The following is a 144,179-nucleotide window of genomic DNA, read 5'->3' on the forward strand; positions in this document are numbered from 1 at the left end:
GATGGGGTTCTTTTGTAAAAGTGCCCTTTCTTCTTCAAGTGTTAGGTTTCGCATATGAGAGTGAGCCCTGTTCACCTGAGTGCTGGGTTATTCATTAAGTAACTGATGTTATAATAAAGTAGTCTTGAAAACTATTCATGGTGCTATATTTATTGTTAAAAGTCAGCCGACAGGTGTTAGAACCTCTAGGGTCTTTCTCAAGGCGTGTGGATTGTGGGCCAGTTGATGCTGCGAGGATGTGGAAATGAGTCCGGGATGCAATCCCAATATTTTGTCTCCGCTATGGTCACAAATAAGCATAATTGATGATATGGAGGGGTGGCCCAGTGACCACGTGGGTGCCTGGTTCCACGTGCTCGGTAATTATCTGCTGATTAGCATTTGTCTTGGAGCCTGTTGTGGCTTGCAGTGTATGCAGCGATAGTCACAGCGATCTGTTGATGCAATCTTGCCCAGCACTTCAGGCTGTAGCCATTCAAACCTATCCCAATTTCGAAAAGATTTACCACATTGCCGGTCCCTTGTAGCCATACCCACATTAACCCCATTGCCGGTCCCTCATGGTCATGTCTAGTAGCCAGATTGTCTGGGCCAAGGCCTTTAGCCATGGCTCGGAAAATCTGCCCACTGCCCATGACCACAGGCTATACCTCAGTCACAAAAGGTATATCACTATTTTTTCTACCCACATCATGACAATTTTCAAAACATAAAACACAGACACATTTGCAAAACCATACTTTCAGGTCCTTGCTACCTAGCTTACCATAATTACCAAATTTCGGAGGGTTTTCAGTTTTACTTGTAAACATAATGTCCCTTAGACAAAGTGTTTTCATTGAATTTCATAGGTTTTTATTAGTGCAACTTAACCATACGATCCCTTTACCAAAGTTTTTTCAGTGAAATTCATGGGTTTTTACTAGTGCATGTTAATTTCCTACAATTTACAACTAACTTTTTGCAACTTTTTCCACAGTTTTTATGTTTGTCGACATTCGCGAACATCTGACATCATCACAGACTTTTCGGACAATGTCATGTGACCGATCACACGCATGTAAATTGCATGCTGACGTGTCTGTGAACGCATCCACACTTTGCAAATGGGTCTGTGCTTCATAATATTTCAGAACTGCATTTTCTGCTAATCTAGGAACTTTCAAGCTCAAAATGTACCCTTAAACAGCTACTACACCTATTCTTAATCATTATCCATAAAAATCTAGCACAGAGCACATACTTGGAAGAATATTAGCAAAACTGCTATTTATCTTAAAATGGCATCAGCAATTACCATCCCTCCTCCCCAAGAGCCACCCCACCAGCAGGAGGACCTACACAACAAGAAAAGTACAGTACTTCCAAAGACAATAACGAGAACCAAGAAGATGAGGTACAGGAAGTGAGAGAATCATGGGTGTGACAGTTATTTACCACTGTTGGGAATGTACAAAGGCTAAAGCTACCAAGGTAAAATGCACTGAGTACTCAGTCGCAGACCACCTGGATAGTACTCCTATGGGACCACTTCCATGCGCTGCCACACCAAATCTAACCAACGCAATGCTCTCAGAAAGCTTATATCTTTCTTAGTAAGTAGTGGTCTGACTTTCTCCACCTCATTTTCCTCAACCAGTACTGTACCACACAGCCTACTTCTGTGGGACACAAAATCGCACCAGCTACATTGCAAGCTATAAAAGAGGATGTTGATCCATATCTTTCAAAGACAACAGTACTCTATATATATTGCAGCACACCACTCTGCAAATGGGAGCAATTCCAAAGTGCTTTTGAAGCTGTAATCAAGGAGCATCAGAAACACTGACCGCTACCTTAGATGTAACACACGCGCACCATATTCCCCTGTCCACCCGCCCCTCTATATTAGTAGTTGGTGCCTCTTCCCTCATTTCCCTCCCCACCTTACTTTTCTTTAGGAACCACCTTTGACGGTTAAAAAATAGAACAACAAAAATAAAATCTTATAGACTATTTTAGATAGATTCTCCATCATTTCCATTAGCATTTTGTGTTATGCTAATGGAAATAATGTGGCATTCATCCCCATTCTAAGGGCTGGAACAGGGGATAGCGGTCCGGCAGCCGAAGTTATCGCCCAAACGAAGCAAGGGTGGATAACAAGGGCTCCAGGCCGTTAGCCCCCATTCCAGCCCCTGCAACAGGGGTGAATTTCATTAGCAGCCCAGGTTGCCAAAACCGTAACCCGGAATGCAAAAAAAAGGATTTTCCTTCCTACAGCGGGATGCCACATATGTCCCGCTGTAGGAAGGAAAGTCCTTTTCCAAAATTGCCACTATGCAAAGGGAAGGCAGGGCTCCTCTACCCTTTCCATGGCGCCCGCCAGGAGACAAAGAGAAGGAGCGAATGCGGCAGCGGCACCCGCTTCTGCCGAAGCAAGGTAGGTAGGGAGTGTGGGGGATGAAAGAATTAAATAAAAATGTGGACGGAGGGTGTGGGCAAGATGGGGGCAGATGGAGCTGGTCATTGGGTGGCATGGAGTACAGGCTTGTACAGGCGGTTCAAGCCTGTATTCCTAGCCACCTGATTGGCTGGCTCCCCCGCCCAGCGTGCTAATGGAAAATTGTGTACTAGAGACATTTTCTGTCCCAAATACTTTTCTCTAGCATAGAATAAGGACCATAATCGATGAACCTTTATAACTATCAACGGGCTCCGCAGTTCCCTTTCCAGCCATGTATCATTAAAAGACCCGGCTGGCACGTGTGCACCATTGCACAGGGCAGCCCTTCTACCCTTTTTAATTCGATATTTGTAACACTCCCTCAATGCCGCCTTGATAAATATTCACACATTCATCCACCGATCACCTCCAAAAACTTTACCTATAACCCTATGACCATACTAAGCTTCCACACACCAACTGCCACTTAACAATATTCTGCACATCTTTTGTATCTGCATTTCCCTCAATTATAAAAAATAATTGTACAGAATGCTCCTATAAATGCACATATGCATTGTGCAGTGAGAGAAGTGCATGCATAGAAGGGGTGGTACAAATGGGCAAATGCTCATGAGAACCCAGGAGGGAAATGCCAACGGATGTCAAGGTGGGACACCACCTGCTAACTACTGGAGCAGAGGAGTCCCAAGGGTGGGATGGATCTTAACTGTAACATCCCTTTAACAACATTTAGTCTGTCAATTTAGTAGGTTTTTATGACTCAAAATGTTTCATCGTGTTACATCACTGTATATACGTTAATAATAATTCCTCTCTTCATATATATGAAGGAACTATAAATCTCCGTTAAGAAACATCTTTTTTGCAACACATACTTACGTCTGTCATTATCAGCAGCGCATGCCTGGTATGGAAATCATCGTCCATTTGCCTACAGCATCAGGCTCCACCATGACCCCATCCAAACCAAACCACCCATATTATTCAAGGTACCTACCTTGCATCATAGGTCAGTGTCCACTATACCCCAATAATGAAACCAATGGTCAGTGCTCATGACTTGCAGCCATGGCCAGTCTCCAAAATCCATGGGGAATAGGCTTTGGCCATGCCCCATTCCCCATTAAGAAAATCAGAGTACACATTTGCATTTGCCAAGGGAAAGGCCCCCTACCCACACACCAAATGTATATCACTAGTTTTTCTGCTTACATTTTGACACTTTTGAAAAATAAAGCACAAGACATATTTCCAAAAACATGTTTTCAGGTCCTTGCTAATGCTCGTCATGCAAGTTTGTTGTAATCTAGTCCACCACTTCAGCCTGTAACCGCGAACAGAATATTTTTTCCTATTCAAACCTACCGCTTCAGCCATGCCGCATGCCCCAGTAACCAAATTACAGTACACATTGCTCCTTGCTAACTGCCAGGCCCTTGCCTAGACACCAATGTTATATCAGCGTGTTGTGTACTTTACATTTTACACTTTTGAAAAAATAAAACCTATACCAGTTTCGAAAAACTGTACCACATAGCTGGTCCCTGGTGGCTAAGCCCACTTTAACTCCATTGATGGTCCTTTAGGCCATGCCCCAGCCAATCTGGCCACTACCCATGGCCACAGGCTATTCCTCAGTCACCAAAGGTATGTCACTATTTTTTGTACCTACCTTATGACACTTTTCAAAAAATAAAACACAGACACATTAGCAAAACCATGCTTCAGGTCCTTGCCAATGATCCTTACACGTGTTTGCTGCAAATCCGCCCAAGTTTTATTTTTTTCAAAAGTGCCAAAATGTACATACATACAATAGTCATATAACTTAGTCCCCACTTGACAGCATCCATTCAGACTTTGCACACACATTCAAGGTTCGGTCTATATTCTTTCTGCAACATTTTGTTCACATTGGGAAAACTGCAACAAAGTTATAAGCCATCTACAAATGTTGAGACCCCTCTCTAATTTTGCACCCTCTTGACAAGATCCTACCAAACATTGCAAAGACATTCATATCTAGGTCTACAATCTTTTTGCAAACTAATGTCCAGATTTGTCAAATGGCACCATCTTCATAAGCCTTTAAAACATTTTCGGACACCCTTCTGATTTTGTTCGCTCTTGACAAAAAAGCACCAGACTATGCAGAATCATTCAGCATCATGACTAGAATGGGACTCCGGAATTTCATGCAGTTTCATTGAGTGGCACAAAAGTTATAAGCCATCCAAAAACGGATTGATCTGCAATGCACAAGTAAGCATAGACGTCCCCAATCATCTTTGATGTTCATGAACATGACAGGACTGATATGAGAGAAGAAACACGCCAGTTTTTTAGCTTTTTAAGGCCATATCCCATCCCATCCTCATCACCCCTCAACTCCCCAGATATTGTTTAATTAGTTTGACAAGTGCAATGTTGTGTTTTTAATATGTTCTTACCATGATGTTCACGGACTACGGGCACAGTCTGCAAATCCAACATTGCGGGCGTTTCCAAAAATCTGATGCACCTCACAATTTTCACCATCCAATCAGCGCGCGCAACCGACATCCGCAGACATCATGCTGCCCTCTCCACCAATCGGACGCCCGTCTGTGGAGCAAACAGGTAAGTGAGTCCGCTGACTGAACCCAGATATCGTTAATTCTTTTTACTTACTTTTTGCTTGTTTGTAAAAAAAATACTAGATGGATTTACATGCTTTCAGGACCAAGCCACCACTCCTGCTGCAAATATGGTGAAAATGCATTCCAGTGGTTTGGGCTGTAGGAATGAGCAACATTTTTTTTGCTTTGCATCTATGGGAAAAACCACACATTTTGGGACCCTCCCTATAACTTTACCCCCCCCCCCCTTGATGAAACCTCTCCAAACTTTGCATAATCGATCTGCCAGGGTCACATACTATTTTTGCAAAGTTTCGTAAGGATTCTGCCAGGTGGGGCAAAGTTATGGTTGAGCAAGTTAACCATAACTACAGGGCTGCTACTCATATTTGAACACCTTTGCACCAGGACATGTGCAGTTTGGCCAGGACAAAAATGGCCCCAGTGCAAATAAAATACAAAGTGTGGCAACAATGCAGTGAAAATGTATCTTTTTGGGACTGGGGCAATTTTTTCCCTGGTGCCTATGCCATGCTTATACCATGCCAAACTGCACTTAACATGGTGCATTCGTTTTCTAATATGTGCCAGTGTTTTTAGAAATAGGGAAGAAGGGTCTGCTTTTGTGTGGAAGAAGGGTCCAGAGAAAGGCAGGCATGCCATTTGTGGGTTGCAAGGAATACCAGCTGCTACCTATGGCAATTTCTCTCTGATCAGTGGCACATCCCCTGCAACCCCTAATTCTGCGATCCCAGTGGCATTGTAAAACCAAAAGTAAAGAGGGATATGATCAGAACCCTGTTTTCTTTTGGCTGTCCCCACCCCTTGTCCCCCCATCAGAACTTTTTACTGACTACTATTGTGCTAGTGGAGGGAAATGTTTCCGCATGCAGCATGTCAGCAGGACGTTTACTGATGTGCTGTGCATAGTAAAGGTGTGGAATGCACCCGAAAAAGAGAACGTTTGGGTCCACTGTTCCTGAATACAGAGAAGAACACCCCATGCATGGGAGGAGGGAAGCTGTGGACATTGCAGGTAAGTGTGAGACCCTGGGCGAGGGACTAGTAAGCCGGATGGTTTAAGGTAGAGCCGAGGGGTATTAGGGCACAGTACATATGCTGACTTATGTGTGAGTGTGTTTCATAAAGTGCAAATGATCTCCTGAAAGCGTAATTACACTGTTGTATGTTATCTTTATGAGGCATTAGCTGACTTTTCCAGGTCATATGAGGAAGCACTTGGGTTAGGTTGGCAGGAACTGGGGCTTAAATACTGCACAATACATAGGGTGATCATACCATACATATGAAGCGTTGGCTGGTATTGGATAGAAATATTGGGGCATTCGTGTTTGAGCTTGTGAAATTATTTAGGAATGTGTGGCTGAGCTTGGAATGTTATGGCAGCACAGTACTTATTCTGACTATCCTTTGCCCTATCACCATATGAGTTTAGAAAAAGAACTCAATCCATTGTACCCAGGCTTGACAATGAGTGACAAACAATTCTTCTGTTAAGGAGCACCTTTTGAAACTCATCGCTGTTCCTCAAGAGAAGAATTTTTTGTCACTCGTATTGTTTTTTGTCATAAATGTTCACTTGTTCCCCATACAATACTGTCATTTAGACAATGACAGTAAAGGACTCATACCTCCTCTAACACACAAACAATTGTATCTCTTATTTTGTATGCCTTTGTGTTGTTTTTTTCCCTGTATGACCGGTATAAAACACCTAATGATGTTATAACTTTGTACCCCCTTTTTATGTTGATCTATGCAACTTTATATAAAATCAAGATTTTATCAAGCCTGGGTACAATGGATTGAGTTGTTTTTATAAACTCATATGGTGATAGGGCAAAGGAGAGTGCTTGAGCAAATATCTCGACCTATTCAAGTGTATTCTTGTTTCTTAAGTAGCCCTCCTGGGCAGAATAGGTTCCGAACCAGGAGCCCTTTTTTCTAAGTCAGCTTATTCTGACTATGCCATACAAATACTGTATTAGCCCCCCTGCACCGTACTTGTGAACCCTTTTTGCACAGCGCTTCGTTGCTTCCCAACTAGGTTCATGCTTTATAAATCCCATGCATACATTTGAGCACGCCTAGCCACGACGATTGCATTTGTACATTAGAACGACTGCCGCTGCACACATCTGTCATCGTCGGAAATGTTGGCTACTTGCCCTCGGACGAGAAACATATGTTCCATAAACACCGGATGTTGAATTGCATTTTGTCCAAAACACTGACCCCAAATTGCCAAATGTTTCAGCGCAGAATCTAAATAAGATCGACCATTTCACTGTTTTCATTTTCGTCTTTCTGAGACGCCGCACCCCTGAGATTTGGCTTGGGCAGTTATTCTGCTTGTGTATCTCCGAACCAAGATGGGTCCAAACTGGATGCTATGCTATGTTATTGTGATTTGTACCGCTGCCCACTGCCATTGTTAAGGTCGCCATGCACTGTGGCGGATCTGGAAAGGAAGGAGGACAGGGGGAGTTTGGTTAGTTGAATCAAGATGGGGACCGCTAGAGAGCTTTGATGTGGTGTTGGTAGCTTCAGTTTAGAAAAAACGATCACTGTGTGATGGGTTTGTTGGTGTGTAGTTGCTAATGGTTAGGTGATGTTTGGTGTTATGGTGTCTGTGGGACGATTTGTGTGGATGAGCTTTAGTTTTCTGTGGTTTGTTGGGTATCATTAATAACATTTTAGCCCATTGATGCTCACATATTCCTAAATCGGCCTGCATACATTGAGTATATTTTCAAAAATATGTAGAAGGTAGCACAGAGTTTGAAAATGATGGACCTGTAGTGTAAAACTAGCACAGAGTGTTGTTGACCAAATACTAATCATGAGCATGGTGTGCAAGATGGTACTTTATCCTATGTTACAAAGGATTAAGAGGGTGATGCGGCTGTAAAGGACAACACTTTTGCAGCACAAAGCACACCCTTGGGGTGTAGTTTTTACTCTGTTATCCATAATGCTGCACTAATGACCTCCATAGCTCTGGACTGGGGGGCGATTTGTGGAAAATAGCGCATTAATCCTGCAAGGGCTGCGTGCCGAGAACGACACTGTGTAAAAAATGCGCGCCCTGCGTATTCATGGTATTTCCTGCAAAAAGCAACCGTACACGCAAGTCGCGGATGGAACGCCCATGACACGTGCTCACACAAAGCAAAAGCATGAGTACGATGTATCGTAACTCAGGTAAAACTCTAAAAATCTGCATGCGAACCCTATAAACCGCTCCTGCTCCACACTACACTGCAAATGGTCACACCTGAGTCCAATCGGATCCTCAGCTGCGTACACGGACACCTAAATCCGACATGCAAACATACCTCCACGCTGCGATTGCCATGCACACGTGTACTTATACATGAATAGGCATTGTCGTGCGCATTTGTGGGCGTGCTATTGACTGCCTGCGGCCCATCTCTCATAATGCCCACTTTTTCACTTGTTCTTCATTTCCCAAGATCTGCAGGCCTCACCCAAGCCCTGCGTCTTGTCTTGCACAAGGCACTCAACCACTCGCAGAGATGTGCCGACCCTGTGCGAAGTCCACGCAAGTTAAGAAAACGTGCCTTACAGTGGATTCCATGAATCGACAAACAGGTTTTTGCACGCAGAACAGTGCAGAAATGCACGATTTTCCATGAAAATAATTCCATGAATCAGCCCCAGGGTGTCTAAATGCCATTAGTGTTCCAGAACCACTTACGGTAACGAGGAAGGTGCGCATTGGCAAATTCCACTAGCTTCTCCATGTCTGACACCATTTTTTTGACTACATCTCCTAGCATCACTTTTTTAGTTGGCTGGAACCTCCATGTATTCACAGGCTTTGCACATTCTGCAAACCTCCATTTTGCACTCTACCAATACCCCATCGCTGGATAGTGTTCCTTTATCATGACTCCTGGTGCATGCATGTGTCAGTCATGGGGGCATATAGAGTGGGAAATACCTTCCCACATTTACATAATGTACACTACTATGCAAAACCGAATGCCAATCTGGAGTAGGACTTCACTCCACAATATTACAGACATTGCTGCTCACACTGCTGCACCATTTCCTGTAACATGTACAAGAGGATGTAGGATTGCTCGAACAGGTGACAAGCTATTCAAATAATATGGCCGACTACTTCCTCCATCACACTAGAGCCATCACTACGTACTCAATGATGGATGGTGGAAAGTGATTCGTTAAAAAGTCTAAAGATACCTATGGAAACATTTATTGTTGTGGTCTAACATGTAAATTATTTCTATGGGCCCGAGTGTGGAGAGCTAGTGCATCACTTCCTTCCTGACAGGGACATCCGTGGTTTGGCACTTATGGCAGTGTATACAGTCACCACACTCTTTGGGAGAAGGTATGCAGCGTTCCAAAGTGATCGTCCCCACGAATGCGGGTGCATTCTCAGACCGCGTTCCAAAAGCCAGGCCCTGGTGTCCTCTCCTGACATGTGCACCTGGTTCTGTACTGGTTTAGTCATCCAAATTCCTAGGCTTTAAGGGGAAAGTAGCAGACATCTGTGCAGCTCAATCAAATCCCTGCAACTCCATGAATCATGTTATGGTCACTCATAGGTGGTCCTAAAGATGAATAATTTGAGTCGCCTGCGACACTCTATGTAATTCAGAGACCATTGGTGTGTGGTTTCGTAGATAAGGAGAGCTTTAGGATGGGCAGTGGCCAATTTTAATATACTCTGCATAATATAAGGGACATGTGCTTTATGCATTTGTAGCACGGATTTCTTAAACTCTCTTCTCATCCTTGACTGGGTTGTGATGTGAGCTGATGAATGCTTCTTTAGTTTAGGGAGTATGTCCTCAGGCCCTGAAGTTTGGCCATACAGTACTTTCCATTAATATTTGTCATTTCAGTGATGCAAATTATGTCCCATTTGCCACGTTACAATGCTTTGGATCTTGGCTAAGCGCCCCCCCACATGTTTTTTTTTACGGTTTTCCCCCATTGTTAATAAGCCTTAAAGAAAACTAACTACCTCAGCACTCATTGTTGAGCTATATTCAAAGTGCACTGCCCATGTGCAAGGTATTGCTACACACAAAATGTCTAATTACATATTGTCTTGCCTTCCCAAAGAAGCTTCCTGCTCAATAGTGACATGCTGTGCATTTTTCAGCTTATATACGCCTGTATGAGCTTCATAACCATAGCATTGGTATCAAAGAGGAATGAACAGGGACTATGAAAAAGAGAGAAGCCTTGTCAGCTGAGTCCAAACATCTCTGTCGATGCTCTCTTTAAAAAAAAATGCAAATGTTATGACCACGCACTTTGACTGAAATGTGCAATACTGTTTTTTAAATAGTTTTGCTGAGTGCAAAATAAAACAAAATATATAAAATAAGGGACAGTTTCAGGGAATCACTAAAAAGAAGTGGGAAAGGAAGCTGGTTTTGATCTTCTTGTGCAGCACGCTACTTTTGTTGCCTACTTTATATTTTCTTATATGCAAAGCAACCACCTGGGAAAGTGGCTGGGATTATGCAAGGCCATTGTTGAACACTCATAGCATCAATTTGTTGCTGCATCAACAGCCCTTCAACTGACTGCTTTGGCTAGTTCACATAGTTCTCTTCTCACCACCCACCCACAGCAAAGCCACACAAGCATTGGCAAAGCCAACCATTAGTATTAGGCATTTGGCTGGCGCTATTAGATGCCCAGGTACTCACACTATTTTGCACCTGCTATCATCAATGGCCAGTTAATACAACTATTGCAGTGCCTGGCAAGTGCCTTTCATAAAAGCCCAAACTGTTGGCATTGCCAATGCTATTTTTCTTAAATCTTGTGCTCAGAGGAACATCCTCATAATTAAGGACTGGGCAGAGCAAGGGGTAGTTAATACTAACAATATACACAAAAAATTGTAACGGTCCGGAATATTATTTATGCTTTTGTCCCGAGTCTCTCTAGCTTGGAAACAAAGCTCAGAGAAGGTAGGCCAATAGTTAGTTTGAAAAACAAAAAGCCATTTCAGTGAGAAAGACATCGGGGACAAGAGTCACTAGCCAGTTGGCACCAGTGTTAAGCCCTTGAGTCTGCACACGAGGAAAGGCATTACCTATCGAATACACGAAGTACTTGGACACATGTCCAGTGCACGGGTTGGGGCAGAGGCCACGCTCTGTGCCACTTATCACCCCATTAGCGGATCGCAAAGGATGCCCCTGAGAGAACCAACAAAGAGGCGCCCAGAGTGACAGGGTGGATGACGCACACAGTGCCCGCCTCAAAAAAGAATCAAAGCCCCCCCTCAGAGCAAACATGAACAGAACACGGGGACCTGCCTGACACAAGAAACACTCCCACACAAGAGGGCAGCAAAGCCCCCTGTAGGCAAAACACGAACTGGCGCGTAATGTTTGTCACCAAGGCATGCACGCTAGGGTTAATTGGCTGTGTCTTGTGGGGCTGGCAGGTGGGTACGTGCTCTCACCCCTCCCTCGTGCACAGAGCAAAGGCTTTAGAGGAGCAGTGCATGCAGGGCAGTGTGTCTGGACTCCTTCGCCAATAAAAAGCAGCCCACAGCACCCAGGCAAAGACAAACCCTTCTCTAAATGACTAAAAAGAGGGCACTCCGGCATGGGATTATAGAACGATACACTGCCTGCCCCAACCACATAGGCAGGTCCTACGAACAGCTTTTGGGAAAGACCACTGTGTGCACTTGTCCCTAAACACATACACAAGAAGAAATCTAGCTCAACGTTCCGTTCTGCCCAAGGAAATCAATCATTACCCAGCAAAGGTGGAAACAAAAACCTTGTTGGAATTGGATAACTGACTCGGAGGCGGCCTCTATTCGTATCCATTGCTGTCGTTACGAGGTGCGGCTTGAGTCAGACAGCGTCAGTGTAATGATTCAACACTAACCTGACTCGTGCAGCAATCAACGAGGCAAATGGAGAGTCCCCTGAGGCCCCTAACACCTCCCTCCTCCCTGAGAGGGAAGCAAAGGGTTGTGCGAGGGATCCCAGGGAAACCCTCCTGGGGGAAAAAACCCTGCTGGAACGGATGTGGAGGTGAATCGGTTGCTTTATCCGCTGGCAGTTTACAGGATTCACTGGATCTGGTCACAGAATCTCGGCGAAGTCCGGATTCTAGATAAGTAAACAAGAGATGAGTGAAGGAACTAGGTACGAGAGGAATCAATGTAATGGTTGGTGATTTACCTAACGTGTCTGGAAGGGGAGGCTACCGGAGTTTCCTGTAGACCCGTGAGCAGCGGAACGGGAAGGCTGGGCAGAAAGGCAAAGCTGTAGGAAAGAGCAGGAAGGAAAGATAAGCATAGGAATAAGGTATAGAAAAATAAATTCCCTAGATGCGAACTCACGTAGCGTCTGTAGAGAGTAGCGACGCACTGAGCTTCGGCTCTGCTGGGCCATATCCGGAATCCATGAGAGAACGAGATGACGTCAGAGGACGTCTGCCATGCGAACGTGGAAACACTGCACCGTAACCCAAAGGATGAGGAGCCATCTTGGAAGAGGGGGAAACGGAGAGTGCTCGCAATCTCCAGCGTTGCCACAGGGAACGCGGGTGCCAGTAAGTCGTGACAGTATGCCTCCTTCCGAGGGTAACACCCCCTGGCTTGCCCGGATGACACCTGTGAAAATGGCGAACAAGTACGGGGGCGTGGACTGCTGAAGCTGGTTCCCATGTACGGTCGGCCACAGAGTAACCCTTCCAATGGATCAAATACTGCAGTCGACCGCGATGATAACGGGAATCACAAATGCCCGAGACTTCGAACTCCGGACCCTCCGTAGTAGCTACTGGAGGCGGGTAGGCCTTAGTAGATCGACCAAAACGATCCGATACGTGAAGCTTGAGTTGTGAAACGTGAAAACCTGGGTAGATTCTGGACCAAGAAGGTGGAAGCCGTAACTCAAAAGCCAAGGAACCTTTTGCTCTCAATACCGTGAAAGGTCCAAAATATTTCGGAGACAATTTAGAAGGAACCAGATGTCTGGGCACAAACTTTGCTGAGAGCCAGACCAAATCCCCCGGAACAATCACTGGAGATGGTGAACGATGCAAGTCAGCATAACGTTTAGCATGCTCTTGAGCTTCCAGTAATGCGGTTCTGGCCAAAAGATGTCCCTGTTGAATGTCGCCCATTAGGGCGTCCACATCTGGAAAGGCCGAAGATCTGAGAAGAGAGGATGAATAGCAGGAAGGATCGTACCCATAGGTACAATGAAAGGGACTAGTTTTGATAGAAGCATGAGGAGCGTTATTGTAGGCAAATTCTGCCAAAGGTAATAAATCCTTCCAGTTGTCCTGTGCCGCTGATACAAAACAGCGCAAATACGTTTCCAGAGTCTGATTTAAACGTTCAGTCTGCCCATTCGTTTGAGGATGGTAACCCAAACTCAAGGCTCTCTTTATGCCTAAGGCAGAGCACACTTGTTGCCAATATCGGGAAATATATTGGGAACCCCGATCCGACACTATGCTGTCAGGGAGACCATGCCGGGAAAAGATGGAGTCTATGAAATGTCTGGCCATCTGTGGAGCTGTCAGTACTGAGGGCAGAGCCTGGAAATGAGCCAATTTGGTGAAATAATCCACCGTTACCATAATGGTGGTATGATCTTTAGACTTAGGTAAGTCAACAATAAAATCTGTAGAAATCAATTGCCAAGGACGAGTAGGTATCTGGACTAGAGCCAGCTTTCCCAATGGTTTACTGCAAGGTACTTTGACTTGCAGACAGATCACACAGGAAGAGACGTAATCAGTCACGTCCCTTCTTAATGTTTCCCACCAGAAATGTCTCAGTATGAGCTCCTGGGTGCTGGCTATTCCACGATGACCAGCTACACTAGAATCGTGACACATGTGCATTACTTCAGTTCGAAGCTGGAGTGAGGGAATGTACACCTGATGACCCCGGTAGAAACATCCGTCTTCGAGATTTTGGGCCTCATTAGGACCCAGGCGGTAAGGGGTTTACGCCGGCGTAAACCTTGCCGACCCTTACCGCCTGGGTACGAGTTCCCTTAGCGCCATGGCGGATCTAACACCTGCTTTTAGCAGGCGTTAAAATCCATGGCGCTAAGGGACCTTGTTGTTAATTACGCCACCGTAATTTACCGTAGCGTAATTAACACCTTCCCCACTCCCATTATGCCCTATGGGGCAAAAATGGGAATGGGGAAGGGTAAATGGGGATTGGGGACTTACCGCCCCGCCAAGGTCGGAATGGGGCGGTAAGTCCGCCAACCACCATGGCGGAGTTGGCAGCTTAGCGCCATGGACCATGGTGCTGATAGCGCCATGGTCCTCCGCCAAGGTCCTAATGAGGGCCTTAGTCCCCATTTATCCGCCTGAAATCTAATGGAGTCCATTAAGACATGTGTTTGGGCTGCTACAGAGTGAAGGAAGTCCTGTACTATAGATATAAATGTAGCATGAGGAAACAGTCTTAAGGTCTGAAAACCAGATTTGCAATCGGGATCTCTTCGAGAGCGTCTGCTTGAAGATTGATTTTACCTGGAATGATAGTGAAAGTGATATTGTAGGGAGAGAAAAAATGGGCCCATCTTGCTTGCCGGCTGTTGCGAGTCTCAGCGTATTGTAAACTTTTGAGATTCTGATGGTCGGTGCGGACCTCAATGGGATGTTGGGAGCCCAAAAGGAGATGTCTCCATTCTTGAAAGGCCCGTTTTATAGCCAGCAACTCTTTCTCTAACACCGTGTAATTGATCTCAGAGGGAGAAAAAGTCTTGGACAGAAAAGCCACAGGGTATTCTGTTCCTTGGGCAAAAGCTTGTTTAAGTACCGCACCCAAAGCAAAATGGGAGGCATCAGTTTCAACAATAAACGGCAAGCTCTGATCTGGGGTTCGCAAGAGTGGAGCGGAAGTAAAAAGAGTCTTCAAAGTATTAAAGGCTGACTGGGCGTCTTCTGTCCAGTTAAAAGGCTTTCCCTTCTTGAGTAAACTTGTAAGGGGCAGAACGATTGAGGAAAATCCCGCTATAAATTTCCTATAGAAATTCGAAAATCCCAGAAATCTCTGTAGTTCCTTGATAGAACTAGGAGAGGACCATTCCAGAATAGCGGTCACCTTGCGGGGATCCATGGAAATTCCAGTAGGGGACAGAACGAACCCCAGGTACGTGACCGTAGTCTGATGGAATCTGCACTTTTCTGGCTTGCAATAGAGGTGGTTACTTCGTAATCGGTGTAATACCTGACACACGTGTTGGTGATGTTCTGTAGGATTGCTGGAAAACACCAATATGTCGTCAAGATACACCACTACCGTATGAAGAAGGAGGTCTGAGAATATATGGTCAATGAATCTTTGAAAAACTGCAGGTGCATTCGCGAGTCCGAAGGGCATCACCCGGTATTCGAAATGACCAAAGGGGGTACAAAACGCGGTCTTCCACTCATCCCCTTCTTTGATTCTGATGAGGTGATAAGCCCCTCTGAGGTCCAACTTTGTGTAAATCGTTGCCCCTTTTACTGCTTCTAGGATGTCTGGTATTAAGGGCATTGGGTATCGATCGGGAATTGTGATCTTGTTAAGACCCCTATAATCAATGCAGGGACGTAACTCGTCCGTGTCCTTCTTTGCTATGAAGAATAACGATGCGCCTGCAGGGGAAGTCGATTCCGCAATCAAACCATTTCTAAGGTGGGTATCCAAATACTGTTGTAGGACTGATTTTTCCTTCTCGGAAAGGATGTACATCTTTCCAAAAGGGAGTGGGTGAGAGGAGTCTAGACGAATGCAACAATCGTCTCTACGATGAGGCGGAAGTTCAGAAAATTTGGAAGAGGAGAAAATGTCCTGAAACTCTTCGTACTCAGGAGGAACAAGACTAATCAAGTCTACTATCCTTTGAGGGGCAACAGGATTCGAAGAAGGAGGACAAAATCTGACCGATCCTTCAGCAAGACAGTGTTGGGTACAGTATTCTGATCCTAAAAAAATGGAACCGGCTGTCCTATTTATGTAAGGGTTATGTAGTCTTAACCATGGCAAGCCCAAAATGACAGGGTAGTGAGCTGCTTTTATAATATCAAATACGGCGTCCTCCCTGTGTGATCCAATGAACATCTTCAAAGTGTGAGTCTGTTCTCGTATGGGTCCCGATATTAGTGGGGTTCCGTCTACGCCTTCTACAGGTATAGCGATTGCTTTAGGGGATCGGGGAATATTCAGTTTTCTCGCCCAAAAATCGTCCATGAACAAACCAGCTGCCCCACAGTCAACCAAGGCTGGGACAGTAACAATGTTTTCATCTGACAGAGAAAAAGTGACATGCAGGACTACCATGTCCAGCGAGGGAGACAACCTTGTAGGAGATTGGGAACCTGTATCTGTTACCCCGACCGTATGTCCCCTTACGGTTGAGGTCTGGCGTTTCCCGAACGAAATGGTTTTCTGAGAGGAGCGACTGGGCACTCGTGCACGGCATGGCCAGAAGAGCCGCAATACATGCATAGTCCCTAGTTTCTTCTGCGGGCGCGTTCCTCTTGAGTCAGAGGACCCCGTGTAGTGCCCAACTGCATAGGTTCTTCCGGAGTAGCTGTTTTAGAGAAGGATGCTAATTCTGGCGCAGAGCGATGACTTCTCCCTTTTCTCCTCTCCGTTTGCCTTTCTTGCAGCCGATAGTCCAGCTGCATGGTTAACGAAATTAATTCAGCTAATGTGTTTGGTCTCGGAACTCGAGCTAGTTCATCTTTCAACTCCTCATTAACCCCTCTCCTAAACAACGTAATAAGCGCATCATTGGCCCATGATGTGCCTAGGGCCATTTGTTTAAAACGGGTAATGAATTCTAAAATTCCTAAAGACCCTTGCTTGAAATCTAGAAGTTTCTCTTGAGAGGAGACATTGTATTCCCTCCGAGAAAACATAGCTTTTAGGCTCGCCGTAAAAGCGGGCACAGAATCCAATATGGCATTGTTGGAAGTGACAATCGGCGTGGCCCAAGCTAGCGCGGGACCTGCGAGATGAGTAATCATATATCCCACTCTATCTCTGTCCGAGGGAAAAAAGGATGTCTTAAAAGCAAATTGCACCGTACATGCATCCAAAAATTCCCTTAAAGAATGCGGGTTTCCGTCGTATTTGCCGCCTGGTAGAGGGCCAGGAGGAATCTCTGAACTAGTGGGGGCCTTAATTAACATTTGCTGTTTGAGGATTGCATTTTCATGCTTTAAGGCTTGTATCTCATGGGACAATCCTTGTACTGCGGTCGTTAATTGCTGCACTTGGTCTAAGGCTGCCTGTAAAGTAGCCATGATGTGTATCTAAGCCTTTTTCTTTTAGGGCGTCGCTAGCTGTAATGATTCAACACTAACCTGACTCGTGCAGCAATCAACGAGGCAAATGGAGAGTCCCCTGAGGCCCCTAACACCTGCCTCCTCCCTGAGAGGGAAGCAAAGGGTTGTGCGAGGGATCCCAGGGAAACCCTCCTGGGGGAAAAAACCCTGCTGGAACGGATGTGGAGGTGAATCGGTTGCTTTATCCGCTGGCAGTTTACAGGATTCACTGGATCTGGTCACAGAATCTCGGCGAAGTCCGGATTCTAGATAAGTAAACAAGAGATGAGTGAAGGAACTAGGTACGAGAGGAATCAATGTAATGGTTGGTGATGTACCTAACGTGTCTGGAAGGGGAGGCTACCGGAGTTTCCTGTAGACCCATGAGCAGCGGAACGGGAAGGCTGGGCAGAAAGGCAAGGCTGTAGGAAAGAGCAGGAAGGAAAGATAAGCATAGGAATAAGGTATATAAAAATAAATTCCCTAGATGCGAACTCACGTAGAGTCTGTAGAGAGTAGCGACGCACTGAGCTTCGGCTCTGCTGGGCCATATCCGGAATCCATGAGAGAACGAGATGACGTCAGAGGACGTCTGCCATGCGAACGTGGAAACACTGCACCGTAACCCAAAGGATGAGGAGCCATCTTGGAAGAGGGGGAAACGGAGAGTGCTCGCAATCTCCAGCGCTGCCACAGGGAACGCCGGTGCCAGTAAGTCGTGACAGTCAGACAGCGTGCGAGTGATCGAGGTCCTTTCCTCGAACCTACGAGGCCGAGTGTTTCGGTACGAGCCCGCGCTCGCACCGGTATTGCATTCGTGGTACTCGCCAGAGCCAGAGCCCGCCCTCCTGCCCTCCTGCCGTCCCGTTAGCACCCAGTACCCGCATCCAAGGACCCAAGGAGTGTGGCAATTCACTGAGGGGGAGCTACGGGACTCGCGGAGGGCCATTATTGTCACTGTTGCATCTACGGTGGGTAAAGGATAAAGGCGGAAAAGGCTGGGTAGCGCAGGGGCGAGCTGCACTGAATAGTACAGGTACATTGCCCAGTAGGCTGCGCTGCTCTTTTAGCTGAGCCCTCCCCGACTACCCCCCCCCCTCTGTACCCTGCCACGGATCTATATTACAGTACAGCTCCATTGGGTTAGTGGGATAACCCTGTGGAGGCGAGTCCGTTTGGGAGGAGGGGCGAGGGGGCATGCCCAGGTGGGTGCCTGAGGGATGTATAGTGGAACAGGGGGATATTCCGTATCTGACCTGCGCTGTTAGCGGCAGAGTGTGGACACACCTAGGACTGTGCCTGCTTTGGGTACTGCAGTACTAGGTGATATTTGGTACTGTGCCTGCTCTGCTCACTAAGGACGCAGCAGGCTGCTTGTAGAGATCTCCGGTATTGTGTTATTGATGGGAACACTGTGCCTTTGCTGAATAGGAGTGGAGCAGTGGTACCTGGCCACCTACTATAGGTGCCATAGCTATTACTGTTGTTGGTACATCTAGCGCTAGGTTGGAGGCGGCCCTGCAGGTGGCCCTATAATAACATAGTATATGTGTGGTACTTGCAGAGATGCAGCCTGACACAGTGGAAAGGCTGAACGCCTAGTAGGTATGAACGTGCAGGAGGTACATATATACCATGTAGGGTTGATCTTTTGACTCCGATAAATACCTGGAGACTGCGGGCCTGTGCCTTTGATCCAGGTGCAGAATAATAACGGTGTGCAGCAGAGCAAGCACAGTGGGCAGAACCCTGCAAATTGAGAGTCACTGAGGCAAGCCGATCGACTATTGGCAGGGACTCCATCAGCAGCCCTCTCAATGCAATCAGGCAAGAACCTGAACCATCCAGTGTACAATCTAAGGAAAACCAAGTCAAGAGCAGTTGCCCAGGGCCCTGCTAACAAGAAGGTCGAGATGGAAAAACTGATACCTAAAGTAAAAGCAAAAAAAACCTCCCCCATCAAGCAAGGTGTGATTACTTCTTTCTTTCCTCCTCGAGAAATAAATTCGACCTTAATTGAAGAAGATACACCGATCAACAAGAAAATGCTCTATTGAATGTGTCAAACTTCGAAGATATTGACAATAACTCATTATTAGACTTATGCTTAAATATTCAAAGAAGTATGACACCACAATCTGTAGCAAGACTGAGTAATAACAGCGGATCACAGACAGATAAGCCAATGATCATACTCTCAGGGACATCTACGGTAGGAGAAGGATTAGATAGACTTTCTACTTCACCTAATTTGGCATTGGCTTCGATGGAAGATGACCCCGACAAAGAAACTGAACGCTCAGAAAAACTATACTCAGGGGCAGCCGAAATTGCTGAGATTCAGGCATCGGTAGCTTTGCTACAATTTGCGCTCACGATCTTGTTGAAAATGTCGGGGCGGATTTTGGCCAATATGGATATTCTAATCAGGGAAAACAAGGGGAGATCGATCTCTGTCGAAGATGTAGAAGAAAACTTATCTGAAGCTATCCATATGACAAATGAGATCGATGAGCAACAAAACTTGGAAATCGAGGAGGAGATGAGTAGACCTGACCCATTCTTCTCTAAAAAACAGAAGAGGCTAGCAAGAAAAGCAAATAAGGACAAAAGAGATAGTGCCACACAATTAATAACGACAGAGAAGAGCGCAATGGGAATGCTAACTAAGAAGAGCAGGAAAAGAGTAGCAAGAGCCAAGATAAGGAAGGCATCCCGCGACGGATATTTGACCAGTTGGCTACTCCCTGAACAGGAGTCCGAACCTGACCGGGAAGAAATGGTAGAGATTGTGGAAGAGGTGGAGGTGAGCGATAGTGCCGCAGCGGACATGGCTATGGCAGCATGTCAATTGACAGTACTGGAAGACCCATTAGCTGAAGAAGCGGCTAGTATGGTAGATAAGAATGAGAAGAAAGGCAGTCGTATATGCTTGACCAAGAACCTCTACCAGAGTAAGGTCAATAAATGGTTATCACGATTGGAACTGCTGATAAGACTATATTCTGTTCCACAACTCCGGGTACTAATCTCAGATGACTTCCAATTTGTGGAACCTTTGAAAGGCCCAAACCCAAATGTTTCTGCGCTTCATTGTAAGTTCTTGGCTACGGCTGATTTATTAAGAAAGTATAAAGAAGAATTAAAAATGGTAGATGTGGAAGTGGATGTCGATTTAAATGAAATAGATCCATGCTGCCCGGAGGAAGAGGTTGCCATCTGTGTGGAAACAGCAGTTTGCACCAAATATACCTATGGACAAGAAGATAGAAGCAGCTGATGTCCAACAAGTATTGAAATGGTTGACTAATGCTCTTCCCGAGATTTTAAGCAAACAATGAGATCTATCTATTGTATCATGGAACTGCTGGGGCTTCTCGCATTTACTCACACTAGAGGGCTCCACGAAAATGTTCGACAAATGCAGCTGTTTCTGTTTACAAGAGACATGGGCCATAGACCCTTTGTTATTAGATGGTTATACGCTGTTCCACTCAGCCGCTACAAGACGCGACAAGGGCAGGCCTTTTGGTGGACTTGCTATAGGAGTGGTTAACACTTTGGGTTCCAGGCAGATTGAATGTATTTGTGAAGGCAATCTACTTGCAGTCGAAGTTATACTTGATGGGGAAGATTCCATGGGCTCATTTTGTATACAGGTGAGCCTGTATAATTCTCCTGGGTCAACACTGAATTAACAATTGCAAGACTCTTTACAGGACCTGCTGGCGAATTGGCTACACACAACTACTGATGCGGGGGTAATGGTGGTGGGAGATTTCAATTGCCATATGAGAGGATGGGAGTGCAAGACGCAGAATCCCAAATTGAGAGAAAAGGGAGCTAAGGTTCACAATAGAAAAGATCTGAAGGGCAATGCGTGGGAATATCTGTTCGAATCCTGGGATATGATAATGCTCAATGGTAGAACTGTCAGTGATTACCATGGGCAACATACATGGTCCAACGGCGTCTCCTATAGTACGCTGGACTATGTACTTATATGCCCCGGGCTCCAAGAGCAGATTGAAGATCTGATAGTTATGCATAACGAGTGGAGTGACCATGCTGCTTTAAAATGTGTGATGAGTATCCCCAGAAAGCAGTCCCCATCTAGTAATGTGGGTATGGTAAAAGTCAACAATGCAGGTACTAGGATCTCTTGGTCTGATAAAAATATAGTACGTGCGGCTGAAACTTTGAGAACAGTAGAGTCCAACGAGCTGTTCAAATTTAAGGCAATGACCATTAACTCCATAGATGATTGGATTCGTGTTTTTGCAGGTAAACATGCGGCTGCTCCTATCGGGCAAACGATGGTTTGTGGGGGAAATAAATTGCCATTTGACAAAATAATCAGAGATATGAAACGTAACCTCAGAGCTGATCTACGAAGGGCCAAGAAAATAATGGCCTTTGGAGAAGTATACTATCGAACAATTAGAGAGATCAAAAATAGATACAGGTCGGCCATTAAGGCAAAAAAAAGGGCGGATAAGGTACTCTCATGGCAAAAACTGGTGAGGACCATATATGAAGGAAAGACCCGTAACATCTGGTACCTTTTGAGCGAGGCACAAGGTGCACAGAGGGGGGCTCTAGTTAACCCCATTGAAGCGAGAGTGTGGGTAAAATTTCTGGAAAACAGAAACACTGAAAACGTTGTGCAAAATAGGGGAGTCAAACAAGGCTGTGTAACAGCACCCCTAATCTATAATCTATATGTTTATGATATCCCAGATGCAATAAATGATGTTAGCAATTGCCCGCCGAGAATCGGAAAAGCAAGTTGCCCAGTATTAGCTTATGCAGATGATTTGGTGGTATTTGACCATACCATCAGTGGGATGCGTAGGTCGGCGGCTGCACTATGGGAGTATGCAGAAGAAAACGGTCTGAGCCTTAACTTAGGAAAAACAAAGATTATGAGATATACAAAAAAGAAGGCCTCACGTGTGCAACTACAGTAGGGCTAGCGAGGGACTCGCCAACTCTATATCCAGGTTTTTGCTCCGGCGGTAATATATGGCCTGGAAGCCCTACTGGAGTCCGATCTGAAATGGCTGCAGGTGCTAGAGGGTACATTTTGGCGACACGTCCTTGGTTTATCTCCCTCCGTTCCTATGGCCATTATCAGATTAGAATTGGGTCTGACCTCCTTAAAGGCTTTAGTATTGAAAAAGAGGGCCTAGCTATATCTTAGAATGACCCGAGATGCAAGTAATGGACTACTAACAGCGGTCCCCCAGGAATTAGAAAAGGAAAGTTTGATTTCCTCAACTGTCGACCAGATGAACAATCTGTTCAGCGAAATAGGCTGGCAACCCAGAGATGGTAAATACTCAGAGGAACTAAAGAGAGCACTGAGCAAACGCGTAGATCTCTGGGATTGGCTGGAGAATTTTGAACATCTTAAGAGCCTGAGCAGTTACCATTTTGTGCAATATAGATTGTTTGATTTTAGGAAAGCCCAGAAATACTTGAATATCTGTCCATCCATCAGACTTAGACGGTTTATATTGTTGCTCAGATTGGAACAACTACCTACGCTTATGACCACGGGGAGAAAATACATGATTGCCGCTGAGAAGCGTATATGCCGACTATGTAAAATTCAAGAGCAGTTGGAGACGGCAAAGCATCTATTGACTGAATGTCCCGAGATGGCCAGCATATTTTCCCCTCTTTTTGCCAGCTATGTCCATGAAACCATGCATATTGGGGAAGCCTTGTTTTGGCATCATTGTCTCAAGTCTAACAGCATACGTTTGCTGACAGTCTTGTACACTATCTGGCTGCAAATTGAAGTTAGATTGGGTATAACTCTTTAGATGACTACATTCATTATATGCAGGTAAATACCAAATAGATTGTATGAAATATATGTATATAAATTATATATTTTGATCTATTTTATTTTTTTCTTCTGTGAAAGACATGAATTATTTGTATCTAAAATTGTTTTTGGATTATGAATCATTCGTATTTAAAATTGTATTTGGATTATGTTTCAATTTTATATGTTATTTAATGTTAAATTTGTGTAAAGTTTATAATTTATACTATAACAAAATAAATATTAAATTAAATTAAAAACCTACCCTAAACTTGGGCACGGCAGTGCAGCAAAGGCTTCTCCTACAACCAGTGCCTCTGGGCGAGGCCTTACATCCTCCGTAATGAATACCGATTGTGGGGGTATGTCACAATAGCCATGAAAATGCTTGCACTTCCAATGAAACAATTGCATAAACAAGAACATTCACTCCTAGAACACCCATGCATCGCCCAAGAAGGACCTTATGCAACAACTGCATAATCAAAACAAGGCATTAATGTCTTCACACTGGTGGTTCCCAAAATGAATAAGGGTGTGGTGACCATGTCAGTGGGTTGCTGGGACAGGAAGGAGATAAGGGAGCATTTTTTTGTACATGGCCGCATTTTGATGGAGTGAGATACAGCAACCCAAAAGAAAATAAAGCAAATAGGGGGTGGGGGGGCTACTGGAGTCTCCCACATAAGCTTATCTCGAAAAAAGGCTGTTGGTCACCAGCATGTTCCCTGTGAAAGGGCAACAAAGCAACACTTGCCTTGGAGCGCAGGGGACGTTCCCGTGCAAGCTGGAAGAGCAACTTTCAAGGGAACTAAGAAAACTAGGTGTTTAATGGGACAGGCAGGATTAAACATCAGCACCGTATACAGCAGCTGCAAGACGAGCTTCTCTGCATAATATAAAACATTTCTTTCGCACCACTCACCTCTGGAGAAGTGTGCTTCACTGCTTAACTATTGATACCTTAGGTGACGAAATGTCACCTAGCATACATGCTTACAAAACGGTGGTTTTGGTAATCTGTACTACCATTGAGTCGCGCAGAGTTAATTAACACCTAGAAATTGGTTGTTCATATTTGTGCTTTATGGTATAAATGGATTAGCAATTCTGTTCAACTAGCAATCTGCCCCTTGCATATTGGCTCGAACATGGCTTTGTTTACTTTTACTTGCAGTCATTTTAAACCAAATTCGGATTCCTCCATCCATAAAGTCATAGGAGAGATCCCACGTCTCCTTTTGGTTACGCTGCAGCACTTCTGTGACAGTGCAAAGAACAATTTGCGGGGTCAACAAATGCTGTGTTAGTCCTATAACGCCTTCTCATGCCACATTCACACTTAAGCATGAGTGTCCTACCTACCCTTTAACCACTGCACTACTTGCAAAATCCCTCCATGCTGCCTATCCCAGCCCTCCCTTATTGAAAAGGATTTGAAACTTCTGAATCGTTACTCACCTGACGTCTGACTCTTTTCCATGTACCAGTGACAGTTCACTGGGGGTGGTGCCTCGTTTGGTAATATCCCCTAGCAGTGACAGGCAAGTGCCAGCCTCACGTGAACCCCAGAATACGCCGCTTGCATGAGGGCTTCGGAGGCGCAGGTCCTAGATCACTGTCCTGGCCAATGAAGCTGCAGAGCCCTCCATAGGAAAGCCCCAGTGGACGGAGCATTCTATGAGTGGGGGTGGTGTGGGAGCAATCCGCAGTGTCTACACCAGGAAGCTCGGCCAATTTGGTGAAAAGAATTGGCTGCCATTTGGCAAAAAAGCACAACTATCCAATCAATCACATCATAGTGACATCGCACTGCATATCCAATCAGGAACTGCTTCATCAAAACAAACTAGACACACACCCACAAATAAGTACATCGATATTTTTTCAGACATTTTGCCAAAAATGTATTTATAACAGTAACTTGTTTTTTGGTATTACAAAATACATTACAATATGTAACATAACAACTCTTCAGTAAATATTTTTTAAAGCATCAATCAAGTGAAATAACTTTTTTATAACATTAAAACATGGCGGCCACCATTTTAGAAGGAGAAATGGCTGACAAATTCACCACACAGTACAAATTCAGCCAGAGAGTGCAAAAAGAGGTGTGGATGGATGGAAAGGGTGGGAATGGGAGGAAAATCCTATAGATTTCACTTAGCGATGGGCATCAAATGGGTAGGACACATAGCCAAACTACATACATCCATCCTCATATGTCTTCTGCTTTGAAAAGCATTACAAACCTACATTCAAAGCCTCTATTTCAAGCTCTTATGTTAAAGCTTTATTTTAATGACAACAGTTTCAACTTTATAGGTAGTGCTTTCAGCACCACCTACTAGCCAAAATTAAAAGTAGGGCAAGGGCTGTAATCGGGCCGCCGAGCTACATCTAATCTTCGCAGCAAATGTGTGCCAACGTTTCCTTTTGTTTTTTTAAATTATCTTTTTCAACATAAAAGAAACATTTCAAAATAGCACAAAGGAAAAGAACATTTGTCACCAAGTGGGGACAGCAGTTCTGCGTTCTCTCTGAACGATGTCAGGACTAATTATCACAGTAGCAGTTGCCATTGGTTGGAGAAAGCACAGGTTGATATTAAGAATTATTATTATTAGGCAGAGTAAAGAAATGATAATATAATGTGTAAAATAACAGGTGCTCCTGGACTGATGAGTTGTACAAAATAACATTGTGCACATCAACCAAGAAGCAGTTTCGAATTTCAGGCTCTTTTGGCCTTTTTTAAGCTAGGAACCACCCTGTCTGAAACCAAGCATTTGTTGAGTTGAGTGGAGTAAATGAAAAGTTACTATTAACGGTTATTCTAAAGATAGTATATTCTCTTTGATAGATGGAATCAGGGATGTGATGGTCCCCCACAAACATCTCACAAGGCATGTGCTTCTTTTACTAAGGTGCAAACTTTGTAGTAGCGGGGAAGTGGGGTTTTGCTGTGATGGCTGCCACTGCTAGAAAGAACATTTCTACACTAGGAGAGTCACAACTACTTCTTCATTACAGTTGAAATGCAAAGAGGGAGACAGTGGTCTCTCTGTAGAAAGGGGGGTGAGATGTAAGGTTGCAAAAGTAGTCACAATGTGGCAGATATTATCAACAGGTCTCAGCAACTTAAAGGCTTGCTTGGGAGAGGATTGAATCAGTGCATCAGTATTCAAGTACTGTATACATAACCTCTTGGAGATGCAGTGATGCCAAGAAATTGACCCTGAGCATATATTCCAGTAAGGTTAGAAGATGTTTCCTAACAAGTGTGTGTGTCACGCCCCCGTTAGCGGCCCCGTTAGCGAAACAACAAACACTTCAGGTTCCCAGACAGACTAGGTCCCACTTACCTATGCAGGTCTGCCGACGGCGAGTGGGCGACGGCACTTGGCATTCTCGGAAGGACCTAAGTCCAATGCACCCGGTGCGGTCCCCTTTCCTACATTGGCGAATGCCGTGGTGGCTTGCCACCGGGCGCCCGAGGCACCAGCACCACTGGGCTGGTCACGCAATTCGCCACGTGACCAGGAAGGGACCTGGTCGGAGCAGTGAGACGCGGAGCATGCGTCACGTGACTGAATCATGTGATCACCTTCGTATTCAAAAGGAACGTACTGACTCACATTCAGCACTTCACAGCTGACTTTGTTGGTTCTGTTTGGCGTTCTCATGGACTTTGTTGCTCTTGATTATCTCGACCACAGACTGCTTCCCGGATTCCTCTTAGGCTTCCTTTGGTACTTCTGCATTTGTTCTGGCGACTTACTCGGATTTTTGACCTCGGCCTTCCATTGGAATTGTTACTGGATTTTCCTCTGCATTTGACATTATCTCTTGGTGCTTTGACCTCAGATTGTTTATCGGACTGATTTTCGCCTCCGTCTTTGGCTCATGTTTTTTCTCCTGCATCAGGTGTTATTACCACCCAACTAGAGTGCCATCCAGTGTAACAACTGTCGCCTACCGGCGTCGACTACTGCAGACCCCTATCCATTCACCTTATTCTGGGTGCCCTGTCACCTGTATTGGGTAAGCCTTCTGTAGTGATATTGTATTGCTCTGATTGGGATTGCCTCCATTGTCTAACCTGGTTGCTTGCCTTACAGTAGTTAGGGGGGTCTTTCCGGCGTTCCTGGTTCCAGGCTGGCAGCACTCTACACCTGTGGCCTCAAAGATTGCATGAGCAGTAATATTGCTATTTTGCTCGTGTGGTACTTGGGGACGGAGGTTTCATCATCTACACGACCATCAAGTCCTAACAGTGTGTGATGATATTCTAAGAAGTGGAAAGAAATGGCTATGATAATCCAGGCCACTGTGATTAGCAGGGTGGCTATGGAGGAATGAGGGATGGGCAAAAGGAATTTCTGGACAAGCAGATACAAGGAATAGAACATTGTATTTATGGGGATCATACATTTGATAAATAGAAAGATGTGGGCAAATTTGCATGGCCATATGAGCATTGATCATCTAGAAGGAATAACATTTCGTAGTTTATATATTTACATATATTACGGCAATTCTACAGTTCAACCAGTTCCTAAATGGTACCAATGTCTTGCCTGAACATGCAGCAACAAATACATGCTGACTTACTGCCAGAAAAGGTGATTTAACGGCATTCAGTTTCTTGTGCGAAATGTACGTCTTTACATCATCAGCCAGTGAAGTTGTGAACTGAAAGGAAAACTGCATTGGTCATTTGGGGCATCCATTTGACAGGTGGTGGAATTACAGTCCCTCACTTAGCCAGTTACCCATACATCACCACATGTAGTCCGCATCCCGAATCTCGCACCCAGGCTCAGTGAACGGTCCATCCGAACTGAAGCTGCCAACAGCACATCACAGCTCCCTTGCTCTTTTCCCGCTCCTCCCACTAACCTTTACTGCCCACCTCCTTATTTTCAAAGAGCCGCCAGAGCACCGAGAGACCCCACAAGTGACAGCAGTGTGTGGTATAAAAACCTTTCACATTGACATTAACATTGGTCACCTAGGAAGGGTGATATGAGGGAAAGCTGACATCTGGGTAGAAATGCAACCACTTTCCAGAGGCTGGCGATGCCCTACCCAAGTTGGCTGCACAGTTCCAGGTAAGCTTTTGAGGTTATGCCAGACATATGGGTGCAATTAAGATACTCATATCATCATATAACCAAAACGTATGCCCACAGATCCTGTGCCATTCTGGGAGGCTTGTCCAACAACACACAACTCTTCTGATATAACGACTGTACTGTCCACTAAGCACTTTACCTTACAGGTGTCAGAAGGTCTTTTTAATCATACCAATAATTTTTATAATTAATAAAAGGCAGCGAAGATAAATTGCACCCAATCAAAGGGAAGGAGCATTGGCTATCTCGGGAGGATACCACTTTGAAAGGTGGTATTACTATTTACAAGAGGGAAGGGAGGAACATGTCACAGGATGTCACTATCATTCATATGTTTTCATTTCCCACTTCCTTTAGACTGCCGATAGCCTGCCCAGAAATGCACATCAGGTTTTAAGTCTATACTGTATAACGCTAATGCCCATATAAAGGGGCAGCTAGTGGGGTGGTTATGGAGGACAGCGGTATGGGCAGAAGGAACATCTGGAGAAGTGGATTGGCCATTTGCGGGATCATAGATCCCTTTTCATGTCTTGCTCACCTGCATGTGAAGGAGGAATGTTTGTTGCAAGGGAACAATATCTGTGCATACAATTAAGAGAGCTTGATTATCCAAGCACCTTCAGGTAACCTAGGTATCTGGGGCAAATTCATTACACTTAGAAAACACTTTTTTGAAAGTAAAATTCAGTGCTTGGTTTTTAATCCATTTAGAAAGTAAACTTTAGTGCTTGCTGAGCAGTACAAAGAAAGAACACCTATAAAGAAAGCGATGTGTGTCTGGCTATTGCTGTTATTGGCTGCTCTAGTGCTGGGTGCGTGTCCGTGTCCTCGCCATTGCTCAATGCTAAGTGATGTTATCTCATGTGTGAAGCTTGGATATATTGTCTGCCCTCACCAGAAACATCTGAGTCTGCAGGAGTGTGTTCAATGCGTTTCCAAAACACTCATTTGTTAAAAAAGCTTTTGCGGACTGTGACTGACTGTAATACAAAAGGTTTGATTAGTGATGCTCTGTGGATCCCTTTATCGTTCTCCAGGGTTCCACTTATATGGCTCTTCTTTCGCATGAGACCATTTCCTACTATTTAAAATGTCACATTGATTCCGTCCAATGAAATAGAAATGCTTCGAATAATACACATACGTCTGCTAAACATTCATCTGACAAAAAGCATGCCAAAAAATGTTGTACCTGTCAAAATTAGCAGTGCTTTCATTTTAAAACTGTTAAACACTAAAAGATGAACTCAGTATTGCATATTCTAAAGAAAAAAACTACTGCAAATATTGTTGGTAAGGATATGAACATGCACAGTAGCTAGTTGGGCAAATTAATGCATTTGCTGGTGGCAGGTTTTTCCTCTGAATCTGCAGATGCACAGCAGCGGGTATGGAACTGCATCATTTGGTCACATGTGACAAAGGCTTAATGAATGTAACCTTAATGCAACCTCCCCCACTCTTGGTCCTGCAAGGAGCCGGTAGTCTACCTCACATCCCCTCGAACGTCCACTACTCTATGGCGCAAGTCTTGCGTATGGGGACTGGCACAGACAAGTATGACTCACTTAGCTGGTCCAAAAGCCTCACCTTTGTCTCTAGACAGGAGAAACAGTGGCAGAGGGTAGGTTAACAAGTGGGGCACAGTGCCCCCTGTGGCACACTGAGTGGAAAGACACCTGCACATTGGAACTGGCGCTGGGTGTTCTGCTGCCATGGGCAGTCCTTGGATCACCTTGTGTAGTCTGCTTCTTCAAGGTTCCCCACTACACATATTATCAGAAACAGAAATCCCATTAGCACCTTGCGCAGGGGTTCCGGTCAATCAGGATGCCTGGAGCACAGGCTGTATTGTATAGTACATGCTCGTGTTCTGAGAAGCATCGGTGTGTTGCTAGCCAGCGCCCCCTTCCCCACTCCTCCCTCACCTCTTAGCACCTGTGTAGTGCCCATAGTACACTATCAGATCCTTTACAATAATGCTGCACAAGCAAGGGTAGGCCGATGCAACAAAGCTTTATTATGACTCCCTTCTTTGAAATATCTATGGTTTGGCAGTATCTCATGTGGTTTTCTTTGTCACTATAACAAACACATTGTTTTCACTTTTGCTTCTGTTGACAACCTGTTGAATAAGGCCTACTTGCATATAGTGAATGTACATAATGGCCCTCATTCCAAGTATGGCTGTGTCATGCTTTATTACACGGTCACACTCGACTCAGGGAGTTCCTTTCCCCCAATCAAGGTGGCGCGCAACAAAGCACTATTAGTTTGTTAAGGTTCACTTTGGTGAGGCCTCCAACCCGTCTCGCATCCAAACCCAACAAATATCCGGTGCCACAATGGACCTGGAACCAGGCTGGTGTGTAGCAAGAATAGAGATTTATTAATTAATCTAAACCACATTTGACATATCGACTAACATCAGCCTCCAATGCTGTAGCAACACAAGAACAAAAATGGATTTCGTAATGGCACCAACACAGAGAAATGCAGTCACAATTTCCTGCTGCTTTCTTTTCAAATCCTTCATCAATGCAGAAAAAGAACAATTCAAAACACACAGAGATTGCTGATTTAGTTATAATACTTTTCTCCCAGCAACCCCCACCCTTCAAACATCAACTAGACTTGGCCCCTCGGAGTTGAAGGCCCGTGGCAGAGAGTGGGAACACAATGGTAAAATCGTTTTGGGATTCTGATAAAATGTACTCTTTGGAAAAAGGTATTCAAGGGGAAAAATCTTTTTTTTTTTGCTCCACTTATTATCACAGATTCAATATGAGGGAAATGAAAGCAATGGGAACATTTGTTTTGCCACGCCTAAAAAGAAGAGGCAGTGGCTGGTCTGGAAAAGATCAGAGGCTAAGCTAATGGCGGGACCTGTGGGAATCGGGGCTAGCTCTAGCCTTTTGGTTGTAGCCCCTGAGCTTCTATCCGTGGCTACAATCAAAAGACTTGGGGCTATAACCTCCTCAGCCTCCCCAGCAATGCCTCTGGGCAGGGCTTGGTGGTTTGGGTCAGAGCACAATGGGAACAAGGGGTCAATTTTCTTAATACAACCACACATGTAAAGGAAAAACAAGGCTTCACACTTCTGATTTAAAATGAAGGGGATAAACAGGGAATTTCGTTTGGCACCCTGCACCCTCACTACGAAACAGGGTTTTGGGATTAATTCTTTCAGCAAATCTTTATGTCTATACTGGCTGAAAAACACACTTGGAGGAGCTTGTTAGTTTCCAATACTAACAACACACATCCCGTGATTTCTATAGGGGAATTCATTGATTTACTTTAATGAAATATGCTAAAGATCTACACATACAGACAGGGTATTTTGCTATGGGGAAATACTAGCACAATACTTGAGAAAAATGCAGGACCTACGCAATCTATGGCTTTAGGGATAGTTTTACTTACAGGAGAGGCCTTGTAATGGGCATCATGGAACAGCAGGGCACCTCTGGGACATCAAGGGTCTCAGTCAAGGATAGTCCCCTCTAGCTCTTCCCAGGGGTCCCAGTCAGTTTCTATGTCTTCTGGCCCCTGTCTCCAATGCAAAGTTTGGGGCCTGTCTGCTTGGGTGTTTCCCGCAAGAGTTCAGCAGCAGGTTACCTCGCAGAATAAGTGAAAAAGCCCAGTTCTGATGCAAATTGGTTTACTTATAGGGCAAATTACATCACTAACTTGTCATGATTCCTGCGAAAAGGATCGGTTGGTTTTCTCTACCCACTTCCCACCTGTGTGCTAATAGGACGAGGAGATGAGGGGTGTGAGTTAGGAAAGCTATGGGAGGAGAAAGCTTTCTCATCCCAAATGGATATGTGGGCTTGGGCTGTTAAAACTCTGAAAATCTATCAACATGGCAAGTACCCTCATTTTTCAAATCTTTACATGTATGCATATATTTTGAAGAACTACACACCAGATGATGTTATTCTGAAGTCGCCATGCCCTTCATATGCAGGGATAGGGGTTTTCTTTGTTCACTCAAGAGCCGTATCAGTGAAAAATATGCCACTTCATAGTTTGCATGTTAATTCTGTCCTCCACCTTCACACCAACTTTCAAATCTCTCAGAATCAAGGGAAGGACCAAATCAAATTTTCCTTAATAAGTTCTGTTATGTTTATCACACAAAAATCATGTTGGCATGGTTCAAACAGGGTTACTGTCAACCTTAATAAAAGTTTGGAATGACCACTGTGGCATATACGCTGCCCTTTTTATGCAATAATATGTATTTTTCCACTAACTAAACTCCAGCCTTTCTTTTATTCCCTTAACTTTCATTTCCCCTTAAGCATGTGATCAGCCAGAGTATGGCTCATGTTTATCTTCACCTGTCCCTTCTTGACCTTGTAATGGTCCTGGCTGCAACTCTAATGTACATTTTATGGGAGTTGTGACCTCAAGGTAACTTCTGCTGAAAGAACAAGGATGGCTTTATCTATTTCCACTGTGGTTTAAATCTAGGCAGTGTATGTCTTTATATTTTTTCAAGCAATGGACCTGATTGATTGTTGACAACCAGACCTCCCTCTCCAGGACCAGCAGAGGAAAGGTCTTGGAGGTTAAATGTCATTTTCAGGAGAAATGACCAGCTGCATGCAAAATTCTGCAAGAAATAGCTTTTAAACTCACACACAGTGCATTTTACATGACATTTTATAAGGCACCTGGGCCTTAAATCCAATGTAATGTACTTCTTTAATCTCACAGTGGCAAAAGACATGAGTATCACTTCTGGATTGTGCATATGTATGGGGCACTTACATGAGAAACCATGTTCAACCTCTAATGGTCTACTAGGCACTTCTCTCTGCATGCTGCCATTTTGATGAGGAATTGGAAGATCTTTTATTTCTTATAATTGCAATAAGCTTGGTTTCACTTGAGATTACTGGAACACAATCTGGTATTACATTGAAGATAATGTACACACTCTTATCTGTCTCTTTAAGGACAAAGTTTAGCTTTCCATGGATTTAGCAAAACAGCATTGTCAGCCACATGTCTTTCTTTTCCTTGCTGAAATGCATTGCGCGTATCTTCACACTTTTGAACTTCTCAGCATATGTCTCCTTTGTTTAAGATTTAGGCCCGTCTTTGGTTCAATAGGCCTCATGGCTGACATCACCATTTCTGTGCTGGCTTTAGACTGCAATGGGACTTTACAAATCACTCTGGCATCTTTATTTTTCGCATTCAGGAACTATATTTCAACTTGTAGCAGTGCAGAAATAAGGGTGCCGCTGACAATGTACTGGTACCCTTTCTGGACCGCCATACAATGAGAATGCTACACCTGCTGGGGTTTCAGGCCCCTACTGGCATGTCTTTCACTGAAGCACTGGCACCATTAGCAACGGTGCAATGGCTTCAGTGACCCCATTTCCATAGAGTCCTAATGGGCTCCAAGGAAATGGGAATTACCCGCTACTGCCGCCGCTGCTTGTGATATCCTGGTGGCATTGGGTTATCTGGCGGTGGTGAGGAAGTTATGGAGGTGCCGGTAACCCACCGCCTACCGACAGGTTTCTCCACATCCCTGTAATGAGCCCCAATGAGTGGAACACCAGTAGCAGCGCATCAGTGCACAATAAGAAGCTGCTGATGCAGCCAACTTCACTGATAGGAATATTATCCAACTTGTGTGTGCTTTTTCTCCTGTTATTTGAGGAACAGTCTTGTCTGCAAGGATAAGGGAAGAGGCCCCGAAAGTGCTGCAGAATTGGCTGAATAAGCAAGTGTTCCAATAACCCCAGACAGCGAGGTGTGGAGTTCAATAAATGGACTTAAAACAGCTGAACATGAAGACGGCACATGAAGGCTCTGCAATTGGTTGAATTCTTCAGATTGGTGTGAAGCTCACTGGAGAGTGTATTTAAGGGAAATGAATAGGGGTCAATGGCACAGAATTTCACCCACCTTTACAAAGCACTGCTCCGCATAGCTAATCCTTGAAGAGCCTTCATTCTACTGAATGCTGTTTTGAATTTTATGGGGAAGACTGACATGAGCAAGGGGGTCCAGGACCAGAGCACTTCAGGGTGCCAACACTTCCTACCAATAATTAAATTAATTGGACCCATGTCCATGTCAGGTCCCTGGGTTTTGTCGAAATTGGACTGAATGTGGTCTCGAGCACTGAGCATCTATGACTCTTGATGAGCCTACATTTAAAGGACCTTTTTAGGGCAATCGGGTGTCCTGTGTGTAAGGGACTCTGGGTTGAGCCCTTCTTGGACACTCACCAAAATCTTACTGTCTGAACTAAACAGCGTAGACCTATAATGGATTCTGCATGCCAACTAATTTCCTTCCAGTCACACAATCCTTACCTGCTTATCTCTCTTGTTCCTTCTGACACAGGGTCACCTCCAAGCTAAGGTTTATTGACACGATCTTAATAGGATGTGGCCTGTGGGAATTGGCAAAGCAATGAATGGTTAGTATGATGCATGAGGTTGTTTTACTAGCTGAGGCTATGAATGTCAGGAAAAGACACATGCATTTGAAATATATCAGGTGATGCTCAGGCAGGAAGGCAACTCTTTCCCCATACCACAGTTCTATACCAGCCTCGTATCTTGAGTTGATTGATTTTAAATGGAGGTTAATTGTTGCTGTGTAGAAAGCACACAAGCATTCAATGATTAAAACAGAAGAGACAGAGCCAAAAAAAAATAAGATCATTAAAAACAAAGAAATATGCTGTCAAGAAATGTCCAACTAAACCAAACAGTGGTCAACATAAGAGGGGGCATATGTGGGTCAGAGTGATATGGTCAACAGAAGCAGAGGGAGAAATCAGTCCAACTGATACTGTAGTCCACACACCTAAAAAATCAGGAGTGGGGCGACTACACCAGCAATGTATCCTGCACAGAAAATACCACATCAGAGCGGCACATAGAGCCACACATAAGTCATCAGAAGGAGAGAGGTGATATGATATGATATGATATGATGTGGCATTTATAAAGCGCCTGTACACAAGTGCTTCTAGGCCTGACAAAACAAGGAGGGGGAAACAAAGGGAGAACAAAACAACTATCTTACTATGCCTTGTGTTATTCAGATTGTGCAAGTGCGGGGAAGATGGAAGGGGAGAATTGCCAGGGACGAGGGGAAGGGGGAAGTGAAGTTAACTGACAAGTGCATCCAGCAGGGGCTCATAAGTGACTGTAGGATTACAGATACAGACCCTTAAGTACTGGGGAGCCCAGAGGCAGTGTGAGGGCAACTGGACATGCAGGAGTCTATCCCTGAGTTCAGAGAGTGACCAGGTGACCAGTGTGCAGAGCAGTCACATGCATCAGCAGGGGGAGGAAGAGAAAAAGCGGAAGTGAAAAGGAAGATCTTGAGTTGCTTCCGGAACTGGAAGTGGGTCTACTCAAGTTTGAGAGAGGCAGGGAGATGCCCCAGCCGAGGATATAGATCTGCCCCCAACTGTCTGCTTGGAGAAGCACCTGACCCTCAGAGAGTTGGAGGTGGATGATTCGAGAGCTAGGGGAGGATGATGTTTTTGGAAGAGAGCATTGGAGGTAGAGTGGCCTGAGGCCCCAGAAAACCTTGTGGATGATGCAGAGGATCTTGAACTTGATCCTTGCAGCCATAGGGAGCCAGTGAAGAGATTTCAGAGCTGAAGAGATACGATCCCTGGGCTTGAGACCAAGGAAATCTCAGTCCTGTTTTGGATAAGTTGTAAAGGTTGAAGAGTAGAGGCAGGAAGATTAAGAAAGAGGCTGTTGCAATAGTTCAGCCTAGGTAGGACCAGAGCTCTGGTGACAGTGAGCTTCTGGGGGGAAGTGAGAAAAGGAATAATACCTCTGAGGATGTGCAGATGATAGTGATAGTTTGACTTCTTAGGGATGCCAGAGATGTGAGGAGAGAAGTAGAGGGTGGAGTTGAAGATGAGACCAAGGTTCTTATCTTCACAGGAAGGAGCAGGAAGAGTGTCCAGAGTGGGCTGCCAAAGAGAGAGAGAGAGGAATGGAGGGAGGAGTCCCAATGAGACAGATCTCAGTCTTACTGGCACTAAGGCAGAGATCATTGGTGGCACACAATTCCTTAACTGCGGCCAGACAGTCTGGCGTGAGCGAAGAAGCAGAGGTGGCTGAGGGGAGCCTGAAAGAGAGCTGAGTGTCATCCGCATAACATTGAAAATTGGAGCAGAAAGTAGGGATGCAGTGGGCAAGAGGTGCCAGGTAGTGGTTGAAGAGCCAGGGAGAAAGGTTAGAATCCTGGGGAATACCACAAGTGGAGAGAAAGCGACAGAAGAGAGGACGAAAGATCCCAGTTGGACCTGACAGAGTCAGTTGGTGAGTAAGGAGGTCAACCAGGCCAGGGCCTGATGAGTAATACAAAGGTTGTCACAGAGGCGATTGAACAGGATGGCATGGTTGACCATGTAAAAAGCAAAGGATAGATCAAGGAGGATGAAGACAGAAGGGGGATTAGAATCAAGATTGGCGAGCAAGTCTTCACGGGTGTTCATGAGAACAGTTTCCATGCTTCTGGCAGCTCTGAAGCCAGAATGGTGGTCATGGAGGCGACCAACAGATTCAGTATGTAGAATAAGCTGGGAGAGGGCCAGCTTTTCCAAGAGTTTGCCCAGGAAAGGAGTGATGGAGATCGGGTGATAGTTAGCAGGAGAGGAAGGATCGGCCGAAGGGATTCTTTAGAAGGGGGTGCAAAAGAGTGGAAAGTTCCAGTGATAAAGGAGTTATTGCAGAAATCAGCAAAGGCTAGAGCAAGTGTGTCAATGTGTTCCTTGATTGTTCTGGATGAGCAGAACTGCTTTGACGAGACTTTCATAGATCAGATTTGTATAGAAATATTGTCAGGGGTGAACAGGGGAAGGGAGGAGGAGAGAGACAGGCGAGGAGTGGTAGAGGAGGTAGAGGAAGATAGGGTTGACAGGATGTCCTGAGTTTTAGTAGTGAAATGAGAGGCCAAGGCCATGCAGAGGGCCTGGGAGGGAACTTGCATATTTTGAAAAGTTCAGCCAAGTTGTTATATGCCGTAAAGATGCAGGCTTGGTAATAGACTCTCTTCTTGGAGAGGACAGAGAACCTGTACTGCCTTTGGAGCAGGCAGCAGGCCAGTTTGCCAGGGGGTGTGCCCAATGCCCTCCACTTTCTCTCTGTTGCCCTACACTTGCGTTTAAGGGCGGTGAGGTCAGAATTGTACCAAGAGTTGCACTTGGATTTCAAGCAGATCCTCATGACAGGGGCAAGGACATCCAGAGTGTTAGAGATAGAGATATGAAGGTTAGAGAGGGCTGTGTCAGGGTGTAAGTCAGCCAAAGGTGCAGGAGGAGGAGAAAAGGAAGCAGCAAAATCCTCAACTGACACACGTTTCATGGGTCGGATGACCGAGAAGGTAGGTGGCAGTGCTGGAGTTGGCTTGACCTGCGAGGAAGAGAGAGAGAAGTGGGAAGAAAAGAGAAAGTGATCACTCCAAGAGAGAGGAGTGGTGAGAGGCTTAGAGAATGGGAGGTCTGAAGATATCATAACATCTAGGGTGTGTCCTGCAAAGTGAGTTGGGCAAAAGTGAAGAATTGAGAGAGAATCACAGAGGTTGCAAAAGAGTCCTGAAGAAGGGCTGGTAGCATCCAGGTGGATGTTCAAGTCTCAGAGGAGGAGTCTTGAGAGGTAGAGGCAAGGAGCGAGGAGGAGAGGTCAGGCCACTGAGAGAGGATGAGAGAGTCCTGGCCAGGTGGCCTTGAGATAGTGGCCAGAGTGAGAGGGAGGTCAGGAGACCAGGAATTCAAAGGAGGAGGAGTGCTGCATTGGAATGATAGAAGCCGGGATCCATTCTGGGAAAATCAAGGGTACACCCCCACCAGGATGGTTGTTTCTGGGTTTGGAGAGGATCTTGTAGCCATTGGGAAGGAGAGTGTCAAAACACATGACAGAGCTGGCTGTGAACCAAGTCTCGGTGAGACCGAGTACATTCAAATCAAGCTCTTCCAGGAGACGGCAGATGTCAGAGGAGTGTTTGACAGTGGAACGAGAGTTGAGAATAGCAGTGTGGATGGGCAGAGGAGGAAGGAAGAGAAGGCAGGGTAGTCAGAGAAGGCGAAAGGGGCAGACAGGAGGGAGGCGCAGGGGGGACATGAAAGGGAGGGGAGCACAACAAAGAGTAGGAACAACAGACCTACAAATCAGATGCAGTAGAGAATCATCGGAAAGAAATTAGGACAAGAGGGAATCTAGAAGTAGAGAATGCAGATGCAATATAGGACCAAAAGCAAAACACAGAGGTCAGCAGGGAGCCTAGAAGTGAGGAATGCAGGCAATTGCAGTGTGATGCCAAAAACCGTAAATAGCAACACAATATCAAGAACTGTAGAGAGCAAATACAAAGTCAATACAGTCAACAAGGCACATAACACAACAGGAAACTAGAAGAAGAAGAATGCAGGCAATGCAAAGTAATGCTAGAAAAACAGTGGAGCAGAGACAGTGTCAGAATAGTACTCAATAGATCGAACAGGGAAGGGTTGAGATCCAAGAGGAAGGAAGGGAAATGCAGGGGGGAATGTAACAGGATGCCGGGACCTACGATGCAAGGGAGTGTACACGATGAGAGAAGCAAGGGAGCGCACATGGCCAAGTTGTCTGCGCCAAGTTGTGAGCTAAGTATTTGAGCACAACACAATACAACACACCCAGATTCGACTTTACCAAAAGGGGGAAAAAGGCAAATGTTTAGAGCACGGAACAATACAACACGCCCAAATTCGACTTTACTAGAAGGGGGACAACACACCCAAATGTAACTTACCTGATCAGTCACAACAGGCTGATGGGTGCAGGCTAGGTTCTACCATGGCACCCCGGCAGACACCACTGGAGCTGTCCTCAGCCCCTGGTCCTTGGCCGAGGGGGCTGCCACGGCAGGGGGTGCCTTGGGGGGTTGATTTGAAGGGCCCACCAACCAATGGGAGCATGGTGGGAGGGGGAAGGGCCAACAAAAAGGAAGCAACAAGGACAAAGGGAGGGGGAGCGGGCACACACGCGCTGCAGCACAAGAATAAAAGTTTTGCAAATGCACAACTTACTGTGACACAGAGCACCTGTCCTCACCCTAGCACCGTAGAAGTTGGCGTTGCCTGGTGATGGTGGGGATGGCCTGTGGGGACAACGCGATTAGACACATGTTGGTGCATGCTTACCTGCTGACTAAGCAGTGGTTCGGGCCCTGGGTCCTCCGGGTCCAAACAGGTTCAAACAGGAATTGCCCTTTTCTTCGTCTGCCCTTTGTTTCGGACTTGGAGTTGAACAGGCCATCAGAATAAATTATCCCTTGACTTATCGACAGCAAGGAGCAAACAAGAAAGGGGATAATAAAGAACAGCTCCAAACAGTCCAGACAAGAATGGTAAGAATCAACAGGGATGGAGAGGCAAATATTACATCACTTCATAGCCCATAAAATGATATATTTGGACCATTCCTACCCTCTCCCTACAGAAAGACTGCTGGTGAGGTTGAGAGCAAGCCAGTTGCCATAGTACATATTTATTGGGCAAAGGTGGACTGGGGCAAATGGCCAAACTAGTAATGGGAGAAGAGTTTATTGCACAATGTAATCCTAAAGTCAGCATCAAACCATGATGACTCCGGTGAGGGTTGATGACCTCCAAGCAGTGCTGATAACATTCCTCACCATGACTATGTCTGGTCCACTGATTTAGTCACCCCATCAATTCCACTGTATTCACATGGAGGCCACATCACCACCACCTTTCTGACACAAAGTGTGGAACTGCAGCTCTAGGTTATCCACACCTGCACCTGACACACAAATCCAGCTGCCCCTTCCATTGCTAACAATGTGGCATCAGCACAACATCAACAGCATACACTCCAAATGTTGTGCCTTTGTTGTGGCTTCAGTAAGCTCAGCATTATCATCCTCAAGCACACTACCTCAGCGGTGCTGCTGGTAGTTCCTGCTACATCCATCTGTTTGCCTCCACACTCTCTCTTTTTCCCTTCTATTTTATATGTCAGAAGGTTCTGCTCATCTATCTTTTATACTATGGGGTTAGCAGTATCTAAAAACTTCTCAAACAGCCCAGCTAGGAAAGAGCGACATACACCACGAACTCTCTAATTCCCTGATGACACAAGCAGTTACTTGGATGACATCTAGCTTGAACGTCTTCATGCTCCATTATCCATATAGCAACAAATTAAGCCTTCAGCACCTGATTCAAAGAAAATAAGAAATGGCCCCAAAGATATTGTTGCTTCTCCTCTCTCTGCCCATACTCCAGCCAGAACTCTTGATCTCTGTTTGCTTAACAACGATATATGGTCATGTTATGAGGTTGTTGGTGTGGTGCAGGTAAACGTGGTGGTACAGCGGTGCTAATTCCAGTACTGTCACATTACCACATATTTTACGTACCACCGAATTATGGGTTTGACGGAAATGTGGAGGAGATATCGCTAAACGTTTGCAGGAGCTATGACCTCCACTTTAATGGCAAACACTGGAGGAATGCCCATAGGCAGAAACACTGCCAAGGTAATTCCCCCAAAATCCCCATCGAATCCTGTGGACTCCAACAATGGGGAGTAATACTGGAGTTACCATCCTCTTAATCAGGTGGCAATTATGCCGAACTGAGTGGCTGTAATGGAAAACAATGGAGCAGTAAATCCAGCAGAATTGCCACCAAACTTGTAAAAAGGCTTCAATATGAGTACGACGATGCTGAAAAAAATTGTTGGTAATGGATTTACTGCCACTTTTACAGCACCACCATATTACGAGTTTATAAGGAAAGTGGAGGAAAAACTTCTAGCACCAGGCTGATTGCTAATGCTGTGTATAGCTGGAAAATGAGAGGACACTTCCAGCAGTTCAATGTGACTCTCCTGGTTGTTTCGATGCATTGCTTGAAGATGCAGCAGTTTCAAGGCTTCCACAGCGGGCAGCTCTTGTTTGAGCGAAAATGGCAATGTGCGTGCAGCTGGTTTGATGCAGAATCGAACCGGTTCGATCGATGGAAGTAGTGGGTCGAGGTTTGCTGAGAATGAAAACTACAGCTCAACAGGTCCTGTGTGTTTAAAAGTTTTTGAACGTTGTCAACTCTGTTCGAGGATGGCTAAAGCAATGCGAAAGAAAAGTTCAGCCTCTTTGGGCTTCTCGGGGTGGTGTGATTCCCACTCCAGGGGCTTAGTGACAAGATGAGTCCTTTTTACTCTTTAATTCCAAGTCCAGGGACTTTGGCTGGAAACTGTAGGGGTCCTTCACCTCCAGTGAGGAGGCTGGTTCCACTGCAGCTGGCAGAGTGGCAGGCATTGTTTCTCAAACAACAGTTCACCCCTAAATGTTCCGTGTGGATAGTTAGCAGACAGCAGTATCCTCTATCTTGGGTGCACCGTTCTTCACCTCGTGGCAGAAGACATAGGAAAGGGTTGCACTCCCAACAGGGTCCAATAAATTCTTCTCGTCTTGAATGAAGTTCAAAATGGATCAATGACTTACTGGGAGACCTCTTCTATATAAAGGTAAAAGGGCATAGGCGAATGGACATCAGCAAGCCTACTTTAAGTGTTCCAATCTCGGTCACTGTAACAAGTGGACCCTGCTTTCTTGCACATATCCAAAATGCCTTGTCCCACAGGATGTGGAGCGGACAGAAAGAAAAGAGAGCCCCACAGAACAGCAAGATGGTGAACCCCTTCTTCAGTTCCGTTTGCCCTCACTGCTATCCTAACCCTGCCCTGTTTCCAAGCCTGCAGCTTTTAAAGGCCCTTTTGTATGCAACATGCTGGTGTGAGACAGGCCTTTGTTATCTGTGTACTTCTTTGAAGTATGGTTCCCAGGTGATCTACTGGTGAGAGCTTCTAGCCTTAATGGGAGGCGTTACCCTGCCTCCCAGACAAACAAAAGATAGCAGCTTTCTGCTTATTGTCTCACTTGCTGGAATGGAAACAGGCAGGCTAGCCTGGAATCCACATAACATTCACATAGCTGACCTGGGCTCACATGGCTGACATTGTATGATACCAATTTGATGTGGCTTTAATATTTGTGCGCACAGTTACCATACCAAAACCAGATATGGTCTATTTATAGAGTGTAATGTTCCACCAGACGGATATGGCCACAATTATGATGTTTTGGATCAGTGGTGCACAGCATCTGTATTCAGTGACTTTGGGTAACAGCAGCTGTCAAAAAGGCACTTGTAACCTTTGAATCTGCCCTTCACCACTGGAGAGCGGATGCTGCAGCTGTCATGAAACTGATGCAGCAAGGCAAATGTACGTGCTATGCTTCTGGCATGGAGCTTCAGGAAAGCTGGGTCTGATTAGCAGACCATCCTTTCTGATGTGAATTAAGCACATTTTATTTATTAAAATTCATAAAAGCTCGGTCTATGCCACCCTCACCTCATGGCAATCGTTCACAGTCGCACAGAAACACAAATGGAGGTAAAGAAGAAAACACACAGGAGTGAATTTAAACAATGTGTTTGCCCTATGACCTGTTCCCCCAAGTTAATTGTGTACTATACACATATACAATAATACTAAATAATAATAATGCTACTTAGACAAGACTTAGTGAAGTCCCAGTACTTGAAAGGTTTGCTTTTATTGCAAGTATTCTCTTGATGAACTGTCCATAATAATCTGTTACAGCACTTCTCTTTCCTGGTTTGACATCTTTAGTGAAATATCAGGGCACAGTCACAAGCCTGAAATAACACCCAGTGCCTAGTGCACAGTGTTGTGAACAGGTCATCAGTTTACAGTGTAGATGCTGTCAGTCAAGGGCCAGTTCATTCTTCCCTACCCGGAATATTGCAAAAATATTCTGCCTGCAGATACGTTTTTCCCAAATTCACGAGCTGCTTTCGCCACACAGACCCTCTCAATTCCCATGCAGAGCTGTGATGTGAATCGGCGACTCAGCTCCAGGGCACAGATCCGGTTTCCTTAACAGCTGCGAGATCTCTCATCCAGAGCACTCATAATACAGGCACTGTTGAGATGTATAGTTAAAGCATCCTGCCTGTATTTACTCGTCACCACCCACACAAATATCACGCTGGCCTTTGGAGCTAGACATGTCAGGGACTCGTCATGAGTAATTCCAGCTGCTCAGCCTCCCACGCAGGCACCATGGTGGCTTTCTTGCTTGAATACCGAGTCATTGTTTATAATGCCTGCCCTCTTAAAGAGCCACGGGTGTGCCTTTGGTTGACCCGCTCCTGAAACTTTTCCACCCACTTGAGAAGATACACCGCTCAGTTCTTATGGTAATGCCAAATCCACTGTGGGAGGGGCTATACTGTATGCGGGTGACATAATTACCAGCGCGGGCTATGAGATATTCTATGTCGACTGCCAGACATTATTTTCCCATATTAATGCAAACAAGAATCGAGGCAAGATTTTATGGTGGGTCGCAGCAGCAATTTTTTTTTTTAAAGAAATGATTTAACTGCTCAATTTTGCACCTTGATTTTGGGGAGAAATTGGCTTAAACGCCATAAAACGTACTGACGTTTTATGTTAATGTTAATGTGAAAGGATACTTGTACCGCACACTATCACCACCGGAGTGGTCCCCTCGCGCTCTGGTGGCTCTGAAAAAAGGGAAGGGCGGGGATGAGTTAGTGGGAGTAAGGTGGAAAAGTGCAAGAGAGCAGTGATGTGCTGTTGGCAGCTTCAGCCCGGTGGGTCCGTTGGCTGGGCTTGGGTGTTTTACGGTCGGTAGTCATCGTGTGCTGTTGTGCGAGTCTATGTGTGGTTTGTCTTGTTGTTGCAGTGTAGTGAAGTTTGTGCGGGTTGCTGTGCTGTATGCTTGTGGTTGTGTTTGGCTACAGTGTGAGAGGTGTATGCAGAGAAGTGAAGTTGTTAGTGGATTGGTTAATTGGCATTGCTGTCCTTGCAGTTAAGACTAGGTGTGGTGCTAGCTATCATTCACCATTCCTTCTGAGTGTGGCAATTGTTAATCTTCAATATCTTATCTAGGTGTGACGCAGGCTTAAGTTAAGTATTCCATCTAAGTGTGGCACATGCCAACATTCACATTACTATCTAGGTGTGTCGCAGGCTACATTTGAGCATTCCATCTAAGTCCATCTAGGTGTGGCTCATGCTAACATTCACAATCCTATCTAGGTGTGACGCGGGCTATAGCAGAGCATTCAGTTTAAGTGTGGCACATGCTAACATTCACATTTCTATCTGGGTGCGGGGCGGCTAAAGTTGCGTATTCCATCTAAGTGTGGGGCATGCTTACGTTCACATTTCTAACTAGGTGCGACGCGGGCTAAAGTTGAGCATTCAATCTAAGTCCATTCAAGTATGGTGCATGCTAGCATTCACAATCCTATCTAGGTGTGACACGGGCTAAAGCAGAGCATTCAGTCTGAGTGTGGCACATGCTAACATTCACATTATATATGGGTGTGAGGCTGCTAAAGCGGAGTATTCCATCTAAGTGTGGCACATGCTTACATTCACAATCCTATCTAGGTGTGACGCGGCTAAAGTATAGGATTCAATCTAAGTGTGGCACATACTAACATTCACATTTCTATCTAGGTGCGACACAGGCTAAAGTTGAGCATTCAATCTAAGTGTGGCACATGCTAACATTCACATTTTTATCTGGGTGCGATGCAGGCTAAGTTGAGCATTCCATCTAAGTGTGGTGCATGCTAACATTCACATTTTTATCTGGGTGTGACGCGGGCTAACGTTGAGCATTCCATCAAGTCCATCTATGTGTGGTGCATGCTAACATTCACATTTCTATCTAGGTGCGACACGGGCTAAAGTTGAGCATTCAATCTAAGTGTGGCACATGCTAACATTCACATGTCTATCTGGGTGCGATGTAGGCTAAGTTGAGCATTCCATCTAAGTGTGCCGCGTGTTAACATTCACATTTCTATCTAGGTGCAACGTGGGCTAAAGTTGAACATTCAGTCTAAGTGTGGCACATGCTAACATTCACATTTCTATCTGGGTGTGAGGCAGCTAAAGCGGAGTATTCCATATAAGTTTGGTGATTGCTTACATTCGCAATCCTATCTAGGTGCGATGCAGGCTAAAGTTGAGCATTCAATCTAAGTGTGGCACATGCTAACATTCACATTTCTATCAGGGTGCAATGTAGGCTAAGTTGAGCATTCCATCTAAGTGTGGCCCGTGTTAACATTCACATTTCTATCTAGGTGCAACGCAGGCTAAAGTTGAGCATTCCATCAAGTACATCTAAGTGTGGCACATGCTAACATTCACATTTCTATCAGGGTGCGATGTAGGCTAAGTTGAGCATTCCATCTAAGTGTGGCGCATGTTAACATTCACATTTCTATCTAGGTGCGACGCAGGCTAAAGTTGAGCATTCCATCAAGTCCATCTAAGTGTGGCACATGCAAACATTCAGATCTGGGTGCGAGGCGGCTAAGGTGGAGTATTCCATCTAAGTGTGGAGCATGCTTATATTCGCAATCCTATCTAGGTGCGACGCAGGCTAAACTTGAGCATTCAATCTAAGTGTGGCACATGCTAACATTCACATTTCTATCTAGGTGCGATGCTGGCCAGTCTTCCCAGTTATCTTTAGGTGCAGCACTAGTCAACGTGGGCAAGTAAATAAGTGTGTTATGCAGTGTATCATTTTCAGTGCAGCCATGAATAGATTTGGGATGGCTGTCACAAATCTCTGAGTATGCATGGTATACGTCTATGGCAGTCTACGTTATCGAGATAAGGAACAGTGGCAGGGGCTTTCTGGAGTAGAGTGATTGCTCAACACCCCACCCATGCCACACTTACAGTTTTGTTGGTGTCTGTTGGCTTCAATAGGCTTCCCCTTCCGACACGTCTTGGAGCAGACAATGTAGGAGCCGCCCTTTTTCGCAGGGGCTGCCGGGCAGAGGGCTGCCCTGGGAAGGTGGGTTATGAACAGGGAACCAGCCAATCGGGAGAAGGGGGTAGGCCGGAAGAGGGAGAAGGCGCGCGGGATAAAGGCACGGCAAGCAAGGATGGGGATCGGGGGCAGGAGCAGCCAAAGGCCGAGATGTTGCTTCTAGGGCCCAGGAGGGTCCAGGGGGGAATGCACTCACCTGCATCTTGGGATGTAAACGAGGTAAGCAGGGTGCAGTGTGGCCACTAGGCCCAACAAGGAGTTAAGCTCCACCAATCAGAGAAGGGGTTGGGCCAGGAGTGGGGAGGAGGGAGAAGGGACGCGGGAAAAGACACAGCAGGCAAGGATGGCGATCAGGGTCAGGGGGCAGCCAAAAGGCCGAGATGGTGCTCCCAAGGGCCCAGGAGGATCCTGGCGGGGAATGCACTCACCTGCACCTCGGGATGTAAACGAGGTAAGCAGGATGCAGTGCGGCTACTAGGCCCTACAAGAAGTTAAGCTCCACCAATCAGGGAAGGGTGTAGGCCGGGAGGGGGGAGGAGGGAGAAGGGATGCAGGAAAAGGCACAGCAGGCAAGGATGGCGATCAGGGGCAGGGGGGCAGCCAAAAGGCCGAGATGTTGCTCCCAGGGCCCAGGAGGGTCCTGGGGGGGAATGCACTCACCTGCACCTCAGGATGTAAACGAGGTAAGCAAGGTGCAGTGCAGCCACTAGGCCCAACAAGGGGTTAAGCTCCATTAATCAGGGAAGGGGGTGGGCCGGGAGGGGGGAGGAGGGAGAAGGGATGCGGGAAAAGGCACAGCAGGCAAGGATGGCGTTCAGGGGCAGGGGGGCAGCCAAAAGGCCGAGATGTTGCTCCCCAGGGCCCAGGAGGGTCCTGGGGGGGAATGCACTCACCTGCACCTCGGGATGTAAACGAGGTAAGCAGGGTGCAGTGCGGCCACTAGGCCCAACAAGGATTTAAGCTCCACCAATCAGGGAAGCGGGTGGGCCTGGAGGGGGGAGGAGGGAGAAGGGACAGGGAAAAGGCACAGCAGGCAAGGATGGCGATCAGGGGCAGGGGGGCAGCCAAAAGGCCGAGATGTTGCTCCCCAGGTCCCAGGAGGGTCCTGGGGGGGAATGCACTCACTTGCACCTCAGGATGTAAACGAGGTAAGCAGGGTGCAGTGCGGCTACTAGGCCCTACTAGGAGTTAAGCTCCACCAATCAGGGAAGGGGGTGGGCCAGGAGGGGGGAGGAGGAAGAAGGGACTCCGGAAAAGGCACAGCAGGCAAGGATGGCGATCAGGGGCAGGGGGGCAGCCAAAAGGCAGAGATGTTGCTCCCCAGGGCCCAGGAGGGATTATGGGGCTATGGGATTATGGGATTAAGGATTATGGGGAACATCTCAGACACTGAAATACTTAGGTTCCTTATTCTCCACCAATAAGCAGGAGCATTTCGGTTCAGAAAACCCGGAATATGCCCATCAGAAAACTGACTGCCTGACACAGCACGGGATACTTAGTAGATGTATTTGTGCCACATAACTGCAACGGTGCCAGAAAGAATGCTCCACTAGCACACTGAGAATAAGGACAATTGTAAAACATGCCAGTGGCCATTGCACTACTTTTAAAAACTGTTCCTGGGAAATTACCATTTAACGTACATCACTGTTCATGTGCTAGTTAATGACATACAATTACACTTAGCTGTAAGTCTTTTTCAAACACATTTCAGGTTTTTAATATAAATTAAATTTAAAAATTATATCAAATTTATATCAGATTTATATAAACTGAACATAACGTGTGTTTGTGGTGTGATACGATGTTGAGAAGATTTGCTATAAAGTTTACATAAATGTTATATTAAATCTTTATAAATATGGGAGATTTTGCTTGGTCGAGAGCAAAGTGAGTTGTGTGGAGTTAGACTGGGAGTGTTAGATTTTGGTGATGCTTTGATGACGCGGCAGTGGGTTGGGTTTTTAAGGTTTGATAGATTTGATACAGCTGGATGACATCATCATTTTATAACAGATTTTATATGAAGTTGTATATTTGATAAGCCTTTGAATAATTTTATATAAAGCTGGTGCACATTTTGATAAGAACCTAAATAATGTTTATATAAACGCTATATATATTTTCATAAGAAACCGCCATATGTTTTAAGAATATTTGATATAAATATGATTTAAAGGGCCGGTTTAAGTCTACGATGACACAGGGTGGTCTTTAGAAACCGGATATATAGCTTTTTGCAACAGGGTGGAAAACACAGCGCTTTTTGAGCTAATCAAGGGCTATTGAGAAAATGGCGACTATGATTAGCTATAGTTACGAGAGGAGAACAACCCCAGGCACTCCAGTGGATTTTATGTTATATGAGGGGATGGAAGATGCGCAGGATTTAATGGCCGATTGTGAGCCCAAAGATTTTTGGGACAATGATCATGCGGTTATGGAGCAGACATTTGCGGCTGATGCAAGCTCTGAAGATAAGGACTGTGAAGCTATGACTCTGTAGGCAGATGCAGCAATGATATCAGAGATGGATTCCGCCCCCCAAAACCTTGATGAGAAACAAGGTTGTGTGTGCGGGGGTGGGTTGAACCAGGCTGCGGCAGAGACTATTAATACTTATTGTGTTGGTTTTATAAACCATTGTGAAAACCTGTGTTATTGTGAAAATAGCCTGTGTGAGACCTGTCTTCTGCTGATGAAGACCGATGGCCTATAATTCAGTGTGATTGCTGTTGAAAACAGATTGAACGCCCAGAGGATAACAGTCTGTGTAAGGCCTTTCTTACACTAATGGAGACTGACATGGACACAACGTCCCCTCTTCGCACTGATATTCGAGCCATTCAGGGGGTCACGTCCATTGTGGCTGAGGTCTGTTTAAAACAACATGTTTACAGATGGTGCTACAGACATAGAATTAATGATCCCCAGCAGGATGCTCACGAATGTCTGGAAATATCTTACGCAGATAATTCGTTGCGTAAAATATGTTTTGTGTTGAGCCCTAAATGCATTGCAGATTTGCTGCGGTTTAAACAGCCATTAATACAGATAAGGATTGGTGCTGGGATAGAATTATGTGTATCAAAAACATTATGTGCTATAGAAAGTGCAAACAATCCTCTCTTGAAAATGAAGCATTTTAGATGCATGTGTTAGATGGGCATTGAAATATAATTGAGAAAACAGTTCCCAAATGGGGGGGATAAAGTATATATAAATGAGAGCCTAATGGAATGTCACACACTTGCTTAATGAAGCATAGGTATGTAATGTGTTTGTGCAGTATTCACATGCATTATGGATTCTTTAACAGGGCTGATTACTGCCTGGTTTGCAGACTCTCACTCTCCCTAACTGTTCTCTTATTATGGCCACCTTCTCTCAGCCACCAGGTCGGTCCACTCTCTTCCTCTCGGAATGGGCTGACCTGACCTCCTCCCTACTCTCCTCCTCCTCTCAACTCCTGATGAGTGATCTGAACATCCACCTGGACTCTCCTGACTCCTCCGGTCCTTTCTGCAATGTTTGCTACTCTCTCCCCCTCTCTATCCTACCCTCTGGCTCCACGAACACAACAGGCCACACTTTGGATGCTCTCATCGTGTAAAGGATTCCAACTGGGCGTCACACACCGGACCAGGACTCTTGCCCTTAGCCTGTGATGTAGCGCTCAATTAGAATACTTTTTCTTTATTTTCTATGAATTCGGATTGAGCTGACACCCAACCCGCCTCACACACCCTTTTACAAATACCCCGAATCACAATGGACCATGAAGCAGGCCGGTAGGTGGGAATACAATATTTATTTATTTTAAAATTCAAATGAGATCATACAATTTTAATATTGGGCAGCAATCACCAATGGGGTGATAATTACAGAATAAATTATGAAATACACTTAGTTTGACCTTCTACTAGAACATATCTAAAGCACAAATGAATAGGAGCAATTTTGTGGTTCGGGTAGATGGCACCGGAGTTAGAATTTCCACCTGCAATGCTCCGTCAAACCCCAATTAATCTAATTTTGAGTGGATTGAAAGGAGCAGTGAGGAGTCAGGGATATTAGGCAGCAAACAGAATTGAAAGCCAACCTTCCTCACGAAAACGGGTTTGAAAACCTTTGTAATTGCATAAAATGACACTCGGAATTGAAATAGTTAATTTAAACGTGTGCTTGAATAAATGAGGTAAATATGATTTATCAAATTATCAGGGACGTAATATCACAAAGGGCATACAGTTCAAAAAGCAACCTGAAAGTAAGAACACAGTGAAGCCAAAATCACACGTTGAAAAGTTGCATTTTATACTTTTGCAGTTTTGAATGTCAAAACGGCTTAAAAAAATGGGTGAAATAGACAGAATCGGAATGGGGTTTTTAGGCTGCGTGGCAGATGCACATCAAAGGGATGATATGGAAGTGAAAGAGTGACTCTAGCTGAATAACTGGATGAGATTTTCAATGTGGAAGGAGATTTGGTTGTGGGAATATAAAGCAGTTAAAAGAGAAAATCAGTTTGGAAAGAACTGACAAGTTTTACTTAAATTAGATTATCAATAAAATAGTGCTGCCCATGAAACAGGTTAGGCGGCCGTCTTAACCCCTTCAACCCGCATGTCTCTTTATCTGGAAATTAATTAAATTATTCAAAATATGACTAAGGATTTAAACAAGACAGAAATGGATGGAAGAATTGCGCTACCACTTGGAGATCAAGAACAGGATGCACAGAGAATTCTGACAGTTTTAAACAAGTTACTAGGGTATGGATAGGTTTACTTCGGGAGTGGAACAAAGACAACGTATCACGATGGGGTATGCTATGTATTGCTATGGGATGGAGAAATACTCACAATCCGCACTTGAGTTTGGGAATTGGGACAGCCAACTGAGTTTCTAGACTCAAAGGCTCTGGCCACAGCACAGCGGGCTCTCCTAACGGCAAACAACTGGGCCTGTCTGGTCACTGGATAGCAAGGGTACAGCTGGCATGCAGGTAGTCGTGCAAAAAGACGGTCTGGTCACAGGATACTCCCAAAAGGGTACCACAGCTTTTCCCCCTAGTTATTGGGATTTTCAGTGGGGTTTCTCGATCAATGGTCCTGCCTGGATAGGGTCAGCTATGCTCTGGCCTGGCAGTAGAATCTGGAAGCTTGCAGAGTGAATGTGGAATATTTGGATATACAGGTGCTGGAAAATTCAGAAGACAGTCTCTGTCTCTGTGAGCTTCCCCTTTTTATAAAGCGAGTGACCTCACAGGATGTATTGTTGGGCAGAACTAAGCTAGACCTACCCCTAAGAACTGGATAGGTCAGCCTATGTTGGTCGCCTCCTCAAGGAGGGGACTCAGTTTATGGGTTTGTGTTTTATAAGGTACAAAGCCATCCCACAGTCCTTTTTGCCAAAAATCAATGTTAACATAAATCATACATTTATACAGTTGTGGCACTTTTGTACATAGACATATTACATATTTCACACAGAGCAGAGCATGACAGTCCAACTCCCAAGTTTGTAGGACTTTGTTTCATTAGTCTAATCATTTTTCGTCATTTTCAGTGGAAAATATTTTACCTAAAATTCTACAACTTTATACATGGGTACATATTATCATAAGGCATGTTAGTATTGAATTTGAAAGTGGCACCATATACACCTTCCTCAGAATATCCAATTTTCTGCCATTTCAGTCCCCAATATGCCAGCGAAGGATACCACATCTTAATTTAAAGCCACCGAAATTGCCTCCAAACTGTGAAACTTTTGCATTACTGTATTGTCCAATTGCAGAGATAAAAGTCAAGTTTTATTAATAAAATAGTCTTTTTAGCCAGATGGCCAGCATTGTCTTCCAAATAGGGGCATAGCTTACAAGGGTGTTCTAGAGCTGGCTTTGATCCCCCCCCAGTTGAAGTTGAGGCGAGGTGTTACTTCCAAAAGTAACATGTAGGTGTTCCAGAATCTATTGTGTGAAGCTGGAGCCCAGACATAAGTCTGAAGAGTGTGTTACATTCTCCCCCTTGGTCAATTCAGGGCTTCCAGGGACAAAAGTAACACGTAGCTATCCCAGAAGTCAATTGTGGCTCCTTTGGGGGAAGACCACTCATGTTGCCAGCCCACAAATGTCCTTTGAAGCCAAGCAGGAAACCTGTTTGGCTGGTTCCCCAGTACAGCCAATGCTTTTGTTTTTATTTGTTTAGTTTTCCCGAGCCCAAAAGGCAAGGCTGTTGAAATGAAACATTATAGATTTTTAACCCAACCCCCCCTTACATTTCTAGGCAAGGACAGGGCCTTATTCAACATTACACTTTTAAAACAGATGTTGTTCTTGTTTGCATAAGCACATTTTGACACATGGTGAATTGCGCTGGGATGTCCCTTTCAAATTCGGTTTTCTCTTACATTTGGATTCCAAACATTGTTTGCCACCCTAATCAGTTTCTCTTACACAGCAGTATGTTCAAGGCAAAGGTCCACTGAAATTGACATGTGCACAGAGAGCTAGAGTTTCTTTTGAAGGGTTTATTTTTGACACTTTGTAGCAAAAAGTCAAGCGTTTTTCCACACGGCTGATAGTGAAGTTTCTGGTGGTTTCCCAGATCAGGCCTGTTGCAGCCTGTCATTCAGTGATAATGCTTTCTTTTACTGTAGCACAATCTGAATGTGAATGGGCACTTCTGGAGCTCCCTGGATCAGAACTGTGTAAAGTTTGAATAGATGAAAAAGAGCAACAGAGCGCCATCCCTTTAAACGCCAAATATTTCCTTTTTCAAAGTGGAAATGTGGAGCTAGCAGCAAAGCAGCACTGCTTTTTGATTTTCTTCTTGGTGCATGTAAGAAAACTCACTGGCAGCCTTTCTCAGTGTGCCTCCTGTTCCATCTTGCCCACTAGGTGCTTGGCTAGACAATGCAACCATCATTTTGTAGCCGCAAACGCAGTGTTGATGCAAGCCAATGGTGCTCAAAGGAGCCAGCACAGCCATTCTGCTGGTAACTGTTTAAGTGCAGCTTGGAGATGCAGTGGAATTCTGCTAAGTGGGTAAATGTATCCCACAAATCCCCCCAACTCTTCTGAGACTTTTTGTCGAGGGAGAGTAGGGCAAAGTGGTGTGCATCAGGTGGAGTCCTTCTTCCATCAGAGAGCGATACATTATGATCCCCCATCATATTTCATTGGAGTTTGGAGCGACACCCTCAGCTTTTCCTTCAGTCTTTCTTTGTGGTGTGGAGCGACACCCCAGATTTTCTTTCGGTCTTTCCTTTCCAGGTCCCCAGTGAAGTCCTCCCTGGTCTAGGAAGGGGCAGAACCAGTATAGATCTAGTGAATAAATAAGAACTGGTTACAACATTTTTCCACTGACTGCCTTCCTGCAAGGTTGACAGCAGTGGGACACGCATACATTACGATCATTACAGTATGAGACAATAATAACACATAATCCTTCAGAGGACATAGATGAATACTGATTTTTACTAGAATGTCTTTGGTGATATCCTTTTTACACTGATAATGAAGAAAAGTATTCCCTGTTAGACACATATACCTATCAACCGACCTGTTCCCTTCTGATTTCTTTTTTTGGTTCTCATTCTCCAGATGGCTCCTCTATTTGATTTTCTCTGGGCTCCTCAATCAGCTGCAAAGTGTGCCTAGGGTGACAACTCTTTAACTGATTAATATGGACCCATTTTTCTCCTGTCAGCTCTCCTTTGGGGATGCAGATTCTGTAAGCGACAGGTGAAATTGTATCTACAATTTCAAAAGGTCAGCACCAGCTGGTGAAACATTTCCGTTCCTTGGTCTGGTTCCTTTGGAAATTGTACACGTAGACCCTGTCTCCTACTTGGTATTCCTTTTTGGTTGTTTTTAAGTCATATTGAGTCTTCATCTCTTATGATGATTTTTCCAGATTCTGCTGAGCATGCGCAAAAGCATGTTGAAGGTGTTTTCTTAGATTCTCAACATATTCATGAGTTGTGGAGGCGTTTTCTATAGAGTAGATGCTGAAGTAGCACCATCCTTCGCCCAATCATTAGCTCAAATGGAGACATCTTGGTCGCAGAAGAAGGTGTAGATCTGATGGCCATCAAGACAAGCGGTAATTGGATGTCCCAACTTGGCATTAATCTGCCACAAACTTTTTTAGCATGCTCACAATTCTTTAATTTTACTGCTCTACTCGCCCACTAGAGGACTGGCGGTATGCAATGTGAAGTTTCCTTTTTAACTCAAGTATCTCCCACATCTTTGTCATCACTTCACTGGTGAAGTGACTTCCTCGGTCTGACTCAATCCTTTGGGGTAGACCAAAACTCGAGAAGATGTGGTTGATCATCAGGGCAGCTGCTGTTTCTGCCTTGCAATTTGGGGCCGGGAGACATTCCACCCATTTGGTAAATTGGTAAACAAGCATGTTATGGTTAACATGCACTTGTTCCCCCTAGAGGAGTGGATCATGGGCCTGATGAAATCAATTTTAAATCTGACTAAAGCAGTGCCACCCCCTCTTCTGCAGGGGAGCTCGGTGTGCGAGTGAAGTTGGCTGAAATTGTGTACACACAAGACACCCCTTAAAATATTGGTCGAGGTGTTGTCCCATATGTGGCCAGTATGCAACTTCCTGCAGGATTTCTAGAGTATTGTGAAACCCCTGATGACCGGCTGTGGCTGCGTCATGGGCATGACTTAGCATCAGGCTTCGGAATGAGGTTGGTACCACCCACTAGTCACAACCAGATGTGGATCTCCTTACCACCAATTTGTCTTGGATTCTGAACATTTTTGGACACTTCAACACCCTGAGGTCCTCTTTTCCAATGTAATCGGTACCCTCCAGTGGAAAGTTCTCAGGGTCCACAATGTGTTGATAACATTTCCCAATAATTGGATCCCCTTTTTGTGCCATTATTAAATTAGAATCTGGGGTCTCCTTACTCCGTTGGGCAGTTGAGAGTTCATTGTGAGCATTTGTCTGGGACCTAGTGACAGCAGTGACCTGGATTTCCCTCAACAGGGACTCGATCTCAAGGAGATCCCCCTGGATGGGTCTGGTTTTGGCCAGCTGATCAGCTAGGTTGTTTCCAGTATTATCTGGCCCCTCTATTCTGGAATGACCCTTAATCTTTTTCCAATAGCTGGTCATCCCATTAGAGGTGACCAGATCATCAATATTTTGTATGTGCTTGCCATGTTTGAGTGGTTTGTTATTAGTACACAGCATGCCTCTGGTTTTCCAAGTAACCAGGTGCTCCACGTACCCATTCCGGAAATAATCTGAGTCAGTGATTATTACCGGTTCGTGGAGTTGGTGTTGGACGGCAGTGAGGATGGCCTGGTGAACTGCCATCAACTCTGCCACCTGAATACTCTGGGGGCCGATTTTGTACCCAGCTGAGGTTTCCAGGGCATCATTCACCCAGGCATTCCCAATACCGGTCACCAGTTCCTTTTCCCCGTTGTTGTCAACATGGTAGGAGCACCTGTCCAAATAAACTGTGGGCATCCCTTGGCACTTGTCTTCTTCATAGACTTTGTGCGGGGAATTCAGGTACGCCTCCATGTTGTCCTGGGTTTTAAGACTTTCACCCTCGAGACAGTTTTCTCTGGCACAATCATGCCAGTCAGCCAGACCTTGCGCGAGGGGACTCTTCTTGTTTTGGCCATATCTGACCTCCACAGGAAAGCCTTGCATTGACAGAATCCAGGAAGTAATTCTGGAATTACTTCCATTTCTGGCCAGATTCTGTCACTCTGGAGGTATTGCAAAGGCTGGTGTGGAGTCTCCGCTATGATGTGTTCCCCTGGATGAACGGGTGGTAATTCTTCAATGCCCACACCGTTGCCAGGCGTGCCTTCTCACAATCATAGAATTTTCCACCACAGAGGATAAAGTCTTACTTGCATAGGAGATGACTTTATTGACCCTGTCATTCTTTTGATATAATACTGCTGTCCAGCATGTATTCGAGAACCCTGTCTTCAAGAAGAGCTCCTTGTTTTTGACAGGGTAAGCTAGACAAGGCACTTGTGAGAGACTTCTTTTGAGTTGTTTTACTGCCTCAGCTTTTTTCTGGACCCCACTTCCTCTTGACCCCCCTTTAACAAATGGGTAAGGGGTCTTGTGACCTCTACGTAATCCTCAATGAACTTCCAACTGTAATTAGTCAGTCCAAGGAGGCCTCTTAGCTCACGCAGAGTTGTGGGGTCCTTTAGTTTTGGAGTGCTTTCACTTTCTTCTCCTGGGGACAGAGACCCTCTTGAGTTATTTCATGTGCCAAGAAGTTGACACAGATCCTGCACCACTGTGCCTTCTGGAAGGACAGTTTTGTTCCAGGCAACCCTCAACTGGGTCAGAACATAACATATTTCTGCTATGTGTTCCTCCACAGTTGAGCTTTTTATCAGGACATCATCCACATAGGCCAGGTCACCCCTTTCACCCAAGTCGGGCATTGTCTTACGTAGGAAGATGTTGAATTTGTTGCCAGAGTTTATGTATCCAAAGGGAGTCTGGGTCCACATGTACCGCTGCCTTCAAAGGTAAAGGCCAGCTTGTATTGGTCCTCCCTACTGACAGGCACGATCCAGTACCTATTTGTCAGGTCAATGGCAGTGTATAACTTTGACCCCTGGATCTGGGCCAGTCCTTGGTCAAAGGCCATCGGGACATGTGAACCCGTTTATTGAGCTCCCCAAGGTCTGCACAGATTCTCCTTTAGCCATTTGGTTTTAAAATCCTCAGCACCGGAATATTAAAGGTGTTGTGGACTGGATGAATTATCCCACGGGACTCAAGGTTTTTGATTATTTCTGTCAGGGACTCCATAGATGCGAGAGGCAAGTGATATTGCTTCATAAATACTGAAGTCATTCCAGGGTCCGTGGGAATTGTTGTAGTATTGATCTCGGTGCAACCACAATCATACGAGTACACAGCAAAGATATCTTGGAAATCTAAGAACACCTGCTTCAACTTTTGCTTTTGCTCTGGAGTCTCACAGGCATCAGCTAGGTTGACCCGCTCTTCAATCATTTGCCTGAAGCCTGGAAAGACTTCGGATTTTGCTATCTCAGCGGCAACCTCCAATTGTGTGGAGAGGTCTCTGGTTAGAGTATTGACCTGAACAGACAGTTTCGGGTAGGAGAGGCAGTCATTGAGTACCTGGAATATCACCTCACCCTGGCTGATGTCACAGGTCACCTCCTCCTCCCCGTAAGGGCAGGAAGAGTACACCAGGTTATTCCCCCCTTGCCGGGTGAAGATCCTGTCTGGTGGTATGTCATCGTCACTGTCATTGTCAAAGCAGTCAGTGGGGATTGGTCCTATCAGTTCGTTTCCTAGATCCATTGAAAAATGTCGGTCATAAACCGCCATTCCAATAATGGTGCCTGCGCCCAGAGTGATACTCCTAGGGTCTCTGTTATCCATCAATATTGGAATGGTGTTGTGTTCTACATTGACTAATGGTGTTGGGTTTCTCCCCAACCCCTGCTGTTGGAGATGGGCATTGAGATGTACATAGCCATCAGAATTTTGCAGTTTCTGTCCTCTTTTAATTTTTAATTCAAGTGGGAATTGTCGGGTCCGTCCTGGGCTGGTGACCTCCTCTCCAATTAACTTCAACCGCATACAGCAGTAATTGGGCTGACCAAAATGCTTTTTCTGAATCATCAAAACCCATGGGATTTCCCCCTAGTCAGGACCAAGCCTTGTCATTTATCAGGTCCAAATTAATTGCAAACCGATTGAGAATGTCAATGCCTAAATAGAATGCAGCAGGAGCATCTCCCACTTATTGATCAATTTTGAGCATGCATCTGCTAGGCAGGAGATTTTTGGAATTGGGAGTTTCCAGGCCCATTTCCCACTTATTGATCAATTTTAATGTGGGAATAGCTGGATTTTTGGGAGCTTTCTGAACATGGGTTCACTGAGGAAGCTCTTTCCGTTTTTCATGCACACTCGAGCGAGAGCACACTCCTTCCCCTCATTTAATTGAATAGGGAGGAACAACTGTTCTCTAATTTTCTGAATGTCAGCTAAACTTTGAGCTAGTTTCTCATCACTTTTGACTACAGGATTGGGATTTTCAGATTGTGAATCTGTATAAAATTTCAAAGTATTTCCTTCCAGTGTTGAATACCACTTAAAACTGTAAGGAAGGTTGATTTTTTAGGAATGGAGAGGAGTTCCCATCACCAGTTTGTTGTCCTACAGCAATTACTGTAATGTCAGGTATTTGATTATTCTGGAAATTAAACTCAATATGATCAGATTTTTGTTCAACCATGTGGGATGTGCCATTTAAACTAACATGGTTGACACTCTGTTTTAATTTTATTGGCCTGTTAGTCTGAGTCCAGAGTACTTTGTCACACAGTCTATAATGGGAGACAACCTGCGAAGGATGTCATTCCCTAGTAGACAGGGTGTTCCCTCTGGAGTCACACCTATGACCTGGTGTTTCACCTTATGTCGCCCAATTTGTATTTCCAAATCCGCAGTCCCCTCGACAGGATTTTTATTCGCGTCGAAGTTCTGGAGGTGTCCAGGAAGAGGGGTGAGAGGGATATGGTGTCTTTCCCCCTTTCTGAATTCAGCTGCTCGAGGGCCCTTTTTGACAGAAGAGTGGCTTGGGATCCAGTATCCACTAGTGCAGAAAATGCACATTGCCCTTGCACTCACACTGGGGCATAGAATCTCCCTTCCTTCTCCTCAAGTGGACAAAGGTAATGGGCATTTTGGGCAAGCTGGGTGGTCAATTTCTTTATTTTGGACTCTGACACGGTGGAGTTTTAGACAATTTTCTGTGCCGGAGTCTGGGAATCTGTAATAAAAATTTTACATCCTGAAATGGATGGGATTTCGGAATCCCCTTTTACCCCTAGCTCTGTGTTGCCCCCTTTTACCTGGAGGCAGTCACTAAGACCAGTTTGGGGGGAGGAGCCCATTGTGCAGAAGGTGCTCCCTAGCCATTTTTATCTCTACTGTGGTCATTTTGAAAAGTGTTGTTTCTTTATTAATTTATTAATATAAAGGTAATCTGTATTCTGTTGTTTTTTTGTCTATTTTGGGGTAAATTTAGCTTTAATTTCATACACAGGCCTGATACTTAGGGTCTTTGTTTTGGGAGGCGCTTTTTACACCATAACACAGTGTTCCAACCACACAAAGTATCACTAACTTAAAGGTTAGCCTGCTGTGTTAAGCTGTCATGGGTGAATACACAATCCCAATTCCCGGCACGAGCCCCCAATCTGTAAAGGATTCCAATCGGGCGTCACACACCGGACCAGGACTCTTGCCCTTAGCCTATTATGTAGCGCTCAATTTGAATACTTTTTCTTTTTTGTCTATGAATTCGGATTGAGCTGGAACCCAACCCGTCTCACACCCCTTTTACAAATACCCCGGGTCACAATGGACCATGAACCAGGCCGGTAGGTGGGAATAAAATATTTCTTTATTTTAAAATTCAAATGAGATCACACAATTTTAATATTGGGCAGCAATCAGAAATGGGGTGATATATACTGAATAAATGATGAAATACACCTAGTTTGACCTTCTACTAGAACATATCCAAAGCACAAATGAATAGGAGCAATTTTGCTGTTTGGGTAGATGGCACCTGAGTTAAGATTTCCCGTTGCAATGCTCCCTCAAAGCCCAATTAATCAAATTTTGGGTGGATAGAAAGGAGCAGCAAGTGATATTAGGCAGCAAACAGAATTGAAATCCGACCTTCCCTCACGAAATGGGAGGCAAAATCAGGGTTGAAAACCTTTGCAATTGCATAAAATGACACTCGGAATTGGTAAATAATTAATCTAAACCTACGGTTGAATAAATCAGGTAAATATGATTTATCACAGTATCAGGGACTTAATATCACTAGCAACTACAAGGCAAGGTATCAACAAAGGGCATACAGTTCAAAAAGCAACTTGAAAGTAAGAACACAGTGCAGCCAAAATCACACGTTGAAAAGTTGCATTTTACACTTTTGGCAGTTTTAAATGTCAAAACGTTTTTTAAAAGAAATGGGTGAAATATACAGAATTGGAATGCGGATTTTAGGCTGGGTGGTAGATGCACATCACATGGATAACAGGGAAGTGAAAGCGTGACTCTAGCTGAATAACGATGAGATTTTCAATGTGGAAGGAGATTCAGTTTTGAAAAAATAAAGCAGTTAAAACAGAAAATCAGTTTGGAAAGAATGTACAATGAGTTTGTGGATTTGGCGGCGGGTGCGGGTATGAGGAGACGAGCGGTTGATGTGAGGATACCTTTGAGTGTGGATGAGGAGAAGGCTGTGGTGGTGAAGCGGGTTATGGATGAGTGACAGGAGAGGTGGGAGAGTGGGGTGAAGGGCAGTTGGATGTTTGGTGTTTGTGAGAAAGTGTCTGTGAAGGTGGATGCAGGGAAACTGGAATGGAGGAGGGGGGAGGAGGTGATGCTGAACCGGTTGAGGATAGGGCATGTGGGCCTGAATGACAGTCTGTTTCGAGTGGGGAAGCATGAGTCGAGGGACTGTGCGGTGTGTGGGGAGCCTGAGACTGTGGGACATTTTCTGCTTGCGTGTGAGAGGCGAGAGAGTTGATGAGGGTTCGGTTGTCTGCGCTGGGAGTGGCTGAACTGAGTGGGAATGCTTTTCTGGGAGGAGTCAGGCTGAGAGGCAGGGAGAGGAGCAGTGTGCTGCTAGATTTTGTGGGGCAGACGGGGCGGTGGGAGGAGTTATGAGAATGTGAGGGCTGTGTAAGATTGGTGGGGTAGGTGCACATCATCCTTTTGGTTGGGGAAGCGCCTGCGTGGGTCCGCCCACGCATTCGATAATTTGAAGAAGAAGAAGTTTTACTTAAACTAGATTATCAGTAAAATAGCGCTGCCAATGAAACAGGTTAAGCGGCCTTCCTAACCCCTTCATGCCGCGTGTCTCCTTATGTGGAAATTAATTAAATTATTCAAAACATGACTAAGGGTATGGATAGGGTTACTTAGAGAGTGGAACAAAGACAAGGTATCAAGATGGGGTATGCTATGTGTTGCTATTGGACGGGGAAATACTCACAATCCACACTTGAGTTTGGGGTTTGGGACAGCCAACCGGGTTTCTGGACTGAAAGGCTCTGGTCACAGCATGGCGGGCTCTCCTAACGGAAAACAACTGGGACTGTCTAGTCACTGGATAGCAAGGGTACAGCTGGCATGCAGGTAGGGGTGCAAAAAGCCTGTCTAGTCACATGATACTCCCAAAAGGGTACCACAGCTTTTCCCCCTAGTTATTGTATTTTCAGTGGGGTTTCTGGATCAATGGTCCTGCCTGGATAGGGTCAGCTATGCTATGGCCTGGCAACAGAATCTGGAAGCTTGCAGAGTGAATGTGGAATATCTGGATACGCAGGTGCAGGAAAATTCAGAAGACAGTCTCCGTGAGCTTCCCCTTTTTATAAAGCAGGTGACCTCACAGGATTTATTGTTGGGCAGAACTAAGCTAAAGCTACCCCTAAGAACCGGATATGTCAGCCTATGTTGGTCGCCTCCTCAAGGCGGGGACTCAGTTTATGGGGTTGTATTTTATGAGCTACAAAGCCATCCACAGACCTTTTTGTCAAAAATCAATCTTAACATAAATCACACATCTATACAGTTGTGGCACTTTTGCAAAGTAGATAGGAAAATTACATATTTTGCACAGAGCATGGCAGTCCAACTCCCAAGTTTGTAGGACTTTGTTTCATCCATCTAATAATTTTTCCTCATTTTCAGTGAGAAATATTTTACCTAAAATTCGATAACTTTATACATGGGTACATATTATCATGAGGCATGATAGTATTGGATTTCAAAGTGGCACCATATACACTTTCCTCAGAATATCCAATTCTCTGCCATTTCCATCCCCAATATGCCAGTGAAGGCTACCAAGTCTTAATTTAAAGCCACCAAAATTACATCTAAACTGGGAAACCTTCGCATTACTGTGTTGTCCAATTGCGGAGATAAAAGTCTTAACGTTTTATTAATAAAATAGTCTTTTGAGACAGATGGCCATAATTGTCTTCCAAATAAGGGCATAGCTTACAAGGCTGATCTGGAGCTGGCTTTGAAGCCCCCAGTTGAATTTGAGGGGAGGTGTTACTTCCAAAAGTAACACCTAGGTGTCCCAGAATCTATTGTGTCAAGCTGGAGCCCAGACAGAAGTCTGAAGAGGTTGGTACATTCTCCCCCTTGGTCCATTTAGGGCTTCCAGGGGCAAAAGTAACATGTAGGTGTCCCAGAAGTCCATTGTGGCTCCTTTTGGGGGAAGGCCACTCATGTTGCCAGCACACAAATGTCCTTTGAAGCCAACCAGGAAACCTGTTTGGCTGGTTCCCCAGTACAGCCAATGCATTTTTTATATATGTATTTGGTTTTCCTGAGCGCAAAAGGCAAGGCTGTTGAAATAAAACATTATAGATTTTTAACCCAACCCCCTTACATTTCTAGGCAAGGACAGGGCCTTATTCAACATTACACTTTTAAAACAGATATTGTTCTTGTTTGTATAAGCACATTTTGACGCATGGTGAATTCTGCTGGGATGTCCCTTTCAAATTCGGGTTTATCTTCCATCTGGATTCCAAACATTGTTTGCAGCCCTAATCAGTTTCAGTCACACAGCAGCATGTTCAAGGAAGATGTCCATTGAAATTGACATGTGCACAGAGAGCTAGGGTTTCTTTTGAAGGGTTTATTTTTGATACTTTGTAGCAAAAATCAAGCGTTTTTCCATACAACTGAGAGTAAAGTTTCTGGTGGTTTCCCAGATCATTCCTGACACAGCCTGTCATTCAGTGATAATGCTTTCTTTTACTGTAGCACAATCTGAATGTGGATGGGCACAGCTGGATCTCCCTGGATCAGAACTGTGTAAAGTTTGAATAGATGAAAAGGAGTATCAGGGTGCCATCACTTTAAAACACCAAATATTTTCTTTTTAAAGTGGAAATGTGGAACTAGCAGCAACGCAGCACTGCTTTTTGATTTTCTTCTTGGTGCATGTTAGAAAACACCCTGTCAGCCTTTCTCAGTGTGCCCTCGTTTCACCTTGCCCACTAGGTGCTTGGCAAGACAGTGCAACCATCTTTTTGTAGCCGCAAATGCAGTGTTGATGCGAATCAATGGTGCTCAAACGAGCCAGCGCAGCCATTCTGCTGGTAACTGCTGAAGTTCAGCTTGGAGATGGAGGGGAATTCTACTAAGTGGGTACATGTATCCCACAATCTCTACCGACATCCCTCTCTCTATCCGTCTCACTACCTCCCTCTCTTCTCTCAACTCACCTAAAGCTCTCCTCGCCACTTGCAGCAACACATCCAGCACAGTCACTCGGCTTCAAAGTCACCAGACCCATGAACAAAGTGCCAGTGGCTGCCTTTGCCTCCACCTACTCACCTCCACTAATTCCTTCAGCTGACTCCCACCCTGACACAGCCCTCGCTAACCTCAATCTCTCTATCACCAAAACTCTTGACACTCTTGCCCTTGTCATGAGGGTCCAACTGAAGCCTTCCAAAAAGTGCTAATCTTGGTTTGACTCCGACCTGGCTGCCCTTAAACGCAAGTGCAGGGCAGCTGAGTAGAAATTGAATGCTTCGGGCGAACCATCTGACAAACTGGCTTGCCACCTCCTTCAAAGGCAATATTGACTCTGCATCCACTCCAAGGAAAGAATCTTTATTCAAGCCTGTATCTCTGTGGCCTCAAAGAACAACAGCAAACCTTTCAAAGTCGGCAAGGATCTGGCCAATCCTGCAGCTGCCTCTTCTTCTGTTACACCCGCCCAGGTCCTTGGCTCTGCCCTGGCTGCACACCTACCCACAAAAACCCAAGACATCCTTTCTACCCTCTCTTCCACACCACAGCACACACGAACACCGGAGCCTCCCTTGGTCCCCCCTTCCACTTACCCTTTCTTCTCTCTCACCCATCACACCTGATGAGGTCACCAGTCAAGTCAGATCTATGAAGGCTTCATCCAAACAGGTGGACCCCTGCCCCTCTAAAACCGTTAAAGACAATATTGACTCCCTCACACCAGCCTTGGCTGATCTCGGCAATCTCTGCTTTTCCACTGGAGTTTTCCCACCTGCCCATATGGACTCCCTTGTGCACCAACTGCTCAAATAACCCTCTGCTGATCCCTTCATTCTGGCAAACTACTGCCCGATATCCATCACTCCTTTCCTGGGCAAACTCCTATAGAAGTTGGCTATCTCTCAGCTGATCCTCCACACTGAATCTATTGGTTGCTTCCATGACCATCAGTCTGGCTTTCGAGCATCCAGAGGCACGGAAACTGCTCTTCCGAACACCTGTGAAGACCTGCTCTCAAATCGTGACACTTACATTCCCTCTCATGTCATTCTCCTTGACCTCGCCTCTGCCTTTGAGATGATTAACCACAACACCCTGATCGCACGTCTTTGTGACACCCTGGGAATCACAGGTCAGGCTCTGGCGTGGCTATCCTCCTTTCTCTCTGACCGCCCATCCCAGGTGGAACTCAAAGCATTTCTCTCAACTGTAGCTCTCTCAACCTGTGTCATCCCCCAGGGATGTAACTTATCCCCCTGGTTCTTCACCATCTGTATGGCTGCCCTGGCACGTGTGATTGACACTTCCACCTGTAACTTCGAGTGTTACGCAGATGACACGTAACTATCTTTCAGGCTACCCTCAGCTGCATCCTCTCTACCCTTGTCTGACTGTCTGTCTGCTATTCAGTCATGGTGTGCTGCAAATTACCTCTGTATCAATGCTAGTAAGACTGAGATTTTTGGCATTGGGACCCCTGCTCACGCTTTCCCACTTTCACTCTGGCCGGCCTCCCCTGGCCCTGCGCCCGCACCCACCTGCGAGGCAAGAAAACTTGGGGTCATTTTTTACTCCACTGTCTCCTTCTCCTCTCACATTTCAGACATCTCTAAAAAGTCTAACTATCAGCTACACCTCCTCAGAAGTACTCTATCTTTTCTCACTTTCCCCCAATAGCTCACTGTCTCCAGAGCCCTGGTTATCGCTAGGCTGGACTATTGCAACAACCTCTTCCACAACCTCCTTTCTTCTGCCCTGCGCCCTCTGCAACTCACCCAGAACAGAACCGTGAGACTTATCCTTGGCCTGAAGCCCAGGGACTGCATCTCTCCGGTGCTGAAATCCCTTCACTGGCTCCCAGTTGCTGCAAGGATCAAGTTCAAGACCATCTGCATTGGTCACAAGGCTTCTTTCTGGGGCCTGGGACCTACCTACCTGCAATGCTGCCTACCTGAATACTGTCCCTCACGACCCCTCCGCTAATCTACCTCCAACCTTCTGCGAGTGAGCCAGTTCTCCAAGCAGAGATTTGGAGGGAGATCCTTATCCTCAGCAGGGGCCTCCCTCTGGAATAGCCTTGCTGCCATTCTTCGTCTTGAGCCTGATCTTCTTAAGTTCCAGAAACTACTCAAGACATCCCTCTAATCCTCCTTCTTCTCTCTCCCTCTACCCTGCTAACCTAGTTCTCTGCTCTTTCCCTCTCGCCCTCCTCTTTCCTTACAGCTTTCTGACAGGCCACCTGGTGTAGCTCAGAGTCTCACAGGTCCCTGGCACCCCCGCCAGTCCTCTTTCAAACTTGCCTCAGGGCCTTACACCCCGCCCCCACTCACTGCACTTGAGAAATAACCCATAAGTGTATCTCTCTGCACTTACCCCAGTCTCCACCGACCGTGTGCACTTGTACCTCCCCCTCCCTGTGACCGCTCTGTGCACTTGCTTGATCCGTACGCATCGTGCATGAAGATTGTCTGTTCTCCCTTTTCTTCACCCCTTAATTGCACTGGTAAAACTGCAGAGTCGCTGGCAGGCCTATTTGCTGTATCCCAAATTGTTAAATATATTCTATGCACTTACTCTGCCTGTACAGACTATTATCGTCAAGAACTCTGAGTGACAGTTTTTCCCCCTGTTCCCACCCTCCTTGAGCACTTTGAAACACTTGCCTGTCTATAGGTGCTTTATAAATAAACAATACCATACCATACCTACCATGAATATGTTCTGAAGAAAAATGATTTTTTTAAATGCTAATAAAAATCTGTCGTTTGTAAAACTGACTGTGTCTTTATGTTGAGCTGTTACGGGCTAACATGTCTACACCGAATCTGTCGAAATAATATTATGATGGATGTGCTGGCAGTTATGGAGGGGTTGGCAGCCTGTATGGTAAACTGCAAAGCAATGGTGAGAAGGTGTCACAGGGAGCGGTTAAGATGTGGCTTTCAGGGCAGGAGGCCTACACACACGCTACACAAACCGTCCTGAAAACATTTTAAATGGCGAATGACTGTGGTTGTGATGTCAATCAACATTGGCAGGCTGATATTATGGATTAGAGTCAGTTTCACGAAGATAACAATGGTCTTTGTTATATTCTAGCTGTCATCGATGTTCTGTCAAAATATGTCTATGTTAAGGCTTTGAAGAACAAGGCGGGCCACATCATGGTGACAGCTTTTAATTGTATATTTAGCAAAGGCAGGGTCCCAGCAAACTACTGACGGATGCTGGTAAAGAGTTTTTAAATAAGGCATTGCAGAATCTTCTAAAGCAACATGGTGTGCACCACTTTGTAAAACACTCTGAAGTTAAAAAGCCTCCATTGTAGAATATTTTACACAAACATTTAAAACAAGTCTCTGGTGATTTTCTACAGCTACAAACATCAGAAGATATGTGGAGGTGCTACCCGCATTTAAAAATGTATACAACAATACGCATCATAGATCTATTAAAACCATCCCAGCTGATGTAACGTCACAGAATTCCCTTGAGGTCTGGAAAAAAACTGTACGGTGAAAGACTTTTTAATACGACGAAACGTATACCTCTTAAAAAGTGGAATCAATTGCGTATTTCAAAACCCAAGGCCATCTATGCAAAAGGGGTATGAGCAGAACTACAGTAATGAGATCTTCATTGTAGAAGGACTGGCTCAAAGCGAGGGTGCCTATATATACAGACTAATTGATTATTCAGTCGAGGGTGTTCAAGGTGTTTTTTATAGGGAGGAGATCCAGAAAGTCAGTAAAGAACAACAGCAGATTTATAGAATCAAAAAAGTAAAGGCCGTGGAGCCAGAAAACAATATTTAATTAAATGGTTGGGGTGGCCTGACAAATTCAACAGTTGGGTGTTCGCCGGATCCCTGGAGAGCATTGCTGTGTAACGGTGGTCAAAATGAAGTCTGCATCTTTTTATATTATGCTTCCCAGCAACGCTTCAGCCGAGACATTTCCAGGGAATAAAATATCCAACTTTACTGTGAAGCTGGCTAAAACCGAAAATCTGGAGGGGCAATGGATTTGGTGCTCACTGAAGTTCAGTACGTCCGATCATGGGACACTTTAGCCCTGGGGAAAGCCACCTTTATAATAAAACGAACAAACCCTCTGAGGCTCTGGCCAAATGGTTTTCCCAAGGGACATTATTCAATTATTCAGGAACTTGTGGGAGTCATCAACAAGGCCATGGCAAACATACCCGAATGTGAGGACACAATGGTGCAACTAGACCCACAGCAGCATAAAGTGTTTCTACAGAGTCCAGGCCAATCTGTTAGGTTTTCAACAGTGGAGAGACTGTGCAAGATATTGGGGACTGTGCAACACATTGGAAGTAAAGAACCGTGGGACAATACCTGTGCCAACATGAACAGGGGTTTTTGTAGCTTATTGCTCTATAGCGATGTTATGGAGTATCAAAGGGTGGAGGATAGCTACGCTCTGCTACCTAGAACCGTGGAGATTAAAGGGAACAACAGCGATATTGTGAGAATTCAATACAACAAACCCAATTATGTTCCTGTGTGTAAAAAACCTTTTGACGCTATTCACATACAGATAAGAGACGACCAAGTGCAGTTTGTATCAATTAAATACGCAAAAATCAGTCTGTGGTTGCTTTTCAGACCGATCTGGCTGAAAGATTGACAAAACGGGGTTATAATGGCTGTGGTAAAGAACTGAGAGGCCTATATGGAATATAATATGAACCAGGCCAGTTAGGGCGATCAGCCATATTTTAGCGGAATCCCCATAATGTATGGGCCACGGTAGGAGGCAATATTGCAAAAGACGTTGTGGGAAGCGTGAGAGTGGCAGTTTGCTGAGCGGCTCAACCAACAGAAAAAGCATGGTCAGGATGGATCGGCATCATTTATTAACCGCGTAGCAGCGTTAAAAGGAAGAGGTTAGCGTCCCTGTTGTGCAGCCCCCCCGAAACCCACCAGGCAAAGCAGATCAAAAGCCTGATGTGCAAAGTGGAGTAGGAAGAAGAATATTCTATAGCATTCTTGAGATCAATGCGCAAAGAAAAATACTTTTTGATACTTAATGGACACGTTACAGATAAAAGGATTTTTGCATAAATATAGACACGCTCGAAGAACATTTCATGGCGTGTATGCCAGTAATCCATGTCCCAAGCACCTACCCAGAAATTGCCCAGTTAGCCTGGTGGTGAACACCGATCCTCAGGCCCGGGGGGTGGAACACATTTGGTAGTTCTTTGGCTGAAGGGAGATGTGCTGATGGTTTTAATAGACTATGTAACAAGCATTGCAAAATATTTACATTATATTACTATGCCGGTTCAAGACTCTAAAGCCGTAACATGTGGTCAACACTGTATATTCTTTATCAGTCAAATGTCAGAAGGCAAATTTCAGTTAGCTCATTTGAAAATGTATTCGAACAGTCTCATGCAAAACGTTCAAATGTTAACCAGATTTGTTAACAAGGCATTGGGCCTCATTATAAATTTGCTGGTCTGGTAGAAACGGTGCTGGTAAGCTACCGGCAAACTACGAGTTCTGCTCACGGGTGCCTTTTCGACCCACAAGGTCTGACCTGGCGGGCGTACTGGCACCCTCGAGCATAGCATGTCGGATGCACCCCCACCATTCATGAATGGTACTGGTGCATCCGGCTTCCCCATTCCCATTGAGCCCTATTAGGTGCAAATGAGAAGGGGGAAGAATATTTTCCGGCGCTCACAAATAGGTAATTGCCCATTCGCGGGTGCCAGAAAATAAATGATACCGGCAGCAGTCCTGCCGGTTTTACCAGCACAGCTACCGCCAGTATCATTATGACGCCCATTACCTAATGTGTATAGATCTAGCAAAATGTTTACAGTGTATCAATAAAAAAGCTTTATGAATCAACATGCATTGTGCGTTAATCTACATACTAAATAATATAATGTAATAAAGAACAAGTCGGTTTTATGAATTGAAAACATTTATTACGAAAAAAAGCCATATTTAATAAAAAAAAGAAAAGAAGGTTAAACTACATTATAGCAAAGAAGAAACGTATACATTCAACAATGATGTAGGCCGTATTATTCAGATAGTCATATGGGCATGCCGTTTCTTCGGCATGGCCTAAACATTTCAGAGTCATGTATGACGAGGGTGGGTAAAGATTCCCCAAACAAGTTGATATTACATTGCTTTTTGGGGCTGGGGGAGCAGGGACTGTCTATAGGGGTGACTAAAGGGCTGTGTTGTTGGGGAGGAGATGCGGGTGTGAGGAATTTGAACATCCGCACGGGGAGAGTCCGCTCGCCTGGGCTTTTTTGATCTATTTAATAATGAAAATGAATGATGGGAGACCAACCTGTGAGGACTGTTTGAGGCCATTCCAAATCCAGTCCATCTGCTTCCTGCACAAAACGCATAGTCACATGGACTCCGGGAAGACAGCCTACAGGCGCCATCTTCCCCTGTCTTATTCAGCTGGAATGTGACTGTACCTGGTACATAAAAGCATCTCAAGAAGGGGGAAGGCACACCTTCCACAAGCATGGCCAGCCTAATTTACACATCAAAGGCCCCGGGGATCTGCTTTCCTTTGTCCTCCAGCTGGTGGCAGTGCATACTAATGAGAGATAATTGAAGCAATACTGAAAGGGCTTGGTTGCCAGAATAGACAACAGGAAAGGTGGGGCTAACACCCCTTTGGTATGCAATGTGTCAACTTGAACCTGGTTCCCACCCCTCTATATGAAAGGCAGTGAAATGCATGCCTGGATCCACTATTTACCATAGGCAATCCCCTGCAGAGATTACCCCTTTCAGACGGGAAACGTGTGTGGTTTGAGGGAGACAGGAAGTCTGCTCCCAGCACAAACTTCAAGGGAACCCTGCACTTTAATTAAGAGTCACAGAGGGCTCAGTTAAACCGAGAGATACTTTGATCTACAACAGACAAGGAGATAGGTGGAACTCAGGTAAATGTTGTCACTCCATTGTCTGTCCTGTTTCAGAGCACTCTGGTCCTGACCTCATACATAACAGAAGATTGTTGGTGGGGCCTCAGGATTGGTTCATTAAGGTAGACTTAGGCTGCACCCATCACTGGGGCCCATTTGGTTTAAAAGGAGGGCTGAACCCCTCGTGAAGCAGATCATCTGAAGACTTTGAAAGGAGTAAGAAGAAGAACTCATTTGGACCCGGGCTGAAGGTAGAGTCTACCTTACATCTTTCACCAGTGAAGTAAGGCCAGGGGTTCTAAGAGGGAAGCAAGACCCCTGCCCTAAACATCACCCAGTGAACAGAGGGAGATACCGAACTCAGAGGACCCGTCCAGCAGCTCCAGAACCGGTACCCAGCCAGCACACAGCGTGCCCTGCTAGGTTCTACCAGCAAGCTGCCTAGGTAGTAAGTGCCGGAGAGACTCTGGACAACGGACAAGGCTGTTGCCTGAAAACACTCTCCTGAGCTTTGGGCCAATAGCCTTGAAAGGATACAAGCACTATGAAGAAGCTAGGAGGAGTGCCACACAAGCATCATCCAGAGTCCATCTTTTAAGGACATTCCTGAGACAGTCGAGTCCTCGAACCGCATCCGGCTGCACCGCTGACCGCAGTCACCCGAGCCATCCAAGACACCTCGCCCAGCATTCCAGATCCGGCAACCAGCACTTAGACAATGATTCTTGGCCCCAAGCTACCGCGCCAGACAACCTGCAGAGGTCCGTCCAGCCTCGCTTGCCGAACTGCCTGCCGCCTGGCCCACGGCTGTCTCCTGCCACTAACTTTGTCTCAAGGGCTGTGAAGTGCCGTGGAACCGACTCAACACAGTCGAGAACCAAGAACCTCTTCAGCACCAGGTACAGCACCAGGTACATTGTGGTTCTGCCCCCCTAGTCTTTCCCCGAAGGCCCCTAGAGACAGCTATTACCTTTGGTGCTGGAACCAAATTACCTTGAACAGTCATTGAACATTAGCCTGTGTCGCATCTAAATGGGATTGTGAATGTTAACAATGCCTCACTTCATTGGAATTGTGAACATTGGCCTACGCCAGACCCAAATAGGATTGTGAATGCTAGCAATGCCGTTCTTAGTTAGAACTGTGAATATTAGCCTGCGTCACCTCTAGATAGGAGTGTGAGTGTTAGCAATGGCGCACTTGGTTAGACTTGTGAACATTAGCCTGCTCCAGACCTAACATGATTGGGAATGTTAGCAATGCCACACTTGGTTAGAATTTCTGAAACTTAGCCTGCACCAGACCCTAACAGGATTGTGAATGTTAGCAATGCCACACTTAGTTAGAATTGTGAACATTACCCTGCCCAGACCCAAACTAGATTGTGAAGTTAGCAATGCCACACTTAGACTTATAAACATTATCCTGCATCACTTTGTGATAGGATGGTGAATGTTAGCAATGCCACACTTAGTAGACTTGTGAACATTAGCCGGCGGTAGACCCTGACAGGATTGTGAATGTTAGCCTGAGTCGCTTCTAGACAGAAATGCCAATGTTGGCATGTCCCACACTTGGGTGGAGCTGTGAACTTTAGCCTGAATCACATCTGGATAGAAATGCAAATGTAAATGTTAACATGCCCTAAATGTGTATCACTGTGTACCCTCCTGCTTTCTTGTTATCCATGCTGTTGCTATATATTCGTATCCCCACCTCCTGTCGCTGTAAGCCCAGCCCCTTGTATCTATGTGTCAGTGTGTCGCTCTGTTCCCTGCCATCCTGTTCACGTGCCTGGTCTCAGGCATTTTAAAGATAACCATCATATCACATCATTACACTCACTCTCTACTATACACCATCATTCAACTAGAACACAGATATACCCCTGATTAATTCAGCCTAGCTGTTCACATACGAATATGAGCCCATCAACGGCTCATCACCCTAATAAAACGCAGCAATCTGAGCACATTCTGGCCTAGTCGCTCACATATGCGTCCTTCAGGCCTAACGCAGCCAGAGCCCAGTCTGGGTGTCCACCCGCCAGACTGCACGCATCCAACTGATATCCACAGCACCACACCTAATGCTAGGATGCAGCTACCATCTGACAAGTACATCAGCTGCACACATATCTGCTGCACCCTGCCAAGTAACATAACATAACATAACATAACAGTAAGACTGATTACTTTACCGACTGCCCTGCTGTCAGTATACAGAGAGCATCCCTTTCCCTCGTGAGACTGTCTGTCTTCTGTGTTCCTTTACAGTGTGGGTTGTACGTTGTAGTATGCTAGAACTGTTTGTTGTAGTAATAATAAAGTATATATTTTTATTAAACCTCGACTGGACAGTCCCTTTTATCATTGGGTAATTATTGTATGTGTGCAGTGTTGCAACTAACCAACAATCCATGACCTTGCAAAGATAATCCTGCTGTTCCGTCCACGTTACTGAAAATTGGACAAGGAGGTCTTATAATTCACTTGTAGTCCAATCTGTTCAGATCCCTTCTGGTGTACTAGAGGTGTGGGGTTGATTGATGGTTTAGAAACCGATATTCATTTCTGGACAACTGGTGCCCCGGAAGTTGATTCGTCACCTTGGTGGCAAGCAGTCGGATAAGTTGGAGCCTTGTGCACAGCTTAGTCACCCAACGATAAAAGAACTGTTGCAGGCAGCGTTTAGTTACTGCTAGATAATAGTAATAGTTATGGAGCTTGACATGGAGACAAAAGAAGGCATGACCAAGGATTTCCTGTGCATCTTATGTCAAGAGAGGGGACTTCCCAACAGCACTAAGGTTAATAAACCTGAGTTGCTGACCAGCCTCCAAGCTTGGGTAGAAGCGAGGGCGGTTGGGGAGAAGACCCCAGGGGGCGAGCTAGGCCCTGTGTACCCGAATGGACAAGACCTTCCGGATGGGGTAAATGATGAGGACAACCGCATGAGCAGTGTATCTCGCCAATCATCCCACAAGGGAGCAAGTGTTGTTTCTCAAGAATCAAGAGCATCAGTGAGGACAGGGGCTAGTGTGACCTCCTGCAGGTCTCAGGCCTCAGCACAGTCTCCAAGTGGCCCAGAAATTGTTCTGGCTTTTATTGAGGAAGCAGCTAGAAAGCTCCTGTTTGAGGAGAGGAGACTAGCGCAAGAGGAACAGAAACAGCAGGACAAGGTCACCATAGAGCTGTGAAAGCTGGTGCTTGAAGAGCAGAAGGAGGTCAACAGGTCCACCTCTAGTGAGAACAGCAGTAGTGATGCAAACCAGAGTGCCCGGGATAAGCCTCAATGGCACATTCCCAAAGATTTAGTACAGGCTTATGAGGTGGGGAAGGATATTTTTGACGGGTTTAAATGTGCTCGAGCTGGCATTCCAACTGCAGGAGGAGGAGGAGGTACTGTGGGGTGCAGCCCTGATGAGTCGCTTATTAACACCAGTGACTGAAACAATTCTTCATTTAACTCCAGAGGAAAGCTGTGTTTACAAGAGCATGACGGCAGCCCTACTCAGGAAGTTCTGTAAAACCCCAGAACAGTACCTCAAGAGTTTCAGAGAGCTCGGAAAGAAAAGTGGGCAGACATTTCAAGCATTCACACACTTGCCATTGAAATATCTGAGCGGGTGGGTCACTGGAAACAAATTTGACACACTTAAAGGGATGTACAATGTGATTGCGTGTAAACATGTGTTTAAAAATTGTGAGATTGATTTACACCAGCATATTGTGGACGAGACTATCACAGACCCTAGGGAGCTTGCAAAGGCTGCTGACAGGTTTGTGAGTACTCGAGTCCAGAAAAGGCTTAGTCGAGCACACCCAAGCCAGAAGAGAAATCGGCAGACAAAAAAGTAAACCAGGATGGGAAGGACAAAGGTCAAACCCAATTCTCTTCAACGTCAGGTCCCCAAAAGAATGAAGGGAAACCCCCAAACTCTAGTTCAGCCGTGCACACCAAAAAGAAGAGCACAGGCACCCCTAACACTGGGACACCTGCGTTCTCACCACGCAAAGGTTGTTTCGTTTGTAAGGAGCTAGGCCATAGGAAAGGGGATCCTGCTTTCAAGGGCTTACCCAAGCAAGCCATAATGAATGTTGGACTTGTGGAAGAGGTTATCATTAGTGTAGGCCTCTCAGAGGAGGATTTGCCACTAGGCAAAGGAGTGGCAAATGTGGATAGGTTACACTAAGTGGGAACGGTACCGAATCTCCAGAAGAGACCCCCGTTCCCAATAATACTCAACTCTATCTAGAGCACGTGTACATCAATGGACACAAAACTCCTGCGCTCCGAGAACCCGCAGCTAGCATCACCACAGTCACCCGGCAGTATGTACAGCCAGGCTAGTATATCGCTGATCCTGATTTGTACAAAAGTGGATTTAATGGTAAGAGTAAGAGCCCCTTGGTGATAGTAGAGTTCAGCTGGCTAGCTGGAAAGAGCCAGCGCTGTGTAGCGGTGAAAGACTCCATCCTTGTCCCATGTATTTTGGGTAATGATCTTCCTTATCCTGAAAAAGTTGCAACGACTACATGATCGAGGGCCAAAGAGATCGCCAGATTGATTGCTCTGAGTGCCTTTAGGCCTGGAGTGCTTCCAGAGGGTGTGTTGGATGAGCCCCTAGTTCAGTTCCACAGACTACTGAGTCGCCTACTCCCAAGGGCGAGGGGCTAGTAGCCACCAAGTACCCTACTTTGGAAGCAGTGGATTCTCTGACTTCACAGTTGCCTGGTGCAGCGCAGGAACCTGAGGTGGAGGACCAGGTGGGTGCAGATCTGAAGGATCTACCCAAGCTGGATGAGTTTGCATCAGCTGGGAGCCCAAATCAGACTAACTTATACACAGCCCAGAAAGAATGTCCCACTCTGGCGTGTCTGTGGAAGCAGGTGGAGGAACAGGATAAGGGCCATGACCCTAGACTTTTCAAAGTGTACTGGGAGGATGGACTCCTGTATAGTGAACCAAATGATTCTGAGGGTGAGGACTCCAGAAGGGTGGTGGTTCCCCAAAGCCACAGAAAGTGTCTTTTGGATTTAGCTCAGCAAATTCCTGTAGTGCGTCACTTGGGAGAGACTAATACATAAGACTGGTTGTCTGATACTTTTACGGGCTGCAGTTCGGCGTAAAAGTTAAGGAATTTGTCCAGTCTTACCTGACTTGTCAAACTACTGGCAAGTCAGGTGGTGCCACAAAGGCCCCCTTAATTCCACTACCTGTGGTCAGGTGGCCAGAGAATAGGCATGGATATTGTGGGCCCTTTGGATCCTCACATCAGCTCAGGGAACAGATATATTGTGGTGGTGGTGGACCATGCAACGAGATACCCTGAGGCCGTCCCTCTGAGCAGCATCAAAGCCCCGGTGGTTGTGAAGGCTCTGATTGGGATATTCTCCTGTGTTGGATTCCCCAAGGAAGTAATTTCTGACATGAGATCAAACTTCATATCAGCATATATGAAGGCTATGTGGGATGAGGGTGGAGTCACCTACCAGTTATCTCCCTCCTTTCATCCACAAACCAATGGGCTTGATGAGCATCTCAGCAAGACCCTGAAAGGTATGATAGGTGGCTTGGTAGAGCACCTGAGGAGAAAATGTGAAATTCGCCTGTTCGCCTACAGGGAGTTGTCACAGAAAGGAGTAAGGTTTAGCCCTTTTGAGCTTCTGTTTGGGCACACTGTACAAGGTCCTCTCAGTTTAGTGAAGGATGTTTGGGAAAGCAATCCCTCATCCCCGTTATGAGATGTGGTGGACTATGTACTCGTCCTGCGGTCTAGAATGGCAAAGTACATGGAACAGTCAACATAGAATCTAAAGGCCTGTCAGGAGCTGTTGAAGAACTGGCATGACCAACAGGCCTCAATGACAATCCATTCTCAAGGCCAATGGGTGTGGATTATGGAGCCTGTCAAACCCAAAGCCCTTCAGAACAAGTGGACTGGGCTGTACTATGTGCCGGAACAGGTTAGTGAGTGGAATTATCTCATTGACGTGAAAGGACCTAAACAGATGTGCAAGGTCTTTCACGTCAACCGGCTAAAACCTCATTATAGCTGGGATGACTTGGTCATTGCATTAGTGACTGACGGAGAGACTGAGGGGGAGATCGATCCCCTTCCAGACCTCATGCACACTGAAGCCACATATGGGTCAGTTGAAGGTGTCAACCTTCCAACGGACCTGTCAGAATAGCAACTGACAGACTGTCACCATTTACTGGGACAGTTTGCCGGTCTGTTTTTGCTGACTCCCGGCCGTGCAGATTGGGGCACCCATAACGTGGACACTGGAGACAGTAAGCCGGTGAAGAGTAGGATTCACCGGATGTCCGATAAGGTCAGGGACACTATCAATCAGGAAGTTTCCAAGATGTTGTCCCTAGTAGTGATAGAGCCACCCCACAGCCCCTGGGCTAGCCCTAAGGTACTGGTCCCTAAAAAGACCAGTAGTGGGAAAACTGAAGTTAACTTTTGTGTGGACTGCAGAGGGGTCAATTCTGTCACAAAGACAGATGCTCACCCCATTTCTCAGGAAATTGAGCTCATTGACAAGTTTGGTGCTGCCAAGTACATGAGTACTTTTGACCTCACAGTGGGGTATTGCAGGTCAGCTTGACAGATGGAGCGAAAGAGGTCAGCATTTTCAGTGCACTGTGATGCCCTTTGGATTGAAATATGCCCCTGCCACTTTTCATAGGATGGTAAACCAGGTTTTGTTGGACTGGAAAACTTCAGCGTCACCTATCTAAACAACATTGCTGTGTTCAGCCACACCTGGGAGGATCATGTATCCCATCTGAAACAAGTTCTTCATGTGCTGCAAGATGCAGGCTTGACTATCAAGGTCATGAAGTGAAAGATAGTGCAGGGTACCATGACTTACCTAGGCCACCTGGTTGGTGGAGGTAAGAAATAACCTCTTGAAGCAAAGGTACAGGCTGTGAAGAAGTGGGACATCCCCACCACACAGACGCAGGTAAGAGCCTTTTTAGGTCTCACTGGATACTACCAGTCGTTCATCAGAGCGTATGGGACCATTGCCATGTCCCTGAATGATGTAACATCCAAAAAGATGCCAACGAAGGTAACTTGGACCCCTGCCTGTCAAACCTCCTTTCAGGATTTAAATAATGGATTGTGCAGGGCCCCGGTTCTGAAAGTTCCAGACTATGGTCAGGAATTCATTATTCAGACAGACATCTGTGATTTTGGGATTGGAGCAGTGTTCACGCAGCTGAACTCTGAAGGGGAAGCGCAACATGTCACCTACATTAGCAGGAGGTTGACAAAAAGGGAAAGAACTGGGCTGTCATAGAAAAAGAGGCATATGCGGTTGTGTGGGCCATAAAGAAGCAGAAACCCTACATCTTTGGGTGTCACTTTATGATACAGATGGACCACAGCCCTCTGCAATTAACGAATAATGGTTAATAGTCATGTAAGGGTAGAACCCCAAGCTTTTGAGGAGGGCCATATCCCTACAGGGATCAGATATATACATCCAGCACAAGCCAGTCTCCCGGTAGGTAGGTAGGTGGTTCACATGTTGAGGCTTGAGGGCATGTGAGGAATTCGATCATCCGCATGGTGAGGAGGCGCTTGCCTGTGCTTTTTTGTTTTTTTAATAATGAAAAGGAATGATGGGAGACAAAACTTCTGAGGCCTGTGTGAGGCCATTCCACACCCAGTCCATCTGCTTCCTGCACAAAACATATCATCACATGTACTCCGGGAAGACAAAGCCTACAGGCGCGGTCTTCCCCTGTCATATTCAGCTGGAATGTGACAGCCCGAGTATATCAAAGCATCTCAAGGAGGGAGAAGGCACAACTTCCTCCAGGATGGGCAGCCTAATTTAAATCTAAAAGACCCCGTGGATCTGCTTTCCTTTGTCCTCCAGCTCGTGACAGTACATACTAATGAGAGATAATTGAAGCAAGCGTTAAGGGGCTAGGTTGCCAGAATAAACAACAGGAAAGGTGGGGATAACAACCCTTTGGTATGAAAGCTGACAACTTGAAGCTAGTTCCCACCCCTCTGTATGAAAGGCAGTGAAATGCATGTCTGGGTCCACTATTTATCATAGGCAAACCCCTGCAGAGGTAACCCTTTTCAGAGGGGAGAAATATGTGGTTTGGGAGAGACAGGGAGTCTGCTCCCAGCACAAACATCAAGGGAACCCTGCACTTTAATCAAGCTCCACAGAGGGCTCAGTTAACCAGAGAGACACTTTAATCTACAACAGACAGGGAGATGGGTGGGACTTCGGTATATGTTGTCACCCCCTTGTCTGTCCTGTTGCAGAGCTCACTGGTCCTGACCTTAAGCATATCAGAGGATTTTTGGTGGGGACCCATGATTGGTTCATTGATTTAGGCTTAACCTGCACCAATCACTGGGGCCCATTTGGCTTTAAAGGAGGGCTGAACCCCTCACGTAGCAGATCATTTGAAGACTTTGAAAGAAGTAAGAAGGACTCATTTAGACTCGGACGGACGGTCCAGTCTACCTTACATCTTCCGCCAGTGAAGGAAGGCTAGCAGTTCCAAATGGGAAGCAAAATCCATCCCCTAAACATTTCCCAGGGAACAGAGGCCGAAACCAGATTCAGAGGACCTGTCCAGCAGCTCCAGAACCGGTACCCAGCCAGCACACAGCGTGCCCTGCTAGGTTCTGCCAGCAAGCTTACTAGGTGGGAAGTGCCGGAGAGGCTCCGGACAAAGAACAAGCCTGCTGCCTGAAAACAATCTTCTGAGCTTTGGGCCATCCACTTTTAAAGGATATGAGCCCTGCAAAGAAGCTAGGAGGAGTGCCACACAAACATAATCCGTCTACCTTTTAAGGACATTTTCGAGACAGTCGAGTCCTCGAAACCCATCCGGCTGCACCGCTGACTGTTGTCTTGCTGCAATCACCAGAGCTGTCTGGGATGCCTTGACCAGTATTCCAGATCTGCCAACCAGCACAGAGACAACAATTCCTGGCCTGAGCCACCACGCCAGATAGCTGCAGACGTTCATCCAACCTTGCTTGCTGAACTGCCTGCCGCCTAGTACCCGCAGCTGTCTCCTGCCACTAAGTCACAAGGGCTGAAAAGCATCCTGGAACTGCCTTGATGCTGTCTAGCACCAAGAACTTCTTCAGCATCAGGTACATTGTGGTTCTGCCTCCCTGGTCCTTCTCTGAAGGACCCTAGAGACAGTTACAACCCATTGCCCCTTTGGTGCTGGAACCAAATAACCTTGAACAGTAAGATTGATTACTTTACTGACTACCCTCCTGTCAGTATGCAAAGTGCATCCCTTTCCATCATGAAACTGTCTGTCCTCTGTGTTCTTTTACAGTGTGGGTTGTATTTTGTCGTGTGCTAGAACTGTCTTTTGCACTAATAATAAAGTACATGTTTTTATACAACCTTGACTGGATAGTCCCTTTTATCTTTGGGTAATAATTGCATTTTTGCATTGTTGCAACTAACCAACGATCCATGACCTTGCAGAGATAGGCCTGCCATTCCATCCATGTGACCAAAAATTGGACAAGACGGTTTTATAATTCACTTGTATTCCAATCTCTTTAGATCCCTCTGTTACTAAAGGTGTGGGGTTGATTGATGTTTTAGAAACTGATATTCATCCCTGGACCACTGGTATCCCGGATGCTGATTCGTCACAGCGGGAACCCTCGTTTTTAGCCACTCCAGAATGCATTGTTGGGCGACATTACCCATGATCGAAGTCGGAATATTTAAATTTGTGACTGCTTGCATAAACTCGTTCTAGCTAATTGCGGTGTTTATTATAGCGGTGTGGTGGTGGTTTGTAGCAAACCACACATGTTCGTGCGTGCATGTTCGAACCCTTGATAACCCTCCCTCTGTAAATAAACTTTCCCATAATCGGTCCAGCCATCCACAACCTTTGCAAGTTCCATCTTATGTAGCAATAGTTCAATGCTAGGTTTATAATGCTGGCCAAGAGTGTTTATCACATCAGCCACAACAAGATCTACTTTTGGTGGAGTCTTCATACTGCTTGATTCTTCTGACGGCATGCATAAAAAAATAATATTAGTTCTGCATCACTGTCGGGGGCGTGGTTTAAGTATTTATGCACAATATTCTAATATAAGGCCGCTTTGTCATGCGCCAATACAACAGATCTGTTTAAAACATACTTACTTTCCAAGAAACGCACGTTCGCAACTTTTTGTTTATCCCAATCCGGCGTGGTTGTGGAAGTTGTCAGGTTTTGTAACTGACGCTTGTCCACCAAATACATTTTGTGGGTGTGTTACATTATCGGCCCAGAGCAATCTGGTGATTAGCGGTAGGGCTATGCCTATGAGCGTTCTTATAAACCCTCCATCCTGCAAAATCACTTTTCTTTTAGCCCTTTAGCGATTTTTGCTTATTGCTCAGCTTCTTGATGACCTTCTTATTCTTTTTTCAACACACTTATTTGCCGGTCTGTTAGGGGGACATCTCCCTTTAAAGTGTTCTGAGCAATCTTTGCAATAGCAGCCACCAAATCATCAGAAGCCATAGCTAGAATGGCCTTGCGTAATTGAGGGGTGGCAGATACAAGCATTTTCAAAAGCGTTATGTTTCTTTGTATGCGTGTTGACATGGTGAAAGCGCAACCGCTTCCTGACACGATACTGTGTTTAATGTTGTTTTAAGATGTCTTTTTTGGGATACAAACAACGGGTTGCCCCGGCGGAAAAATATCATTGCACAATCTATAACCCTCTACGGTGGTTGTTTTTAAATCAACCAGGAAATATCCGTAGGGCTTACTGGTCACATCTTCAAAAGCCTTCATGAAAAATTTATTTTGGTAGGAAACATCTGGCAGGCTATCATGGCTAATTGTTGTTTATCATGGGGGTTTTTAAATAATAAGATATAACTAGAATGTATTATAGATCTGTTGCTCTTGCCCATGTTGAAGAAGTTTTGCATGATATAACACATACTCAGATTATGTTAATGGGAATATTGAGTAAAGGCTTTTTCTAGTTCAGCATTCTGACCTCCCTCGTCATCAAATCATCCATGATGATCATATTCACCATGGTGGGCGATAATAAACAATCGTCTTTGAGACTGTCTGGCCTTTGATACCTTCTAAAAAACGAAGGAGTTTAAACTGTTGTTGCAAGATGTTGTAAAGAGGTTGCCAGCAACTGTAACACCAAATAATATAATAGGGGGGGACGTGATATCATGGTGTGGACGTTTTGTACATTTTTTTTACAAAATAACTTTTCCCGCAGCTGGAAGGGCCAGCCAGCCCACACGTGAAGGGTTGTTGTACCCTGGTATCCATAATGACAAATACTTGCACATTAACAAAACATGTGCAGATATCTAGGTGTGCGCTTCTCGGGCGAGGTTAAATCACAGCGGGGTGGTTAGCCTTTCAGCCTTCTAGGAGTTAATAAAAAAACATTGCTATATTTCCACATCTATATCTGACATTTAATCGTTATGTGAATGCTTACAAATTAATTGTCAGTCTTTACCTAACAAGAAGCTGTAGGTAAAAAACAAGATATACCCCTTGAAAACTGTATAGAACCCATGCATTGTTGGGGGCATTTTTGTATGCTGATACATCCCGCACTTTGTGAGGCAGAGGCTCACTCACGGTCCAGGCACATCTCGGAAAGTTCTGTCTGGACTACAATACCCAGAAGCACCGGTACCTTTATCTCGATACATCAGGTGCTTCAGCACCGGCACTTTGAGTGCCAAGGCAGTCTTGCACCAGTCCCACCAGCCCTCCTCCTCATAAGGACCTCCAACTCCACAACCAACCAAAGGGTTGACCGAGGTGGGTGGTATCCTTCTGCATGGGGCTCATTGAGCAATAATGTTGTGTACTCGCAATCTGTTGCCATCGCTACCACTGCGTTGGAATAGCACCCGAATTTGACCTACTTTGACATTTGAATCTTAATTGAAATTGACAAACAGAATTCTTTCTTGAAAACCTGAAACACTATCTGCACTGGAAACCTATGAGACACATGCTGTGATTTTATGAAGCAGCGCGTGCCTCCTTGAAATACTTGGCTGTAGAACTGTGTGACTGTGTGTGTGTGTACCGCTTAACGCAAGTGTTGGGTGCATTTGTGTATGCTGATACGTCCCGAACTTTGTGATGCAAAGGCTCATTCATGGTCCAGGCAGATCTCGGAAAGTGCTGTCTGGACTACAATACCTAGAAGCACTGGTACCTTTATCTCGATACATCAGCCGCTTCAGCACCAGCACTTCAAGTGCCAAGCCGGTCTTGCACCGGTCCTCGCCGTCCATGGCGTCCGGTGCAGGAAACACTGCCAGTGAGTATCTAGAACACTCACTCCCTAAACACAAGTTAGCATTGGGTTCCTACCACTTGATAAACTCCTCCTAGAGGCACATAAACTCCATTGCTACAACTTTGCCAAGCCAGCAGCAGAAGCAGCTCTAAACAGAACCCATAATACTCAGACTTCAGAGCACGAACAAATGGCTAAAGAAAGACGCCAAACAAGAAATAGAACACAATCAGGCCAGAAGCCCCTCAACACCGGCCCAACCACGCACAAACCTGAACTAAGGGTGTGTCTGCTGAACACTCGATCCCTTAATAAACATGCCCAATGTATCCATGACAGGATCATAGACGCCAACATAGACATCTTTTGTATCACCGAAACCTGGCTCAAAGATCCTACAGGACGGACCTGCAACATAACCGTCCCTGAAGGCTATGGAATCCACTACGCTAACAGAGAGACTGGACAAGGCGGTGGTGCAGCAGTCATTGTGAGAGATTCCATAAACCTTTTTCCAAGTAAGTTAACTTGTAGTGGAAGTGAAATCCTGCATTTAAAACACTTACCCACAGCTAATAGTTGCCTGAATCTAATTGTAGTCTATAGAACACCTGTCTCGGCACCAGAATTCAACAAAGAGATTACCCAGTCTCTTAACTTACTTAAAGGCCCAAACACTGCCACACTGCTAGTAGGTGATCACAACCGCTGGTATGGCAATTCCAAAGATAAAGAAGCAGCAAACCTAGAGATCCTACTTAAGAACATTGACTTTAAAGTCAAAAACCATGAACCTAGAATGGACAACGGGCACCAACTCGATTGGATCATGACCAATAACTTGGAGTCCCATGACTTTAAGACTCACACATGCATATGTTCAGATCATCACAGTATAACGTTTTCAATAATCTCCCCATTGCCCAAAGACAAGCTTCCCAACCCCCGATAAAAATGACACATCGGAAATTCAATAATATAGACAAAGAACAGCTTGAACACTGCATAGCCAAAATTGAGGACAACTTTAACAAAGATGACTCTTGTGACACAATTCTAACAAATCTACTAACCCATCTTGAAAAATTGGTAGAGATAAAGGCCCCACTACAAATTAAAACCATCAGATCTAATGCCAAACAACAATCTTGGTCCACCAGGGAACTCAGCCTTATACAAAAGGCAAAGAGAAAATGTGAAAATGAATGGAAAAAATCCTGACCCCTACTAACAAGGAAAAATGGAAGGACAATGAGAAAAATTATAAAACCATGATAACAGAGGCAAACAAGAATTTCTACAACAACCAGATAATTACTACAGACAACTCCACTAGCAGACTTTTCAACATCCTCAAATCCATTGAAAAACCCAGAGCTATTTCCCTCCTTTTATGCCTTCTCAAGTGGAGTGCGACAATACCCAAAACGCCTTCTTTCAAAAAATCTCTAATGCCAGCAACTAATAATGAAATTGCAAGCCAAAAAACAAACAGCAGCCACACTTCCAATTGAAGAGGCTATTAATGATGTCGAAGCCTTTAAGTTCTCTGACATCTCACCTGAGGACATGCGAAAAGTACTCGCCTCCATATAACCTACTACCTGAGCCGAAAACATTCTACCCCCTAAAATAATTTTGGAGCACCTGGAAATGTATGCTCCTATATTTACGAAAATCATTAACACACCCTTTAGGGACCAGTCAGTACCACAAGACATAAAAAGGGTTACGGTAACTCCTCTGGTTAAGAAACCCATTCTCAACCCGAGAGACCCTAGCAACCTCAGGCCCATCACAAATTGCAACTTCATCTTAAAGATCATGGACAAAATAGTGTCAAAACTTGATAGCCATGAGGATTAGATCTACCTTCGTCCCCAAGTACCACACAGAGAGATATAAAACAACTCCCTGTGCAATCTTTGAGGCCACAGGTAGCAGGTACTGGAACGCGGGTAAATCCCAAGTAGCTGCAAGGAAAACAAGCAATTACGTAAAGCAACAGTGTCAGGTAGGACAGGCAACAATCAAAAGGTACTTGAAACAAGAAAAAAACTGTTTTACCAAAGGGTTAGAGAAGAATGGTCCCAGAGGAGCCAAGGAGAAAAGGACTTGATTGGGCTTCCCTGTATGGCGTTACCTTGTACCATCAGTGAAGAGTTTAAACGGCAGCAAGAGGAGTCCGTGCCAGCCTCTTCTGCCAGGTGGTACTATTCAGTGGATGACCCTGAGTTCGAAAAGTAGTGCGAGTAAGCACTTACCAAGGAGGCAGAATGTCTCTTTCAATAAGTGATGCAGTTCCAAAAACGGTGTAACCAGATTACGTAGCAAAAATAGGATCCAAAAGCAGTCCGTGATTCGATGCTGAGTTGAGCAAAACCAAAGTATGTTTGGTTGAAGTTAACAATGCCAGAGGGAGAGACAGAAGCAGTCCAATATCCGTGGTCCATGGTCAAAGTACCAAACAATGGAAGTTTGTAGAGCAAAAATGCCAAACAGTGCTTGAGATCAGCTGTGAAGCACAGAGTAGCGCGAAGCGAAGCTATTTAAATGGTTGCCATGGGACCCACGTCACATGACCGCCATCCGCGCATCACATGAGTAGCAGTAGTGTGTGAGAGCCTAGCAACACAACGCCTCGCCCGGCACATCACTAAGCACCAAGGCAGCTGCCAATGCAGGAATGGCCGCAATCGGCAAAAGCGAAGTTGCATTGTCTGCGCCATCCGGGAGCGCATTCCTGACCACGGCGGAGTCGAGCGGACATCCCCCTGGTGCCATAATGTTAAGGAACGAGAGGTACAGGAATGTGTGTTTGAGTGTGAAGCAGGGGAATTCTGGGACGTGTAGTGCTGTGGTAAGGAGTGCGTGACAGAGTGCGTGATAAATAGCCACTTCTCAACTCCAAACATACATGGAAGCCTCAGAATCCCTGCATTTCCAACAATCGGGTTTTAGACCAGCACGCAGCACTGAGACGGCCATGCCTGACCGTCAAACCAAAATGCTTAGCATCATGGACAAGGTGAAAGCGGGCCTTCTCATTCTTCTCAACCTTAATGTCGTATTTCACTTGCTGGACCACAATCCCCTCAAAACAGCGCTCAAACAACCAGCCAGTTGCTCGGTGGAAGCAATTAGTTGGATAATGTCTTTCCAAAAAAAACGGATCTCACAGGTTCATTGGGAGACAAATTCTCAGTTGAAAAGGAAATGATCTGCGGTGTCCCTCAAAGGGCCAGCATGTCACCACTACTATTCAACCTATACCTGAGATACCTCTGCCTAGTATTAGATCACATTGAAACATTTTTCACCAATTATGCTGACGATACTCAGCTGATGATTGAACTTAGTGGAGATCACAAGAAAGACAATGCACAACTGCTTGAGGTCTACAACATCATAGAGTTATGGATGGACACAAACTGGATGTGCCTACATGGCAAGAAAACGGAGCTAATAGTATTCGGATCCCACCAAGCCAGAGCCAAACTCTCCCCCAAATACAGCTCATTCCAAATAGACAATATTCAAATACGGGTAGTTAGCAAAGTCAAAACACTAGGAATGATGCTGAAGCATGCCTGGGATCTGAAGCCCAAGCACAGTACACAAAGAAAACATGCTCATACTACCTCAGACTACTTAAAGCCATTAGGCCTTATCTGTCGGAGGAAAATAGCACCACTATAGCTAGGGCGACAATTCTATCTCGCTTGGACTACTGCAGCACACTGTTGATAGGGTCCAGCAAACAATGCCTCCAGAGCTATCAGGTTGTACAGAACAACACAGTGAGTATCGTAAAGAAAAAAACTAAATTCAATCACATTAGTGACTCCAGAAGAGAGCTACACTGGCACAAAATTGAAGATAGAGTACAATTCAAGGCCCTGACTCTGGTGCATAGATGCATCCATGGGAAAGAACTGAGGTACCTAAAAACTAAAATTCACTGATATGCCCCCAGTCGCAGTCTCAGATCTTCAGACGAAGGAAAGATCATAGTTGCCACTCACAAGCGCAAACTCGGCTCAGGGAAATCCTTCCCATCCTAGCCGCAGGCCTGTGGAATAACCTTCCCGCGAACATAAGACTGGAAGCCAACTATCTATGCTTCCGTAAACTAGTGAATACCCATATCTTCAACTGAAACCCCTATCTAAATTGGTACGGCATCTGTTATAGTTCGTTGAGACCCGTCTATCACCTTGTAACTGTAATTTGTGTCCATGTTTCTGTGCCCCAAGACTTGCGAGTAACAGTTGCAATACAAATAAAAAAATAAATACAGATTTGATTACTACACACAACATAGCTTTAGAAGTTATAATAAATCATTCAGCATGTAGCGACCCATCCACCACCCCTGTAAAAAGAACATTGGGGTTGTCATGACACCTGTTTTCAAAAATAAAAGAACAACTCTGCTCGTCGGTGCCTCGGGCAATCCAAAGACCCATTAATAAATCAAAACAAAAATTTTGATTTTCGGGGGCTCCCAGACATTTCTCGCTCCCTTTGGATGAATGAAAAGAACAACTTCATGTTTCGGGTCCCCCCAGAAATCCTCGGGCACTATTGATGAATCAAAAGAACAGCTCCATGTTTTGGGACCCCGCAGACATTTATCAGGCCACTATGGATGAATCAAAAGAACAACTCCACACTTTGTGCCACCCAGACATTCCTTGGGCCCAATGGATGAATCAACAAAACTAAAAAAAAGAACTTCAGGGGTTGACACCACCCAGATATTCCTCGGGCCTTGATGATGAACAAAAAAGATATCCCATTAATGAATGATAAAAAAAGAAGAACAACCTTTTTTACGATCAACAGCCAAAATGACCCATCCTTGGGCCCTCACATTCTGTAGCGCCGATTGTCAAAACTCAGTGCATGATATCTTGGTAGCAGCAGCTCCTCTGGTGTATAATCTATGGTGATCACAAAACAGTGGCCCCATCACCATCTATATACCATGTGCTTGAAGATAGTGACTGTGTCCAAAAAAGCCTGCTTTTTGCCCAAGACATTTCCATAACACTTGTTGCCAAGACCCCTTAAACGATCCCAAAAAACATTCTCCATTGGCTGTGGCAACCCCGGGCCTTTGTAGGTCAAAGTCCCTGAGAACCAGCGAATGGCACACTCCACAAATTGTGGCTGGGCAGATCCATCCACAATGATTGCATGAACCCATTAACCACATCATTAATGGGTATTCCTAGATCCATTTCCCCATGCCTTGATGTTTGCAATATTGCACAATCAGCGATACATCCCATATACGTGACATCAGCATCCACCGTTTGCAAGGGCCACATGCCAGACACAGTGCTGGAACAGCGCAGTGACCATGTGGTTTGTTGGGCCCACAAGCAGCCTTCTCGGGCCATCAAAACAGTGACCTCCGCAAGCAGGTTTTCCAGAAGCAGCCTCTTGCAACATCCAAATGTTACGAGACATTTCTGTATAAAATGTAAACATAAAAGTATAGAGTCAAAATTCAGGATCTTAAACCTTTATAACAACCAATTGCACAGTCCTGAAAATTAAAAATGTCAAATGCTTTATGCATCGCTGCATCACATCTGTGATCTGTGACACATTGGCAAAAGCGTCAATATTTAATAAAAGTTGCAACTATATTTTTTAAAATTATGACACACAATTAAGAAATAAACACAACATTGGACAATAGGGCAACACATCAGACACCATGGGCCACACATCGGACACCATGGACCACACATCGGACACTAGGGGACACACATGAGAGAATAGGGCCACACAACTGACAGTAGGGCCACATATCAGCTTCCAGTGGCCACACATCGGACAGTAGGGTCAAACCTCATACACAGAACCAAGAACCCTGATAGGTCCGATTTATAAATGGTACCATAGCTGCTTTAAGTGTCCAACTGTCCCTGATGGTTGTGCGCCGACCACACGACCATCAGGGACAGATGGACCACATATCAGATGCAGAACCAATGAGACCTTTAGAACCCCTATTTATAAATGATGCTCTCCAACCAGGCACTGTGCATAGCTGAATACATTAATCTAGAGTGCTGACTGGAAGCATAGCCTGCCTCAAAACCTGCAGAAAATATATTTTTTATAAACACTACTTTAAAATACATTTCTGCTTCACTATGCCCATATAAGGGCGATGCCTTTTTGCTTTGTCCATGTATTTTTTCTTGTAAACGTGTTGTTACAGTTTCCAGCTCTAAGTGCATATGTAACATTTTCATTTGTCACTGTGGTTAATTTAAACAAGCTTCACTATGCCTATATAAAGGTCATGACTATTCACTTTGTCAAACTTTTTTCTTATAAAATTAATTCATGGCCTACAATTAGAAATTCACACTTCACAAAGCATCTATAGCTGGCATGAGGGTCTGGTTACAGGCAGGCCTTAGCATTTTCAAAATAAAAGCCCTGTTGTAACATTCTCCACACATGTGTGGTTGCTTCATACAGGTCATAGCCCTATGAGCATTTGCAACACAGTTTAAAGCAACAGGTCAATTTGGTTATGCGCTATAAAAAATGAATTGTTTGCTGTTTTTCCACAAACAATAAGGCCTCTACAAAGCTGTGCTATGTGCCACTTCGCGGTGACTCATATCTTGTGCTGACCAAAGTGTACACAGATGGTAACCAGGCCTCAGCATTAGAACATTTTAATGAATTGCATAAAACCAAAATTAATATTTACAGAGGTTTACAATGAGCTCTAAAACACAAAAACTTTGCAGGTAACTTTGCATGTAGAGATGAACCCTATCACTGGTGTTTTTGGTTACACATAGAATGCTGTCTCTCTGTCTAACAAGCCTGACAAAAACACTAATCTTGTTCTAAAATAAAAGCTTGGGGCTAACATTATTAATTTCGGCTTGCTTTAAACAATATTCAATATACCTACAGAAAGGACACAGCTATCAGCTTTGTCATTCTCTTTTTCTTCTAAATGTGTTCATACAGGCCCAAAACTGTTTTAACCAATATTTTCATTTTCTTTTGGGTTGTGTGCAATAAAAAATGACATTTTCTTCATATAGAGACCTGTTAAAGGATGGGGTGTCCCTGTAGCTTTTTGCTATACGACATGTGCACACATTTGAAATAAATTAAAAATGCTGCAGATGTATTGTCCTCTCTGTAATAGGCTAGAAAAGAGCTTCTTAAGCCATGCCTGATAAGCTCTAAACACTAGAAAGCCCTAAAACAAATAGAATTATAGATTAGGCCTTCTTATCTCATCAGTCACATTCTAGAGGCCATTTCTTATGTAACTTAACCGTAGCCTGACAATGTTAAAGCACTCTTCAGCACCCTTATGAAAATGCAGGCTGGCCAGATAATCCAGCATGTCCCCAAAAGAATAAACACATTTTGTTTTAAATTGTTGCAATTTACCCCTGTTAAATAAAAATCAAACTTCCAGATTCTAGAACCACAATTTTTTTAAAGCTGGTTTTCACAACAACCACCTCTTTTAAAAATATTAGCAAGCACTACGCCAACATGTTTGTTTCACAAAGAAAACCCAAATTCATTCTGGCATGTCCTCTCAAAAACGAATATCTTTTGTTTACATTGCACAATAAATAGTATGGCTAGAATTTTTTTTTACAGCTTTTCCACTTCCAGAAAAACATGTTAGCACCTTGAAACACCCTCTCAGCACAATAAATGCTATTCTTCAGATGTAAAGACTGCATAAATATGTCACACTTTTAAACACATTCAACCATGTATTAGTAATGATTTCACACATCTGTACACATCTGTACAAGCCTGCATAAAATAAATACTGGGTATTCACTTCACGCCAAGGGGTGTACAGATTCTGCAGTTCTCCTGGAAATCTACAGCGCTATTCTGGCTGGCTTCCAAAGTTTGGATTTTGACACCCACTACAGTTGGTCCCACACCCTCTATCCCCCGAGGGCCACCCCCCTTATCAACATAGGCCCCCACCCACAATATTCCACATGCAATATGACCCACCCCACTATAGTTACTTAGTCACAATGAATTTTCAAATAAAATGGGCTCATTCAAAATTAAATTTAGACCCACCCAACACATTGCCACTCTAGATAGAAGAATCCTTGTGGCTTGCAAGTCCTAGTTGCAGCATTACATAATCGCCTGTTTGAAATATTTGAATACTTAGCAGCTGATGGGATGAGTCACCAAATAGTGGAGCCACCACACATGTGCCGGGAGCTCAGGCCCCTACCGGCCTGGTTATCACAGAAGTATTGGTACTGGTAGTAACGGTGCCAGTGCTTCTGTGTCCCCATTTCCATGGAGATCTATGGGACTCCATTGAAATGGGGAGTGACCGTTACCGCACCAGGATATCAGGCGGCAGTAATGGTGTTATGGGGTGGGCGGCAAAAACCGCAGGTAGTTCTAGTGGTTTACCGCCAACCTCGTATTGAGGCCTTCTAACTTAAATCCTTCTAGGAAAGAGGGTGGAAGTTTAGAACTCCTCAAGCTTCCCACTGCATCAATCTATTTGGGAGGAATGTAAAATAATATTTAGTCAAACATGCTAAGGGTCTATACAATTTGCCCACGCCCACTACGGAGGGAAGATATAAAGGCTGGCAGATTCTCCTGCACACACTCCATTTCAAATGCATCAATTATACTTACATTGGACCTCTGTTTTGGGGCCCTCAGGCAAGACAGGACTCCTCTTTGGACAGCAAAGGGGTCTGGTCCCTTCAGTCAGATTGTCACTACCTTTCATTTCTCATCTGGCTCTACTTTAGAATCAGGGCCCAGTCAGCTGTTGGCTTCCCCAGTTTCTCTCTCACATGCAGAGTTAATGCTCCATTCATTTTATGCCTCCCCAAGTAAGTTGAGGCAGTTGTCTCAGGATTCACCCAGGAAGATTATAAGCAAGTCCTGGAAGATGTTTAGTAGCTCCCCCTCAAAGATTTTGGGAGGTATTTTTGTCTCTCTTTCGCTTGTCTGTCTCTTTCTACATAGAGCAAGTGTTTTTTAATGTATAATATAAACCCCAATTATTACAATTAGAAGGTGTCAATTTATTGGAGCTAACTTTTTCATTGCAGCATTATCCTCTGTTCCTGCTCCCGAGAGGGAGTCCCTCTGTGCCGATAGACCCTTTTTTGAAGGGAAGTGGAGAGGTAAACACCTATCCTTTACAATTTTCTTCATGGCAACCTTTTCGATCAAAAAGTCCCTACATGGCAAATTTGCTAAATTTACTATACATGCCATAATATAATGATATTAATGTTCCCCTACTCATGGCAGACTTAATGACATGATTCATGGCAGACTTAATAACACGACTCCCATGTTCTCACATGGTTGTACGTGCAAATGGTAGTTTTTCCCAATTTATTAAAGCATGATAAGAGTCAGTAGGCCTCATTACAAGTGTGCCGGTCTGGTAACAACAGTGCCGGCAAGCCTACCAGCACTGTTGTTACCAAACCGGCACACTACGAGTCTGCGAGCGGCTGCCGTCCTGCCTGCCAGGCCTGACCTGGCAGGTGGGATGGCACCCGCTCACATACTTTCACGGAAGCACCAGCACCGTTGTTAATGGTGCTGGTACTTCGACCATCCCCATTCCCGATAGGACTCAATGGGAATGGGGATTTATATTTTTCTGCCACCTGACTTCCCAGAACGCCATGGTTGTAATCCCCCGGTTATTCTGGAAGGCAAGGCGCCGGAAAAATTCACGAGTCTGGCGGTCGGCTGCCAGTTGTACCGGCACGGCTACCGCCAGACTCATAATGAGGCCCAGTATCTCTAAATCTGGTAAACAGTTACGCAATTCCCTAGTCCACTTTCTGGGGTGCTGACATTACTTATTAGCTTGTTACAAAAGTTTGAATATACAAAAGTCCATGAGGATTCCCCCGCAGAACCGCCTCGATAATATCTTCAAAGTGATACCTCAATGTTTTTTCCCGCCATTAAGATGAAGGAGAAAATCAAGAAAATGCGGTTGTATGAGCAATTCAATAGCAACATACATGATACATATTCTCCCATTCCTTTACAGTTTGTTTCCCTTTCCCTGAAATCACATGATGCAGGGTTTTGGGATAATGTTGATTTAAGGCTGCGGTAAAAGCATTATCCTTTTGTTCTCTGAGAGCCAACAGGCTGAAGAGGTACTTATTGTGCAGATGATGGCTCAGCTCTGCCCTCTGACATCATGAGGTCCTGCTGCCATTGCCATTTTCTTCTTGTAATCTTGAATTGACCACAACTCAGATCTTAAAGTGTATTTTTTTTAACATTTCACCCAAACCAGCTGGCCCTCCGTTCCACCAGCCCGTTGTAAATACCTGGTATGCTTAAGCCGAAGTCTCACAGAGATCAGGCTTGTAGATAAGGAGCCAAAATGCCTGCAGTGGGGGAAGGCACATGGGAGATCTACCCAGCAATGCAAAACAAATGCGGTCATAAGCTCAAATGTAACATTTTAGTTGCAGAAGATGGTGTAGGCCTAATAGCCATCAGGACACGCGATAATCTGATGTCCCAACTGTGTCCAGAGTCTGCCACAACCTTCATTAAGATGCTCACAATTGTTTTGTATCTCTCTACCCAACCCCCAGCTCTAGGCAGGGTGGTAGGCAATGTGAAGTTTTCTTTTTACCCCTAGAATCTGCCATATCTTCCCCATCGCCTCACTGGTTAAATTACTTTCTCGGTCCAACTCAATTCTTTGCAGGTGGCCAAAACCAGAGAAGATGTGGTTGATCATTAGTGCGGCAGATGTCTCTGATTTACAATTCGGTGCTCGAAAAAATTCTACCCACTTTGTGAACAAGCATATTACAGTCAACATGTACTTTTTCCTCTAGAGAAGCGAATCACTGGCCCAATGATATGGACTTGCAACAGTGCCATTCCCCTTTTTTGTAGGGGAGCTCTGTGGGTGAGTGAACTGGGTTGGAATTGAGCACACAAAAGACACCACTTTAGATAAATGTTGAGATAAATGTTGAGTTTCGGCCCATGTGTGGCCAGTAGGCAACCTTGCACAAGATGTTCAATGTCATATGAAACCCCCTTTGACCAGCAGTGTCCACATCATGGGCGTGTTTCAAAATCAAGCTTCAGAATGAGGTAGGTACCACCCACTAGTCACATCCAGATAGTGCTCTCCATACCAACAAACCATCTTGCATCTGGAATATCTTAGAAACTTCATCAATGACCTAGAAATCCTCTTTATCAGCATGATTCAATTCTGTTAGTGGACATCTCATGGGGTCTTCAATGTGTTGATAACATTTTCCAATGATCGGGTCTTCTTTCTGTGCGGAGATCAAATCTACATCTGGGGTATCATTCTACCACTGGGCAGTCAAGAGTTCACTGCTGGCCTGTGTTTGTGACCTGGTGATAGCAGCAACTTGGATTTTACCCAGCAGGGATTCTGTTTCTATGAAATCTTTTCTAGAGCTCTGGTTTTAGCCAACTGGTTAGTCAGGTCCTTCCCAGTCCTATCTGGCCCCTCTATTTTGGAATGACCTCTTATTTTCTTCCAATAGATGGTCATCTTATTGGAGGTCATCAGATTATCAATTGACTGGATCAGTTTGCCATGCTTTAGTGGTTTGTAGTTGGCACAAAGCATACCTCACTTCTTCCAGTTAATTAGGTGTTCCAAGACAGTTTTCTTGATCATAATCACGCAAGTCTGCCAATCCTTGAGCCAAAGGAGTGTTCTTGTTTTGGCCATATCTAACCTCCACAGGAAAGCCTTGCATGGACAGAATGCAGGAGAAAATTCTGGAATTAGCCACGTTCCCAGCCCGGATTCTGTCACTTTGGATGAATGGCCGGTAGTTTTTCAATACCCAGACCGTTGTCGGGAGTGTCTTTACACAGTCATTGAATTGTTCCTCCAGAGAGGACAAAGTTTTGCTCACATACGAGATGACTTTGTTGACCTTGTCATGTTTGTAGGACAATACTGTGGTTAGGCAAGTATCTGAGAACCCCGTCACCAAGAAGAACTCCTTGTTTATGATGGGGTAAGCCAAACAAGGAGGTTGGGAAAAGCTTCTTTTCAGTTGTTTAATTGCCTTGGACTGTTCCGCACCCCACTCCTACTTGACTCCAGCATTTAGTAAATGGACCAAAGGTCAATTGACCTCTGCGTAGTCTTGAATTAATTTGCGACCATAATTAGTGAGGCCAGGAAGGCTCCTGAATTCTCACCGAGTAGTAGGCTCTTTCAATTTCATTAAGGCTACAACCTTATTCGCCTGGTGATTAAGGCCCTCAGGGTTGTTCACGTGCCTTAAGAAGTTGACTAAGAAGTTGACGCGGGTCTTAAACCACTGTGCCTTTTGAAAGAAAAGTTTTGCTGTGGCTTTCTGCAACTGAGTCAGAACATAGTAGATGTCTGCTATATGTTCTGCCACAGTTGAGCTCTTTTTCAGAACATCATCTACATAGGCCATGTTTCCCCTTTCTCCCAAATCAGGCATGGGCTTATGCAGAAAGATGTTGAACTCATTGCCAGAGTTTATTTATCCAAAGGGGACTTGGCTTCATGTGTACTGCTGCCCCCCGAAGGTAAAGGCCAGCTTGTATTGGTCTTCCCTGTTCATGGTTACTGTGCAGTAGCCATTGGTCAAATCAATGGTGTTGTACACCTCTGACCCTTGGATCTGTGCCAGCCCTTGATAGATGTAGGGAAGTGGCTATGTGGACGTTATTGGCTTAGGAATTCCAGAGGTCTGGGGGTCACTACGAGCATACCCATTCAGCTCCCAGGACCCAACAGCCCTGCCCCAGTAACAAAAAGTGGATTCAGCCATGGGAAAGTTAAACTGTTTAGTAAACAAACCGACAGGGATCATACAGGACATTTGAAAAATCCCAGAATCACTGCTCCTGAGCCCTTGTTGGCCCATTTTGTTGTCCCCTTGTGTCACAACATGGGCCCTTTCCCGGAAAACCTATCAGTGCTTCTGGTTCCGTGATCAGAGTGGTATCCCTTATAGATTGCCCCAATAGATCTCTTGTTATTGGCCCTTACATATCAGGTGGCTGGAATGCCCCTTCCCCAAGAAACTATCTATTACATTGTTGCAGGGTCACAGGATTACCATTGGCCCTTGCCCTTTGCCATTCACCCCTGGATTTCTGTTCTCCGATTGGCTGAAACTAGTGTTGCCAGGCCTGAGACCCATCTCTGTTCTCAGCGCTCTGTGAGCCTCTACAAGGTGATGAGAATGACTATGTGTTCCCAATGCATCAATTAGCAGTACCACAATTGCCTGTGAGGTACCCTCACAGTTGCAGCGTTGTTAACTAGTCCATGTTTCACTTCATGTCTCTGTTGCTGAGAACCGCTCGTCTTCCCACCACGGGTGAATAACAATTGTCTAGCTTGGCTGCATCACGTGGTTGAGGACCACGAAATCGAGCTCTTCTGGTTTATAATTTTTGAGGATATATTCTGTTTTATTGCAGATGTCCCTTTGTTGTTTTAGGTTTGGAATGTGTTGCTCGTCTCTGACCTTGGCTGTGAGCCCTGGCCTGACTTTCTGTGCAGCCTGGTTTTGCTTTCCCTCGTCTCTCGTCCTGCGGCTTGTTGCCCCATGTGATCCTTATTATACCTATATTTGATTTCCACATCTCTACATTCTGTTATGTTTCCTATAGGTTTGTCGTATTGAGCCCCTCCAGGAGATCCTGAAGTTCCATAGGGTTAGTTACTATAAGCACCTGTAAGCTTGCTCTGCATCTCTTTGTTCGCCTTGCGTTCAGCGTTTCTGCACTTGGCTAATGAGAAAAATAATATCTTTTGACAGCATGTACATGTATCCGTCCTCTATCTACAGAACTGTGTAAGCAAGTTCTTTGTGTGTTCACATGTATGTTTGTGTAACTTAGTGCATGGCTGCGAGTATACTTCATGACTAACGTTGCTATGTCATGATGTCACTAGTCACATTAGTTTCTCGGCATAAGTCAATGTCATCCATCGAGGCATTTGGGTCCATAACCAGTTTTGAAGCACTTGTATCCATAAAGACATTGGCCTTCATTCTGAGTAGGGCCTGTAAGGGAGACCGGTGCCGGTAATCCCTTACTGCCCTACTACGAGGTCCCTTAGCGGACCCCTTCCTTAACGCCTGGTCTGACCTGGCGTTATGGACGGGACCCGTTAAGGGAACTGGGTGCAAATAACGGGCTTGACATACGCCAGCCCGTTATTTGCACCCTCCCCATTCCCATTGAGCCCTATGGGGGCTCAAATGGGAATGGGGAATGGTTTGGTGAATGGGGACTTACCGGTCCCGCCAAGGTCTGACTAGACCGCTAAGTCCCCATTGCACCAAACCGGACATGGTACTGTTATTGGTGGCAGTCATGGCGCCCTGAATGTGTAAATAGATAAATAAACATAGTCACCAGTACAGCACTCTAAATCTAGACCTGTGTGAAGTGTAGGATTAGGCTCTGTATCCAACCTAAGTAATTGATTTCCTTTTGCCATAATTAACACAATCGTTTAGTGTTTTGAACGTATTGCTTGTTACCGAACATTCTCAGTTTAATGAATTTGATCTTCAATAGATGTGCTTATCCTTTGCAATTATGCTACAAACCGGTTCCTGACCCACTCTTAAAGACTTCTTCAAAAGACCTAATCCCACAAAAAGCAGATTCCAAAAATAAAAACAGAAACCAGGTCCCATAATGTGTGAGTATTCTGTCCTCGAACATTAAACAAACACATCATCCGTTGATGTGCGAACGTTTCTTTCTAAATGTTTCTTTGCCTTTTTAATTTGCCATTTAGTAAGAAATATGCAAACATTGAATCAGGGTTTCATTTTATATCATGGACTACACGCACAAGCTCATCATTGTCTTATTTTTGCCAATTTAGTTTGTCAAGTTCAACTTGAGGTAATAGTGATTGACATCTCTGGTAAGATCAAATCAGCATTAGGTGAAACATCAGTTGTATACGTATCACCATATATGTTTAATTTCTGCTATTCAACAACTGTGTTTCAAAAGTACACATTTCTCTTTGCAAGCACCTAAGGCTGAAAAGATCAGTGCATTAAGCACTCAGTGCTGAGATCTGTGTGAAACCTGGACATAGCACGTTTGAATCTTGCATCTGGCTTTCCTTCTTTCATGGACTAACCTAGGTAATAGTATCACCTGTCACTGACAGTGACATTAAGGGCCCGATTCATGGAGTATTTGCCTGGTTCAAAGTGAAGTTGGACTGCTGAAAAGTGACTTTCGTGCAAAGCGTATGTTTGCCGTGCAAAGTCTGGGCAAAGTTATGTTGTTCTGCAAAAATAACTATGCGCTGACTTTGCCCGGACTTTCCACTGCAAAAATACACTTTGCACGGTTCCATGAACCCTCTCCCCTATCATAATTCCACTGGCTAAACTGTTTCTCTCTCTTTCCTGTCCCCTTTACTTCCTTTGGAGCGAAGCACTTTAGGTTTTGACATCAGATGTGCAAGGTCCACACCATTCAAGAGCAGGGATTGGACCACTAAGGCTGGCTAGCTTCAGTCCAATCACCTGAAGACTTGTGCCTTTAAAGAAAGGGGTCTTCCACCTTTTCTTTAGATTCTCTCAGATCCTGTTGGATCCTTTAAGATTTGCTCTGAATATTTGACTCAACTTCCTTTTGACAGAAGGAACGTCTGTTCCCTACACACTTCCAGGGTACCTTCGACCAGCTGGACACTGCATTGAGTCCTACCACAGATCCTCACTTGGTAGGCCTGAATCAACTGCTCAATGCCGGGACATGAACAGAACTGAATCACTGTAGAGTCACACTCTGACTCTAGCTGGGGGTTACAACCCTGGCTTGAACCAACTAGCCCTTGAACTGTCCCCTCGTTGGTCGCACATCGACACACCCTAGATCACCACATCAATGACCATCGCCCACCGAGGTGAACTGCTGGAGTGTCACTCATTGACACCTCCTGGCGGATAAAGACTAGCTTGGTCTGGCCAACTGTGAAGCATTCCTGGGAAAGCCCTGACCTGCATCTTTCAGAGCCACCCTTGCACCACACAGAACCCCCTACCCCTTTGTCCCTACTTGACACCCGCTCACTGCCGGGACCTACACGATCCTGTATGCCTGAACTGAGCCTGATCAGTTCACAGCTACGTTCAAACCCAAGTCTGACGTCATCAGTCACCCAAGAACTGAATCTAGGTACTGTTGACGCGGAACTGCCCCCTTGGTCCACTTGGATCCCTAACACTGGTTAGGTCACGATCACTCCTGTTTTCACCAAGATATACTTTTCATGGTTAGTACTTTTCCTACCAACCTTGCAAACACTCTTGCAGTGCTACTTTCTCCAGTCTGTTACATCTTCTCTGTTCTTCCTTTGGGTTGGGTTTTTGTTCAGTATTTCTATTTGTTCTAGGTGCAGAAGGTGTGCTTGATTAAAGTGTGTTTATATTCATAGAAACTTGATTGGACATTCCCTTTACTTTTGACTATGGTACTGAGTTGTTTGGGTCACTAATGGTTCACTTTCACACAGCCACTTTACCACATTCGACTAAGGAAGTATATCTCTTAATTGCCTCTATTTTACCTTTATGATTGCATTGTATTTTGGTTTGTAGAAGTGCGAGGGATGAGTGGGCCATTTTATTCCTAATCAGTTATGTACACCTACGGAGCAGAATCAAATTCGCCACAGGCAGTATGTGGCTTCTTGTGAGATATCTAAGCATTGGTGTCAGTATCTAAATGTTTTATTGAAAAATGTCCATATTAACATAATCATCTGTCATTTGTAAAGCACCTTTCACCATTGGTGTGGTCCCAACCCAATGACCTCCGGCGACTGAAGTCGGTGTATGGAAAATGTCAGAGAATTTTAGAATGCTTTTGTGCATTTTAGCCAAAGTGAAGCTGGGTAGCAGTGACCAAGCCCCTACTAGCTACTCGTATTGAGCAGGCAGGTGGATGGGTGCTTTAAGTTGACAAGAGAGAGTGCAAGGGTATTAGGTTCATTATGTGTCCAGGTAGACAGCATTTTTGTCATGGGGGATAGCTGTATTTTAATGGTAGAAGTGTTGTCTGATACATATCTAGGGATGAAGCATGGTTGCAGATGTGTGCAGGTGAGCGGCCTTGCCTTAAGGTATCTTCCATAAGCATGGAGTGTGATATGTACCCATCTGCTGATGCTGGCTTCCCATTTTTGTGGTTGTGGCACAGACTTTCTCCTTTCTTCTGCTGGAGGTTATTAACTTATTGCCATTATTATTATTATGGCAAATTCCGGCCATGACCATTTAATGTCAGTGCCCGAGTGAATAATATCTTGACATTTCCTAAAATAGATGCTCCTAGACCTATGATGTGTGTACCTGGACAAGGGACCCTCCGACGTGTATGTTAGTAGTATGTGGATGTATGAGGTTGCTTCTGGCTCCAAGAGTCCACCCACCTATCTGTTCTCCTCTCCTGTGTTTTGTCTTTAAGGAATTTCTAAAAAATCCAGGTTAGGATGTAGTTACTCTTCCCAATATAACAAAAGACTGGGCTTCTTAGCTTCCCTCTGCTTACCTGTTAGTAGTGGTGATTAAGCTCTCAGAGGGGAGTGAGGTGGGCATGAAATGAGGTTAAGCTATTCTCACTTTGAATAAATTGAAGGCCCACAAAGATATTGTTTAACTATGCCATAACTCATTAAAATAGATAATTGAATATCCACAGTTAAAAGCAGTGTTAAACAGCCAAGGTCCCAAACATTTTGGTGTAAACCTTCATCAGCATCTAACAGCTAAGTTCTGGGTCACTTGTCTGGTTGTGGAGATTAACCAGAATTTGGTATTCACCATATACAAAGAATATGACTCTGGGTCACAAGCAACCTGACAACAATGTGGGACTGCCATGTGACGAATCAGCTTCCAGGACACCGGTGGACCAGATCTGAACATCGGTTTCTAAACCATCAATCAGCCCCACACCTCTAGTACACCAGAAGGGATACAAAAAGAATGGAATAACAAGCAAATTAGAAACCTCCATGTTCAAGTTTGGTAACGTGGGTGGAACGGCAGTCTTATCTCCGAAAGGTTGTGGATTGTTGGATAGTTGCAACACAGCAAAATATAATTATTATCCAATGACAAAAGGGACTTTCTAGTCAAGGTTGTATCAAAAATATTGACTTTATTTATATCACAAAAGACAGTTCTAGCAACACCATGAAATACAACCCACTCTGTAAAGGAATGCAGAGGACAGACAGTTTCAAAGAAGGAAGAGGAAAGCACTGTGGATACTGAAAAGAGGTTAGTCGGCACATTTAATAATCACAACAATGTAAGGTTACTTGTCTTCAGCACCAAGGGAGCAATGGGTCTTGAAATGTCTCTACGGGGCTTCTGGGAAGAACCAGGGAGACAGAACCATAATGCACCTTGTGCTGTAGGTGTTCTTGGTGGTTGACACGGTCAAGTCAGCTTCAGGGCACTTTGCAGGCTTCTGGGACAGAGTTCGAGATGGGAGTCAGCTGCGAGTATCAGGGGGCAAGACGGTTTGGCGAGTGAAGCTGGATGAATAGCTGCAAGCTGGCCTGCATGGCAGCTCGGTTCTTTGTCTCAGTGCGGATCGTGGTTTGAAGCACTGGTAGAGATGTCTCAGATGTCCTTAAGTGACTGTGGCTTGACAACAGTCAGCATTGCAGTCGGTTGCAGCTCAAGAAACTCGACTGGCTTGAAAATGTCCTTTAAGGTGGATGGCGGGAGATGCTAATCAAGGCACCTTTCCCAGCTTCTTGAATGGGCTCATGTCGCCCTTTAAGGTGGACTGTCCAAAGCTGAGGAGTGTGCTACAGGCAGCTGCCTTTTCCTTGGTTGTTGTTTCAAAGACCTTCTGGTACTCCTATCCAACAGGCTTGCTGCATAGTCTAGCAGAACTTGCTGTGTGCTGGCTGGGTACCGGTTGTGGAGTGACTAGAGGGTCCTCTGAGTTCTGGATCTCCCTCTGTTCCCTTGGAGATGATTAGGGCAGGGATCTTGCTTCCCTCTTTGGAAATCCTGGCCTTCCTTCACTGGCAGATGATGTGGGGCAGACTGTGCCACCAGCCAGAGTTCAAGAATGAGTTCTTCTTTCTACTTCTGGTGAGGCCCTCAGATCTGCCAAAAGAGGCGCTCAGCCCTCTTTTAAAGCCAAGTGGGCCACAATAATTGGTGCCCGCTAAGCCTACCTTCATGAGCAATCCTGCTGTCCCTATCAACAATCTCCTCTTTGCATGAGGTCATAACCAGATTACTTTGCAACAGGGAAGATAAAGGGGTGAAAACTTGTGATACTACGTCCCACCAATCTTCCTGTCTGCTGTTGCTCAAAGAATCTCTCTGTTTAATAGATCTCTCTGTGGTTCCTGATTAAAGCAGCAGGTCTCCCTTGAAGTTGCAGTGAGACCAGACTCTCTGGCTCCTGCAAACCACATTCTCATACCTTATGAATGGGATCCACCTACCATGGTGGCCTACTGTAGACATGCAGTCCCAGACTTGACAGTTCACTGCCATTACTACTGAGGGCGGGAGCTGGCTTCAGGTTGACACAGTTACATATGAAAGATTGTTGGGGGTTTCCTGTCTCCTTTGTTAACTTGTGCAGCCAGGCTCCATGTGGGCCTGTTTGAAGTGCCCTCTAATTGGTATGTTAATCACTGCCACCAGTTGCAGGGCCAAACAAAATAGCAGGACAGATCCACAGAGCCCTTGTTAGTTAATCAGGCTTGCCATGGAGGGGGAGCTTGATCCTCCCCCTTCCAGGAGAGGACATAGTGTACTCCTGGCTGTCACATTTCAACTAAATATGACAGGGTGGTAGGCTGTGTCCATCCAGAGTACCCAGGTCTATGCGTTTGTCGTACTGTGAGCATAGGAACATGTATGTGGATTAGCCCCATACATTTCCTTGAGGTTGGTCTACCATCATTCCATTTAAGTAAACATTTAAAAAGAGCCCAGGTGAGCACACGCCCACTGTGCAGATGGTTGAATTCCTCACAGCGTTGTTTTCTTTATTATGTATTATTATTATTATTATTATTATTATTATTATTATTATTATTATTATTATTATTATTATTATTATGGTAATAATTGAGCATGGAACTACATTCAGGAAGCAACAAAATGCTCCACAAATCATAGGGAGAAGGACATGATGAGGGAAGCAGAGATACACAGGAGACGGGGGCTAATAAAGGGAGTGGGGAGTGATGGCAAGTTGGCAGCATGGGATCTACAAGCAATCACAGGAGGAAACAGGGTGGAGTAGATCACCCTATATTTGGTTAGGTGGTTGGGGTGAAGGCTGGGTGGGCTAAGGTGTTAGGGAAGAACCATCCCTTGAAGAGCAGGGTCTTGAGCTCCTTCCCAAAATATAAAAGCAAGGGTGCTCATGGTGCTGATGTGGAAGAGGCTCCAGAGTCTGGGGGCAGAGACGGAAAAGTGTAGAAATGCCATTGATAGCTGATTAGTGTGCGGGAAGTGATCCTGATACTGAGCTGCTTAAAGTAGACTGTATTGGCAAGGCGTGCAATCGTGATTCTTAGGCACAAAAAGGCTCTGGACTTCCAAAGCCCTAGCGGTCAGTTTTTTTACTGTCCACCTGTGAAAATCATCTGCCCAATGTCAGGATTTGGACTTCACAGCAGAGTATGATCGGTTTATGGACAATGGTATAGCCTGCATGGCTAGGTCTTTTCAGCTGGGTTTGATTCAGCAGCCAAACAAACAGATGATGGTAGCAAAGGTTCAGTTGTTTCTGTTTACAGCTGTGAGCTTTGATTGGGGTTAGAGACTGCAGGGATTGTGTTCTAGTACCTTCCTTAGCCGAGAGGTGCAGGGGTCCAGTCAGTACCTAATTTCTAAAGAAATAAGTGCCAGAGCGCAAATAATTTCTAGTATTCCTCAGACACATTGTGGCATGCAGCCCCCCACCCATATTTAATGAATTAAATGACTGCTTCTCACAGTGGGAGCAAATTTGCAGTTAAAGCCTCTTCTCCCGCCGGCTTATTGGGGGTGATGGGGGCACTACCCATAGCAGATATGGAATGTACAGATATCGATCAGCATAATATAACATAGCATACTAGTTGTGTTGTAAAATAAGAGAAATATTTAAGTGCTTTTTTAAACACATCATCATTGTTAACATGTTGCTCTGACACTACCGTGGCAAGTGGAACATTTTGACCTTCTATGCGCAGATAGACGAGCAAACATGTTTTCCTCTTGTGGCAAACCGAATGACAAGTTCAGGAAAAATCATTTCTGAACTGACGAACCTGCCTATCAAACATGGTAGCAAGATATTCTTGCATGGGTAGGCACCCGGGACATTCACTTTTCTTCGACAGTGGCCTTAGGTTTGTCCATGGCCTTGCCCGCTGTGGGTGCTGCTGGCTGATGACAGTCATGTTATCAACTTCTACTGCTGTGGTAGTGCCTCTTCTTTGTCAAAGTAGTAGTAGCTGCACCAGTGCCATGCAGGGTGACTGTAGCAGTGTGTGCGAATGTCCAGCTCGAGCACCCAGCACTGTCACCTTTCAACTCCAGCCCAGCAGCATCATCCAGTTCATAAATAACAACGAGCCAGTCAAAAGACTCTATCCAGTGCACACATGTGTTGCTTGTTGTGTGACTAAGACTGCCTGTCGGTTAAAACCATAAAGTTGCCAAAAAACAACACACCATAATGAAAATGGGTCTGTGACAATAAGTGCCGGGTCTCATAAATAAGTGCTGGGGCTGAGCCCTGGCAAACACCCCTGCACATTAAGCACTGGATCATCCACTGCATGTTAGAGTTTGTGGTGAGGGAGTAGCTAGGGATACAATAGACAGCTCTGTGAATTCATGGTACGTGGAAAACTATTCTGAGAGAGGTGCAGCGTCAATGATGAGGAGGCTCCAGATGGGTCCAGTGATGGAAAGCAGGCAAAGGTGTATTCTCCAGAGTGCGAGCATCACAGGAGATTGGTACAGGCCAAGTAGACTTTTCAGGCTTGTGTAGCTTCTGACTCTGTCCTCTAACAGTCGTCTCTGTTTTTGTGTCCTCCCCTTTACTTTTCAGGTTCAGTAGATCGACTTGACCAGAAAGGTATTGGAAAGCAGGGCTGTCCAATCTAGTGTCAAGGCTGGCCCAAGGAGATTGAGTATCATGTTGGCCTCTCCCCTGTTGTTGGAAGTCTGGATCCCTCAGGTGCCAGGCAGTGGTTTGACATATTAATTTTTTCATAAGGCTACTGGTCCCAGCAGGGCTCACTAACATCCAATGCTCAGGTCAGGGCTTTCTTATGATTCCAAATATTCTAAAACTTCATAGTCATGGAGAAGAGGAGGAAGGCTAAGAGTTTCAGGACATGATTGGAGCGTTGTATCATTTCAAAATTTTCAGCAGCCCTCCAATCAGTGGTGATTTCCACATTTAACTTCCACAATCCTCTTCCTGAGCAAACTCAGAAGATGTGGATTTACCATTGAATCCAGATATAGGATTCATGCTTGTTTTAGCTGGTCTTGCTTGCTCTGCACATCACCCAAACGTGCCCTGGATAGCAGAGTCATTACCATACATGACCACTTTTCAGTCACCCATAGACTTATATACTAATTATTTTGATTGGAAGACCATGGATTGGGTATTGTCAAGGTGAACCAGCAGAGCCAAAACAGAAAATGTTATGGCAGAGTGGCAATGTATGATTCTGTGTTTTGAGCATTTCATCTGTGATTTAACCTCTGTAGCCTACCCCATGCTGCCTCCCTCCTGAGCCCCTTCCTTTCGTTTTAGCCTCTCCATATGGCGCCAATGTCTGCCACATTGGGAGGTTAACTCAACCTAGGATGCCAATACTGTACCAGAAATGTTGTAGCAGTAGCTACGGATTCGACAACAGTAATAATGGGAGCATTTGAGCATATGACCACATTCCCCATCAAATTGTGTGAGTGAGAAACTGGAATGTTATGCCAACATATGAGCAGTTGTGGGACTATGTGGACAAATGATGTCACTACTAGGGCATTTGATGCCAGAAACATATTGAATGTCGGCTGATTATGGACTTATGTAGGCAAACCGAGTCATATGATTTCTGTATTTTTCTGTATTTGGGCATGATGACTAACATAGGTACACGAGGAGAGTGCATTGTGATATCAGTGCAGCCCTTAACGTGTCCACTTCCCCCTTTACTACTTACATATTTACCTAGCCCTGTATATCTCCCCCTTTTACAATTACCATGCTCCTCAATTTCTATGCTGTCCTGCCTCCCCTTAGCCCTGTGTTTCTCTTCACTGCTCATTATCGAGCATTTGGGGGTTTGATAGTACTGCTTGTCACATACGTGTACCTATGTTGCCAATATCCAGGCATGATGTTGCAGAACCTTTGGTATATTATGGTTGTGCTGGCAGTGTCTAGCAGGCAGGACTGATATTTTGTGTACCTGGGCATCCGACATCAAAATGTTGAACATTCAGTGATTAACTGGACGTATGCTGCTAAGGCCCGACATGCTGTACACATTATGGCAGTATCCAGGTACATATTGGCTGTACGTTGGAATATTAGGAAGCACCTAATGCCTCTATGTGGAGAAGAAGTCTCAACTACGTAAATTGTGGCAGTAGATGGTCATATGAAGTTGGTACTGGCCGTTGGCTCACAACCCTCTCTCCTTTGTCTATTTCCTCTGATCATTTTGACATTGTAGCGTTCCCATGCACCTTCCTTCCTGTGTCTTTTCCCTCCACCAATTTTGCACGTCTTCTTTTTTTGTATTTAACATGTTTGGTTTATAAAGGAAACATTCGATACATATTGTTTGCCGACCATTATACAGCAATAACAACTTTGAAACCTCTTGTATACAAAACCATCTTTAGTTTCAACTTCCCCCATTTTAGAGCTTTTGGCTTTGATTCGGTGTGACACAAACTCCTGCACATATTAAAGTATTATAATTACCCACCATTAGTAGTTTCTGAAATGTATCTAATGTAATTTTATATTTCCATTGAGCAGGGTGCATAAGCCTGATACAGCATACCCATGTTGCCGGGCAACTGTTTATGAAATGTTTCATTGTTATTTATGTTATGTCATTTATTTTTTAACGCACACCAGTGGCCCAAAGGCATAAGGGTGCTCAGAAAATACATAACCAGACATCACAACAATAAGGTCACAAGGGAGGCCAACAGACCTAAATCAGACAGCACTGTCTAAAATCAAACACTATCTAAACATATGAGTCTTCAATCACCTTTTGAACAGCTCTTAGATTCGATCTTCCTGAGGTCAGGTGGGATCGAATTCCAAGTCATAGGTGCTGCTACAAAGAATGCACGTTTCCTAACCATGGTCAGCTTGGTCCTGGGAACTGTGAGAAGATTGCTGTTTGATCTGTAGGACCTTGCCTGAGACTTCATTTTGAAGATTTCTGAAAGACATGAGGGGCTCTTGCCTGCAAGGCAATTATGACAATAGACAAAAGGAGATTCTTGCTTCTATCTGTAGCCAATGTAACTTTCTTCTGACTGAATGGTTTGGAGCCTCGAGCAATTCCCCTTGCTAATACCAACTAATAGATTAGTACAATAGTCAATTTTGGTGCTAATGATGGAGCTGGCTATTGTGATGCAGCGCTTTTGAGAAAGGAACGAGTTTATAGACTGATAAACAAACCACAAGTGTGTACTCTTCGTTCAAATGATGATAAAAAACCTGCAAAAACATGGACATCCTAAAAACTAAATTGGAAATTGTTAGAAAGGGGGCTTTTTGGGCTGGAAAAATGGAATGCCCTACCTTCACTCATGATAAACTGTTCAACACTAAACGTGTTTAAGGGGTTTGGCTCTCCTACTTTTAAATAGATATTTGCGAGTGGCTATCTTCGGCACCTGTATGGCTCCGGGCCACTTTTGGTTGCACCTTATAAATACATTAATGTAATGTAATGTATCTGGGACAGGAATCTAATATGATACGCAGAGGTAGGTGCAAGGCTGTTAACCTGAGTCAGCATGCTTAAACTGTGATCCAGAAAGACTCTGAGGGTCTTTACTTTCTGTTGGATAGTGATTTTACAACCTGCTAGCTGTATGTGTTGGTACACTGAGTCTAATTTATGGATTCTGATTGGGGAGTCCACTACCATAAGCTAGTTTTTTCATTATTTGGTGCAAGTCCTTTCTGTACCATTGTACCAGAAGGACATTTTATTCACCCACTAGTCCTCGGAGATCTGTCATCCAGGTGCCCAGGACACGGCCATCACTTTTGGATCCAGTTCCTGGGGGTGGACCAGTGCGGGAGGGTCACCTGGGTGAGGGGTCTTCGGGGAGTGGGAGTGGGACACCGGATGGTGAGATGCGGCATCGCCTTTCTTGTAACACCTTTAGCCCATCCTACCAGGGAGGATAATGAGGAACTCTACCCCCTGCCCTTACAACACAAACACTTGCTCACGGACAGCCCGCTATGAAATAAAACAGACTAGCACCCGAGCAGTATACCTGATGTGTCCCAATACAAGGGTCAGGCGAGGTCAGACAATTGCTGACAATCACACACACCTGACTTCCATTACACTTTCGCAAACAGATAAAAGGCAGAGCAGGAGAGCACACTCTAAGCGAGGCAAAGCATACAAGGAAACAGCAGTTTACAGACGGCAGCTGAGCGGGCAGGAAAGACAGCAAAACCGAAGGGAATCACAAAGGAGGGAAATTCCCTTACTTTTTTGACAAGGAACCGTTAGAGAGACCTCGAGAATAGAAAGCCTAAGACCAGGAAACCAGGCTGAAGAATACTGCATTGTGTGTCGGAGATGCCCGGGGCCCTCCTGTGTCAATAATCAAGGCGCAGAGAATCATCATCCATTGTGGTACCATCCTTGGTTCCAAGAACAAAGCCGCTTCAGTGAAATCAACACAGCCGGTGAGTTGGGGAGACCAATACAAGACCGATCTGTGTTGAAGCCAAGGTTGCAAGCAGCATTATTGTATGACGATCGCTGGAACGTACATTGTTAAAATGCATGTGATAAGAGAAGCAATTGAAGTTGAACTGTGGATGAGTGATTGAACTTTAAAGCAAGCTACAATACCTATTACAGAGCTCACTGGCACTGTGTGGGTGCTCAATCAAAGGTCTCTGTAAGGTATCCAGCTGAGAAGTGACAGCTGTACATAAATTTGGTCAGAGCCTGGCGGTGGGAGATCAATTGAAAGAGAACAAATAAATGTGAAATCGAAGTGGCCCTGCAACGGGTCAAGCAAAATCCCACACACAATCGAAAGTCCAGAGAAAGTTTGAAAAAGTACATAAACTTGGTCCGAGCCTGGGAGAGGGAGACCAATTGAAGGTTTTGTGTTAAAGCGGGTCTGACCCGGCAGAGGGGGACCCAGGGTGAACAGTAAATCACCTGAGAAGTTGTATAAGGGAAAATCCTCAAAGGAAAGGCACTTGAATGTTTTGTTGTGTTGCATCATGCCCACTGAAAAAAAAGACTTTGAATGGCAGAAGGCCCTGATGTTGAAGTCTTGAACTGCATCCTCGTGCTGGAGAAGCCAGAGAGAGTGTGCTAAGGTTGAGTCTGCCGCCTTGTCCCATGCTGAAAACGTGGGCAAGGGAAGCCAATGGCTTGAATATCCTGACATATAACTTTTGTAAACACTTTTCTTTTGCACAACATTGTTTCCCCCATATTTATATTTAGAAGTAAGGCTTGGCAATAGTTTTATAAATATAGGCCCTTTTATTTTGACAAACTCGACTAGGACTGTGTTATTGTTATTTGACAATCATAGCTTTTTCCCATCTTTAGACTTAGGATTAGATAGGTGTTTTTCAAACACAATTGAAGTTCAATAAACACCCTTAAACTTAAGCAAATTCCCTTTCCCTCAAATAATTGGAATAATGGGGCAGTATAAATGTTATACAGGGATGGAAAGAGGCAGGCTCCCTGTGAGACCCCGTAAAGTAAGTCTTCTTGGGTTTCTTCTGCATCCCACTGTAGACTTTCACTTGTCTGTCATCCAGAAAGGATTTGACCCAAGCTGCCATGTCATAGGAGAGGTTGGACACTTTCTGCGGTCTATCAATCAAGAAGGAATGATCTACCAAGTCAAATGTGGCCGATAGATCAAGAAGCATAAGTATGAGCATTTGACCTTTATAAATAGATTGGAGCATGGAGAATTTCTGATCCAGCAATGCGGTCCCACCCTGTGACCTGGCCTAAAACCAAACTGCCATTTGTTTAGAATGTTATTATGGACCAAACGACCAAGGAGCGGCGCGTATGCCACTCAATCAAGAATTCTTAGCAGAAACGGTGTATTGCTGATGGGTCTATACTTTCTGACCATTAAGGGGATCATTTTAGTTTTTGTTAAAAGGGTGGTGATCAATGCGTTTTTTAGCTCTCTGTGTACGCAGTTCTCCTTGAAAGAAGAATTGACAAATAGAATTGACAAATTTGATAATTGTACCTATGAGCAACAGGAGACATGCCTTCACAGTGATGGCTGGGCATAAATCGCCCTTACAACTGTTCGGTTTTAATTTACTCACAATATCTACGATAATCATACTGAAACTAAACATTTCTTTTCCCTCACACTGGGAGTCTGATGCACTTATCATAGATATGTTTTTACCCTTTTTCATCATGTTTAGAGCTTCTCTTTTAAGGTTGTTATCTGTGATCTTTCTGAGTTTATCACACATAGATTCGTGAATCGTATAACACTACAACACCACACAGCATCTTTGATGAGCCCCACCATATTTCTTTTCGTGCATGTGTTCTCTAATTTCCTTAAACATTAGAATAACTCTTGAGTATTTTGTTCTGCACTGGATATTCTGCTGTCACACATCACTTTCTTTGTATCTATAATCACGCGTTCATATCATTTTGCAACTCTTGTGTATTCCTCCCTGTCTTTGCTGCATTCCATATTTTTCCAGATCTTGAAGCATTTACATTTCTCGGTTTTAAATGTTTGTAGTTCCGGTGAAAACCATGTATTACCCTTTTTCACATTACCAGACGCGTGTTCAATGGGGCCATTTTGTTTACAGCTTTGGAAGTAGTTTCTAAGAATAGCTTTGCTATTTCCATAGCTGAATCGAGTGTTGCTATATTTGAGGCTAAAGGTGCAATAAAGACTTCCTTGGCTTCCGGCATGAGTTTACGTAGGTTTCTCGAGTTCACAAATGTGGTGTTCTTCTGGGTGCACCTAATTTTTCTCAGTACTAAGAGGTCAAAATCCACAAAGAAATGGTCTGACCATGGGCAAAGGTATATGATTGCATTCCTGCAAGTTGTGTTGCAAACAGCTAGCCAGTCGAGGGTGTGTCCTTTCTTATGAGGAGCTTTGTTAACTAGCTGGCTGTACCCAGGATCTGCTAGAGATGTTTCTAAAACTAGGGCATTGGAGCCTGTGTCATTCCTCAGCCTTAGATTAAAATCCCCCAGTTGTATACATTTAGCATCTAGTTTAAGCAGGGGTAATAGTGCCAACACAAATTGGTTAGTGAAATCTGCATGAGTGTGGATGTCTGTAAATGAATACCATATTTATGGTAGTGTTCAGATATGTGCTCAATTTAATATGAAGTGTCTTGCAGCCTTTGGGACTGAGCATAGCAATTTACCAGACCTTAAGGGTTGCTTTATAAATCATTGCAACACCCCCACCCTTCCCATTCTGCCTTCTCTGAATAGATTATATCCAGCTGGGATGGCTGTGATCAAAGCAGGACCTGCAGCCTCATGAAGCCAGCTTTCGGTTATGGCACACAAGTCCAAATTATGATTCACCAGAGACCTAGTGTTTAGTAGTAAGCATTTACATTTCTCTGACTCAACAGTATCTGCTGTACCGCTAGGTTCCACAATTATGTCCAGTCTCTGAAAGTCGGATGCCATGTTCTTGGGAATGCCGATGTCCAACAACATTATAATAGGGGACTACTGGTAGCCCATTGAAACTACTACATAGTAGACAAAGCCGATTCTCCCATGGAATATTGTGCCTGTCCTTTCTACCTTAAGGGCATGCAGCATATTACATTGCATTATAATCTAAGCAGTTCTTCTCGCTGGACAAGGTAATTCCCCAATGTATTCGGGCATCACCCTCATTCTCTGATCTTTTTTTTCAGCCGAGTGACAGTTTTCGTATGATCTGGCTCACGGACTAGATGTTTAATGAAAACATTATGCTTTTTAATGTCAGAAATAGCTTCATTCTTAATCTGAACTGCTTCAAGATCTTACAACAATGCCATTCAGAGGAGCCTTTTAGCAAACTGTTCATAAACATTCCCGGCAGCGCCAAACTCAGCGTTTCATCCTTCCGAGGTCGATAAATGAGCACCACACACCGTGGGTAATAATAAGCAGCGCTCAGATACCTGAGGGTTCGTAGCGCTATATAAATGCCAAATTATTATTTTAATTATTATAAAGGCTTCTTATGGGAGTTAATAATGTAGCTTCTTGACAGGTATTGCTTTATGCAGGTCGGTTAGGGCTATAACAGTGACCTGTGCTTTCCAAGTCATCAGGTCAAGGTCAATGTAAATATATTCCATCAGTATTGATTTAGGCAATCCTAATAATGATCTCCAACATTGGCCTTCCATTTCTTCTCAACCAGGTCTAGGCAATGTCATCAAGGTCCCAGTTCATTGTATCATACAGCACAGTAGCCACAATTCTCAAATTAGAATGCTTTAGGAGATGCTTTAAAGTAAAAGCCCCATTATTTAGATTACACTTCCCATAGACACCCTTGAGTTGTCAAGTCTTGAACATCTGTATCTGTTCATGGGCACTCCCGGACAACAACCAAGGTAAAGTCACTCCAATATAGCAATAACTGTGAAACACTTTAATTCTGGTGCCCTTTGCAGTCCATTTATAGTGGAGGGCATCATTTTTACTTGCAAAGCAAATCCTATTTATTTATGTCTATGCCTTCTATTATGGAATAGCGCACCAAGGTGTATATGGCTCTCTGTAGGACAATGGTGGTCTGTTTTTATGTCATCAGATCATCCGCATAAACAATTGTTGCATAGGCTTAAATTCCATTTTCGTCAGGAACATCTGGGTTAATGCCACTGTCCCAAACACATCCACAACATAGAGGTCAAACAGTAGCGGAGCAACAACTAGCCTTGTTTTTTGCCTCTATTAGTTAAAATAGTTAAAAGAGGTTGTGACACTTCCTTGTTTGAATTTAATCTGACTGGAACCGTGCTGCTTATTGAGTACTTGGCCATATGACCACACTACCTGGTACATAACAAACGTAACTTGACTTGGGATGCCAAAACTTGTCGTGTTATGGCAGCACTCAGACATTTGTATCAATGACTTTGGCTGTGATGGCTGCTTGTAAGCTGAGTTATGAATTATATGCTATTCATGTTGGCCCCTAAATATTTCAATGAACGAACCCATTCCAATATCTGTCCATCAAGAGACCACACATGATGATTTTTCCTAAATGATTTCCCAAATGCCATGATTTTAATTTTTCCATGATTTATCTTTAGACATTGGGAAGACAATGCATTTAAGGAACTGTGTAGAACAATTGCTGTTTGGTCAATGATCACCATGTCATTGGGTAGACCATCCATAAAATCTGCGTATCCGCCAATTTGGCAGGAAGGTTATAGGCCACCTTAAGAGAGTTGTGTAGACTCCTTAGATCCAACAACAATGCTTACCTCGAAATCTCACGTTATAAAAGAGAGAAAGCAGGAGGTAGCAGCTTTAAAGTCCTTGCTCCTACACATTGGAATGCCCTTCCTACCAATATCAAGAATGAAACATCCTACCTACTTTAAAAAAAATAATTGAAAACGTGGTTATTCAACCAGTACTAACCTGAACCAAGACCCTTACCCACAATGACCGGACGCCCTCCCACCTCATGTATATAAATTGTATGTTTATTTCACTTCTGTTATTATTTTTTGTTCATTTTTATATATGAAGCTTGTTCTTACCCATTGTCTGTAACTACGCCGTGATACCTCCGGGCCTGGGCGTATAATAGATGTAATAAATACATAGATCTGATTTATAAGCAGGGGTGACAGAACGCACCCCTGCTTTAGCCCCTTTTAGTTCGTATATGGTTGGAAAGGGTTCCATCATTGTAAAGTCTTGTTTGGACTTTGGCGGCCAGATATATTGCATCATAAATAAAAGTCCTTTAGAGAGACCCTAGTTACACAGCTTCTTCCATAACAACCGCAATGTATGATATCAAAAGCGGCTGTGTAATCCACAAAAGCCAGATACAATGAGTGGCCCATCTGGTTCGTTGTAGTTTCCACCAGCTGGTGTAACAAAAGGATATTATGTAACGTCCCATAGCCTAGTCTAACTTCTGTTTGGAAAGTGTGTATTAATTGTCTTTCTTTTAATACAATGTTTGCAAAGATCTTACTTGGTGCATCAAGCATGTCGAAAAGACGATAGTTAGTAGGGTCCATGTGCGGGCCCTTTTTTGCAGACCGGGAAAAGGAAAACATAATTTTCATGTATCTGGGGTCCACAGAGGCAAACATCTGGAATAGCTTATTCAAAAGCGGATCCCAGCCTATGGATCCTTTTGTAAGACAGAATTGGCAAGCCCATCAGGTCCAGGAGCACGGGAGACGTTGCTTTATTTGACCAATTTATCAATATCCTCCTCAATTGAAACCAACAGTGGAGTGTATCCTCCTGCACATAACCGTATTTAAAAGCCACTGCAGACTCTGGGAGGCATTCCTTTTCTTGCCCTGAATCGAAACAAGTGTTACTAATGTATTTTGTCTAGCTTAATTCAGATATGGGGTTGATGTTCCTTAAATTATCTGCACGTATATGAATTGTATAATGACCACAATCGTTTAGTTTTATTTTTCCTTAAGATATTATACATGAAGTGTCACTATGCTATATGGAAGGAAGCTTTGTAAATGTGTACCCGGTTTCTATGTCTCCTTTGAAATCTACCAGTAAGGGCCAACTGCTCTGCCTCAGTTATATACGTATCTCTTTAAAGACTTGTAATTGCACCACAAAGTGCTCTTTTGGAAGCTCCAATTGTTGCATCAGAGGAAGCCTCCGGCTTCAGCTGGTTAACAGCTACCTGTTATGCCAATGTTTGCTTCCAATATGTGTGGTCAGATCCGCCATTTCTTGCACAATACTATGTACACTTGAATACTCCACACTTTGTAGTATCGCCTGATGATGTATCACCATATATTCATTACATTTTTTAGAGTCATCATTGCTCCATATAATGTGGTTACCATGTGCCTCTGTAATATGGGTGACATGTGTACACATTCTCTCCTCAAGCATTCTGTTGTATGAATACAAGCATGCAAAGTGATTTGCATGCTCATTGTTGTGTGAGGTAAGCTCATTCTAGATTGCATTTATGATGTATATTCTATCTCTGGAATTTAGAGTGTTTGACTATGTTATTGCTCAAGGATTGAGTTGAGCCTGGGTCATTAGATGTGTTGGGGGTCTTTAATGTATGCTCTTACTTTTACCCAATAAAGTCACATAGTAAACATAACTGGAGTGTTTACCTTTGCAACACATTCCTAATTCCATATCCATGGACAATATTGCCAGGTCACTAAGTGCATTAAATTGGATACTACATTTTCAGATCAAGTGCCTAATTGAGTCACTGATGTAAATATTTTAAGTTAAGTTATTTTGATTTATACTGTGCACCCTACCACCCAAGGTCAGTCTCCAGGCGCTCAAATATAATCAATCGTGTTGTGCTTATATGCGGTTCTCCAAGTATGCTCATTACTCTTTTCCCCAAAAGTAAGTATAACAGAACTCAATGCATGAAAAGAAGCCACACAACAAGGCCAAATTATTCTATGCAATGGTTCCTTCTTGTGTGTGCATGCGATTCAAGCAAATTGCAGGTCACCTCCTATTATCATATCGTTTATTGGTATCCCAGGACCAATTTATAATAATCTAGTGAACATGGGCCATGATTTTTTTAGTTTGTGAACCTCCCAAAGGATCATAGACGTCTCTTTTTGAAAATGAAGTGTTAATATTCCACTCAGCATGTTCTCATTTTCCTCGATGCGCGTGTATTGCGCCAATTTTAGCATTATTTTAGTTCCCATAATAAAGCCACCTTTTGGGGCGTCGCTTGGTACCATATTTTGCTCGCCTGGATATCGTGTGGTAGCCATCGAAAGAGGCATCAGCAGTCAGAAGCCAAGTTTCCGGGTAACAAGAAGAGGTCATACGATTTCAATAATTCATAACCCTCATTTCTTTAAATATAGTGGGCATGGCCTCTAGTGTTCCATGAAGATATTCTGGTGCCTCTTCTTGAATGGCTAAGCACTAAACTGTTGGTTTCCTTTGAGGGCAGAGAGCAGCTATTCCCATGTGTGACCCGACTCTATATCGCCCTTCAAAGCGCTATCTTGTTTTCGATTGGTTACCTGGCATCCTAAGACATCTCGTCTTATCCGGATATTAACAAAAGTTGCACGCGACTCCCTTTCTACATGGGTTTTGCAATTATTAGTCCTCTCAAAGTGGTAACCCATCTTCAGGAAATTAGGGATGTGTTCCAAAATGAGCTCCACAATTTGCGAGGAATAACAGTGGAACCGAGTGACAGTGTAGTCACTTTTTTCCATTAATTCGATGAAATCTATATCACTAGATGTCACAAATCATAGTATCGGTATCATTGCCAAGAGTGCTAATATCGCAGATCTATTCAGGGGGATACTTTCTCTAGTTGGAAAGAGTTCAGTGACTGTAAAGACTCCTGTCTCAGCTTCATCACTCGAGGAGGCGGCAAAATACGTTTGTTGTGTTCTAGTAATTGAAGCAGTGTCCTCTCTTTCGATTCCACGGGGTTGATACTATTGAACCCATCAGCGATCATCGAGTACTGCTAGATCCTCCTTCAATGGTTTCTCCTTCCCTTCTTTCTGTGGACTGTGGCTTAACTATCCAATTATCCAGAGTGCATATATTTTGTTTCTGTTTACGCATTTTCCTTTCCTTGCGAATCTTTCTACTTGACTCAGATATTATATATAATCCTCTGTTTCCGTTAAGGAGTAATTAACTGCATCTGTGGAAATGGGTGGAGTCTTCCCATGCCGTTTCTGTTTCATTCGGACATAATTAGCCTTTTTTCGCTTTCCTGCTTTATATTTCTTTTGAAGCGTCCGTTTTTGACAGTATGTTGTGGTGATACCGAGGGAGCACAAGGGCGAAAACCACAAATAATCACATCTATTGTAATTTGTACATTGTCCGACCTTACACTGCTGTTATTGAGGCTCATGACTTCGTTGCAAAGCATGCTCTCCATTTTGTTCTTAACTGATATTACTTCAACACTACCAATACCGTTATCGGTTTCAGCTGCATTCTCTTCCATTAGACTGTCAGATTTCAATTTGGAGAAAATGGCTGCTTCTAATCTTACTACTAATGGTTTATGTTCTTGTGTCTCGACGTATGGCATTGAAACAGGTTACCAAAGATTTCAAAACTGAAATAAGCCTGGGTTAGCAGTATTTTCTGTACAAAGTGGGTTTGTACTGCTATTATTGCTGTACTCATTCTCCTCAACAATGTCTAAATTGGGCGATGAATGAAGGTTGTGAACAGAAAGGTCATGTTGTCTTTGAGACTGAGGGATTTACTCTTGTACCATATTAGTTACTGAGCCATTTCAAAGCCCTTGTAGGACAAGGCAGCGGTGTTGAGAGACACAGGTGCGCAGGATACGCTGCCCAATTATACTTAGCACGCTTCGCTACATCCATGTTTCTGTGCCTATAAGAAATGAGGTACGATTTTCAGCAAAGCCCTTGCAGTACAAGGCCGTAGTGTTGAGCGATGCGTGCTCATGTGCATTTTAGGCTGCGTACACTCGCTCGCATCCCAGGCCACGTGTGTTCCCTCGCATTCCCTGATTGCATCTGCTCCCCCTCTTCCTTGGCTCTGTGCGTTCCCTCGCATACTGGGCCACATGCGTTTCTTTGCAATCCTAGATTTCGTGCGCTCACTCGCATCTTAGGCTGCATGCACTCCCTAACATCCTAGATTGCATGCGCTCACTAACATTTTAGGCAGCACGCACCCCTCGCATTCCCTGTGGGTCCTCTACTTCCCCCCCTTTCCTAGCTACCTTCCCCTTTCCTAGCCCCCGTCCTCTGGCCTATTATGTACTGTTCGGAGGTCTTGTTCTCCATGGTTGTTGGCTATTTTGCATTGCCTGCATCCTTGCTGTGTTAACTCTTTTCTTCGAGGTTCCCTGGTTGATTGTTCTGTTTTTTGGAGTTTTTGTAATCCATGGTTATTTGCTTACATCACCTGCATCCATGTTTTATTCTTCCTTACTTCTGGGTTCCCTAAGTGATGGTTTGGTTCATTTATTTTTGTTTCTCCTTTGTTGCTTGCTTACATTTTACTGCCTGCATCCCTGCTGTGTCCTTTCTTTGCTTCTAGGTTCCTTTGGCAATTGACTTTGGGCCTCATTACACGGTAGGCGGTAAGGGTATCCCGGTACCGGTATTTTACCGGTATTTTACCGGTACCGGTAAATCCTTACCGCCTTACTACGAGGTCCCTTTGCGGTCTGCTTTTTGCAGGCGTTAAAAACCAACCCGCAAAGGGACCCAGGGAGCTAATTACGGTACCGCAATTTGCGGTGCCGTAATTAGCGCCTTCACCATTCCCATTATGCCCTATGGGGCAAAAATGTGAATGGGGAAGGGCAATGGTGGAATGGGGCGGTAACCTTGGAATGGGGCGGTAATTCCCCTTTCCACCAAGGCGGTGCCGGTATTTTACCGGCATGAACCATGGCGCTAATTGCGCCGTGGTTCACTGCCTACCGTGTAATGAGGCCCTTTGTCTATTATTGCATCTGATTTTCTATCATTGTTTTGTCGTCTGTGTTCCCTTCCTTCTGTGTCCCCCTGACCTAGTGTTTTCCCCAGCTACCTGCTCCCTAGCTCACACCCCCTCCACTCTCTACTGCCCACCCTCCACTCTTCACTCTTCACCCTCTATGGTGCTCTCTGTCTCTCCTATCTTTTCTAACTGCTTTTCTATTCACTATCCAATCCTTATAAATAAGTCTGGCAGGAAGAAGTTCAAAGGGGATATTCTGGTCTCCAATCCAGGCCTCCCTATTGCTGATACCTACACCAGTGCTTCGTCCAGACAGACCCTTACCAACATTCTCTTTGTCGTTCCCTCTCCAGGTCATGGACTCCCACCCCATATGGTCTCTGTACTCTCTCCGTTTTCCTCTTCTCCCGTTAATGGTGGCTCCTCCAGTACTTGCAGTCTGCATCTGTACCCTACAGACCCTTCTCTCTGCACTTATGAGCCACTCATTGTCTGCACTTCATTTGACCTGCACTGAGCCACCCATTGGCTGCACTTTTTGATTACCTGCACTTCGAACCCCCCGGCACTTTTACCCTTCCACTTCCCTGCACTTGCGTGATCTGAATGACAAAAGGCCTAGTAAGATCATTGTTTTGTCCTCCCTCTGTTTCCCCCTCCTTGTCTTGTCACACCTTGAAACACTTGTGTACATGCGTGTTATAAATGACATATCATTTCATTTACTTCACATGGGGATGTAACATAAATCGAGGAAGTAGTCATACATGGGTATTTCTTCGGGCGTGGGCCATTTGCGTTTTCTAATGTTTCTGCCGGAATTATCCCATCAGCCTCAACAGGCACTTCATCAGCCAAGTTCATTTTGGCTTACCCCAGGTTTGTAGTACCACTTCTTGTTTGTGCATTGATAAAAGCAGTTATTTTGCTACACGTACCTATATGGGATGACCCCATTGTAAACATGTCAAGATTGAATTACTCAGTTATCGTTCCAGAATCTCTGCTCAATTCTTCATTGGCCTTTCCTTGTAGTATGCTCCTAACATTATACAGCATGCTGCACAAGCCTGACTCACTAAACAAGCCTATAATTACAAGTCAAAATCTGCTTACCATGACCCATCGAAGGTGTCGATTGATGGGGGGAGGCTTCTGTAGCAACAGCTGCTGCCTGCAGACTGCCGACTGCACTTAACCGCACTTTCCTACTCAGCCTCACCTTCTAGCAGCGCTTTAGTTTTTACATCCTGGGTGTGCTGTCTGAACCTTTAAGTCAGACACATGTGGCAGAGTGACATAACTCTGCCACGTGTGGGTAACAAAGGGGCGGACCACATGTGAGCCATTGTGCCCGTGGAGCCCGAACCGAGAGCATCGTGCGAAGTGTGCTCTGTTGGATGGGGGGCTCAAAGGGGTGCTGGATGACAATGGCATGCTATCACACTGGGAGGGGGCGTTGCTCTCCGTATTCAACACAGACAAATAAAGTAACAAGTCGCCAAAATCTGTGGAGCTGTAGTGCCGACTGCACTTCTCCACACTTCCCTGCTTAGCCTTAAGTTTGTGTGGTGCTTGAGTTTTTATGTCCTTGGAAGGGGCGTTGCTCTCCATACTGAATATAGTTAAAGTAACAAGTCACCAAAATCCATGTAGCTGTAGTGCTGACTGCACTTCTCTGCCTTTCCCCACTCAGCCTAATGCTTCGAGTGGTGCTTGAGTTTTTACGTCCTCGGAGGGGAAGTAGCTCTCCCGACTTGCACTGAACATATATTTTAGTTGCTTCTGCAGAGCCATAAACAACCCTTAACCGGTTTGCGGATTTAATTAGCAATGAAGGTGCTGAAAGTGTCTGTCCAAAGGGGCCACTGCTAAGTCTTTTATTCACTACGATTTCAACTTGATAGGAAACATCCAAATTAATGCAGAAAAGTGGAAGGTAAAATATAACAATGATTTTACTTTTGTATAGAGAAACCATTCACCTTTACATTATGCCCATTGCATGCTCAAGCTAAAACCTTTCAGTTAAACCATGTTTTCAATTAAATTGTGTACCTTATTTAAGTATTACAAAATAAAACCATATTTTGTTTGCTAACATGTTTGGTGTATATAATACACTCACTATTGAACTAATGTTTTTTTTTTACATCACCACCACATCTACATTCTTGCCAACCCTACTGATTTAGGCATTAGGCTACTACTTTTTAAGTAGTCCTACCGCCTACAGATTTGGGTGACAGATCCTACTGCTTTTTACAGGGGCAGGTAATTCATGTGACTCTAAGGCAGGCTGCTTGAGACAGGCCCAGTATAAAGCATGCAACACACTAGTTAGTCTGTCTTTTGTGGCGGGCGTGTAAGTGATTACTTTGAGTGAAGGGCTCAGACCAATTCAGTGACCTAACAGCTACATGACTCTGCCCTGCACTCTGGCTGGGACAGGCCTTAGGTGAACCACCAGTGAAGGCAAGTGGCAGAGCGTGCCACCATCACACAGCATCTGCCTATCAGACTGAAGAGGGTATCAGGATTAAGGTTGTTCAGTTAGTCATCTTGCACTGCAGGAATAAATATGTACTGCCTGGGCTGCTGGTACAGAGCAGTGGCAAACGTTGCTTACCAGCTCTGTGTGATTACCTTCTGTGAAGTTAGGTAATAGAATTTGGTGTTCCATTCAGAATTATACATTTTAAACATGTAAACATCTTTCCATGTTGTGCTGTATGATGGGTTGTGTATTTAAGAATGTTCCAGTGGTGCCAACAATTTATGTTTTGTATTTCCTCTGTGATGTAATTGTTATGCAAAGTATTATTTTTGAAACTTGAAAAATCCTACATCTTTTTGGTCACAGAATGTTGGCAAGTATGCGTCTACAATAACTAAACTGCGGTTACCACAAAGTGCGAATAGCCTTATAGACCTCCGTATGGGTAATTATAGCGCGATCCATCAGTCTATAAGGCTATACTATGCTATGTGCGTATGGGAGTGTGTTCAGAGTATAGTGTAATTAATTTAACAATTGAATGTTACATCTAACAATGCTTTGTGTTATCTCACGTGCTTATATTTCTCTGAATCTAACGTATGTTCTTTAAATGATTGCACTTTCAAAGTTACCTTTGAACACATTGGAGACCACTCGCAAAGAAGTTACCATGAGTAGGTGTGAGTTACTCCCAGTAACTCGTGTGGCAGTCAGATAGTCCTCTCCAGGTAATTCAGAGGTACTCAGAGTGATAATCTTTTTAAATTGCCGCCCTTTGTCATTCATATAAACATATTTGAAGGTTAGTAGCATTGTAAGCAAAAGTGTGACGTGAGAAATTGGCAGATGCTAAAGGTTTGTATTATGGTTCCCTTTGGGGCTAAACATTTGAGAAGATGGGAATCTTACCCTTCCAAGTCACGCAGCACAATAATGTGAACGTTGTTTACTGACAGAAAAGCGCGCCAAATTCAGATTCGCACGTTCCCTGAGCTCAAACATCTTAGCCAGCACGTAACTGCCATTCCGGAGAAAAATACGATTTATGTTATCCATGTTTACAGGGTGCAAGAGAAGAGACGCGCGTGTTCTTGTGGACACCACAGATGTCTGTATGTCATAACAGTCACACACTGCCTTTTGTTGTTTTTTTTTTTAACCAATAAAAATGTGTTTGAGATTGCTGCATTCCGTTGAAGTTAATGGCAATTTTGGCAAAGATCTCCTACGCACAAGTTTTAAAATCAAACGTAACTGCATAAACAAGTGTTTTTTGTGCGTGTGCAAAACCTCATTCACGAACGTGCATCCATAACGTCAACTTCCCATTAATTCACACACAGATTAGAACGGTTGTTTCTTTATTTGCTCATGTCTTACATAGATTTCAATTGGAAGTTGAAATCATTTAAAAGTCCTGGTAAATGGGTTTATGAGGCCCATTCATTTGAGGTCAGTGCCGTTAAATATTGCATTTGGGATGCCGTTCTGGCCATACCACCAACCAGAGGTGTTGCTAAGTCTGGAAAAGATCTGGGGCTACACTAATGTCAGGACTCAGGGCTAGCTAGCATTTTGGTTGTAGCCCCTGATCTTTTATCTGGGGCTACAATCAAAAGACCCGGCGCTATAGCCCCCTCAGCCCCCACCCCCCCAACAACGCCAATGCTGAGAAAGAGGAGCATTGTTTGTGGGACAGGGGCATTTAACAACCCTCCCTTCCTCCCCCCGCCCAAAGCCATCTACCCTGAATACGTGGGCCACGCCCCCTGATGACTTCCCTTTACTGTTTCCACTCCAGGAGGAGTGGGGCCTCCCAATGCCAGAGTGGCATCCCACTAGCTTGGCTGCACCTCTATCAGAGTTCTGAAACTTTGCACTGGTGCTTGTGCACTCTTACACCATATTAGCTCTATGGCAAATATTGATCTACTGCAAAAGAAGTATTGCTGAGCTCCTCTTTATGCAAAGCGTAGTAAAGTGCCTGCATTGTGGGTCTAAGAGCACACCATTTCAAGAATAAGGAAGTTTGGAACAAAGCGTTACTGGAAGCACCTCCTCCATTCTAAAATCAGTGGAAGCTCGGGCTTTCGAAGTTACAGAGCCATCTGTATATGCACTGAGCAACAGGAAGTGCATTTGGTGGCTTCACAACGACAACAGCACAAGTAATCTGCGACAGACAAGATTGCTGCGCTCGCCAACGGGATTGTAGTGAACTGTTGCAGAAGTGTTTGTGATGTCTGCAGCGCCTGCGAGGATAAGTAGTTGTAGAGGGTGGGAGCGGTGCTCCTCTACTTAAAAAAAAAATGATTGACTGTTCTTATATTTTTATCTTAAAAAGAAACCGTTCCGGAATAGTTTCATGAAACTTGTACTTCAATGCACTGCACTGAACATTCTCTTAAACAGCAGGTGTGTTTGTCTGGGGGTTTGTATTGCGTGTGGGTGGGGGTAGGCCAGCAAGGAACATAGTTCCACTACTGCTTTTCGTACACTTGGACCACTGGCGAAAATATGTGTGTGTGACAAAGTAGTGGCATCTTGCTTTCTCCTTGTGAGTCATGACCTTTAAAACTAACACAGCCATTTTGATCTGTGTAGGAGGCGGAGTCACATGCAGAATAAGGAAATAGACTAATTCGCAGGTTCAAAGAAATCAGGTTATGACCTGGCTCACCCACCTCAGCGTGAAGAATCTCTCTGATACTTTAATTACTGTTGGCAGAAAAATAAATATTAACTGCACACTTTGGCATAACGTTATAAAAGGCACGTTTAATAACCATGCACACTTTAAAAAGGGGTGTGCACAAAGGTGATCCTGACCCCGAGCTTGGCTAATAACTCTCTGCTGGGATTATAGTTTACAGAGAGAAGCCACATCCTTGGGCACTGAAATTCAAGAAAAATCTCTGGCTCGATATTAAGAATTAGTGATTGTTATGATGCAACAGATATGCCTGCTAATGAACCCTGCTAATGAACTAACTTAACACACTCAATTTCCAACACAACTCTACAGCAACACAATGCAACCTATACAAACTCACACACCACAGCATTGACAAACCAATAGCACCTAGAAGCAAATCTAACACACAGTGACTGTTTTTTCCTAACTGAAACTACCAACAGAACAGCCCAAGCATGCTTGCACTAACGCTCCCCTCCCACTAACAAACTTTGCCCTTCAGCCTCTTTCTTTTCAGATCCACCAGTGACCCTGGACACCAAGAAGTTGGCAGCAGTGTGCGGTACAATTCACATTAAAATAACGTAACATAGTATCAGAAGTAATACATCTAATCAAGTGCAATTTACCGAGACAGTTTAAACTCGATCACTGTCTCCCATGAATATAGAAAGTGTGGAAATTACATCCACACCATTGACTCCTGAACATCACCATTGAAAGCTTTATTGTACACGCTAAACGCGCTAGTTAGGAATGCACACTAAATTAATGGAGCATAAGCTTTAATTAGAAAGTATTAGTAAATCGTGCCCTAATGCTCTGGTGATTGTCCTGGCTCAAGTACAAGGGGCTAATTGTAGTACTAACATTATTTAGAATGAACTAAGCACTTTCCGAGCAAATACACCACCCTTTGACTTCTCTGCAATGTCCATTTATTTGAGCAGGAAAATGGCAGTATCTCTTGCTTGTATCAAACGAATAACGATATGCAAAGCATGACACATAAAGAGAAAAACTAGGGGGAAAAGAAGAAACAGAATTTTTTTTGTAAATCACCCAGTCATAAAAAATGTAAGACCATTAGTTCTGAGTTTATTGTATAGGGTTCTGACATACATAGCTTATTAGATCTCGAGTGGAGGGCTTACCCACTTAACAGCAATACAAAAAACACTATGTAAAAAAGGAATAAGAAGAAAGTTCAATATGAAAGGTCTTACCTAGCTAAATAACTTGGTCATTAACGGCACTCATGGATCATATACATCTACAGTACTAAAGTGTGGCAGTGAGCTGGTACACATTGATGAGAAGAAAGGGAAGAAAATAAGGAAAAAAAATCATGAAAGATAAGATTGTACTATTACGCAGGACGTAGATACACTGACTGCCAAGAATAATAGTGGTGGAGATTCTGATAGAGACTAAGAACAGATCAAAAACTTGTACTTATAGAGTGATGAATAATTGTGGACAACAAACAATAATAACAACTCTTAGGATACAAGAGATATTTACGAAGAAACATAATGTACATTTGAATCACAGTTGTATTCATTCAGTCTTACACACAATATCACTGCCTAGATTTATAAATAGCTGAGATAAAGAATATATTGAATTTTCTTATGATGGCTGCATTAGCACTGTTTACCTGCATGTTAAATCTACTTACATTGCAAACATAACAATGGCACATGCAGAAAAAAATGGTCTATAATAGAAACAGATGAAAAGTGTGTTAAAGAAAAATAGTGTAATTTTGAAGGTAAAATTATTCAAAAGAGTTCACTTACTCTTGATGAACTGCATTATGATGGCAAGGCCATTAAAATCCTGCAATCATGCAGAGTAAAGAAGGCCCACATTTCGAAGGGTGTGTACAAGAAAATCTAAGGCTAGCTGATTCACTGGATAATTGGTGTGGGAGATAAATCAACAAAAAGAAGACTACCTGACATCAAAGGGAGAGGTGCTGTGATAGTGGCATTCCCTGCCTCACTTGAGTAATATTTCTTGCATTGCCATGGCTACTACAGAGTGCACCTGTGGGATGAAGGTAGTCAACTGCACAATTTAAGAGATAGCACCCGACAGACGGTGCAGATTCTACCACAAACTGAACTGTCACATGAATCACATTGGCCCTTGAGTACATTTCATCCAAACAAAACCACTGGCTACTGATATCCCCAGTTCAAAAAGGAACTCTCTGAATTCATAACACCTCACAACATTGCAGCAATTTATGATACAGAATTATAAAAATGAAGAGACTTTACGCAAAAAAAATGTAAAAGAAGCATTGCATTTCATCAAAAATAGCATCCTCCATTATAAATCATGAAATTATATGTCAAAATGTGCACAGGCCCAAGTGTATCGGGAATGTAATATGGTACTGAAATATTAATTTTAAGGTAAGAAAAGTCAAGTGAATTATCTTGTGAGTTTAAAGAATGAGCAATGTTTTCCAAAGAATCATCTTTCTGCTGCATGTCAAGAAATTACCCCAATTGCAGATTCTAAATGTTATGCCAGCGAAAAGATGCTTAAAAAATGTTTTATTTAAACTGCCAATTGAATACATTCAGAGTTACAAATATTTTATGATGTACATGGGAAAGTATGGTGACTTGTATTGGCTTACACTTTGTCATTATGGTAGAAGTGAATAGGCCGCTCAAGCATACAGAAACATAATATGCTCTGAGGTGGCTTGAGGCAATGCTGGATAGTTTTCCAGTGAAATCACTGGCAAACTCATTTCTTCACTTCAGCCCTCCATAAAGGATCCCATATGAGGGTGGTTAAGATTTATACGGAGCATCTGGAATGTATGTTTATTTTATTGATTTTTTTGTTCAGTTTTGCTATTACACAATCAATATGTTACATAAGTAATATAGCAACTTATAAAAAGAATGCCCAATAAGTCATTAAATAATTAATATACAATATCTACATAATACATTTTGATTACAGTAATATGCATCAAACAAATGAAAGTGTAAAGAAATAATCATAACTTGTTAAAAAGATAACCATGAGTAAAACTAACAAATGCAAGTTTTTAAATTGTCTATTAGGGACAGACAGGGGAATGAAAAAAATATATTGAGAGATATTGAATACTTAATCAGTTAAAGAAGAAAACTATTCAAAAACAGGTACAAAGGGGAGGGAGGTAACAAGAAGCTACAAATAAATGCAGAACTGTATAATTAATGCAAATGTATGGTACATTCATTTAAGTATTGGGCAAACTTAAATGCATAATACATACACTCCATTGACTACTGAATTTCTCCATATGTTCCAGCTCTCGGCAGGATAGCTCAGGGGCAATGTGCTCACCTTGGAAGCAAGAGAACACAGGGCACCACAGGTTCAATCCCCGGGGTCCGGCCTTAGAAACCTCTGGGTATTAAGCATGTTAAAAATAACCTATCATATCATATAATTAATAGAGTAAGCAAAGCATCTTTCAATTTAGTTAAATATAATATTACAAAAATGTAATTCCCCAGACCATAACCAAATGGTTATCTAGTTTGAGGTGATGAGATGAAATCCTATGGCTATAAGCAATTTTAAAAAAATAGGGGAGCTAATTTCCGTAATATCAGAGGAACCAGGAGGGCCTATAATTAAATTGCCTAAAGTAAGAGATGCATTCAACTTAAATATTTTTTGCATAGTTAACCAAATTCCTTCCTGAAAGGCATGTACAAATGTACAATTAAAGATAGAGGGAGTCACAATTTCCCTGGTCTGGAAGAAAATCTGTTAAAATTGCCCATAATTCCAGCACCAGCATTTTTACCAGACTGGGGAAAGACAAGTTTGCCTGTGTGAGCCACAGATCTACCACCAGGCCTGACCCGCTGGTAGATCGTGCCCCCACCGGCAATAAAATTCTGCAATTACCGGCACCGGTAGTACTGGTGCCGGTAATTGCGGCAAACTATTCCATGGAGTTCGATGGGACTCCATGGAATAGTGAGTTTCAGGCATTCCTGCCGCCTGTAGTATCCTGGTAATACCTTACTTGCGGGGTCCCTCAAGGCTCCGCTCTGTCCCCCATTCTTTTTAGTGTGTACATTCAGGCTTTGATTGGGCTTATTAGCACCCACAGTGTCTGTTGCTACTCCTATGCTGATGACACCCAAACCATTGTTCGATGATCTTGCTCAGCCGAGCATGGCGTCTCAGCTGCAGGCATGCTTTGAAGCTGTGGGGTGTTAGGATGCAACAACTGGCTTAACCTGAATGGGGACAAGACTGAGATACTGGTGATGGGCTTATCCCTCTTCTACTTTTCTTTCTCTTTTTTCTCTCTGGACTATTGATTTCTGGGTGAGTGCTCTTGGCCAGCCCGCTACTCCTATGTCAGGAGTAAAGATCCTCGGTTTGAAACTCCTCTCCTCTCTTTCTATGAGAGATCATATAGCCTTTGTTTGCCGGAGTGGACATTTTAAATTGAGACTGCTTCGTAAAATCTTACCCCTCATTTCATCCCAATTTCATGCTCCGGTGATTAACTTGTTAGTCATGAGTAGGGTGTATTATTGTAATTCCCTCTACCTCACCCAGCCTGCCTACTTGGTATATCGACTGCAGCTGCTACAGAATAAAGCGGCATGAGCTGTGGCACATGCCTCTTGGAGGGTGGATGTCTCCCCTATCATGCACAAAATGAATTGGCTATCGGTTGATAAGCAAATCCAGTTTGAGTCTATGTGCATTGTGCACTGGGCTTTCTGTAATATCTTTTACATAGGGGAATAATCTCTGATTTGACTAAATTGAGTTTGTAGCCTGACACTATAGGGTACTTTTCAATGACATTTGGCTAAGGTGGGAATGGAGGTAGAAGGTTAGGACACAAAGTAGAATGTCATTGTCATATGCTGATAGTTAAGGAATATACTGTAATCGCTACAATATTCCCACTAATTCTTATATTTTCTAACAAGGGTCCTAAGGCTGAAACCATGCCATTTGAGAACCCCAAACATACAGGGCCAATGAATGTGATTGAATGCTTTTTCAGCATCCAGGGTAATAGCCACAAAGGTTTGTAATGAATTATTCTTATATGTTAGCACATTACAAAGTAGGCACTGATTTTATGCAGCATAGCGACCTTTGATGAACCCGTTTTGATCCACATTAATTAGATATGGCATGAATTTAACCAATGTATTAGTTAGAATTTTGCTGAACATTTTTGCATCTGAATTGATAATTGAGAAAGGATGATTATTTTTAATCACAGAGTGATCATTATTAGGGTTGGGAAATAAAATCAGAATAGTTTCAGAGAATGATCCAGTGCTTATATCTCAAGACAAAAATTATGAACATAAATTAAGAAGTAGGCGAGAGATATCACAACATGTTCTATAGAAGGCTTTCCCAATTTTAAGGTCAGTAATGGCTTTTTTAAATTTCTTTCAAAGTGCTGGATTGAGGATAGATCAATAGATATTCAACAGATATCTATTTTAATAACAGAATCATCCCTATATAGCTGTGAGTAAAATATTTAAAAATGCATTTGATTTATCGTTCAGGACTATATTTGTCTCTTTTTATGTTTCAGATAGGAAGCTAATAGCGTGCCTGCTTTATTGTAGCCTCTGTAATACTTAGTCTTTATGGGCAGTGCAATGTTGCAGGGTTCCTTCTTGCATATTTCATTACACTCAATTCAGTTTGCAGCCAAGTCTTTTAGAATATTGTCTAATGGGTTATTATGGAAGGCTATTTCTATATTTTTAATTAACTCAAGCAGTTGCAAAGCATGTTTTTCAGTGTTCTTTTTTAATTGCTATAAATTTGAAAATAGGTCCTTGCAACACTGATTATACGGATACCAAATACTATGCTCAGATGTATTAAGAACTCTGATGTAAACTTACACTGTGCAAAAATGTTTGGTCCTTTAACAAAAGAAAGACTGTCAATCAAAAGAAAAGAAAGACTGGGGTATAATAAGAAACTGTAAAACGACCAATAGGAGTTGATTTCAAGGGACACATTAGTGTGGGATTGACTAATATATAGTCTAATCTAGAAAAGGATAAATAAGGATTTGAGAAAAATGATAATGCTGAAAAACATGGGTTAGCAAATCGCCATGTATCTTTTAGGTTTATATCTTGTATACAATTGAGAAAATGTTTATGGGTTTTGGTGCTGATAAATTTAGTGCTGGATTTACGCTCAACAGTGAAGATCATATACTGGATTACAGTCTACGCAAAAAAAAGTATTCCTTCTTAAGACAATGAGGCTAATTTAATGTTAAAAGCATTTAGAAATTCAGCATTTGGAGCAGTAGGACCATAAACATTGACAATTGTGACAGGGATTTCATGAATCTCACCCTCACCAAGAATCCATCTGCCACTAGATTCAGCTTCTTCCGTTGGTTTTTGAAAATTGAGTTTCTCTACAATTACAATAGCAACTTCTCCCTTTTTATGAATTGCAGTTGAAAAGTAAACTTGACCAATCCATTGTCTCTGTAACTTGTGATTTTCCTCTGCAGTATCTAGATGGGTTTCTTGAAGACATGCAATATCTAATTTTAGTTGAGCAAGATGAGCGAGAATCTTTTGCGCAACAGGATGATTGACCCCTTAAGCATTCCAAGTAACTATATTAAGATACATATTAAAGAGTATACATTAAACAGGATGAACCTTAGTATCACCAGAAAACTCTATGAGAATGGATAATGTTTATACCACTTTTCAGACCAATGAATGATACTGAACAAAAACCTGAATAAAGATATAAAATATGAACATTTACAACACATAGGTAGTACCACAAAAAGAAGGGAAACAACAATTTCTGTGGAGCCTATAAGAGACATTTAAAGTTATCACGTTAAGTAACAGATACACAAAAAGAACAAACATGTGGAACAAATCATAGGTGCACCAGACGGCACAACACCAACTTGTTTGTAGGGAACAACAGCAACTTTCTTTTTAATGAATTCTAAATCCTGACAAATTGAAGAACGTTGTACAGTAGCAACCATTATAGGCTGATTAAGAATACATTTAGATCACCGACTATAGAGGAATTATTTGGTAAATTAAGAGAAACCTCTGCATTTTTAATAGGAGAACTTGATTTGTCCCTTATTTTATCTTGATGTTTCGAATTCACTGTGTTGTCGGAAAGATCTTCCCTACTTCAAAATTAACTAGATTTACAGGATATAATCTTGATCCATTTAGAGTTAGGAACGCCGCTGTCAGGGACCAAACATTTAGAGTTAATAGATGCAGAGGGTTGGTCTGCTCCAGAGACTTCCATTGAAGTAGGGTCCAGTGACTTAACACATTTTAAGAGATTATCCAGCTCAAGAAATGTGTAGGGCTGATAGGTATTGTGATAATCATTTTGGCTGGATCCAAACAACCATACCATATATGAAGAGTTTGGATTTTGGAACAGTGGTCTTAATTATAAATATCTATTCCTCTTATTTGTTGTGTCTTTGGAAAAGTCTGCAGAAAAGCATACTTTTTGACCTGCATACAATACTGAAGGTAGTTTTTCTGCTTGTGATAGTACTTGCTGAACCTATTGGTGATGAACAAAGCAGGCACTTGAAGGTCTCAGTGAGTGTTTTGTGGAGACAAACTGTGGTTTTAGTCTGTGTGATCTTTGCAGCTCAGTTGGTGGGTTGACGAGAGACAAAGAACCTTTTGTATCCAATTTTCTAAGAACTTTAAAGTATTACCCTCTCTCTTGGATACCATAAATGCAAACATTACACATTATTTCTCCTGTTGCAATTTTGCAACTGAGTGTAGCTCATTTCAACTTCATTTAGTGTCAATTGCATATGTTCAATAGCATCAATTTTGTCTTCTGTCAATGAAAGGCATTCCTCTGCTTCGTCTAATATGCTTCAGCAGAGTTTAATGATGACTGAAAATCTTCTTGAAGGGCTATAGGTCTTGTATACAGTAAAATAATAGAGGAGCAGTTAGTAGCAAGTTCCGAGAGCCTTAATTCCATGCTATGCTTTATTGGTGAAACTTCTTTTGCTGAAGGCATTTATGAGGGTTCCTCAGGCAATTTACCCATATTGATGAACAGAAATAGTGATAATTGTGCACAAAGAGGCTATAGAGTCAAATAGCTGTTTGTTTATTGGTGCACTAGTTCAAAGAGTTCACTTAGTTACATGAGCCTTCACAAAGCTTCATTTCATTGAAAGACAGCCATCAACATGATATGCGTGTGACAACCACGTGAATACTATACCCCGTGAATGTAAATAGACAAAGCTCCAAATAGCAATGAGCATGAGGTGGGACTAGCGTTGTGTGAGGCGGAGCATCACAGTCACATCAGCCCGCTATGCGAGCCGAAGTTACGAACATTGTACCACAGTTATTTGGCAATCAAAATAGAACGACTGGACTCACCTGTATGATTATAATTACAAGAGGTGCAGTCCGCCCATCTCCAGGGTTGAGATCAGATCAGAACAAAGAATGACCCTCTCAAAGAAATGCCTGCTTCACCACTCTTAAGGTAGCTGAGGTGAAGTGTTCTCCTCAGTTTGACTTGGAGATAGGGGGGCAAAGACTTATTCCTCTGCATCTAAGGATCCTAACAGACAGAGAAGTACGCATCGCACAAAAACAGACTTATTTTCGTCCTCAGTATTTAGACTCTAGGCCCATCCTAGAGTCTAAAGAAATAGTTCCTCCTCATAAAGAAATAGTTAGAACCCAGGAGTAGGTTCCCAGGGAAAATTATATCAGAATAAGAATCTTCCCAGGGAACATAGCCAATCACCACCCCCTAGAAACAATATCCAAGAAATTACCCTTTCTTCCTCCTAGTTTTCAGTATAACAGATTCCTGTACCAGGGCAAGTGGAGACCCAGCAGCACACATAGCAACAGTTATCAGAGTTACCAAAATAACTCTTCTGGGGAAGAACAGAGGTATGACCAAAGACTACCCCGTAGTCCAGAGGGTGGAGAAAAAGTTTCACAGATTGAAGGAAAGCTGAAATGATTGACATTATTACCCAAATCATGAGTTCAAAGCATGGATATCCAGATTCTAATGCTCACAGAAACCTTGGCCAGAACAAGTCAAGTCAATGACAGGAGAGAATTGTTACAGTTAAAAATACACAAGGAGAAGAGGACAGGGTGATGCAACAGAACGAATATGCCAAAACTTAGAGGATGCTTCTTTTACAAGATGCAAAAATACCCCTGAGTTTGCTGGGAAATTGGCAAAGGTAATGGTGAACCCTCATTATTCCTTATAACCAAATCAGAGAAAAAAGTGAAGTTTAGTAAGGAGAGAAATGTGACAATTATATTTTCAAAAGAGGTGACTCTGTGGACATCAAACCCAATGTTTCTTCTTTCTCAAATGTAATGCCTTCCCATAAACAGCAGTGTCTCAGTTAAGAGACATGTAACAAAGGATTTGAATGTAAAGAAAGAAAGTAGCAAAGAAACACCTACACATGAAACCCAAGAAGAATCCAGTTTGATCATTTTGACAAAGCTATTCGAACAAAAGGATTTTCCTTCCATCACATGTTTTTATAGTTGTTACAATACAAGCCGTAGTACTGATCTGGAACCTGTAGAAGGGAGGGGAAGTACTTGTACAAATGATGATCTCAAAGTGTACGTTTATCCCTATAGAGTCCCTGACCAACCAACATGAACTTGAACCTGAGGAGAATGCTCCCGCGGGGGCTGCTCAATTTCAAACTCATGAAATTCCAAATTCCAAACACCAGCAAAATGTAATCAGAATGTATCACTAGCTTTCTCTGTAAGTTGGTGATGAAAGATGAAAGGTTATTTGCACCTATCTAAGTTCAAAGACATTGTAACTCATTGGCTCTCATATATACACATCCTCAAGGGTCTTGATATCTCAAGAGGTACTTGAAACCCTCAAACCTCTCCTTGTGGAACTACATAATTCTGATGGAAAGGAAATCCCACTAGATGGGTTACTGAAGTAGAAATCAAAATGGGGCAACAGCGACTCACTCATCTGGGGATTTAATCATGGCTTCTCAGACCACACCAATTTTACTAGGGAAACATCTACTTTGAAGGCTTTCACCTCTGATAGAATGCGTGAACCAGGTCCTTGGCACCCAAACCAACCTGCGATCAAATTAAAAATAAGTGATAATTATGTTAGTTAGAATGGTACCTGCCATTTGATTGAAAAAACATCTTGACCTGGTGGAGATTCATTTCCAGAACACACATGTCCCAGGCATCACTACCATACTTGTGAAAGAACAAGATCTTAGAGCAGGGGCCACTCATCAATTTGATATTGTGGCATGAACTTTTTTTTTTTTTACTTGTCAGCTAGGAGAAAGTAAGCAAGCATTTTTACATGGATAGACTGGCATTTTGGAGCAGCCAGCCTAGACATTTCTTACTGTGGCATGAAATGTTTTTCTGGATATCTATGATAAAGTAGGCATGTTAAGTGTCATTGTGTCACTAGTCCATCATTTTGGAGCAGCTAGTCTAGCTATTTCCTATTGCAGCATAGCATTTTTTGTTGGTGCATCAAGGGTAAAGCAAACATACATGTTATTACATGTCTAGATTGGCCTACATTATTCCTCCAATTGTGGCACATTTTCTTATTATAGCATGGCATTTTAATGCCAAAACGAACAGAAGTATATCATTACATGCAGATACTGCCATATATTGTCAGAGCCAGCGTGGACATGTTTTTGTATAGTTTCATTACTGCCATTATGCACAATACAAACATGAGTATGTTCTTCTATAGGAATACTGGCATATATTGGTGCAGCCAGCATGAAAATGTATGTGCCAAGCCAGCATGAAAGTGTTTTTTATACTGGCATACATTGTTGATAAAGGCATCATGAAAATGCTTTGTGAAATGCTCCTGTACACTATCGGCAACTTGCATATATTGCAATTTTGGTTTGGAGTTATCCTACAAAACCAATCGCAAACAGTCTGGTTTTTAACACAATTTTTCACAGATGTTTGCTGTATAATGCACCATTGCAACCCATTTTTCAAACTATTCCTTGGTTTTTCCATGGTTGGTCAGGGCTCACTTGCTATACTCAGTCCCTGTGGCATATTTCTGGGAAATATTTACGCCTCTCCAATTAAAATATTCACCAGCCACCAATGGATGATAGTGAAGAGAATCCCACAGAATCTTTGAGAATAAATCTTCCTCCAAATAACGAGTGGTTTTACTCTTTGGCAATTCTATCTGAGATAACTCAGGAGACAAAATCAGCAGTTTAACCACAGTACACATTCTTCCATATCCAACTCAGTGAAGGCAAGGAACCAGTTCTCTCAAAAGTTTGTTTAACTTAAGAAAACAGGTTAATTTGCAAAAGTTAACAATTACAGAAAGATCAAAAAATTCCCACATTCAATCTGATAGATATATGAGAAACTAGACTTGCTGTGATGGGTTAAAAAGACATGATTACCAGCAAGTATATGCTGGAGATCAAAATTGGAAACAAAAAGATGAATCATAATTGTTGGATTGCAAGAGATGTCACTTCTGATTTTGGTATCAGAAATGCCACTTTGCACTGATTTTCAATTAATCTGCATCTGATTAAATTCTGGTCCAGAATTGGAAGAAACACGACAAACTTTACTGAATTCGAAAAAAGCATTTAGGTCACCTCAATTGCGGTCTTGTGCTGCTGAAGTTCAAATTAAAGGAGAAATGACTATTACAGGAAATACTTAAAAATAAATCTTGCAAATAAAGATCAGAAGGTGACAGACCTTGTTTAATGAAGAAACCTTTGTTCATATAAATGATATTAATCAGCAACAAAAACCTATCTCTACATCCAGCTCCATTATTAGGTCTCAAAGATGTTATCATTCAGATAGTAGTTGATAATAATGTTCCTTGAAGCCAACATTTTGTCCTCAGATAACTCCATTGGAATGGCTCAGCACATTTCCATGGATTTAGCCAAACCCATTATTGGTCCCATTCTGCAGGATTGTTATAACATAGCTGATGGAAGCTGACGAAAAACTGTGTATACTCGACAAGGGGTCAATTTGATGGTTGAATTTAACTGTGAGATGCTGAAAGATGATATGGTATTCAAAGTCACAAAAAATTACCTTGATGCCGAGGAATCATTACCCAGTGAGACGTTATAAGCAAACCTCCCAAATCAATTAGAAGATAATTTAGAAATTGCTATTGTAATGATATTATTTGGTCAAACCCAAGAGCGAACCTAAAGCACACAATTATTAAAACCCTGGTGCAGAGTTTATCTTGGCGCAAAATACTGTGGCTGTACTGTGGCGGAATTTTATTTCCCAGTGCTTACTACAATTGAATGCCCCAAGTTTGCATTGTCGCTCTCTCTTTTTAACTCCTGCTGTGTCAAACAAATGTAAGCACATGTTTCTCTCTATTGTTGTGGCTAATAGGGGATCAACTGGGCTTATCATTGAATCAAATAGGAAACACTTGCTCTTTTCAGGCCCAGATGGCAATGATATCTATATTTGCATAGCAGCAAAGTAATAGATAGTTGAGAATTGACTAGGGCTCGATTCAACCTGTTATGGCTCAGAGCGATAACTAAGAACTGGTCGAGCGATGAGCAGCCACAGTCTGCCCAGGCGTAGCACTGCAAAAGAAGATCTGTTGCATTTTGTTTTATTTTGTTCACTTTCCCATGCCATTAGAAAGAAGACTATTGTCCCACCGCTCAAAATGACAGGTTTTACTCAAGCTCAACCTGCTTTGATTTTTCTGCTGCATGCAGAGACAATACCAGTTGCATGGGGCTGCTTGTAATTTTTGAGAAAATCCTGGTATCGAAGGAAAAAGATGTTTGAAAGCAAGTTTTAACTTGTATTTTCTAATTTGAATTTATTTTCTACTACTTTTGCAATCTGTTTACACCCTGATTTTACACACTTTGCTGATTGTTATTGATGTATTGATGATGTATTGTTGTTTTTAATGCTGGTTTATGGATTTTTATCCGAATAAACTTTGATGATGATGATATTTCCAGAAATCCTTCATTTGGTTGATGAACAGATCAGTATTGCTGCAGCATGTGAGACAGAAGAGCAAAAAAAAGTTATGACCGATATTTTTAGATTTTCAGACTATTTTTTCTGTTGATTCCTATGATTGTGAACATATGTCCCTTTATTATTCAACCATTCCTATGGACCCTAATGTGGTGCCAGTATTTGTTAAACAATCACTCACACAGATTATCAAAAACTTGGCATCCTGTGGGATTATTCAATCAATTCACAGAACCTTTAAAAACCCCTTAAAAGCAATATTGAAACCCAATGTTCAATAGAAACTCTGTGCAGAACTATGAATTGAATAAGTGGGTAAACATGTCACAGTGGCCTCTTCCTTAAATTGATCAAGGCCTTCCAAATATCCAGGGTTCTGAAGTATATACTGCCATTGTTTCGACCAATGGGTATTGGACTGTTTTATTACTCTGTTAACACCCATATTAACTTGGCTTTATGTTTGCATGGCAACAATAAACCTGGACCACAACTCATTTTGGGTATATTAATAGTGAAAATAAGTCCAATACATTCCTCATGAAGCCATGACCGACCTTGTATAAAGAAGTAATTTGACCTATGTAGATGACCTGTTCATTTAAAGTAAAACTGTGGAGGAACACCTGGTGCAGATCTGTCACAAATTGACTCAACTAAGAAATGCAGGAGCAAAGTTATCACTTCAGAAAGCACGGTGGTTCTGAACTAAAATACATTTTCTAGGTGATGAAATCACAACCGAGGGCCTGAATCCTCAGAAAAAGAAGGTTGAGGCACTAATACAACTACTAAAATTGAAGAACTCCACGCATCTATGTACATTTCAAAGTCTCTTGGGATTGACTAAATATATTTGTAAATTCATAGAGATTTAACACAGAGGCCACTCAACCCTTGGTTGAACATTTGAAGGCATGGGTCAAGTGGGAGTGGTGGGACCTAAAAAAAGTGGTTGTGAAGTTAACTTAAAACACATCTTTCCTAGGCTCTGTGCTTGGTTTATCCCATTATGAATGAGGAATATTTCCTGAAAACAGGATTTTCTGGCACCTGCTTAACTGTGATCTTGTATCAGAAGCATACACAGGTTAATAAAGTGTTCTTTTAACACAAGCAAATCTTTGTCGTCTTTTGAGCTCAAATTTAACAAATGTGAGAAATCACTTCTGGCAAGGTTATGGGCATTGAAAAACTAACAACCTTGATCCATAAAGAATATACATTAATTGAGACCTCTCACTAGCCTCTACAGCATTCACCAATTGGCCGAATATGAACTGGGAATGTCTATAATTGAAGGATTACTTCCTGGATTCTGCCCATTTGGGGTTATCCTGTAGAAATAAGAGATGGTCAAAATATAAAGAGTCTGATTGCACAAGGATTAGCAAATCTATATGGCTGTGTCCAAGATATCTGTGTGGAGGATGAAGAATTTAAAACAAACAATAATATGGTGGCATATGTAGCTTTTCATCATAAGGTGTACGATGAGAATACCTGTCAGGGAATGCAGCTAGTTTATGTGGATGCATGTTCCTACCATATGAAAGAAAACTATGAGAAGGACTTAGTTGATGGCATCAGGACTGCTTGGGTGAATGACATCCCTGAACCCTGAACTGGTTATAAAATTGGTCGCTGGAGTAATCAAATGGCAGAACTGATGGCCATATGTAAAGTTGTTCTTATGGCCATAAATCACCAACTCCAAGAACCAGCAGCCGTAACCGATTCAGACTATGTTCAAAATAGATTTGTTAAGCTCATAGGAAACTGGAAAACCAGTGGCATACTTTGTGGAAACAACAAACCCCTAAAACACAGGAAGTTTACGCGAACAATAGATGATTTAATGACCTTATTCAGGAATAAAATAAAAAGTAACTCAAAAGATGATGGTCCCGATAAGACTAGAAACGATTAACTATCCAAAATGGAAAACACCCCAAGGGGAATACATTGAAATGCAATATGTCTTTGGAGAAATAAAAATAACAGCAGTCTCACAATCCATTAACTGAATAAGACTGTCAGGGAAAAGAAGATCTTCGAATCTTAATTAAATTTCAGAACATTTTCAAAATTCATGACAGATGTCTGGTCAGGTCCCTACCGCATTAAGAAGCAAAGTGTTGAATCATGACCTTGATGCTGCAACTGCTGAACATCTGGGATTTCAAAAGATCGAGATCCCACATGAGGTCACTTACTGGCTGCACAAGGATCTGTAGTAAAAAGGGGAAACCACACCCCCCTGGGGCCAGTCCTTAGTGCAATATAACTCCTAATCACCTTCCCCCACAAGTAAGAAACTATGCGAGACACAATGAACTCAGTCTGGAAGAAAGCCACTCACTCAGAAGATTTTATGCTTGCATTTATTTACTACATAGACTAATTAGAATCAAGCAGCAGTTTTCAATAGTATGGGAATTAAAGTGCAAGCTGTGTAATACAAATTATCAGTCACAGATGAATATGCAATTATTCTTACGCTCCTAGGAATCGTTGATGCCGATACGATAGAATCACACTCAGGACCCATGCCACTCAGTGCCCGGCATCGCTCAGGGACTTGCCTAGCCCCCGAAAGCCTGCACACGAGCGGGAATGTGATGACAGGAGCCTCTGCCCTCTAGTGCTGTCTGGTTGTCCAGGTGCTGTTTCTCCACATGCACGCTTCTCTCAAACAGCCCAGGAAGAGTCCCCTCCTAACTGGCCCAGGTAAAGATCTCTTATTAGGGGCTGCATGTCAATCACTATGACGTACCAGCTCTTCGAGAAACTTCTAGGCCCAACCTCCTATGCAGCAAAACATGTTTTCGCCTGGAAAGTTACAACTAGAAACTGCCAGTCTTGGCTCCCAGACTCTGTGTATGTTGTTTTGAGAAGCACCTTCAACATTCCTGTGCTATCAGCGCAACTGACTCACAGAGCGCAGTGGAGAAAGGCTGTGTCTGGCTCCTAAAGGCTGCCTAGGGCTTCTTGCAAAACTAGATGTTTATGTCTCAAAAAGGGCCTTCGCTGTTAAGCCCTCGCAAGCATGCTGGTTCACTCAGTTTGCGAGGCATGGCTGTTTCAGAATTTTCCTCCACGCTTCGAATAAGCTCTAAATACACGCAACATAGCTTAGTAGGTTAACGCAAGTGCAGGTTAACGCAAGCTTTTCACGACACGATCAACACCAAAATATATATTTAAAAGGGTGTCCAGTGTGTTTTCAGCTCCAACCCAGTTCTACCACTCACCAAGGCCATTTACAAAAGAGCAAGAATAACATTAGCATGGTCTGATTTTCAGATTAACTTTATTGGTCCAGTGACCTGTGGATAGAATGCCTACCTGCCCAGAATTGCAAGGCAGAGACTATCAATGCTATTGATTATCCACATCTTTTCTTGTTTTGGCCTTCCTCAAAGGATTGAGTCTGACTGGGTAGTCATTTCACGATTGAGATAATGACTAAGAGGTGATACATTTTAGATGGCAAAATATAGTTACATACACCTACCACCCAGCATCCAGCAGGTGGTGGGGTGATATAAGAAAGCTATGTTGGCAAGATGTTTGTGGTGGACTCTGGGCCCAGTTGGGACTTAAGATTGCCACTAATACTGATGGCTCTGAGGTCTACTCCTACTTCTCTGACTAACATGTCCCCTTTTGAACTTATTACTGGTAGAAAACATGGTCTATCCTCAACATCTGTTGTAACAAACACAGCAACAAATGTCGATCAGCACCTGTAACACTCATGCATATGTGGAGAACCTGTGGAGGCCAACTTCAACATGCTTTTGCTTAAGCACAGGGGATCTTGAAGAAGTCTGCAGTGAGTATGATAACTTAATATGATCTTCAAACATCCAAAAAGATGTATGAACTAGTTGAATAAGTTTACCTCTATGTTTTCCAAAGGAACCAATCTGAAGAGTGCACATTCCTCCCATATGGGCATGGGCCCTTCAAGATCACAGATCAGATCTCTCCTGTTGTCTTCAAATTCCAAATACAAAAAGGGGAACATACAGAGCAATGCTCATCCATGTGAACCAGCTGCAGATCTGTCATGCCAGAAATGCTCTTTATCAAATTGAGGAAACTGTTCCTACTGCCGATGAGATGAACCTTAAATTAAACATAATCTGCATATAATGGTGAGTTTGGATGTTTGGATGAAAGAATTAATGCTAGTGTAATATTTTAAAAAGTTAGTCATGTTTGGAGATGTAGAGATTGAAGTAGGAGATAGGAAGCATGAGGAATATGTCAAATTGAAATGATAAAATAATGTTATACTAAACCAGCCTTTCTACCCCTCTCTTGTAGTAACTGGACTGAATTCCTTCCAGCCTCCCGAATGAAAGTGAGAAAAGGGAGAGGGAACAGACAAAAGGGTGTAAACTCCTCACCACATCAAAAATGTAGGTGGTGATCTGATCCAAATATCCTAACTCAAAGAAATGAAAACTGAACTGAAACCATAGCTTTGGCAAGCCAATGCCAGTCAAGCCTCTGGACAAATATGAACTGTGAGGAAGTTGGAAGTTGATCCATTTTGTGGGGATGATGTGAACCCCCTTGTGATGTGGAAGACATAATCCCTAACAAGTGTCCTTCCCCTCTGGACATTGTCCAGAGGTATATGTGAAGCTAAATTAACTGAACATGGTTTTCCTCAATCAACCAGATGCCAAACAACTGAGCTGCTTCTTTCAAATATGAGGCAGATGGTTTACTGTAAGCCAATAGCAAAGACAAATGAACACTGTTTGAACTCAAAATGAGAGTTGCCAGCATTGTACTTTTCCCTGCTTCACTGTTTTAATATTTTTCCATTGCAGTGACTAAGGTGCATTTGTGGGAGGCATGTAGTCAACTGTGGTCCTGAGAGACATCAATCAACACGTGGTATGGATAATGCCACATAATAAAACATCTTAGGAACAGTATGGAACATTGAGTACATTTTGCCCAAAGACTGAGTTTAAATAACTTTAAATTGACTGCAGGAAATTCTGGAAAGCTCCAAGGTCTAAACATGGAGAAGTGTGTCTACTAACCTTCAAACTGAAAATCTGAAAATAACAAGGCCGCATTGTGTCAAAAATATAATTCTGCTAATCAGAGAACATGGACTTTGTTACAAAAAAAAAAACTTTAAACAGAGAAAAGTCCATTAAATGTTCATAGAGGATGTTGTCATGTTTTCTGCAAAGGAACACCTTTCCACTGGAAGAAATTACATACATTCAGATTGTCAACTTTATACCAGAGAAAATCTGTTTAAAAGGTGAATTTATTTAAATTAACAAATGTGAAATTATTCAGAGTTACAAATATTTTGTTATGTAGACGAAAAAGTATGGTGTTTTGTATTGGCTTACATTTTGTTATTACAAGGGAAATAAATCTGCCTTTTAGGCATACAGAAACATAAGATGTTGTGAGTTAGTTTGGGGTGATGCTGGTTAGTGTTTCAGTGAAATCCCTGATGAACTCACTCCTGCAGTTCAGCAGACCATGCAGGTTCCCACGTGGGGGATGTTAAGACTCCCATAGGATTTGCATTGACCATCTGGAATGTATAACCTTTGTTTGCCTTTAATCATGAAGAAGACATTCAATTCTCTGAGAAACTTGATGATGTCTCCCAAGCTAGTCCCTGTGAATCTGTCACCCAGGTGGACAAGACACGACCATCACCGTTGGATCCAGTTCCTGGAGGTGAATCAGTGAGTGAGGATCACCTGGATGGTGGGTCCTTGGGGAATGGGACACAGATGGGTAAGACACAGTATCTCCCTTCTTTCAACAATTTTTCCCCATCCTACCACGTAGGATATTCCAAAAACTGCCCGCCTTTTCTGACACATACACTTTTGCACAACACGAATGACAATGGACTAACAACAGAGCTGTTTACCTGACATGTCCCAATAGAAGGGTCAGGCAAAGTCAGGAAATTGACCAGAATCAGACACAACTGACTGCCCTTTCACTCTCCCATGGGTATAAAATGTGGAGCACTAGAGCAAAGGACGAGCAAGGCAGACTGCACAACGTGAGAGCTAACTCAGCAAGGCAGTTCAAGAGGAGGACAAAAGATGGTGCATACAGAGAGGGTGACAAGGAGAGAAGCAACCTTGCCCTTTCCGAGAAAGGCCTGTGATACCTCCACAGATGGAAATATAAAACGAGAATAATAGCCAGCCTGTATTGCAGAAGATGTGAATGGTACGTAAGACCCTCCTCCACTGAATCCCAAGCTGGGGAGAGACGCTTGTTTCTGAGGTACCAACCTTGACTCCAAAGAGGAAGAAGCCAAGCAGTTCATCACAGCCGATGAGATGAGGAGAGAGCCGATAAAAAGCCGAACTGTGTTCAACGAAAAGTAGCCAACTTGAACTTTGAAAGGTTTGAAGAAACTATTGATAAAAGAGGGGGGAAAACCAGAGCAACAGAGGCGTCCGGCACCACGTGGGTGCTCAAGCAGGAAACTCTGGGCAAGTACCTGATGGTAGAGACTACTGTAACCAGAAGGGCTTGGCAAGAAGCGAAGAGAGGTCAAAGTGGTCATACAGGGGTCTTGTAAAATCCTCTGTACTGTTGAAAGTCTTTGATCGACATATCATTGTGAAGGAAAGGGAGATCAATCCCACATGGTGATGTTAGCGAATGAAGAATGTGATATAAAACTTGGAAAAAGTGAACCTAGCGGAGGGATGCTGACAAAAAGGGACAAAG

This window comes from Ambystoma mexicanum, chromosome 5p, assembly GCF_040938575.1.
Source record: "Ambystoma mexicanum isolate Mex_15411 chromosome 5p, UKY_AmexF1_1, whole genome shotgun sequence".
Lineage (NCBI taxonomy): Eukaryota > Metazoa > Chordata > Amphibia > Caudata > Ambystomatidae > Ambystoma > Ambystoma mexicanum.